This window comes from Drosophila nasuta, chromosome 2L (genome assembly GCF_023558535.2).
Source record: "Drosophila nasuta strain 15112-1781.00 chromosome 2L, ASM2355853v1, whole genome shotgun sequence".
NCBI lineage: Eukaryota > Metazoa > Arthropoda > Insecta > Diptera > Drosophilidae > Drosophila > Drosophila nasuta.
The window spans coordinates 2416730-2560908 of NC_083455.1; the positions used below are offsets into that span (position 1 = coordinate 2416730).

The window sequence follows — 144179 nt, forward strand, 5'->3', positions numbered from 1 at the left end:
CAATATTTTTTAGATGTTGTTGTCAAGTTGGGTATGGAAATACATGTGTATGCACGCGTACAATATGTGGACATTAAAGAGCTCGATGTGAGAAAGTTTAATGCAGTTTAAAAGTTGCAAAATATAGGTAAAATCATTTCTCAGTTTAACTAGTGTTATTATTAACCTAGAGTAAATGTTAGGTTCAGCAACTTCTGTAAGCAAGAATTTTTCAAAAATCCCATAAAAACAAGTGAACAATTTGTTTTAACAATACAACGAATTTAATACTTGTTAAACGTAACTAATTCTATATAAATCATTATGCTGTTGCTCACCAATTTGAAAATTTACCAGCCATGTTGCTTGTGTAGGACATGCTTGTAAATAGTAAAGGGCACGGGATAAGGTTTTGGCACTGGTATCTTAATGTGCTTAATAACTTCGACTGGATAAGGTTTCTCAATTTCCACGGGGTATGGCTTTTCAACGGTGTATGGTATTTTGCGCTCCGTTATTTCGGGTACTATTTTGTAGACGGGAACTTGTATTTCCTGCTGGACAGGCACATGCACCGCATAGGGTTCGGGGATTGTGAGTTTTATCACATTGGGTACCTTAACGTTAAGTTGGAATAGAAATCTTATATTTGGATGTCACGTGACGACAACCGAATTAATGAACATTACCTGAACTGCCACTGGATGAGGAATTGGAAGTGGCACTTTTTCAATCACATGGACCGGCACATGCTTCGATATTTCTGAGTATGTGGTAGGTGTTTCGTGGTGTTGCTGATGATAATCTCCTGCACCTCCACCTTCGTAGTGGCCTTCACCGGAGTGTTCTGAAGCGTAGCTCAGGGTCAAGCTGCAGATCAACATCTAGACATATGAATCGCAAATTTAAGAGTCTCTCATGCTAATCAGAATCAGATAGATTCAATTGCACTTACAAGTAACAGCATTTTAGTTGATGATAATTTATGATTCATTAATATCTAGCTCCTCTCGCAATGAGTTTCCGTTGAGCAATGCAAGTGGTTGCAATCTGTCAGCTAGCTTTTATAGTCACCTACAGTTTGGCCAAAAGTGAAAGATTTCGCAATTGCAATTGGTCAGTTGATGTAACCATAACATTGAAATAGAAAGTATTGCATTACCAATGGAATCGCATAATTTCCATTGTGCTTTTCCAAGCAAATGTTATAACAACAAATCGGGCTCAAGTGGGATATCAAGTGTAGCCCGCTGTTTGCTGTCTGCAGTCTGCAATCCGCAACCTGCTGTTTGCCGACTGTTGACTGTTGACTGCTGTCTGCCCATTGCAGGCAAAGTGAATGGGCCTGGCCTAGCTTTGGGGTTAAGGTTGTAACACGTACTTGAGTTCTGCTATCGCTTCCGTCAACCGTAGCCCGCGCAGGCGAAAAAAGTGATAGTCGGTAACGCTCCAGCTCCACTGCAGCCAGTCGGACCACTTTTAATGTTCGTCGAGATTTGCGCAAACGAGCTTAAGACATGCCTAAGATATGGGTGGTACTCGTATCCAAGCCATGGGCTGGGTCGTAGGCACAACAAACAATCAAAAACAGGTTAGCTCTGCCCTGTCACACTGTGCTCAAGAGACTAAAATTGCCGGAATACCGAACATAGAATTAGTTATGAAGCGCAATTTCCGCTTTAATGATAATAGCTTTTTCATCTCCGCTTATGGCTTTCGATTAATATTTATTTATACAAAATGTGATTCAAATTATTTAGAAAAGACTTTACATTTCGTTGGAGATGACTTAACTAACTAACTAATCGCATCTAAACTAAACTCATGCAATATGCTTAGACTTCCTTGTCGAGTTCATCATCTCCTTCCCAGTTGTCGAAATCATCCTGCAAATGAACATCATATAAATCTCATATGTACTTTAATAAGCTGTATAATTCTTCACTTACATATTCGTCCTGGCTGCCCCTCTCTTCGGGTACATCTGGAGGGGAGCACACCAAGTAAGACACGCCTGAGTTGTGGCCAGAACACTCACAGGTCTGCGCGCTTATCGGCGTGGCACTTTGGGCCACACGCTTGGCAAAGATGGTGGCAAAACGCAGAATAGGATACTTGCGCTCTGGCGACAATTTGCGGGCACTGAACACAGATCCATTTGTTTCCAAGGCCAGAGGCGTGCAGCGTCCCAAATTGCTTCTAGACATGTGCGCTTGAGTTCGTGCCTCGGCATTGCCCTCGGGGAAGCGCTTGGAGTAGACGACATGCTTATCCATGCCAAAGAAGTGACGCAGTTTCTTTTCGCGCTCAAAATCGAATTCGGTGTCAGCCAGAATGTGCAGATTGACGCCTTCCTCCTTCATGAATTGCAGAATGGAATTGTAGTCGAAACGCGTGTCCTTTGCTGCACAATTGCTGCATGAAAGCAGAATGAAGGTCTTCGACACGCCTGGACGGAAATTCAAGCGTGATGCCTTTGATATGGCAGTAAGAATATCATTGCTGCTGCCATTGCCTGTATTGATGTGATCGAAGTAACTGGCCAACTGATCGGGCTTCGATGTGAACACATTCCGTTCAAAGAATATACTGCGGGGTTTGTCGAAAGGCTCAACGCCACCAAAAGCCATCACAGCATAGCTAAAATACGATTAGGATTTGAAGAGTCTAGCACTTAAATTTTCACATTTATACCTACCGATTATTAGTTAGCTTGGCTGCCTGCAATTGTTCCTCAATGCTGGAAACAACACTCATTATGCTCTTGGACACCTTGAGATTGGCATTACAAGGCTTGGCTTCCACAATGAAGACGACGTCGCTGCTGTTCGGAATATCTGAGCCATTTAGATTAATGAACTGACCCTCTGGTACGTAGGATCCATTGCTCAGTTGGCAGCTAAAAACGTAATCAATATTAATTTGAATTGTCTGACATAGAAAAATCGATTAATTATTTACTTACAACACACACTGATCCGGAACTCGCATTGGCACCTTAAGCGCTGTGCAAGCCTCGATATAGGCCAATGCAGCTGAGCATGCACCTTTCACAGCTGGATGACCAGGCCGAATGCTCTGCGACTTGCTACCCAGGTCAAGACACATCTCGTAAAATGGTGTTGGATCTACAACAGCACTGCAAGCGGACAAAATTCTCGTTCGGAAGAAGTTGTTGCACGTTGAGGTCACATCTGAGGTAATCTTTTGAATTGGAGGCAACTGCTTGGGTTTGCAGTGTTGCAGACTCCAAGAGTCTGTGAACTCTTGCGTCTGATTCGTAATGAGCCGGTTCGACATAGTGTACTCATCATAGGGCTCGTTGTTGAGCGTGCCCAGCAGACCAGCCGTCCTGGCAAAATACCAACCACTGACTTCGAACCAGCAGAGATCGAACTGAACGTTACAGTGCAGACTGAACTGTGTATCTGAGACAATCGATAGTATATCCAGGTCTCGGTAGATGGTAACCGCGTCTAGTTTCAGTGGCAAAATGGGCTGTGGATTGCCATTAACACTGATGTTCTGTGAATTAAATAAATTATTAATTGTTTGAATGCATAAGTATATCGAGGGAGGTCTACTTACATCGGTAGCCAGATCGATTTCAATAAGTTGTCTATTGGCAATGAAGGTCAGCTTACGTGCGGGAAGAAGACCAGTGTCTTGGCTTGACTTGGATTGTGTCTAAGCATAAATGGGTGTGCATTTAATTTAAAGAATGCTCATAGGGTCCAGCTAACAAAAATGTACTTACCGCAGGCTCCAGAAGCAGCGTGAAGTTGCGCTTGAAAAAGTCGTGGGCCAACAAATAACTACATTGCGCTTGAGATAGTTGATCCATATTCAGATTAAGTCCTACAAATCGCTGATCAAAGGTCATATAATGCCTGGAATCAATGAGCAGAGCTCGAGCTGCAAAATAGATGTGTAGAATTAGACTCAACAAAATAATAATCTATGATGATATCGTTGATTGGTCTATCTATTCTCACACGCATGAGATCACAATTTGAAATGTGTTTCATGTTCGAGATGGCTTTTCAACCTTACTGTTACAATCAATCGACTGCTTGATGAGATGGTTAAAGTATTGTTATATCTATTTTATTTTATTGTAGGGATGAAAAGTAACTAACAACGAGAAACGTAAATTTTCCGTTTTTTTAGTAGTCATCTATGCATAATTTCTATTTTAATATATTTATAATACTTATAAGAATATATTCTGCATTTTTAAGACGCTAGTAACTCATCTAGGCAAATAACTGTGCGTATGTGTGAGGCCGAGATTTCTCGGAGCTATAAATACTTACAGTAATAAGGCGGCAACCAGGTCTTGGGATCCAAGTGAGCTCGCATGTTGTACAACTTCATGATAATTGTAGAATTGGTTTCGCTTAGGAAGCTTTGGATCTTTGAGAGCATTTTATATTCGGGAATCTCCTCGAATTTGGGCGTCTCATTGAATGCATGCCAGGACATAGGCAGCTTTTGCTCCAAATCAATAATACCAACCTCTGGATCAAAAATAAACTTGGTCTTTGCTTCTCTGTACATATCCGCAGTTTCTAACGCATTCAGCGCATAGTTGCGGAGTTTATTGCGCAATAATCCGTAGAGTTGATGGATGCGATATTCAAGTTGCAGTTCATCGGCTATCCATTCCAAACGCGCTACAATTTCGTTGTATTTCTGAAGAACAATTTGCACATTCTCGATCTTTTCTAGTTGCTTGATCTCGTTCCAAATTTCGGTGAGCACTTCGTTCAGTTCAGCACCAAACGGCACCAGCTTAAAATATTTCTCCTTGATGAAGTTCCATGCCAACGTAGAGTATTTCTTGATATTAGTTATAGCATCGTTAGCTTGGAAATCTCTATACAATCGCTCGGCATCTGCTGTAAAGCTAGAGACCTTATTGAAGTAAGGAGACTCGGCCAATTCGTTTGTGCGTTTGTAAATGAAATCAAAGACCTCCTTGCTTAAATCCCATGCGGTGGTCTCCATAAAACTTATGATCTTGAACAAATGCGGCTCGAAGCGTTTAAGGACATTCTTCCAGTAGGTTTCAGCCAGATGCCAGGACTTGTGCCACAAGTTCTCAATGTATTTGATAAACTTGATGTGCAGATCCTTGACAAACTTGTCATACTTCTCTATGCCCTTCTCCATTAACGATGAAATGTAAGTTAAGCTTTCGCCATGGAAAAAGCGACTTATCGCATCGAGAACATTGTTGTACGTCTTTTTAATGGTATCTATTAGCCAGACAATGCTTTCGCGTAGCGCTTTTCCAGAGTCGCCCATGGCCTGCCATAGCTCAGAAAAGATTTTGGGCAAAGACTCAATGTGATCCCTGATCGCTAGTTCATCTAATATGGTCAATGTAAAGTTTACTACATTTTTGATATAGAAATCATTGGCCTCGTACGACTGATTGACAAAAAGACGGAGGTCGTTCAGATCATCTTCCAATACGCTTAATTCGCTGATATCGTCAATAAATCTACTATTATATTCCTTCGCCGTTCTCCAAATGACGCCTATCGATTCCGTAGACTCGGTGTAAACAGATTTGATCCAGAAATCAATTCCGTCGGAGAAGGACCCATAAATCGCGTTACCGAAGCCATTGATCTTTGTGCGGATATCATTTTTGATTTCGGGACGCCAGTGGAAACGACCCGTAATTAGGCGTGAGTGATTCATTTTCAAATATGAGCTGACATCAATGATGCGTATCTCCTCATAGTTCCGCCAGATGTCCAGGTAACCACTACGCGTGTCGGGTATATAGCCGACCATTTGCAGATTCTGACTGGCATCCTCGGTGAGATTGAAGTCCATACGAGCAAGACGCCTGGCGATGTCCACGTAGATGTAGCCCGTGTGATTTGTATCGGGCGTATCCCAAATTGTGGCATTAAGACCATAAATGGGATATTTCGTGGTAGGTAGCAGCCAGAGACGCGATGTGTGATATGGCGATTGGCGCTCGTACTCCAGCTCCCGTTTGTTGAGATCCAGCAGGGCAAGGAACTTACCATATCGGGGTGAATAATCGCGTTTATAATGTGCCGTTGATTCAGTTTTGTAATACGAGGGACGCGCGGCCAAGGTGCCATTTAATTCAATATCCAGTTCCGAGGCTGGATGATATCCATAGAACTTAAACGTATAATTCGTATGACCCAGTTCAGAGTATAAATCCTTTAGCTGGGTACCTAGCGTAATCAGTTGCTCGGGACTGTCTGAGTAGTCGATGGTTAGATGAGTTCTAAGCAATTCCTTTGTGCCGCGATAATAGACAGCTTTGCAATTTATATCTTTCTCTAGATATGGATGTGTCACTCTTAGGCCAAATGTTTGATGATCGCGATCTCCTGCTTGCAATGGCTCTAATGCCCATCGGAAGTTACTTGCAATATTTCTGGACCCATCTTTGGAGTTTGTGCCAGCCCATTTAAATGCCAAATCAGCATTAAAGTTATTGTCCGTGAGGTAGTACCAGCCAGAGGTGGTCAGATTGCGATTTGGATAGAAGAGTTCTAGGGCAAAGCGCTGCGACTCATTGGCATGCTGAGGTTATAGAATTAGTTTAGAACCTTAGCAGATAATCAGAAAAAAAGAAAGAAAAGTACTTACTGTACTGAAGTTGCCCAGTTCTAGGTTATAGCCTATCCATGCCGTTTCGGATAACTCGATCTTGGCGTGCTGACGAACAACTCTTGGACTGACATCTTCGAACTTCGTAGTAAAGACAACAGCGCGATTAGGATGAATAACCACCATCTTGAGCTCCTGGGCCGTTCGAGTGCTCAGAGCATGTAGCTCCCCGGTCAGATTGAAATTTTTCGTATTGCGCAACTCAAAGACTTCGATATGTTTAATGTCTCGTACTCCAAGCGGATTACGCATATCCTGAGTGTTCACATAATGAATTCCAAGTGGCTTCATATCGTTCTCCAGTGTAATGTCCGTGGTCTCCTTGTTAAAGGGATGCTTCTTTTGCTCCACACGTTTGTACTTGCCGTCGAGAACCTGCAGCTTATTGTACATGACCTTCAAGTTACCGGAATCCAAATTGGGACGCTTCTGCAGTCCATAGGAAACATCAGCGCGATGGCGAGATGTCAATGGAACTTCAATTTCGATTATGCCATTCAGATTGTGTTTGGTATCGTCGCTATTGTAGTTGCTGTCCAGCTTGAAGAAGGCACTGTCCTTAGGCCAATTGCAGTTTATAAACCGATAGCTGCGACCACTGTATTAGAAAGAGTCAGCAAAGAAATAAGGATAAGTCTAAAATAAAATTGGGACGCAATATGCACAAGTATTAAAACTACAGTCCGACGTGTTCGACTATGATGGAATTATTACCAAGATATACGATATTAGAAACCTATTTAATGTCACAAAAATAAATGTATGGAATTCACCTTACTTGTAAAGTCGAAAAACAAGAAATCTGTAGACAAGTGTGGCGAGTTAGTCTTCCACACTCATTTTTAATAAAAGCAAAACAGTGCGAATGCGGCATTATAGTCGGATAAATACTCAAATATACCAAAAACTATATGTGGTTTAATGTTATACTGTTGCATTCAAAATATACCGTAGAAATCAAAATATACCAGGTTTTTAAATATGTATCTAATCGCAACCAAATTGTGGGTTGTTTTTGTGTAAACCAAAAATTGTTGCAATTTTTTGTTCAATTTAATTTCAATGTCTATATCGAAATATAAAATAAAATATGATGAGTTCGTGGTTTAAAATGAGCCACATTAAAGAACGTACATATGTATGGCATTGTAAATAGACAATGGAATAAGCGAAAATATCAATTTTGATGAAAATGACAATGATAACATATTCAATATATTTTGTGGACAGAAAAGGAACTCCTCCATCCACTGTTTAGTTATTGTAAAATTTGTAGGTAAGACGTACTTTTTGGTGGAGAAATCAAAGTCTGTTTTGAACCAGGTCAGGTTCAGGAAAGGTGTGCTTGTATTGACAGCACCATGCATATTGGTGTGGGAGTTAAAAGAAACATCCAAATCGGCGATGCGGCGACTCTCCGGATAATCGAGAACACACACCAGATTGTAGAAGTCAGAGTTGGGCTTGTCGAAGTTTCCTCTTAGCTTCAGTGTGTGCTCCTCTTTGAACTGAGGCGTTTTCAACTTGGCCAGGAACTCCCTGCGTCCTCCTTGTTTGTTTTCCATTACAAAGTCTCCTTCGATAACAGAAAGATTCTGTTTTTTTCCCCATTCGAGATGGCCCAAAGCATTCAGATTGTTGGTGACATTTCGGTAAGACAGACGCGATAACAGCTTGTTCTCGGTCTCCAGAGTCTCGTAGCCGATCTCAATGAAGAAGTTGGGTGTTTGGAGCTGTTTGCTTACAAGGTTGCCACGATAATTACAATTCAGTTCATGCCTATCGCCCACTGGTAGCGGCAACTGAGTGACCAAAGCAAACTCCACGTCATCCGAAGATTTTTTATGGAGGCTGCTATTAAAATCAAATGTCCATTTGGAGTCGACACTCACATGCCCAGCTGATTGCAGTTGGAGGAAGTTTTTGGCAGGATTCAGGTACTTGGCACTGGCCAGCAGAGTGCGTGGCTGAGCGCCAGGTCGCTCCATGTAGCTGTCCAGCTCCATCTGCCAGGTCTCTGCCAAAAGCGGGGACCAGCTAAAGATGCTACGACCAGTGTGATTGCCAAATCGGTATGATCCACTGACCTTGGATCCGTCAGGACGCAGACCCAGCTCAGAATGCAGATGAACTGAGTCAATGCCAAGCTTCCTCCACGGAGTCACCAAATTCACATCGCCCACCAGACGTCCCTGGTCCATAGGTTTAAGATTGCCATAGAAATTTATATGAGAAATTTCCGGCACGGAGCTTTCCACGAGGACAGAGAAGTCCATGGCATTGTTGATGCCTATGCTGTATCCACCAGAAATCTGACACCGTTTACCGTTTTCAATGGCATCGAAGGAGAAGCGCAGCTTCTTAGCATCCGCCTCCTGTATATTCAACTCAATGACTCCATCCGCTCCTCCGGCTTTGGGCTCAACACGCAACTTCGTTTGCATCGGTATGCCATCGGTCATCAGTATGGCACCCGAGATGCCATAGGTGGCCATGTTGCGGTACAAGTTGCCAGATACATCATATCGCCTTGGATCTCTTGCGTTGCGTACAACTGTGCCGTGCATCGAGATGTTTCTGTAGTTCTGCAAGGGCGTCCAGACTTCAATGTTGAACACATCATTTCTTTTGTTGGCTCGTGTACCGTAGGCGATGGTCTCGCCTTCCTGATTCAGGAAAGTAAGATCAAAATTTAGCTGGGGATTTGCTCCTTTTGTTGCCAACGCCGAAGTGGATGCAAGTTTCAATGGCAACATAGTAGTTAATACTTTGCCATTAATGTTGAAATAATTCTCCGGATCTGTGTGCCAGTCCGTTTCAATGTGCAGCTATTAAGATAACAAAAAAATAAAAATAGTATTTATTATAAAAAAAAAAACTAAAATTTTTCCAAATTTTGAAAGAATTTCTATTATTATTATAAAAACATAAATGAAAATATAAATCTTACGTGATTGAGATTTCCATTGTCGTCGACTTCAAATCTGATGTCGACGACGTTATCTACGGCCGAATAGTCCTTCTTAAAGTACAAATTGCAGGCATAATGAGGTACGACGTGTGTATCCAGCAAGATGCCCACAGAGGTTTCCAGGAAGTTGTCCTCATTCTGCATGACAAAAAAATATAATTTCACTTTTAAAATAAAATTTTGATCAGCACAGCAATCATTTTACAAACCTCTACTGATGCAGCTATCGATAAATGAGTATGAGCTGTTGTTGAGCTGATGTTTCCCTTATACGTGTTCTTGTCATCCATCTCGATGTGAGCTCGAAGTTGGATCTCAGGTAACTGTGCATAGGGCGTGATGAGCGTCAGTTCCACGTTATGAGCCTGTGGCCTAACATTATCTACGACTTTAGTATAGTTGAGCTCAACTCCCAATTCAGTAGTTACCGCTAATTTATCGCGGACCATAAACTCTATGCGGTTGTAAAAGAAATTAAAGTACAAATCGACGTGGTACTCAACAATGCACTTTAAGTCCTTGGCGATGGCAAAGGGAGAGGTCACTGTGAGCACATTTAGAATATTGATATAGTCTGGATAGTACAAGCGATCCCTGAACTCAACTCTGCCCTGAGGCAGATCCACATTGCCCACAATGAAATACATATCAAGATTCTCCTGTACGTCAACCTTTCCCACAATAGTTGGCCATACCAAAGAGTCCAATTCGAAAGTAGTCAAGGAGGACAGGTACTCTTCATCGTCTTCTTCCTCAATTCTAGGTGGCTGGAAGTCATCATCGAAGTGCATGTCAAGCTGCATCTTCTGGCTGCTCAGCTGATTGACCAGCTTCAACTTGGGCTGCTTATTGAGCTTAATTCCGAGCTTGTAGTTCGATAGCTTTCCATGCATCTGTACAATCAAGGACTCCCTATACAAAATCTGCAATATGAAGCCATTCTCTTCGAAGCCAGCCAGCGGTGTGAACACCAGATACGAATATTGAAAGTCGGTCAAATTATTCATGTACCAGACTCCTGTGAAGCCCAGTGTGGAATTGTTCCAGATGCCACGCATGTCAACTCGATCTGTGTGGAACTTGGCCAGGACGGCTGCTTGCTGGAAAGTCTCAATGGGCGTGGCAATGCTTAGCTTGACATCAAAGTCCAGCAAATTCTTAATATCAGCCAGAGCTTCTACTCCCAATGCGACTGTCGGCGCTCGCACCTCTGCGACAGCATGACGCTTCTTCTCATTGAGGCCGAAGCGACCGTGAATAGTTTGGAACTTCTCCAGAGGCGTTGTTATGTTAATGGTCAGCATATTGTCCGTTACTTTCCTCACATAGCCATCCATGGTCAAGGTAAACTCACGAATGTCGAACGCAAGGGAAGCAGCTCCCTGCACCTCTCGCTTGTCATTTAGCATGAACATGGCCACCAGACCTCCCTTGCGATAGCCCTCAAAAGGACTAACGAGAGACATTGTGCCGGAGACATTGTGATAGCCCTGTGTGCGTACTACATCCCAGTTGGACTTGATGCTATACGTGTTGAAGGTCTCGTTCTGCTTGTATCGCAAATATAAATCGGTGTCGTATTTCTTGACATCCTGCGAATGCTGCACCTTTATGTTAATTGTGGGAATGTCCTTGATGGTGCTGTTGATGCCAAGCCGCACATCGAAGCTAATCAGCTGGTCTCGTATGTCGTGATCACTCTTAAATCCCAGCTCCAGCAACTGATCGTCAGCCCAGGAAAGCGTTGAGTTGATCAGAATCAAATTATTCAAATTATAGACTCCTGCGCGCAAACTGTTGGAGCGCCAGCCATTAAAGGGAGTATTTAGCTCAGCGTGCACCCAATTGTGGAGCGTCTTACCGGGCATAATGCCCGCGTCATAGCTGAGCTCAATAACTTCTGTGATGCTCCAGGAGACGTGCCCTTTGCCATAATATTTAGGACCACCGGTAAATGCGCTGAAGCCACAGTTAATTGTGCGTTCCGGGTAGGTTACCATGAGGTTGCCATCATAGTGCTTATTGCCCGGACTATTGTACTCGAGTAATAGACCCAAGCGTTGGCTGGGATCACGGTTAGCATCCCATTTCAGCTCCAGCGACAGTTCCTTGCGCCTGTTAATGTTCAGTAGTCCCAGTTGAATGTGAATGTCACGAATTCTAAACAGAAGTTCAGAGGAAATGCAGTTTAGCTTATTGAAATTTCAGAATATCAATATCAACTCGACTGTACTTACTTGTCAATGTGCATCTCAAGCTGCAATAGCTTGGGTTGCTCAGAAAGCAGTTTGGAAGTGATCCAATAGTCTTTCTCCTTGATTTTTAAGCGCACTTCAGCATTGGAGTTGCGATTTTGCTCGTTGGATTGGTATTGCATAGTCAAGCCATACGGATCCTTGCCGTACTTGGCCTGAACATCGTAGAAGATCACCAATTGATTTCGTCTATATACGATATTAAGTTGGGTCGCGTCAAATGATGGACTCTCCACGATCAGTTTAAGGTGATGCAAAGCTTGAAGTTGAGTGCTACGATCCTTGTAGTTACCCTTGATTGCTATTGAATGACCCGTGAACCAAGAGCCATTGACATATATCTGAGAAGAGAAGAGTGTCATTAAAGGCATAGGGTAGAGTTTACTAATTATGGAGGTAAATTAACCATATAATCCTTAGTGGCCTTTTCGTTGACTCTTAAACTGACAGTACATGAATTAAAGTCCGGTACGGATACATTCATATAGGCGTCGACAGCAAAGAGATTTCTATGGGGCAGATGTACTGAGAACAAACCCGTTATCTCCTTATCGGGCGCATACTTGAGTCCCACAATGAAAGTCTGTTCAGGTCCATTTTTATTGCGTTCGTCATGGCTGTGAGAGCCAAACGAAAGAATAAGTTTTGAAGTTACAGCATCGATTATTTAGATACTTACTTGACCATAATGCGATAGTCAATCTTCGATCTGGGCAACTTTAGCTCAAGGCTAGCACGTGTCTGCGTTTCTCCTAAAGTGAAGTCATCGGAGTGGGAGCGCGCAAAGACTACTCTGGCCAGGCTTGTGTAATTGGGGTTACTATAATCCGGTGCATTATTATACGTGATAGCTCCTTCAGTATGACCCTGCAAGCTGAGCCATGTGACATTCGAGGCAAAGTTCAGTTTTGGATACGCTGTTGTCCTCAGTTTCATGTTGCCTCGGTACTCGGTTTTCGAGTTGACACCATGATTCATCAAACGTCCGGCAAAGTTGATTGTCTCGGGTTTGTTCGCCTCAAACTAAGCAAAATGGGTAATAAGTAAATTTTAATCAGCTGCATATAAGTTGTCGTTCACATACCATGTAATTGATTGTCATATTAGTTGAGGTCGTCACTTCTGTCTGTATAATGTTGCCCTTGATCAGAGCTTGCAGCTTCTTCGTCTCAAAAGAGAGATCTACGTCGTGCTGCTTCACGCCATTCTTCTCATTGATTTTGATCATACCAATCAAGCCAGTAATGTTAACTCCATTAACTGACAGAAGCATGCGTGGCCTAAATAACACGGCTGTATTATCCTGGAAGCGTCGTAGCTCCATTGCCAAGTCAAGTGATCGATTGCGATTATTGTCGAGATAGACATCGAGGCGTCTATAGTCAGGATTGCCATCATAGCTAAGCCCTGCGGAGGTACGGCTTTCGCCACGTTCAAATGCTACCGACGCGTTGAAAGCACCGGGAACGCTGGTCATGTTGGCAACCAGGAGTCGAGGCACTTTTGAGCCCGGTGTGTTGAATATCATAGTAAAATTGTTATTGTCCGGCTCCTCCTGATCCCAATTGTACTCGAACACAAACCTCTTGGCCGACAGATCGGATTTTTTGAGTATCAGACTCAGATTAAGTGGGCCAGTCAACAATAAACTGGGATAAGCCTCTGTAGCATTGCTCAAATCGGGCACACTATAGTGTGAGCACATCTGCAGTCCAATTGCCTGGTCCAGCACTTCCCAAGTACAGGTAGAATTAGCACTGCGTTTCTCAATGCCTGCCTGGGGCAACTCTGTATCTCGTTTGACTACGATTAACTCGGAGCGTGCGCTAAAGATTTCGTTCTTGTCCTGCGGCAGGTTGAAGGAGAATGAAATAAGATTGCGACCGCGCATCTTTAGGTTGGCTTCCACCTCCGAGTTAGAATACAAATTACTCTTGACTTTGATACCCGACTGGCCCCAAAACATATCCGTCTGCATAGTTGTTATGACGTCCACCGACACCGAGGGCTTGAACCGCCCCTGCACATCAAAATGCCAGTCGGCATCGAGTTTGTCCAGATTGCCAGCAATGCTTAGGTCAACAGAAGAGGCACCGAAAGCATGTATAGCCAACGGCATACCCACCGCCAGGGGTACACTGTAAGATGCATCGAGAAACAGGCTCGACTTGCTGTAACTGAATGGCTTACCGGATAGCAGCTTCTTTGCCTGCTGGAGGGGACTCAACTGTGTGGCCAGCAGTGCCACCTCGGCCATGGACTCCACATTATAATATCGCAAATCGTTGCCAAAGATCCGCATTCCAAACTGGGCCCGGGGATTGTTGTAGTCATAGTTCAGCTTATAACCCAATTGGTCAACGTTGCGATCGATTGTTTGTTTCCTTGTTTTTGCGGTTGTTTCAGCATTGCGCTTAGAACGCTGGGATCGCTCGCCTTCGGATTCGTCCTCTTCGAATACATATTCTGTATCTTCCCCATCTTGAGTGGTGTCCACAACTTTACGCTTCAGCCGCAGATTGTCAAGACTGAGCAGATTCTCCAAGGTGTCATCTTTCTCCGCGCTCTCATTACCCAACCAACGATTAAGGAACGATAACTTCTTTTGTAGTAAATCACTATTCAACGGACCCTTGGGACCGAAGACACTGCCGACCAATTCCTCAAAACCTTCGGCTCGCGCATTGAATTCAAAAAAGTTGACAGATTGGCCGAATAGATCGGCGGTGAAATTAAGGCTCACATGGCGTGGCAGATACGAATCGGTGCCGAATATCAGATTAGCATCAGTTGTGGTTCCTAAGAATAAAAAAACATAACGAAAAATATAATTATAATATTATTAATGCAGTGAAATACGAAAACTAAAGCAAGATTACATACCAAAATTATATTCGTCAAAGAACAAGCTGTGTTCATAATTGCGGGAGAACTTGCGTATGTCCATCTTGAACTTTTCCGATAATTCATCGTTTAGCAGCAGACCTTGAGCCTCAATCCGCACTGGCGAATTGGACTTCGCCAAATTTGTAAGATGCGACCAAACAAAGGAACCAACCTGATTGATTTCCTCGTTCTCGAGTATGGATTTAATTTGAGCTACAGATATGTAGTCAGGACAACGCATCGTCTGCAGATAACTGAAAATGCGCAACTCCGAGTTGCGAGTGTAGTCTCCATAGTAATCCAAGAAGAACTTGCGATGTCTTTGGCAATTGACCCGTCTAAAGGAGAATATGCTCTGCAATCGAATGTTTATTGGTACCGTATTATCGTTGATAATCGACTGGAGCTGTATGGCGAAGTCATTGGTTATTATCCCAATGTTTCCCAATCCTTTGAGCAGTACTGTCAAGCGTTCATGTTGTTTCCGGTCGCCGCGATACCTTTTGAACTGGCTGAGAAATTCAGTTTCCAGCAGATTTATGATCTTTGCGATCCTGAGATTCTCCTCGCAATTCTCGTGATGCCTGCAATAGCTGTGTACCACAGCCGTGGATCCCAAAGTGTACTCAGGATCTAGTTTGTTTCGCGCATAGTCAAGAATAGTGTAAAAAGTCTCCAGCGTCTGCTCATCGGGACGTGTAATGAAGGACAGCGATGTCATCCAGTTGTGCGCCATTTGTTTTGAGAGTTTTTCATTCACGATTTGATCGCGCATTACTTGATACGAGGCAGTGCTTCCAATGTAGGGCAGCGATTCAAGCACGTGGTTTCTGCAATTGATAAGCAGAGGTGAAGAAGCTTATTGGATGACCTTTAATAAGTTCATTGCACTACTTACTTCCCCTGAGTGCAAATACCAGCTGAACGCTGCAGTAGCACCGTCAGTGTCTTGTAGTCCAGGCTCTTTGTAGCCTGCAAAAAGTTTGTGAATGCATCGATGAACTCGCGCTTTATATTGGGTAGCCCAAGAGCACACATATTCTTTAACAGTTCATGGGCAGCCGTTATCTGATCATGAGTAGGCTTCACAAGTGGTGTATGGTCAAAGATGAGCGGTGAACGACGTTCGACCATCTCGACATCTACAGAAGGTAATCAGAAAATTGTCATCAAGGAAGAAAGTCAACTAAATCCCAATACTTACTCTGCTCAAGAAACTCGCTAATGCTATAGTCGTTGCTGCCTGTGAGTAGCAAGGTGGTTTTCGAGGTGGTCAAGGCGCCGGAGCTACCGTTTGAGAAGGGGACAAGTAAATGTGTCTCAAGACAGCTGATCTTGTGGTACACACTCTTGTCGATAGTCAGCTGCAATAGAGAAATCAGCTCAGACTGTTGTAGAAATAAGAGATAAACTAACTTACATTGCAGTAACTCTGCGAATTCAAAATTGGCAAAATGGTTTTGTCATCGCGGAAGGTGTACGGCGTTGTCTGCAGCACAGACTGTGTGGAATAACGACGTCGGCATGTGGCAATGTCCTTGGTCTTTCTTATCGTTACATAGACGCTGTCCGTGTTCTCCAACTCATACTGTACACGACATTCGCCGGATACATCCGTTTCAGTGGTGTTGAAGTCTACATCGAAACGCAACATTGTATTTTGGAAGCTTGACAATATGCCCTTCTTGAAATTAAGAACCCAAGACGTTTCCTGCTCGGTGGGACACACCTCGCCTATCAGTCCATCGTGAAAGGCAAAGCGCAGAAGGTTCTTTGTCAAGTCAGCTGACATTTCGTTTGACTTTGGATGCAAATTCTCAAAATCTGAAACTTCACTCGAACTACTGGGCAAATTGTCATAGTAATCATATTCATCTTTTGTTTGGCTCCCGCTGCCGGATTCGTTAGATTCTTGAATCGTGTCGTAAAGTTTAACACCATTAATACGTAGATAGCCTTCACAGTCCTTGGGAAAGAATATCTCCACATCGGCTTTTAAGAACAGATCAGAGGTATTATCTCCAGAGCCTGCGAATTCTGTGCGCAACGACACCTCATAATCATATTTATATAATTTAGAACCATAATCGAATTTCGTGGATGACGTATCGCATTGTGGGCGACCGCAGACTCGTGGATCTTTTAGTGGATCTGTGTGTAAAACATATTCGTGGAATTAGACAGAATCATAACTATATATTACTTTAACTTACTTTCCCGTGCCGCCTCATTTTGTGGTATGATCAGTACAAGGAGCAGCCACAGAGCTGATAAAACTGGGTTCATGTTTCTCATGCTGGTCTTGGCTGATCAGTATAGTCAAGACTTCGATGATATAGGAAAAAAAGCCAAGCATAGCTCGAACTATAAATATTAAAAAGTCAACAATTAATTACTGCTAGATTGCATAGAATCAGTTTCGTAATTAAATTGCATTAATGAGTTAAAAAAATTGCGGTATAAATTGCAAATGTCGTTGCTTAAGAGTTCATTTTATGGATTCGCCTTTAATTACTTAAAATTGTGCAATTGATTCAACAAAGCTATGCGGTAACCAAATTAAACAAAAGCCACTACTGACTTTGCTGACAAAGCCAGAGATTTGAAATTCTAGTCACAAATTTAGCAGTGTGGAATATATTAAAATCCTTGCTCTTTTTGTAATATTTGCAAAATGATTTTGCGCTCAAATAAGTTTTACACTTGTTGGACTTGGCTGTGGCTTGGCCAAGTTGCAATGTCGATGGCTTCTTTGAAGCTTAACATATGCATGCGGGAAAGGGAGTGACAGTGGGAGTTTTCCAAGCGAGCGAAAGGCAAGAGGGGAAAGCATTCGCCCATTATTGTAACGCCTTTTGCGTATTTCCCTTTTTGCCACAGTAAAGCCACAGCAAATCAATTGAATTTCCACTTGATTCAACATAAAATACACACACAGAAGAAAGCAAAAGGAAAAAAAAACTAAGAAATCCCTGAAACAAACAAGTAAAATCCAAACCAAAACCGAAACCCATACAACGAGCAGCGAGCAGTGCTCCCATCATTAATTCCAGCAATAAAGTGGGAACAGATCGGCATGGTTGACTGAAGGGAAATGGCGGGAAGTGCGAGGTGGGTCGTAGCATTACGATTGATGCCAACTGTTGTTTGCATTTGCATTTGATTTTAGAACAGGAAAAAATTGTTAACGCTTTTTTTCGCTTCTCTCTCGTTCTTTCATTGCTTTTGTTTTGTTCTCTGCACTTTGCATTGCATATAAATCGCTGCTGCAGTTGTGGTTGGGTCTGAGTCAGACTCTGGCTCTGGATACGACTCTGAATCTGGTTCCGGTTACTGCTTGCTTCTGGGTATTTGCTGACAATGATTGCCGGCGCTGCAAGGAGCAGCAAAAGCACTTAACACTTTTTTGCGCGCTCGGGGTGCAAATACACAAGAAACACAGAAACAAATACATATGTATGTATGTATATGCGACATTTACACGTTTGGGTGTGCAAGTGTGAGTGCTAGTGCCTGTTTATAACACATATCAATTGTTTCTTGCTTGGAGCGGGTCAGGGAATCCTGTCAAAATGCTTTGTTTGGCTGTCACAAATTGAATTGCATTTGGTTCGCTCTCATTCCGAGGGGTAAATAATGATTGCAAATCATGCTGGTGACGCGTTTGACACCAAATTGCTTTTCCGTGTTTGTTTTATGGTTAGAATGATAATGATAGCTTGTCGTAGAGTTCAAGAAAGTTTTATTAGGTGAGCTAGTCACTTGCCTTTTGATTTTATAGGTGTAAGATTAGATTGTGCGTATAATCAAGAGACTCGATATGTGACTTAAAAAAAGGATGAAAAACTTCGTTGTTGTAATGCTACTTAAAACTCTGTAAACAGATTGAATACAATCAATTTAAGAAGTATTTACACATTGATTGCATCAAATTTAAAGGAACAAGAGTGAGTCAAATAAATTTTACCTTCCTTGAATTCTTCACGTTGTTTCAGATCTTAACCAATAGCAAACCAAATTAATCTATTTTTAATGCGTCAATTAAATTCGAAGTTTTTTCGTATATTTTAAATTACGGTACATGTAAAGTGAAGTGCGCGAAATGTTCAATACTGATTTTAATGTGAACTGAATGAGTAGACTAATTATCACAAACATGATCAAATTCTCCAAAAAGCTATGCAAAACCTTAAGTTCAGTTTGATAACTAAACAAGTAAGAAAGCTACAGTCGAGTGCACTCGACTGTGAGATACCCGCTACCCATTTTGAATAAAAGAAATATATTTTGCGATAATTTTTTAAAAATATACCAAATAGTATATTTGGTATATTGATATAGTACCGCATTCAAAATATACCATAGACGGCACAATATACCAGATTGTCATCTAAAGCAACAACCCTAGTAAGTAGACGTGTTTCCCCATACAAAAGTATTTCTTTAATAACTTCGACAATTTTCATCTGATCGCAACCAAATTTTCAGGAATCATAACTACTATAGTTATTATTATATATACCAAAATTCGCAACTCTAACTTTAAAATTACGCTTGTTATTTGATTTTTTTGATTTTCGGGGGCGGAAGTGGGCGTGGCAAAAATTTGAAACAAACTTGATCTGCGTGCAAACATAACAAATGCTGTCGAAAAAAAATTATAGCTCTATCTCTTATAGTCTCTGAGATCTAGGTGTTCATACGGACGGACGGACAGACACACAGACACACAGACACACAGACGGACAGACGGACATGGCTAGATCGTCTCGGCTGTTAACGCTGATCAAGAATATATATACTTTATAGGGTCGGAGATGCCTCCTTCTACCTGTTACATACATTTCCTGCCGGCACAAAGTTATAATACCCTTCTACCCTATGGGTAGCGGGTATAAAAATCATTTGCAAACACTTACATATATTCGGTATGCTAATCAAAAGAGTTTTTAAGTGTTGCGAATTGTCTATTGAAGTGATGAGCTTGCCTCACTTGCAGACAGTGTTGTAAAAGGATATTAGTTTGACCTGCTTATTATGACGACTTTTATTTCTTGAAAATGTGTAATTACAAATGTGTTTAATGTTAGAAATGAAATAAACAACTAGCAACAAATAGCAACTTACGTGTAAATAAAAGGATGCCCGCGGCATTTTGTTGTAGAACAAACTATTAATTAAATGTGTGTGCATTAGTGAAGTGCCTTTTTTTTATTGCACTACAGAAAATAGTAATATGAAAACAATATTACTAAGACGCTATTGTCGCTATTGTCTATGGCATTATCTGCCTGCTGTCAGGGACCCCAATACATGTTACGCCTTCCACCTGCCGCTCCCCTCATAGTACAAAGCCGATAAGCAGCTTAACCAACGCGCGTGCATTCAGCCATAGTATTGTATGTGTGTGTGTGTATGTGATTTGAGCACAGTGCCTACGGTCACCACCAATTTCAAATTTACTGAGGGTTTAATATACTCTTCATGCAATTATCATGGCGTTGTGCTTTGAGTATGTAGTCTATTATTCTCTTCGATATTTTATTTATCGATGACGATAAGAGTTCTTTCTTTCGCACGTCTTGTTTTGACGATTACTTGTTACTTGCATGCCAAGCACTCGGCCTAACCCAAAAAATCTCTTTGATTTGTTGCTCTTCTGATATTTAGTATGGGATTAGCATTGGCTTAAGTGCCGTTCTCAATGATTTATGGTTAAGTCGGTCTTACTAAAAGTATTCAATAAGAACAAGACTTAAACAAAAATCATAACGTACTCAGCTCCGATCGAACCTGGTCGCTTTTAATGAAACTCAAATATATAAGTTTGCCTTTGGGCCAAGTCAAAAGCCCAACCGGCATTTGTTTTCATATTTCTCGGTTCCATACTTTCACACATTCAAACATTTTTCCGACCAGGCACACACATCTTTGTATAAAATGCAATTTTCAAGTGAAGGTGAAGTTGATGTTGAGCTGCGAACTGCGAATTGTTTGCTTGCTTCGGGGAAGGAAGGTAACGAAGGCACTCGAAGGATGGGGCCAACTCTAAAGTTCACACAGGTAAGAACTTTACCAGATTGTTAGCGATTCTAAAAACAAGAAGAATAAGTGCAAGATGCACAGACACCGCTCTCGGAATACGCTGCAATAAAATCTGTAAGTGTACTATTAATTGTATTCTTACTTATCATATACACACTATATATCAAAGGCAACGTAAAAAACTGTTGCGTTCTGTACTATATATTAAGAACGTACATTTAAAGATTAAAATATTTTCTTGGTGTCTTGTTAGAGTTGAGTTTGTGTCGAATGATGATGCCTTTTGGTCAACATCCGCCATCGAAAGAGTATGAAAATGTAAAAATTTTTATAGTAACATAAATTCTGAAGTAAATGCAATTACGTTTGCTCCAAGAACTTGCAATGTGGTGAGAGGGGAAATGCAATATGGGGAGTTTACCACAATGGCGAACCATTAAAGATTTTTCTTGGGGAACAAGAGAGTCACATACTCGTGTAGCTTTCAGATGTCGTGACCTTAGTGACGGCACTCAAATCTAATAACAAGGTATGCGAATAGAGTTACACATATAGTCGTATGCAAACAACATCAGCATCGGTTTCCAATCAAATTGTAGTTGTGAAGCTCCAAGTAGTTGAGCAAGCATTGCTGCATTAGATCTTTCTAGCTTTATCTCTATGTTAACGCCTTTTGAAAATTAAAGTGCTACAGCAACAGTAGCAACAAAAGCAATGCCAACACGCATTTTATTGCATACAGTTGCGAAGTTGTTGGTGCAACACTGAACCTCCATTCTCCGGCTTATTTCTTTTGCACTGTTGTAGGCGCAGTAACAACACTATAAAAAATAGTGAAAAATAGGCTAGCGATGTGCGCTCCTTCTATTACTTTTTCAGAATATTCTGTTATTGGTAGCAGCCTGTTTCCCCCTTCGATGGTGTGCCTTGTTATTGTTGGCGCTACATGTTTGTTTTCGTTGAGTCTCCACTACAGATGACTGGCTGAATGGCTGGCTGGCTGGCTGACTGACTGGCTGGTTGGCCCTAATGGCTTCCAAATGGGCGCCATGTTTGGTCACTGCCTCCGCTTACTTTCCCAGCTCTAACCCCCTTTCTCTTTCACCAGTTTTACCTTAACAGCGCCTGCATGTATGCAATGCATTTTTTCATGTTCGATAAAGACAAAAGGCTCCAGGGCGTAATTTTAGGTGCATATGTGTGTGTCGATGTATGTGTGTGTGAATAAGAACAATGAACGTTGCAGGAGCGGCAGAGCGTATGGCATCGCATTCTCGCTACCCAGGCGAGAAATTGCAAAATTGAAAATTATGTGTATCACTTGAAAAATGGCTAATAAACGAGATTAAAATTGCCAGCAGCGTGATTTTCAGCTGCTGTTTCAGCTTGCAAGCGAATACGAATGCATCCAATGCGAAATTGCCAAGAGAGTGAAAGAAATGCTTCTGAGTTACGAAGCATAGTGCAACGCATTTCGCATTGGCATCTGTGTCAAATTACAGTTAAGAAACTGACATTACGCAGACACTTTAGTACCATACTTACTGTAGACGTCTGCAGCGAGTTGGTTTCTAACAGATTCTTTTGTTATAATCCAATTACCTAAATGGGCTCGAGTTTCAATACAATTGAAAGTGCATTATGGGAAGCAGTTCTGGCAAAGTGGGAAGGTGATACTGCCAATAATAACAGACTTAAGATGGAAATTAATGTTTAACAGCTTTGAGAGATCACTGTAAAATATTCCCATATCATAATTTTATAATATTTCAAAAATGTATTTCATTTTATTGTTGCTTAAGTTGCTTTTTTAACTAAGGAAATTCCTAATTTCATTTTCTTTAAGTCTGCACTTGCATTGTTTCAATTAGGATGCGGAACATTTGAGAAATATAAGTATAAATGGAGCAACTGTAATTTGGGCTTATAGTTTTGTTAATTACAATAGCAATGAGAATTAAACGACCAAACCAAACGTGCGGCAAGGACTGAGAAACAAACACAAACCACATGAAACTAAAGGAGCAAAAATGTTTTAAATATCTAAAAAAGTAAGTAGACGAACGACAACAAGAGCGCAACATGGTGAAAAGGCAGGTAGTTTGGGACGATTTAAGCCAAATAAAAGCCAGCACCGAGCCAGACAAACTGCTAGACCCCAAGGAAAAAAGAAAGAGAGTTTGAGAAAAAGAGCTACAAGGCGGGAGTGCGAGTAAAGTCGAGCGGAAGCAGAAGTTAGCCAAAGTGGCGTAAAAAGTGCACACTAAATGTTTGGGAACACCTTGGCCCTGGCGCCAAGAGGCAAGAGCAAGAGTTCTTCTGGCCAACTGCATGTCCCAAATGGGAAGCAATGTCAGAAGAGAACTTTTTAGTTCTCAAATAAATTTACATACCAGCTTTATTGCCTTTTTCTCGATTTCTTCGTGTGGTTGCTGATCGCTGCAAATGTGTGAAGGAAACTTGGCATCGAAATCTAAGTGTGCATTGCAAAATTATGCAAATGTTGACTTGCTATGATTGTACTTCGTTTGTGTATGCGTTTAACAACAGTGCGTATGTGGTAAGTGTTGAAGGGGCACAGGCAAAGAACTCCCTTGCCGCAAGGAACTATGCACAACTAAGCCAATGCCTTGTTAGCTAATTACACTCCAGAGTGTATATCTTTCTCAGTCTCATAGTAGGTTCAGCTTAGTTTAATCATATGTTGAGACTTATTATAGTAACTGGTATCAGCCTTAAGCTCATTTTCAGTCAAGTGTTTAGCAAGCATATGGAATTGAGTTAATGACTGTGCAAATTTGCAAAATTTAAAGGATTTAATAGGTTATTTGAACCAGACATTTCATTTTTTTAAGGCTTTTTACATAACGCCTTTATGGCTGTGGGTCCATATGTAATTATGTTGCACATTTACTTGAATATTTTACGTAGCTAACAAATAATTGTGTGGTTTGTAATAGGAATATAAAATAGGGAAACCGAAATATAGATAAACAACAAATTCAGAATTGTAAACATTCATAGAAATTTGTCGAGGTCATAAAAACCGTGTCGTTTTTTTGGTATAAATTTATTTTTAGTTTAATCCATAATATAAAGTTATATTATTAAGTTAAAGATTTAAAAGTTTCCTTGTTTTTGGACTCTTTTTAAGGCGCTTATATCATTATCCTTGAGGCTCACGCATTGTGTCTTTAAGAGTCGCTTTAGTTTCGGGCATGCGACTCAAATCAAACGTGACAATAATCGCTTTGCAATAAATCCGCAACTCAGCTGGTTAGAGCTCAGATTCCTGCTCCACATCTCTATCTCTCGTCCTTTTAGTAAATTCACAGTTAAGTCCATCATTCTGTCTTCCCTAAGCATATTTTTATATGCCACAGAAGTGTTGCCAATATCCAGCTGGCTATCTCCCTTACTCTCAGTCTGCTTAGCGAAGATTGATGTGCTTAGAGCTGACAACATTGTCGAGGTGCGACAACCGCAAATTATGTCAGAGGTCGACGAAAAAAGTGTGAAAAAAATTACAGTAAATGGGATGACTTTTGGGTAAAATGGAAAGTAACTGATCAACAATTTGCTCTGTTGCTCATGATATTAAATAGCTTAAACACACGAAAGTAAGGAATGTTGCACATTTCTGTTTCTTGGGGTGCTAGTTTTTGTATCTTTGGCTGACATTTCTCACAAAGCAGGCGTACTAAAAACACTCACTTGGGAGTCAGAGTAATCGTTTGAAATAAGAAAACGAAGAACCTAGTGTGCAATGCAATTGTAAGTTTAACAATCATATGCAGCGTAGAGGGAGAAACGTGAGAAAATTGATGGTAAGACAGAAGTTCTGGAGGTTCTGTTGTTTTGTCTCCATTTGCGCGCAATTTTTTTTTTTCAAACTTACATAAAGTGAACGAGCTTCTCAAATACATATAGTTTGCTGATAAATGTATGTATGTCGACTGCAGTTGACAGGAGCTTAAAAGGGTGCAAAGTATTTTGGCAGAAACTATCTTCCTCGCAAGCTGCTATCATAACTTATGGCTGGCACGTGTAATTTTGAAAACTGTTGAAGTTCAGTTGGAGAAATCATATTATATAAAGCATTTCGACAAATTTATTAGCAGCAAGTAAACGCAGCTCCATTTATCCTTAAAAATGTATCCTTTTAAAAGAGTCAGTATCATGAAGAACATATCTCAGGAAATAATTTATGTACTTTGTTTGTCTAAATACACGTGACAATTTAAAATCGAGTAAAATTTATTTTAAAATTCAAGCAACAAAATGAAACAAGTAAGAAAGCTAAGAAAAAGTCGAACCCACTTGACTGTGAGATACCCGCAAACCCATTGTCAATAAAAGCGAAACAGCAAGTTATTATTTTTCAAATATACAAAATTCATTTACCGCAAAAATACTAAATATATACCAACGAATATATTTGGTATATCGATATAGTACTACATTTAAAATATATTCGTTTTAGCCCGAACGTATATTTCATAAAACAATTCTACAATTTTTATCGCAACCAAAAATTGCATCGCTTGCTATCTGATTATTATCGATTTGCGGGGGCATAAGTGGGCGTGACAAAATCTTCTGTATCTGTCTTGTAGTCTTTGAAATCTAGGTGTTCATACGGACGGACGATGAAATATACTTTATAGGGTCGAAGATGCCTGTTACATACGTACATTTTTTGAGGTACCCTTTGGTTAGCTGGCATAAAAAATCTAATTTCTCGAACATATGTAAAAAATATAATATACGAAAATAATCTAAGTAAACAATAGAAAGAAAACATAAAAATCTAATTTCTCGAACATATGTAAATAATACAAACTATACGAAAATAATCTAAGTAAACAATAGAAAAAAATAAATCATTTTTTATATTAACAATAATTGTATGTTATTAGCAATATTGTCATTGATTTTATTGCAGTAAACTTTTCACAGAATAGATTCTATATATTTATATAATAAGGATTATACAAATAAATTAAATGTTTTATTTGCAAAAAAGTTTCTAGAAATCAATGAATATAATCCGAGTATAATTCAATATTTTTGAATAGGAATAATATCAGTATTCGCATTAAAAAGTTTAATAGCTCAGCATTATTATTGTATTTATTTCACTTAGCTGATTTTGTGTATATACAAGACAGATTCCTTATCATTTAAAACATTAGCACGTTTCCCAGTTTACTCGCGTTTCAGTTGACAGTGCAGATAAAAGACAATTCACAATCAAATTTGAATGAAATATTCTCTTTTTGCACATGATTATAAAAAAAATGTTAAATTGTTGCAGGAGATAATTGAATATAATATTTAATCATATTCCTGTCTGTGTCTCACTCTCACTCGTTGGTTTGCATACACAGACAATTGCTTATCACACACTGAGAAGACGCATAACGACTAAACTGAGATTGATAATTTTATTTTTATAAAACTTGTTGAACTTATGAACTCTCTTATCAGCAGCTTTAGATTTTTTCCAACACGTACACGTTGAATCTTTTTAAAAAAATGAATTTTATTTTCACAAGTGGCACGTTTTTTTCTCAATATTTGAGGTTAATTTCCACTATTTTCTAGAAGTATCCTCAATTTTGCTATACATTCTTAGGTATTTTGTTGAACTTATTCATTTGAGTAACTTCATTTCACACAATTTTAGAGCACAACACTCTTAAGCAGGGTTCGCCAATTATTTCACATTCTAATGCATTTTGTAAGAGATGCAAAATGGCAAAATGCTCTAATGGGGATTGAAAGCACTTCCGCTGCGTTGGACACACGATTGTGATTGTTATGGATCTGGTGCCATTTTGAATGGATGCCAGGTAACGGTTAACGGTTAAACGTGAACTGTTGGCACTCGTCGTTGGTTGTTGCGAACAATGCGACGGCGCAACAGGATGAAATACTAGAACGCAATTGCAAATTATCCTTACTTCCGGTTGACGCGACGCAAGCCCCTTGTTGAATTTTCAACTCTTTTATAAAATCTGAATTACAACCGCTCGGTACGAAGCGGTAAACACGAATGAGACTCTGGTTTTCCTCAGCGATAGCGGATGCTGTCACTGAGCATCGTCCGTAGCCGTGTCGATGTCGATTTGTGCCGAGCCGAGCCGAGCCGAGCCGAGCCGAGCTGAGCCGAGCTGAGGCGAGCTCCAAGCTCATGGTCGGCATATATAGTAGTAGAGATAACAGTTCTCAACTCTTGACAGTCGATGTCCATGCTCGAGCATCTTTTTGGTTTCGGCTTTCATTTTCGTACTGGGCCTCGGTTTCAGTTTCAGTTTAGTTTACATGGCGCCTCGTCGTGAATGAACAAAACTGAAGTGAAGAGCTGCAGTCTCTTGTGTGAGTATGAATGAAAATGGCTGTGCGTATATCAAATGCATGCCATGTGCCATTCTAATGGCTGTCAGTTCGTATTATCACTGACTTTTCCCATATCTACATATATCTCTCTGGCCATGCCCAGCAGCTGTCCATATATCAAAGAGTGCCACAAGCAGCAGTAGCAGTATCTGTTGAGGCTGCTGCGCGGCTTCTATATTTTGATTTGATTTGATTTCGTTCGGTTTCGGTTTCGCCTTGTTTTTGTCGTGCGTCAACTGACGTCCGTTTTTGCTTATCAGTTTTGGACTTTATGCTATTTGATTTGCTCAGTCTAGTCTCTGTCCCTCCGTGCTGTGCGCGTATTTATTTTGTAGTAAAATCAACAATCATTCACTCAGTCAGCCACAGATTAAAGCCAGGCAGTACTGGCACATCAACAATGATAAATAGAGTTATATTCGCATATGAGGCTAACAAACTATTGCGGAAACTAATTTTGTCAGAGTAAATCAGTTTAAAAATTAATATTTTCCTTACACTTTCAGACAAATGCTAAAGAGGAGATAAGCCATTACATTCAAAAAATTAACTTAATAGCTTAATGATTTTAAAGATATCTTTTAAATACAAATTAAGAAGTCAGCAATTTTAATATTTTTTAAATATAATATAGTTCTTATGAATTGTGTCCATATTAAAATTAAAAGTTATTCAGTTGGTAGTCAGTTTAAAAAAGGGATTTTTGGGTGATTTCCAAATGTATTGCTCTAAATCTATATGTAATTTGTTCGTTGGCCTATTATTTTTATATAATATATTTTGACTATAACAGCAGATTGATTTTCAGTCAGACTATTGATAAACCTCACTTTCCTCGCAGCCTAACAAAATAACGCAATCAGCACAAATTGCTTATTTATAATAGTGACACGACGTTTTTTGTGGTGCTGGCGACCATAAATAAAAACTATTCGTATTGAATATAGAGTTACATTTAGTTATAAAACAAAAACAAAGAGTGGCAACCCGACTTTCTGTTGACATGAATAGAAAAACGTACCAAAAATATAAAACGAATATTAGATCCGAATATGGACAACATGAACAGCTGTTACTAGGAGGGGAGAAGGAAACGTCACCAGGTTGTTCCTCTTGTTGTTGATGATATCCCTTGTAACGGCTGTCGTAACCTTTTGTTTTTGCTTTGTTCCATTGATTCTGACTGCTTTAAAAACAACTTACATTATTTCAGTATTCAATAAAAACACGCATAAATTGGATGTATAACGAATAAAAAAATATACACTACCAAAATGATTATTATAATGTGAAATGAAATGTTTATTGGAGTTCGAGAACCGTTTGAAAAAAAATGTAATTATTTTAACTCAATTTATGTAAATGATTCACCTTTCAAGTGTAGTTCTCGTAGGGTATCTATTTAAATAAAAACTCTTGTCCTTGCACAAAACCAACCAGATTATTGATTATAACAAAATGTGACTCAATGACTCATAGAACTTTGGCCTTAGATCTATCTTCAGTTTATTTTATTTATTTATTTTTTATTTGATATGTAAATAAGCTGTGGAAAAAGTTGCACAAATTTAAAATGGATTTCTTGGGTCAGGTGGAACAGAGTCCTCTGTCTTCACTCTTGAATGTTGGCTGTCGACTTACCAGTGAGAAGTATCTGTTTTGTTGCACTTAAGTCAATAACATAAATGCTTAACCATTTTCCGCTGTGTTGTCTGTTGCACATTTCAAGCATATATGTATGTATGTACATATAAGTATAAATGGCAGAAAGTTGGAAAGAAATCTTTTGCCTTACTTTAACCTCATACACTCAGGGCATCTTGTAAAGTTGTAAAATATATCGCTTGGCTTGATTTTCGGGGAGAAAGTTTAACTCGAGTGTGATGAGTTCAGTTGCGGGTAGCGACATTTGCCTCAAGTGATTGTAAACTTTAAAATAGACTTTCAAAGCTTATAATACTGGTATTTTGCAAAATTACTGGAAATATAACTATAACGTACTTTGTAGAATACAAATCAGTAGCAATAATCGAATGTAAAATATTCAATAAATTAATAAATGAGAATGTTATATTATGTACTTTTAATGTAATAATAAGAGCTTATATTTTTGAAAGAATAAAAACAACACATATTATCTTGATAGCATTGTATACAATATATTTAGTAATATTTAATAATATATTTAGTAAATTATCATTATTGGTTTATCGCTGGCCTTCAACGACTTTGAGCATGTCTATTAAAATGGAGCTCTTCTTACCAAACAGCAAGTTACCCAAGTAGAAAATTGGCTGCAGCAAATTGCCAACTGCTCATAATATTTTTGCAGAATTTTCTCATTTGTGGTAGGACAAGCGACATCAGTAGGAGAGGAAAGAGTAAACCAACATGGCAATAATTAAAACACAGCAACACCAACCACAACAGCAACAACAAATACTCCGAAAAGAGAACAACTATTTATCTAGCCAACGTCGTCGTCGCAGTCGCAGTCGCAGTTGCTGTTGCTGTTGCTGTTGCAGTCGCCATGTGCTGTCATAATAAAACACGCAGCAGAAACCGCCACCGACAAAAATTGCAAACAATTTAAGCAACTACAGAAAAACTATATAAAAAAAGATGCCACTAAATAAATAACTGGAAAATAAACGCGAAGGGTAAAAAATGTTAACCGCTTCAAAACATACAAAAAATGAAGAAAAAATCGAGAAGAGCAGAAAATATAGTTATGAAAAATCGCAGCACTTGTAATGAAAGAAGTTTTAAGCTCGGCACTGTGAGCTGAGAGCTGGGTGCCAGCCGAATAATAGAGCAGCGAAAAAATAATAAACTCATAAATAGTGTGACAAGCTGAAGAAGAAAACGAAATGAAAGGAGAGAACGACCAACAAAATGAAAGGACGAGGACAAATTACTGTAACAGCTGTGACAGCTTTTCGACAGCGCGAGGAGGGCAGCGATGAAAGGAACAAACGCCGGATCAGGGGCAACTGATGAAAGATTTACGAAAGCTTCTCCAATAAGAGCAAAATACAAAGTGCAATTCTAAGCTTGTGACTGCATGACTTCGAAATACTCTGCAACTTACAAATAATTAAATATAATGAAAATAGTTGATAGTCTGACATATTCATTGTATTATTCTCCAACAATACCCATTTTGCATGAAAACGAAACATACTAACAGGAAAAAAACGAATTAGCCCGATAAATATACCTAAATATAAATAAACTTAAAAAAAGTGATAGCTAACATATATCTAGTTGATTCTGATATATATTTCGTAGATAATGCCTCCTGTTGACATACCCATAGAAATACATTTCCTGATGTTACAAAACTATAGTACCTTTATAAACTGTTGGTATCGGGTGTAAAAATTGTAAATGAGCAGGGAATAGTCAAGGATAAACCGAGGAGGATATGAAAAATTAATTTGGCTGCCGCTTAGGCGTGCTGCCAACTTATTTTCGGGTATATCGAGAGAAACTCTAATCAACGCCAACGCAACAAATTGTTGCATCAAAGTCGCTGACATTGTTTTAATTTGTGAAAATTCACTTCGTCTGCTCTTTTCTGGTATCAAATGTCAAACTTTCAGGAGTATCTAGGTTTTTGAGGGTTTAAAGCCTGTTTCTGTTTCTTTTTATTACGAATGTGCAGCTTCAGCTTCCGAGCATTTGACTCGCAAAACTTTCAGCTTGGAAATCTTTTTTGTTACATTTTCTCCTTTTTAGATGTTGCGGTTGAGATCCTTGGTGCAGTTTTTGACAATTGAAAAGTTTTGCCTTGGTACGTGTTGCTTTTGGACAAAAACTTTTTTTAATGAATGTGCGAAAGAAGGCGTACACTGTGGAGAATATTTATTTGTAGACCTTTGTAAGTATGAACAAATAAAAACGTCAATTAATTTATCATAACCTAAAAGTAACAGGCAGATGGATCTATCTTCGAGCCCAGTGAGAAACAAAAATTGTATACCCGATACCCATAGGAGTAGAAGGGTATTATAACCTTGTTCCTAGAATTTATGTATCACACAGAAGGAGGCAACTCCGACCCCTATTCTTAATTGGCGCCAACAGTCGTCTGTATGTCTATCCGTTTACCCACAGGAACATCTCGATCCGAGATAAGAAATAGAAATAAAATTTCTAATAGCAGTAGCTTTTGTTATTTTTGCACGCAGATTAAGTTTGTATTTAACGCCCCGAAAATCGAAAAGAATTGAATAGCAAGCGTAGTTTTGACGATTTTTGGTACATAAAATAATAACTAGTTAGTCGATTCCTGATAACATGGTTGCCATCAGATACAAATTTAAAAAGTTAGAAATAATTTTAAATGCAAGCAAGGGCTGCAACAGTGGAATCATAGTTTTTTTGTTTGGCAATCTGGTATATTTTGAATTGAAATTGTCATTTTTGTTTTATTGGCAAATGAGTAAAATCACTTGAGTAATTCCAATCGTTATAGTCACAACGTTTTATAATTAATATATATGTATTTATGTTATATAAATCCACTAGACTCGACGAAAGTAAATAGGTGTCTTATAATTAAAAAATTATTAAAGTTAAATATTTGTTATTAATTAATATCTTGAAAACCCAGCCTTATTCCATTTCACATACTTGTGAACTAAGGTTAAAGATTAAGCTTGCTAGTTATGAGCTGTGGGTTGATGAATCAGATAAATAGATATGTTAAAATAAAATTTAATTTGTTCGTCATATTTAAATTGTATATTGGAAACTTGTACAAAATTTTAAATTTTCCCCAATTTGGCAATAAGATTTATAATTTGAACACTAAAAACTTGTAATTTTGTTGTTATTAATTTAAGATACATAGTATGATTTTTGAAGCCTAATCATGAGTCGAGTAAGTATACTATAAAACATAGCGAAGTTCTCAGGTTAGACAAACTTACCAATATTGTATGGCTGCACGGTCTGATACACAAATCACAAAAGTTAAACTGACAGATTCATTTCCTATATCGAAAATACAGCCACAACTTTAAACATTGATTTATACAATTTTCAAAACGGCGGAAATATAATAAAATAGAGGTTGCGTCTGCCTGAATTCGCATCTACAGTCTGTTTGCATGTTTGCAGTCTGTTAAGACTGCAAAAGGAACAAGGACTGAACTCGTCGGCGGAGTCAGAGATACAGTCGATGGCGCCGGTAAAGTTCTTAAAACAGCGCCGCTTAAAATTATTGAGGAAACGTTGCCCAAAACTACAAATGTACGATTCGTGGCATGAACCGGAGGTAACATTTGTGAGCAGCCAATCGAGGTTGTGTGAAAACTTGGCGCAGTCTGGTGCAAAGTGCTTAAGTAGCAAATGACTGCCAAATGCGAAAAGGGAAAGAAAATGGAAAAAATCAACGTACATACGTATCCCGTTCAATGAGTTTTTAAGCTCACCCGCCGGCACAATTTCCCAGGCGGGAAAATTGTTATTAGCATCCTGCGTTAAATCAGAAACAATTGTGAAACGCAACAACTGGGAACAGTTGCCCTGACAAGCACTTAACCAGACGTGATCCATAAATAAAAACTATCTCGGTAACTGTGACAATATTACATTACTTCATATACAGAGTGTATCCCTGCAAAGGCATTCAAGTCGCTTCTGTCAATTGCTCTGGGTCATGTGGGAGACTCCTGTCCACAGCATTAGTTATTGGTCACTTATGGCAACGACAGCTGACTGAAAGTCTTGTCGACCCAAGAAAATGAGTACCTACGCATGGATGGGTATGTATTAAAGGAAAAAGTGTTGAATTAGATTCTTGTGGTGAGAATGTCTGACATTGAGTTGACCTTCGCGATATTTTTGAATATGCTTTACTTAAAATTGCTAACGATAGTGAAATTACTACATACTCAATCAAAATCTTAAATCTATGCGAAACATAATTTATAAATAAATGCGAGTCCCAATTATGATTTTATATTTACGTGAAATTTCTCCCCCAGTGAAGCCGTTTTCAATTTGCCCAACTTACTAGCGGTTTGTGCACACAACCCTCGACTAATTAATGTAAGCTCCCTGTGGTAACATCAAAAACTCACGCACACAACTGACCAAAAAATGTTTAAGTACGATATGTGTTATGCTATATAAGGTATGTACTTACTTTCATCGTACATACATTATTCGCAATGTTATCGCAAACACCACAGACCACCACATCTCTTACGAAAATAAAATAGAAACAGTGTTGGCCCCATGCACACAAATACTCCCATACTATGCTTGAATATTTTCCTTTTTATTAATTGCTTCAAAATAACAGTTAAATTTGACCTGGCCACAGTTTATATACATATATAAACAAGTGCTCAACAATTTGTTGTCTCCGACACTAATGCCCAATGCTAGTTACCGAACGTCCTACAGTCAAGGATATGTGCTTGCATATTACATATCTTAGTATGTATGTATGTATAGTACTATGTATGTCTGCTTCGCATTAAACCAGCATGCAACACTAGTTGCCAGGCAAACACTGGCATTGTTAATAAAAAATAGTCATAAGAAAAATAAAAGTAGTGTATGCTCGGCTGAAAAACACTCGTTTCATATTTTCATATTAGCTCCGAGCTATGGCGTCATAAATATCTGAAGACCACCAGTTTTAAAATGAAGGCAATAATTAAATAGTAGAAGGAGCTTGAAATTTGCACTAAAACTTTGAAAATCCAAAGTTGTGGGCTATCGGAAGCTTAAAGACATTTGTTTTTTTTTCGCTGCCATTGCCTAACTAAAATAAACCACCAGACTTGCAATACTATATTGTTACTATATGTTGGAAATAGAATACTAGAATATTGGTAACAATGGCCGACAGCAATGTCTGGAGTCTTAATGATTTCTGAAAATAACTACTATAATTATTATTATGTGGCCATTACAACCCTTTTATCGGGTCTCAGCCTGAAGCGCGATGTGCCTCCACGCGGCTCTGTCCTGAGCGCGCCTTCGCCAGTTGGTAACACCAAGTGTGGACAGGGTTTCCATCACCTGGTCCTGCCAACGCGTTCGGGGTCGTCCTCTCCTTCGTGTCCCAACAATCATCGCATCAAACACCTTACGAGCCGGAGCATCTTCATCCATACGGGCAACGTGGCCCAGCCAGCGAAGTCTTTGAGATTTCACTCGACTGGCCACGTCAACATCGCCGTATAGCTCATACAGCTCGTGGTTGTATCGGATGCGATAAACATCGTCCACGCAGATTGGACCAAAGATTTTGCGAAGAATTTTCCTCTCGAACACTCCAAGAGCAGCTGCATCTGACTGGGTCACAGTCCAGCACTCCGCACCATATAAGAGTACTGGAAGAATGAGCGTCTTGTAGAGTGTGGTTTTGTGCGTCGAGAGAGCTCTACTATTAAACTGCCTACTGAGCCCAAAGTAACACCTGTTGGCAAGTGTTATTCTCCGCTTAATCTCCAGACTGACATCATTTGTGCTTGTTATAGCAGTGCCTAGGTAAATAAACTCCTTGACGGACCCAAAGCTATAGTTTTCTGCAGTCAGCTGAGAATCAAGACGCCGCGATTCTCTGCTAGAGCACACCATAAACTTTGTTTTCTCCATATTAACTGCTAGTCCTACTTTTGCTGATTCCTTTTCAATAGCCCCGAAGGCTCCTGTGACATCACGCTTGGTGCGGCCAATGATATCAATATCATCAGCGTAACCAAGGAGCTGGACACATATGTTGGTTAATATCGTGCCCGTCCGATGTACACCGGCCTTTCTTATAATACTCTCCATTAAAATATTGAAGAGTATACAAGACAGCGAGTCACCTTGTCTGAGGCCACACTTGGTAGTAAAGGTTTCGGATTGGCCACATCCTACCTTGACAGAGCTGATGGTGTTGCTCAATGTCATTCTGCAAAGTCTAGTCAGCTTTGCTGGTATACCAAGCTCAGACATGGCGGCATATAGGCGATCTCGCCGGGGGCTATCAAATGCAGCTTTGTAGTCGACGAAGAGATGGTACGTGTCGATCTGGTTTTCGTAAGACTTCTCCAGGATTTGGCGCAAGGTGAAAATCTGGTCAACAGTGGACTTGCCAGGCCTGAACCCACACTGATAAGGTCCAATCAGTGCTTCAGCATGGGGTTTCAGTCTTTCACACAATACGCTCGTTAGGACCTTGTACGCAACTGGAAGAAGACTAATTCCGCGGTAGTTGGTGCGCACCGTGGCATCACCCTTCTTCAGGATGGGACAGATCATGCTGAGATTCCAATCTTCGGGCATGCTCTCCGTGAGCCATATCTTACTGATTAGTTGGTGCATGCTCCCTACCAACATATCACCAGCTGCCTTAAACAGTTCTGCCGGCAGGCCGTCAGCACCTGCAGACTTGTTGTTCTTAAGCCGCTGGATTGCATCCTTGACTTCGATATGACTTGGGATTGGCACTTCAATATCAGTGCCATAGATTGGGGTTCGTGGATCATAATCTTCAGAGTCTGTGCTTGAGCCAGATAACAGACTCGAAAAGTGATCCCTCCATAACCTCAGCACGACCTCTGCTTCTGTGAAAAGGTTTCCATCATCGTCCCTGCACGCCACTGCACCAGACTTAAATCCTTGGGTCAGACGCTTGACCCTCTGGTAGAAGTTACGTGCTTCATTTCTGCATCTGCTGCTCTCTATGCTCTCACACTCTCGCCTTTCCTGCTCTTTCTTCTTGCGTCTGAAAAGGCGTTTTTCGTATCTTCTTCTCAACCTGTAGACGTCCACAATAGCTCGTGTCGCCCCAGCCTGCAGTGTTCTCCTGTAGGCGGCGTCCTTTGCAGCTGTTGCGTCACGACACTCCTGATCGTACCATGGATTCCTTGTTAGAGGACGCTGGAATCCAAGCACCTCTTCTGCCGAAGCTCGCAGGGAGTGAGATATGAGCGCCCACATATCGCTTATGTCTTGAGGTATTGAAGGTGCTCGGCTTAATAGCCCCGAGACGTGAGTGGAGAATGCATTCTTCGCCTGTTGTGATTGCAGCTTTCCGATGTCCAGCCTTCTTAACGCACTTCGACGTGCAATCTTCGCCACACATAGCCGTGTGCGAATCTTAGCTGCAACAAGATAATGGTCGGAGTCGATGTTGGGACCCCGACAGGATCGTACGTCGAGTATGTTAGATGCGTGCCTTGCATCGATCACAACATGATCGATCTGATTTCTGGTCAGTCGATCGGGAGAGAGCCAAGATGCCTTATGGATGTCCAAATGACGGAATCCGGTACTACGAACTACCATATTATGCGCAGCTGCAAAGCCTATTAATCTGAGACCATTGCTCGAGGTGGTCTCATGTAGACTAAATCGCCCGACGGTGGCACCAAAGATGTCTTCTCGTCCTACCTTGGCATTAAAATCCCCGAGGAGAATTTTAATGTCATGGGAAGGACAGCGGCCATAAGCTCGGTCGAGCTCCGCATAGAAAGCGTCCTTGGTGGCATCGTCCTTTTCCTCCGTTGGGGCATGTGCGCATATCAGGCTGATGTTAAAGAATTTGGCAGTAATTCGGATCGTTGCAATTCTCTCGTTTATTGGCCGAAAGTGAGAGACTCGGCGCCGCAGCCTGGCACCTACAACGAAACCACAACCAAATTCATGCCGTTCTGGATGGCAGCTGTAGTAAATGTCACAGTTCTTCCTCTTTATGCAGCCTTGTCCTATCCATCGCATCTCCTGGATAGCAGTGATGTCAGCCCTACATTTGATGAGGGTATCTGCTAGTTGTTGAGCAGCACCAGGTCTGTACAAAGTTCGTACGTTCCAGGTGCATACTCTCAAATCATTGTCCTTTTTACGTTTGCTATGGTCGTCAACGTTAGATCGGTTCCTTTCCGAGGCTTCTCTTGCTTCCTTCACTGAAATTGTGTTTTGCATGGGTGGATTCCAAGTCCTACGCCAAAACCTTGTTTGTAGAGTTAGGACTCTCGTCGCGCGCTTTAGTTTGCCACTCAACGGCTGTCGAGCGACAATCCAGGGAGAACCACGTGGAGGTAGTGCGTCGGCTTGAAGAAAGCAGTGACAGGAATCATGCTGGCATTCACCAAGTTGAATGCAATCAGACACTTTGACCTGTATGCTTCCCCCCATTCTCCCCCCATACTATAATGTATAATCTGATAATCTGATAATTATATAAAGTGGCACTGGATTGCATTATTCTTTATTCATTTTGTATTAATATATTTTGCATATTGTACTTGACAAGTATGAGTATTTCCATACTGGTGTTACGTTTTGCTCATACGACAAAGCATTAGAAAATAAAAATGGAAGCAAGTGTTGCTTTTGTGCATTTTTGATTAAAATCGGCCAAACTAAATGAAAGTTATATGCAAATAAAGCTTTTGGCTCTGCGAATTGGTATACACTTTTTGCAATAAACTTTTTGGCAATAATTCAAGGTATAGTAGGCACTATTTATTTAATTTTAAAATATTTTTATTCCCTCTACCCATAGGGTAGAAGTGTATTTTAACTTTGTACCTCCAGGAAGGAGTCAACTCCAATCCTATAAAGGATATATATTTTTGATCAGCGTCAATAACCGAGACGATATAGCAATGTCCGTCTTTTGGTATGAACACATGCATTTCAAAGACTTTAAGCTAGAGAGATATAATTTTTTCGACAGCACTTGCTATGTTTCCATGCAGATCATGTTTGTTTGAAATTCTTTCCACGCCCACTTTAAATACTACTTTTGCATGAGCAAAAACGCCTACCTACTACGGGTCTTAGTTGCTTTGGCTGACACTATAAAAGAATATAAATATTGCAAATATAGCCTTTGGTATATTTGTAGTATGTTTGTGGTATATTAATTCGGTATATTTTAAAATGAATAGCATACTGTTTCACTTTTATTTACAATGGGCAGCGTGTATCTTTTCGCGTTTAGTTTTGTACAAGTAAATACAATTTGGTAATAATTAAAACTACAAGCTGTACTAAATTTGGCCACGTCATTTGGCAAAGGTATCAGCTTCCAATTGTTTTATGTATTTTACAAATGCACTCATCTGGAAATAATTCTCTTTGTATCATGCGGCTTTCAATTTCCTGTTCGATTTTTGAAATTGATATTTTCAATATATGTTCTGCAATTGAAATGGCAATTGTAACTGTTCGATTGGATACTAGTATGAGTTATCATTGTACGTGAATACATGCAGTAAACGAATTGCAAATTGGGGCGAATTGAATAATTTGCGGCTTCTCATTAATGCATAATAGACTGTATTATAATGCGTGTTAATGCAAGTAATGCTTACATTGTTTATGTAACGTGATAAATTTGCATAATAAACGCACTTCAAAAAGGGAATGGAAGCTATTTAATATGAATTAACTGAGTGGTAAGAGCAAACTGATTGATTAGTGGTTTCCGCTGTGAAATAATGTTGACATTTGGGTTTCAATTAAATCAGAATTTAGAAAATAAGATAACCGATCTATATTTTTGAATTAATTTAATATTTGTGGTACTTTTCTTTTTATTATATGTATGTAATTGCTGGGTTTTTTTAATTTTTATATTGTAGATTGCATTGAAATTTTGTATACCCTATAACCGTAGGGTAATATACATATGTATATAATTGACAGAAGGAAGCATCTCCGACCCTATAAAGAATATATATTCTGGATCAGCGTTTAAAGTCGAGACGAGATAGCCATGTCTGCACGTCAACATGAACACCTAGATCTCAGAAACTATGTATAAAACATTGCTATAATTTTTGTTTAGAGTTATTTTAATTACGCAGATCAAGTTTACAACTCCCACTTCCGCCCCGAAAATAAAAAAAGGATAGCACGCGTAGTTGAAAAGCTGGATTATTATTTTTTAAACTGGAATGTTTGGAATGTAATAGTATATCGATATATTACCATAAATATAACGTTCAATATAATTATATATTTATACCCGCTACCCATAGGGTAGAAGGGTATTATAACTTTGTGCCGGCAGGAAATGTATGTAACAGGCAGAAGGAGGCATCTCCGACCCTATAAAGTATATATATTCTTGATCAGCTTCAACAGCCGAGACGATCTAGCCATGTCCGTCTGTCCGTCTGTGTGTCTGTCCGTCTGTGTGTCCGTCCGTCTGTCCGTATGAACACCTAGATCTCAGAGACTATAAGAGATAGAGCTATAATTTTTTTTCGACAACATTTGTTATGTTTGCACGCAGATCAAGTTTGTTTCAAATTTTTGCCACGCCCCCTTCCGCCCCCGCAAATAAAAAAAATCGAATAACAAGCGTAATTTTAAAGCTAGAGTTACGAATTTTGGTATATATAATAATTACTATAGTAGTTATGATTCCTAAAAATTTGGTTGCGATCAGATAAAAATTGTCGAAGTTATTAAAGAAATACTTTTGTATGGGCAAAAACGCCTACTTACTAGGGGTCTAATTTGCTTTGGCCGACAGTCTGGTATATTGTGCTGTCTATGGTATATTTTGAATGCGGTACTATATCGATATACCAAATATACCATTTGGTATATTTTTTTTTGGTTTTTAGTAGTATATTTGGTATATTTTGAGAAATATACCGCAAAATATATTGCTTTTATTCAAAATGGGTAGCGGGTATCTCACAGTCGAGTACACTCGACTGTAGCTTTCTTACTTGTTTTCAGTATACTTTAAGAATATTTCTGTTGTGTTTTACTTCTATTAAAAATGGGTAGCGGGGTTGGGTATCACACAGATGAGCAAAATTAACTGAAGCTTTCTTACCTGTTTTTCATTGAGTCGATAGTAAAATGAGTTCAGTGCTCGATATGCACTCTTTGGCAATTTAACGACTCATTTAATGGGTCCTATATCATCGTCCACACAAAAGCATTCATCAATTTCTCGGGGTCACCGCAATTTGAATTGCCATTCACACGCATTGCGCCATTTCATTTTAATTAAACTGTTTGCCTCATTTTAAGCACACTCCACTCAAAGAAAAACCAATAATTTGTCTTTGCCATATTTCAATAGCAAAGCATCCATCCATCGCCGCTTCACCTCGTTTCCCACAGTTTTGCCCAATCGATGCCAGAAATGAAACTGGCATCGATGCTAACATTACCAATGCAAATGCATTCGACGCCAAGCGAACTGTTGTCGAGAGACCAGTGCCTGGCTGTAATTGCTGTTCAACAATTTTATTTTAATTTTTCAAATAAAAATTTTGCACATTACTCTAAAGCGCCATTGTCACACTCTTTAGACCTCCTTTCAATTTTAATAAAAGGAAAAAGGACAACGGACACAAAGTACTGGAAAAGCTTAAAAAAAAACAAGGACAAAGACTCGCTCGTTTCAATTAATACTCGTAACAAGAAAGAAAGTAAACTGTAGAAGTTAACAATTTAAGGAGACACTATTCTCATTTCATTTACATAAAAACATATACGTATATAGGAATGTGTTCTGGAATCAAATAACTCCTTTGATTTACTTGTAAGAATAATGTAAGAAAAATCAACTAGATACAACACCAGTTTGTAGTTCGGACAAAGTTGTTGTTATGACATATCAGTGTAAGAATTAAACTTATGTATGTCTGTGTTTGCTCAGTTGTGCACTCAGTGCGCTAATTAAAATATAAACCATAAGGTGCGTAACCTTCTCTTATGTTAATTGACACCAAAGTAAGAGAACGATCACGTACAAACATATTTTTTTATCATAAAATTTAAACGTGTAATTAGAGTCCCATGCGCTTCTGGCAAATTATCTCTCCGTTGCTATAAATATTTTGAGTGTAGGCCTATGCGGAAATCAAATGCTTATTTAAAGTAAGGTTTGTGCCTATTATTGTTTGCTCGTCTTAAAAGATGACTTAATTTTTAAAGTTTCATGTAAATTATTTAATTATAAGTAATTTAAAATGTATGTAACAGGCAGAAGGAAGCATCTCCATCCCTATGAAGTATATATATTCTTGTTCAGGGTCAACAGCCGAGACGGTCTAGCCATGCCCGTCTGTCTGTCCGTAAAAAACACTGAATCTCAGAGACTATAAGAGATAAAGCTATAATTTTTTTGACAGTATTTGTTATATTATTTGTTATGTTTTTTCACGTCCATCTTCACCACAGATATCGACAAAAATCATACATACAATAATAGTAATTGTATTTAAGATTTCTGAACATTTTCAGATAACAATTGTAGAAGTTGTATAAAAAATACTTTTGCATGCCAGTTTGGTCTTAGTTGTTTGGCTGACAATGAGGTATATTTTGACCTCTATTATATATTTCGTGTGTAGAACTATATTAATATATTGTGTGTATTTTTTGTATTTTTATAGAACCTGATTTTATTAAATATGGCTAGCGGATATTTCATTTTTACTTGTTTTAATTAGATGTAGTCACAATTTGGTTATGTACTTAACTTTTTGCTCAAAGAGTATTAACTAGTCGAGCACGTATTATATTATTGTTACCGCAAATCAAGTCCCTGTGGCGCTGAAACATGTAATCATTGTTGCATGTAATTAGTTTTTGTGTATGGCATTACGTCAAAATACTAAATTTTCTTGTATACTTGTTTGTGAATATATGTGAGTATATATTACAAAAATATTAAGTTTCATGCAACAACAATAAAACTAAGATTAAGGCAGAAAAACAGTGTTCGAATTATTCCATGTTATTGTATTCCTTTAGGGTTAATTAACTAATAAATTTTACTTATTCATTAAAAAGTATAGTTTCCTCTTTTTAATACAAAGTTTGCGTCATATTAATATAATAATAATAATAATCATCATTAGCCATTAGCCGTGAAGCATCTTCTGATGTTTTCATTGTTACTGTGGCTGGTAATTAATAATCAATTTTCAATTTGGTTTGTGTTTCTGTTGGTAAAGTCGTCTACGCCTGATTGGCGGTTGCATATACAGGACCCTTCGCGTACATCCTCTCTCACACAGCTATCCTAACAATTGATTTGTTGCTCTATTTGATGTCATCAGCGTTGCACCATCAATGTCTGAACAAAATGCCGCACAATTTGTTTGTTCATCGCTCTTGGACCACAAATTTTGTGAAATTAACATGTGATATTCGTCGCTTAGCCCTCCCATTCTATTGGCAGTCTGGCTTGACAGATGGCTGGCTTACTTGATTACGAGAATCCGAAAATAGTGCTATATCATTGTTTTAATGATTATCAATTCAATAGAAGTATGTAAACAGTGCTACGGAATATCAAGGCTTCACTTATAACTTTGTGACGGCAGGAAATGTATTTAACAGTCAGAAGGAGGCATCAGTATATATATTCTTTGATCAGGGTCAACAGCCGAGACGTTATAGAATTGAAATATGGAAATGTTGCCCGTCAGAATGTGATTCTATCACAAACAACCATGGAATGGACCTGTCTTTTACTGACTCATTGACCACTCGCTTACACTGAAATCTACACTTTGCACTCTGGACTCTGCACATTGTACTCGGTACTCTTCGCTTCTCATCTCTTATCTATCAGCTTTGTCAGTTTTTCATTTCGTATGGCTGTTGAACTTCCTTTTTTCTTTAGCCTCCTTTGAATGGAGTTTATCATTGAAGCGCACGGTTGCCATGGCCTGCGCTTTTCAGTAGAAGACGCTAAGTGGCATGCGAGGCGTATGAGCTATCTCTGGGCATTTCTACCCGCTGAGTATGGTAGACATGTGGTTTGCATTTAAAGTTTAAGTGGCGCAAAATCAGTGCTTCTACAAACATCGCGCAATGACAGCTGCTGCAGCTGCATCGGCGAGGCTGCTGAGAAGGACTCCATTTGCAACATCAATCGCAACCCCTTCCTGTTGTCAGTATTTGTTGCAATGCGCTGTCCCCATTACGTTGAAGGTAGTTGGAGTGTGAGTGTTTGTGCGGGCTTAATAAACCGTATACAAGCCGCCGGATGTTGGTTGATGCCTGGGTACAGGAGGCGTCGTCGTAAATGCCAACGGTTGAGTTTAATTAGCTTTAATGGCTTAATGCTGGCAATTCCAGCTGGCCGGAGATAGAAGTTGGCCCACTTAACTCTTCAGTCAGCGTAGCTTTAAGCAGAAAACAATGAACTTCACTTACTTAACAGTTTAGACATATGTACATTTCTCTTTCGATCTAAAAAATATCCATTCTATTTTAAAACTGACAACAAACTACTATCATCGAGTTTAATTAAACATTTCAAAAAGCCACTGACCCATACTAAAATTGGGTCGATCACTAGGCCAAGCACTTTTTGTCCTGTTCATGTACATGTGACTCTCAGTATCGACATAGTTATTCCTCCAGATGCCAGGTGGAACGTATGCTAAGCATGCAAGTCGGCATTCATACCGAATAATATTTACGTATTATTGTAAACGCGTGCACATAGCAAATGTTTGCTTTAAATAATGTTTATATTTACATTTATTTTTAAAACTTATTTGTTCAATTGCAGCATGTAAAATCATATATAAGACTCTAAAACCTCACAACAGAGAACTAAGTTTCAGTTAACTCCTCTGGCTGTCAAGGGATAAGTGAATTGTTGGGATGAAATTGGCGACCGTCTTCCTTATTGGTACTATTAAAAGATTTTAATTTTATAGAATCGTCTCGTAAAACTATTGTTCTGTTCCACTTTTAGGGAGCTATTTCCTTTTATGCTCTGCCAATTTATGTCTAGGCGCTCCAAAACATCGCGGCTCAATAGGGTGGGGATCATGGCCTCCTAGACCACCGAGCACGCAACCTATCCAACCGTGCCAACCGACGCAGCCAACCCGACCTCCATGCACTTGCTCACCCACTAAACCACAATGTACCAAACCACCAAAAAAACCCACTTGTCCAACTCGTCCACCAACAAAGCCGACATGTCGCCCAACTAAACCTCCGTGTCCTCCAACGAAAGCAACATGTCCACCAACAAAGCCCACATGTCGTCCAACGAAACCCACACGTCCACCAACAAAGCCCACATGTCGTCCAACTAAACCTCCGTGTCCTCCAACGAAATCAACATGTCCACCAACAAGGCCCACATGTCGTCCAACGAAACCCACACGTCCACCAACGAAACCAACATGTCCACCAACAAAACCGACACATCGTCCAACTAAACCTACATGTCCTCCAACAAAGCCCACATGTCGTCCAACGAAACCCACACGTCCACCAACGAAACCAACATGTCCACCAACAAAACCGACACATCGTCCAACTAAACCTACATGTCCTCCAACAAAGCCCACATGTCGTCCAACAAAACCCACACGTCCACCAACGAAACCAACTTGTCCACCAACAAAGCCCACATGTCCACCAACGAAACCAACTTGCCCACCAACGAAACCAACTTGTCCACCAACTAAACCAACTTGTCCACCAACAAAGCCCACATGTCCACCAACGAAACCAACTTGCCCACCAGCGAAACCAACATGTCCACCAACAAGGCCCACATGTCGTCCAACGAAACCCACACGTCCACCAACGAAACCAACTTGTCCACCAACTAAACCAACTTGTCCACCAACAAAGCCCACATGTCCACCAACGAAACCAACTTGTCCACCAACAAAACCGACATGTCCACCAACGAAACCAACTTGTCCACCAACTAAACCAACTTGTCCACCAACAAAGCCCACATGTCCTCCAACGAAACCAACTTGTCCACCAACAAGACCCACATGTCCACCAACGAAACCAACTTGCCCACCAACGAAACCAACTTGTCCACCAACAAAACCGACATGTCCACCAACAAAGCCCACATGTCCGCCAACTAAACCATCTTGTCCACCAACAAAACCGACATGTCCACCAACGAAACCAACTTGCCCACCAACGAAACCAACTTGTCCACCAACAAAACCGACATGTCCACCAACGAAACCAACTTGTCCACCAACTAAACCAACTTGTCCACCAACAAAGCCCACATGTCCACCAACGAAACCAACTTGCCCACCAACGAAACCAACTTGTCCACCAACAAAACCGACATGTCCACCAACAAAGCCCACATGTCCGCCAACTAAACCAACTTGTCCACCAACAAAACCGACATGTCCACAAACGAAACCAACTTGCCCACCAACGAAACCAACTTGTCCACCAACAAAACCGACATGTCCACCAACAAAGCCCACATGTCCGCCAACTAAACCAACTTGTCCACCAACAAAACCGACATGTCCACCAACAAAGCCCACATGTCCGCCAACTAAACCAACTTGTCCACCAACAAAACCGACATGTCCACCAACAAAGCCCACATGTCCGCCAACTAAACCAACTTGTCCACCAACAAAACCGACATGTCCACCAACGAAACCAACTTGCCCACCAACGAAACCAACTTGTCCACCAACAAAACCGACATGTCCACCAACGAAACCAACTTGTCCACCAACTAAACCAACTTGTCCACCAACAAAGCCCACATGTCCACCAACGAAACCAACTTGCCCACCAACGAAACCAACTTGTCCACCAACAAAACCGACATGTCCACCAACAAAGCCCACATGTCCGCCAACTAAACCAACTTGTCCACCAACAAAACCGACATGTCCACCAACGAAACCAACTTGTCCACCAACAAAACCGACATGTCCACCAACAAAGCCCACATGTCCGACAACTAAACCAACTTGTCCACCAACAAAACCGACATGTCCACCAACAAAGCCCACATGTCCGCCAACTAAACCAACTTGTCCACCAACAAAACCGACATGTCCACCAACGAAACCAACTTGCCCACCAACGAAACCAACTTGTCCACCAACAAAACCGACATGTCCACCAACGAAACCAACTTGTCCACCAACTAAACCAACTTGTCCACCAACAAAGCCCACATGTCCACCAACGAAACCAACTTGCCCACCAACGAAACCAACTTGTCCACCAACAAAACCGACATGTCCACCAACAAAGCCCACATGTCCGCCAACTAAACCAACTTGTCCACCAACAAAACCGACATGTCCACCAACGAAACCAACTTGCCCACCAACGAAACCAACTTGTCCACCAACAAAACCGACATGTCCACCAACAAAGCCCACATGTCCGCCAACTAAACCAACTTGTCCACCAACAAAACCGACATGTCCACCAACAAAGCCCACATGTCCGCCAACTAAACCCACATGTCCACCAACAAAACCGACATGTCCACCAACGAAACCAACTTGTCCACCAACAAAACCCACGTGTCCTCCTACTAAACCAACTTGTCCACCAACGAAACCCACACGTCCTCCAACGAAACCCACACGTCCACCGACAAAACCAACTTGTGCACCAACAAAACCAACATGTCCTCCAACGAAACCTTGTGGACCTGGCGGAAAACCATGCTATGGATGCCCCTCACAGGGACCACTTTGCAAGGATCTGTTAACCAGATTGGAATCATTGAGACGTACAATCCAAAAATGTGTCTGTGGTGAAAGCTATTGGCTTTTGTAGATACATATGCCAATCGTAAGGTTAAAGAGAAAATAATGTTCTTAAATATCTTATTAGCTTTGCGCAACATGTTAAAAAGCTATAAAGTTTATAAAAAAGTTTAAGACATTTCTTAATTAAATACTTCATTTGTACTTCTAATCGAAATTTGCTCATTTTAAAGCTCAAATGATTAATCAAAATTATTTTCAGTGATCATTTCCATATTACAACAAGGTCATTGAGGTTTCGAAGTGTCACTAGAAGTGACAAAAACTATAAGAGATAGAGCTATAATTTTTTTTCGACAGCATTTGTTATGTTTGCACTTAAATCAAGTTTGCTTCAAATTTTTGCAACGCCTACTCCCGCTCCCGAAAATCAATAAAAATCGAATAAATAAGCTATACTCGCGAATTACAATAATATCTATAGTAATTATGATTCCTGAAATTTTGAGTGCGATCAGATAAAAATTGTCGAAGGTTTTAAAGAAATATTATTTTGTATGGGCAATAATAATATGGGCACTTACTAGGGGTCTTATATGCTTTGGCTGACAATCTAGTATATTTTGCGCTATATAGTATTTTTAAATGTAGTACCACCTCAATATACCAAATATACAATTTGACATGTTTTTACTATTTATTAATATTTTGTGATACATTGTTTTAGTAAATTTTGAGAATATTCAGGCAATATTTGATTTTTCTCAAAATCGGTAACGGGTATCTCACAGTCGAGCACACTCGACTGTAGCTTTCTTACTTGTTTTGTTTGGAATACGAATATTTTCATGATAAAACTGCTGCTAAACTGTTAATTCATAATTAAATTAAGAATTAATATATGGGTAATTCCATGGCGGAATTTGTCCCGTGCGAGACTCTTTACATTCAAAATAACATAAACTGAAACAATTTTGAAAAGATTATTTTTATAGCTCTAGATAAGTACTGTAATTAGAGCTAAGAATGGTTTTGGAATTTATTTTCTGTTTTGTTTTCTGTTGTGATAATTGCAAAAATTAAACAATTATATATTTTATCGGAAAACAGATCAAGTTCCTAAGATCAATCTTATCTCTAAATATAATGCTTATCTAGAGCTTTAAGAATAACATTCACTTATTTTTAAAATTGTTTCAGTTTATGTTATTTTCACTGCAGTGCACTGTAAAAAGTCTCGCGCGGGACAAATTTCGCCATGGAATTACCCATATTCAATATATTTTATATATGGGTAATTCTCTAACCAAAAATATCGCTTGCGACACTATTTACAGTGAATAAAAAACTGAAACCATTATATAAATATATAATGATTATTCTTATAGCTCTGAATTAAAGCTCTATTCTGAGCTAAGATTGTTTATTATATCGAATACATTTTCTCTCAAATACATTTATGTATAATATTTTGGTTACACCGGGAAAATAATCGAGTAATATATAAAAGTATTTTCTGTTAAATCCTAATAAAATTAAAGACATTAAAAGAAAGAAACGAAATTGCAATGTGAAATGGAATGGTTGAGTATCGCTGTGGACAGTTAAGCCCCTCTAAAAACACCTACGCGCACGTGGTTATTCATTCACACATAAGAGATGTGAGACCCCACCTTACAGCAATTGGTTTGCTAAAGAAACTTTGCCTCATAACTTAACATTGAAGAAGATGCATAAGCAACACGTTCGTGCCATTCAATGTTGCACCACCCTCCAACAACATATGTACATATGTATGTATGTACATATGTATATATCTTCTCTGTGTACACGAAAATTTGTACATACATATGTACACAATCTAGAACTTACTTTCTATATATAATATATAATAATTTTTACATTCAATAATATTTATAGTCTTTATAATTTCTGAAAGTTTGGTTACAATCAAATGTTTAGTACATGTGATATATATCCAATCGTACAATGTGTTGTTGGTATGTTTTTAGGTCCGTGCTAACAAATGTATTTGTGCTTCTGTGGAGTGTAACTTGTGAGTCTAGGATAGTCGAGGTAATTTTAAAGCTGAATGTTATTAACTAAACTGTTAACAATTAAATAGTGGTTAACATTTTTGCCCTTTTTTGCCCGATTTACGGCAATACTCAATGTTGCAGTTGTATTTACGTGTTGTCATTCAACGTTGAATAATTTTGGGGGCAACAACACCCGCCAAAAATCTGGTGTAAAGCAGTTTGTTTTGCAAAATATCGATGAAAATTTATAAAGTGATGTTCAGAAAATCTTAATAAAAAATAAGTTTAAGCAGTTTTTCGGATTGATTAACAATAATTCGCCAAAATGCAACAGAAAAGCATGCCCAATGGCTTGCATCCTCGTTCAAAATTGAGTTTCTTAAGATGATGTTCCACGCGAAAAGCCTGGTCTTAAACGCTTGACGTATACTGAGGCAGGACCAAGGTTGATGTCAAAATTACCATTTGAAAAAATTGTACAAACGCGATATGTGTTCTCATGCAAGGAAAAAGAGCCGCCTAAATACTATAGCAGATGTGTTTAATAGAGCATTGGATTCCTCTTACCGACTGCTTTCAACCATAAATCTAAATGAACGCCAAGGATTAAATTATATAAAAAAAAGCTACCAAGAGATGTTATAGCTCTTTTAGAATATCTTGATTTTGAGCTTGCAACAACAGGGGCATGTGTAGACAATAATGATAATCAGGTTGAAGAAGGTGGACATAATGAATTCGAAATACTCAGGCTGGAATTTTTGGAGTTGCAGGAAGAGCCTTGGGAAGAATAAATTATTAACTGGGCATCAAAGTATGGAGTCACAAAACTTTAATTTAATTTGTCTGTGATCCAAATCAACTTTATAATGCAAATTTCCTAAAAATATATTAATTAAATACATTTAGTGCACATTTATTAAATATTTTGCATTAATATATTTTAAAATAAATTTAAGAAAAAATCCGAAATTCTTTATTTTTTAGGTATATATAGAAAGTGTCATGTTTTTATCATCAAAAATGGTAAAAATGCCGCAATTTGGGACTTTTTGCCCATACTGCAATGGGATCTTGAATGCTTTGGCCGATAATCTGGTATATTTTGTACTGTATGGTATTATTTTGAATGTGGTACTTAAAACCACATATGGTATATTTTTATTATTTTTGCGGTATATTAATTTGGTATTTCTATTTAAAATTTAAGACCGCAATATTTTGCTTTAAATCAAATTGGGTTGCGGGTATCTCACAGTCGAGCACACTTGACTTGTTGTTTGTTTATCAAAATGGCATAAATCAATATTTTCAAAAATCCCTACAACATTCTCTAGATATACCGATTTAGTTTTTTTTTTTTTTCGCCCGAAACACGTCACAGTGTGGGGGCTATAACATTTTTTATACCCGTTACCCATAGGGTAAAAGGGTATTATAACTTTGTGCCGACAGGAAATGTATGTAACAGGTAGAAGGAGGCATCTCCGACCCTATAAAGTATATATTCTTGATCAACGTCAACAGCCGAGACGATCTTGCCATGTCCGTCTGTCCGTCTGTGTGTCTGTCCGTCTGAACCCCTAGATCTTAGAGACTATAAGAGATAGAGCTATATTTCGACAGCATTTGTTATGTTTGCACGCAGATCAAGTTTATTTCAATTTTTTTTTCACGCCCCCTTCCGCCCCCGCAAATCAAAAAATCTAATAACAAGTGTAATTTTAAAGCTAGAGTTACGAATTTTGGTGTATACAATAATAACTATACATAGTATTTATGATTTCTGAAAATTTGATAGCGATCAGATAAAAAACGCAAAAACGCCATTTTTTAGGGGTCTTAGTTGCTTTGGCTGACAATCTGGTATATTGTGCCGTCTATGGTATATTTTGAATGCGGTACTATATCGATATACCACATATACCATTTGGTATTTTTTTATTATTTTTGCAGTATATTTGGTATATTTTGAGAATAATACCGCAAAATATATTGCTTTTATTCAAAATTGGTAGCGGGTATCTCACAGTAGAGTCCACTCGACTGTAGCTTTCTTACTTGTTTTTTTTTTTGTATTTTTAAATATATATTTCGAAACATTCTGCAAGAGTAGAAAGTTACAAGGCATTTTTTAACTTAAATTAATTGGATTGAGAGAATGGTTTTTACCGCCTTAGCAGCAGTAATTGCTAAAGCAGTTCATGGGTTCAAAGTTATTCGCTATTAATGATAATGTGTTGTTTTCTAGTGATATAAACGTCATGTCATGGATATAGTACATATATATAGGTTCTCACATTCTTTTATATTTTATTATCTTACATTCTTTGTGTAGTAAATAAGAGATTTAGTAGTTAAATTTATATTTAATAGATTGATAATTTTGTATTTGTAAAAATTATATGTATCAAAACAAAATGACGCTTGTTTGTTAGTACTTACTATTTCCTTTGTATTCCAAATATCATATTTATAGGCATTTATTTTTCTTTATAAAATTAGCACTTTATTTGTATTTATTTAAAAGCTATTCCCAATATTAGTAGAATTTGTTTATCAATGGAAGGGTGTTAATAAACCCCAAAATATATAAGCATATTGCATACATATGTATGTTATATATTTTTTAACGTGATCATACTACTCTCAATTGCTTTGCTCATTACTGAAACTCGTTTACTATGTTCCCTGATTTAGTCCAACATCATTGTGCCTTTTCCACATTTGTTATAGTTTTATGTTTCCATGACAATTATTGTTTATTAAAAATAAAGCTTTAATTTTTTTCTTAATATCGAATTACTGACGACATAGTTTTCTTAAGATTCTTTTTACACTATTCCAAACATGCAATTCTAAGTTTTGCGAAATTCACTAAATACATTCATTATTGCTTAAACTAATATTCGTTGTAAACGCATTATTCATATTCAATAAATGTTGATTATATCCTATTAATCATATGACAGCCGCCTTCATCAACAAGTTTTCAATAATGAGCAGCTAATTAATTATAACTATACGCTCAATAATAGTGTATAGTTCTGATATGAAAATAAACTGAGGCGCAGATTACACAGAGTATATATAATATTAGCCTTAAGATTGGCTTCATTGAATAAGAATTTTAAATGATTTTTTGCATGTTTGTTGCTTGGCAAATAAAATTCGCATTGAAGCTTTTAAAGCTACATTTTACAACCTACACGTATGTATATATAAAATGTCTAACTATATTGTGGTTTGTCTTTTCATTGTTTAAGTATGATATATTATTTTGTAGTCTTTAGGTAATTTATTGATAGAAATTATGCGTGCTTATCACATTACAAACATTTGAACATTTAACTAAAACTAATTAACAATATTGCTAAATTTTGTTTATCTGCTTGAATATAAAATATGAGAACCTGAAGTAGATGTAGGCAGGTTTGAACTACAAATAATTTTATAATAAAGTTAAACGAAAGCAAACTTTACAATGTCTTTAAAACTTGGGATATAAGGTTAATTTGCTAACAATCTTACATTGGACAAAAATAAATGTTATCCATGTCAATGAGTATTCTTAGACTTTCAGTTAAAATATTATAACTCAGCTTAGGAAATATGAATGTGCTTTCCCCTTTCCATTTTTGCTGATAGTTGCAAGAGGACCTATTAAGCAAAGAATATAAGTATTAGAGGATATAGATAGATCATATAGAAATCAGTTCAACTTTCCGTACCCTCAGTATCTGAGACGCTGGCCACGCCCATCTCTTTAAGCGACCGAAAGAGTGCACCTAAATTGGATCGTCCATCCAGGAATTTTTTCTCCAGGCGAACTATTGGCGCCTTTTTGCTTTTGGTCTGAGTATGCCAGACAAGTACCTCGGTGCAATTCATTCCTCTTGGCTCAATCTGATCAATGTGCAGTCCAATGCTGCGCAGAAACAAATCCTCCTCGTAGCCTGGCTTGTAGGGCATATTTACATTGGGATATAATGACATATAAGCCAGGTTAACAGCAAAACCAGCCATATCAACGGGCCATCGACGACCAGCTACCCAAGAGTCCAAAAAGGCCACAACTTTACCCTATAGGAGAGTTGTTAAACAGTTAATGGACAAAAATATCATGGTAGATGTGGTTGTACTTACATCACGTACTACCGGTCCACTGACCGCGTAGTCCGCTATCAGTCCAACAGGAAACATGGAGACACGCTGTGTCTGCCGGATTTCCGAGAAGAGTCTCAGATCGTATGTATTGTCATCGTCTCCAAAATAAAGCACACCATTCGTGAGATTGTGCTGTCGTATCCATTGCAGTGCCGCACGGCGATTTGCAACTCCCCTAGGCGCTGGCTTAGTACTCCGAAACTTATGGGGCATGGGACTGGATAAATGCGTAAACGGTATGCCTAAATAATTAGAAAGAAATATTCTGAACGATCAATTTATACTTAATATGCAACTCATTCATTTTACACACATACCAAAACGATTAAGCAACATATCCATATATGTATCACATCGCTCATAATCATTGGCGACCAGCCAGTGAATCCGAGGCACATGGAGGAGCGTGTGCGCCAGCCGCGTAAGCTCCGGTATTTGCTCCCGTCTTGGATATGTAGGGGTTACGAAATAGATCACAGGCAGCTGAGCATAGGCACTGTGGGGCTTATCTTGCATGTACAAACGGCGATCTTCATGGCTTTCACTGCAGATGTGCAGCGACTCATTTAACGCGTGTGAACTTGAACTATCTGTAACAACAAAAAATACAGAATATGATTTAATTTAATGATTTCGCCCAAAAATATGCCATGTATTTTTAAATTTGTATTAAGATTAAAATTAACTCATTCTTTAATTGCTACAAATGTTTGCGATTGACTTAGACTGCTCAACTTAGAACATTAATATTCACTTTAATGGCGTATAATTCCATTATATTGAGCTGTAATTTATTTATAAGTGATGCAATATTCTTGTATTATAACAATTATGGCAAATTTATTTTTATTTATAAACGTCCGTTGCTTAATATATATTTAGTTTTCAAATTAGCTAAGTTCTAATGCACAATGGGGAGTACTAATTTAATAACTCGCAAACGATGCAACATTTGTCAATTTGATTTTTTCTAGGGTTAGGACGTTGCACTTTCTCCGCCCATTTATTCTATTTACTTATTTTAGTTTTATATTACCCTGTTATTTTTATAAAATTAAGTTTATAGCTTCAAATCATAAAAAGAGGGCATACAACATTTTATATTGTTAGTTAATACAAAATGTTTTTTTTACAAATTTCAACTTTGATATTGAGCAACAAGTTTTGAAGGCATGGCATTTCTTAGCTTGATCGATTATTTGCCATATGCCATCTAAATCATTCAAAATATCTTATCCTCTATATTTTAATATTTAATAAGGTTCAAAAGTTATAATATTTTACACTAAATATTTCGCACGTCGACACTTCACAACAGCACGTTTGCATACGGAACACTACAAGTAAAGCTGCACTGCTAATATCGTAGTTGTCTATAAAACGTATATAGACTCACAGTGAAACATTGTTTACAACATGCACGAAACATGCACAATATAAAAGAGATGTTAGTATTCACGGACAGGAAAAACATCAGGGATAAGCATCGAGTTGAAATTTCAATTCTAATTTATATTTACAATAATAGTATATTTCCACAAACACTGTACATACACGCTAATCTGTGAAATGATTAGAATCATTCATGTGCTAATAAGAACTCCATACAATTTGCTAAATTATGTAATGCTAATGTAGAGAATAGGAGTAATACATCTGTGTTTATATAAATTATTTGCATAAACTTGCAATACCTAAATACAATATGATGTAATTCGATCGATGACAGCGATAAATGCTTTGAAAACAACTATTAATATTATTACTATATGTGTTAATTAGGGTCTTACAGATGCTGATGACACAAAAAAAAAGATTAAAAGCTAAGAATAGTCATTTTACAGTCTTATAGCATTCGAATTCTTCTTTAAATTTGAGAATGGAGTTTGAAAATTTGAAGGACCGTTTGTCATTTAATATATTACAAATATCAGTTTTAATTATTTTCGTTTTATTTTAGTAGTATAATTTAGAATTATTAGGGAAAATTGTTAGTACAACTAATGTAGTGTATTTACGCACACATTCAACGATAAGATAATTGATCAAAATACCAAATTCAATTAACTAATGGTATATTCGTTAGGGAATATTATTCATATAAGTTTACCTGCAATACACATAGTGCAGACAAATTAGCGTTAATGTGGGTTATAATCTGCCCCAAAAGACTATTAAAAACATCCCCTGATAAATCTATAAAGTCGAAAACATGCGACACGTACGCTAGAATATAGACCATTAGAACCACCCAAAAGAGATATGGCGCTGATGATAAGTTTCACGTGTACATTAACGTTAAAAGACATAATTGCAGTTGTTTTGTGTGGCCATCTATCAAAAATCTTACACATTAATTACAACGGGTATCAGACAGAGCTCTTTTTTTAATAACTAATTAAGTATTGACCCAAGCGAGAATGACTCGTCTCAACATCGCATATGACACAGTGTGAGGAGAAAATCGTTGCCTGTCATGCATTAAGTATAAGATTGTTCGTAAGTGTTTACCCATACTCGAGTGTGGCCTATGAGCAAATAGCTAAAGTGTAATGTTTTAAATTTTAGCGTAGTCTCTCTGAACACGCGACCTCAATTATCTCGCTTTTTTTGTTCTGCTTTGCCATTCATAAATGCCGCCACCTACAAATGACTGATAAGCTCTCTCGCTAACGCTGCAATATAAACTGATTTCAGTATAGTAAAAAAAACTCATTCTCCTATCTTCATACAACATCAGAAATATTTAGATACTATACAAAAAATACCATTTCTATGATTAATTGAATGCTCACGTATCTCTTGATTGCTATTATGGGAGTTATTTCCCAAATGGTTTTCAATTTGGGTTTCTTTTTCTTATCACTCATTGTCTGGTTATACCCTGTGTAGCGAAAATTAGTGTAAAAAACAAAGCATACCCGACTAATGTTAATGAATATTCTTGACCAGTCGCTCTAGCAATAAGAGATGGACGATGAATTTTAGTTTACTTACGATAATAATGATTACAAGCTAAATAAAATAATCTGTTACGAGGAATTTATTATCTGTATATTGTATAAAATTTTGGAATAGGTTGGCTTAGCTTTATTAAAGTATAGAGTATTCGGAGTGAGCCACATTTGCAGGTTAATATAACGTGTTCAGTTAATGACTAAAGTACCCACTTATGTCTGGCAATGATTCGAGCTATTGCTACTTGGACCAACAATGATTCATAATATTGTTATCAATAGGTTTTATATAACATCTCAGTTGTCGTAAAATATTGATTAAATAAAATAGGTAATAAATACTTCTTATGTTTATTCCAAAAAATTACGAGTCACGTATAAAACGCAAACATAATTGTTGCTTATATCCAACATCTATAAATCACTTTACATTTCTGCTCGACTTTTAATCTAAACAATCTCTTTAATCATGAGGAATTGAATAATCCAATTTATATTCTTTTCCCATAAATTGCCGTAAATATTCATGTTTTCAGGAAATCACAACTATTAAAAGTCTAATTTTTACACATTCTGCATTAGAATTTGAATAATCTGGTGCGATTTCACTACAAGGCCATTGAAAGTGTGAATGCAAGAAACTAGTGTGTTTTGCTGAAAGGAAAAATTGCTAAATAAATATACTGCTACATTTGTATGTGCAATTGCAAATCACAAATATTAATCTTATAGACAACAGAAACATGGCCGTGGCGTGTCAAAAGAGCATTAACAAAAGTCAACTGAAAGCAAATTATCGGAAATTTCAATCCGAATTGAATCTGTCATTTCCCAACACCTAAATTAAATTTCTAACTGAACTATGTCGAGCAATTTTAAAAATGCAATACCAAAAATTATACATATTCAAATGATTTCAATTAAATGTTTTGCTCTACAGCTCTTAAAGGGGAAGAAACCAATTAACTCAGCTCGAAAATCACATATGATATATAGATAGCATTGAGTGTAGGAAAAGACTCTAATTAAGTCATTTAACATTGTGACTGACGCTTCGAGAACTGTGTGAACTGACGGCTTGACTGTAGACTTTATTAACTGATTGCACAGATAACAATTAAACATTTTTATATAACAAAATGATAAATAAACAATTTAAAAGTTTGCGACCTCTGTATGGGTTAGCTTTTAAATGAACACATTAAAAGAGATGAATGTCGATGATGTTTCAAGTTTCGTGATAAGGAACCCTCCATGAAGAAATTGTAAAGCTTTTTTACATAAAAATTACTCAAGCTAATCAGCTTATCTTATCAAGTATCAGTTAATAGCAGATAGTATTCAGACTGGAGTCGATCTACATTTAGAATTAAGTACGAATCTCTATCTTAAGATAACAACATTCTAATAAAATGCTCTATGTAATTTATTTTCTTGCTTTACATTAAATAAATGATTATACAAATTTACACTGGAATCATGATCAAACTGACAATTCGGCTATACAAAAACCATAAAAGAAATTGAAAGGGTGTAAGTACTGTTCGTTGGATAACATAAGGAAGCGTTAATGATTAAATAAATCATTTAAAATTAAAAGCAAAAATTGACGAATAAAATCATTCCGAACCAACAAAGCGATGGGTCTGGAAAGAAAGTCGATCGATATGCACCCAATCAGCCGCAACCGCAACAAATGGTGGCAAATGTTGGTGGAATAGAAAAAAACATGGAATTAGCGATAAATTACGTATAAGAAATTAAAAGCAGAGAACCGGAAAATGTGGCCTTGACATGCAGAGCAGCAACGGCTATAAAATAGCGTAGCAGTCTATCGATAAAATATTCAACAGAAAAAGACAGTGCCGAGCACATTAAGCCAATTACAGTTAAATAATAAATAGTGAAAAGCCGCGCGAAGCAACAGCTACAAAAAAAACAGTTAACAAGCTAGAACAGTCATCTAACTAACTGAAACCCCAACGTCAGACCGACCACTTATGTGCATGCAATGATTACCGCAATACTTTGAGGCTCAAAGCAACGGGTGGCTACTGAACGGACTGAACAGACGGGTGGTTGTTACAGGGTAGAGTAATGCGAATTCGTGTAGAACTGACAGTGACTGCCAAAGAAGGCCAAGGCGAAAGTGCAAACTGTTTAGGAGAGACAAGGAAAGAGGACCAACGCGTAGTGTGTGTGAGATGTTCGGGTGTCGAGTGTTTGCTCGTTAGTCAGTCGGTTAGGTGACTTGTTTTGTTTTTGTTAAGCAAGCCACTCGTACATTGGACTGTACTAACCCACTTGAAGACTCTTCATGTAACGATTTTTATATTATTTTTAAACTGCCTTATTATCTAGAAAAGGAAATTATTAATTTTAAAGTAATTTATTTAAATTAACGTATTTATATTTTCCGCAAAAGTGAACCCCAATATAGAATTTTTAATAAGTGATATCTTTTAAGTGCCCAGTCAATGCTAATTAAGAATATATATTTTACATAGACACATTTTTATAAGCAGACACATATGTGTGCATATTTATGCATATAAACATACATTTAATTCAATGGAAATTATTAAGCACGGTTGCAGTAGTCGGACCTTAGTTGCTTTGGTGTGTAATAGTATATATATATATATATACCAAAAATAAACTTTTATATATTTTAGTATTATTTCGGTATTTATTTTTAATTTCTCATTTGATACAAATATTACAATTTGAAAAGTGGTATTCCTAATAATATGGAGTCAAATAAAATACATTAAAATTATACATATAAATATCTAAACATTTTAAAGTTTAAAGGTTGCAATTTTCTCCTCGGCTAAAAATCAGTGTTTGAAGACTTCGTTGTCAAGAGACGTCTTCATTTTTTGCCGACACCACAGAAATGCTCATACACTGATAAGTAGTAAACTTATCTTTTTTTTAAATCGACATAAAATAAAGAATGAATTAAAGCGATTGAACCGCTTACTTAAAACTGCGGGAAAGTGAAAGTCGCAGTGTGGATTCATTTTCAACCCGCAACGAAGTTGCAATGTTCAATGCACTGCGAACAGCTCTCTTTGTTCGGAAAGAATGCGAGAGTGTGAGAAAGAGAGTAAGATAAGAGGTTGTCAGATTGGGTATGAGGTCAATGGAGAGATAAAGAGATAAGGCTTACTTTGATTCTCAATCTTGTGCTCATTCGTAAGGAACTTGAATTCAGAGACTTGATATGGAAAAGGCACCCATCGCTTACCTTGACCACTGTGCGGCTCGAAGTCATCGTCTCCATCATTAAAGCTTCCGCCCAGTCCCAGTGCCTGTGAGCTGAACATTAAGTAGAAGATCACACAGAAAGACGCAATAATCAACATCGGCAGCCAGTAGCGACGTCTACTCGACCCAGGGCGACTTAGGCGAGGTGCCATGCCCATGCCCAGTTCTGTAGTCCTATTGTCGTTATCGTAGTCAGCGAGTTGCGGATGATAGTGTAGGTTGTACTGGTTGCTGAGCATAGATGATCTGTGATCAGTGTCTACCAGCTGCTCCTGCTCTTCACAATCTTGGTCGTCGTCGGATGCGTGCAGCTCTAGTGGAAAGTAGTGGGCACTTGGCATTGTGCTGCAGCCCTAGTGGCAGCTGCTATGGCATATCAATTGCAACTGCAACACCAACTGCAACTGCAACTGCGGCAGCTGATGATTGTTGTGACGCAAACAACGGCAGAGACTCGTATGGCAACAATGCCGGACTGTGCTTGCCATTTGCTCCGACTTGTGGTTTTGTTTTTGGCTGCTTCTTAACGCCGTATTTGTATAGCGGTTTCTCTTCTCAAATCTGAATATGTTCGGCGTGAATTACACAATGATCTGTCCACTTTGCACTGCTTGGTCGCGCTTTCTTACAATGTTTTTGCTTTATTATACATATAACATATATGCACACTATGCACTTTGCTCGCTGTCGCCAAATTTGACACACAAAAGTCTATAAAAATAACATAAAAGCTAGCTCACCCATTCACACACCCGTCTTTACACTTTTATAAATTACGTATACGTCGTATTTATCTATATTTTGTTTTTTGTGTGTTTGTTTTTTGCCTACTCGTTCAGCAAAAAATCGGAACTGAAAAATGTTGCTTTTTATATACGCTTCTATTATTTATTTCGGCTATTCCCACTTGCTTTTGTTGTTGCCTCGATGAGTTTGACAGCGCCACTGAACGCAGCCCAGCAGTGCTTCAAGTGAGAGAGTACTTACCAGACGGCTTGCGCTCTCTTTTTTCTCTTCCATACGCTCTCTCTACTACACTCCCAGTTTTTGTCTGTTGTTTAATTTTCTGTCAGTCACCACCACAGCTGGCACAGGGCTGCATCATTTGGTTGTTGTCTTCGTTACCTGCGATTTGTTGTATTATCTATCGATAAGCGCTCTGTTCAGTTCGTTTTTGTAAAATTATTTCCACCAAAAATCTCGGGTTTTTCGGTTCTTTTCCGGTCATATCGAATGTTACGTTCGCACCTTGAAAAAAGTTGGTTTTTCTTCGTTCGCGAGCTTCGTAGAAATATCGAAGATATTTTTTGGGTAATCACGCGATATCTTATCGATGTGACAACGAAAAAGAGCTCACCACTTAACAAACAGCTGGCAATTAAGGGCGCCAACTTCGAAAACAGAAATAAAAAAATTTATATTGCTTTTCAGAACAAATCTCCATCAATTTCGGTGAGTAGCATTCACGAAGAAATGTTGTTTTAGTTATGGATGGAAAATTTGACGACATTGAGATCTGCGCAAAAAACTCATACCATATACATATTAATATGTGAGGAGTAAAAAGTATACATATGTTATGTATGTGTTTATGTAAATATTACATAGCCGCCAGCAATTCTACTTACAAATTTCCTATCTTAAATCAGATCTTCCGGGACTTAGGACGAACGTAAAAGAACTGAGTGGCAGTGGAAATACATAGGCTATTATAAAACAACTTCTGTTTATACAATACTATAACTTTTCGAATATTTTTAAATATCGTTGTATTACGTCAGTGTTGTAGTGACGTCACCGCAAATTATACCTATGTATGATATATAAAATAAATAAGAGATAATCATTTGAGATATGGATATTTCGAGAAAAAACCTATTATTGGGATATTCCTCTTGTCGAAAACTTTTTACGACGTTTGGTATCCTTAATCTGGTTTATACATTTCCTTATTCCTTATTTTAGAACTTCAAAACTATGAAAAGTAACAAGAATACGACGTATTAGTTATAATAATAGTTTTATAAATACCAGTGTAGCTCAATCATAGTATTCTTTTAGAACTACCTGTAGCTTCTCATAGGAAAGAGGGGTACTATAATTTTGTGGCGGTAGAATATGTATGAAAGGAAGCATCTCCGCTCACATAAAGTATACATATGTATACAGAAATATATGTTTGTATATATACAGCCATGCCTGAAGATGGAGCAATAAATTTTATTCCGAACCATTTGTTACAATAGATCAAATTTGTTTTAAATTTTTGCCACTTCGCCCACCCCTAAAATCCAAAAAATCAAAATGAAGATATTGTAAGTCATTATTCCTGAAGTTTTGGTTAAGATCTGATAAAAATTGTGGAAATTATTTAATAAATAATTTCACATTTCAAAACCGGTTGCTTATGTCGGATTTTAGTGGCTTTGGTTGACAATCTGGTATATTTTACGTATATATCTGGAATATCGATGTACCCAATACAACCTTCGGTATAGTTAAGTATTTTTATACCCGCTATCCATAGTTCTACCCTATATATAACTTTGTGCCGGCAGGAAATGTATGTAACAGGTAGAAGGAAGCATCTCCGATCTCGGTTGCGATCAGATAAAAATTGTCGAAGTTATTAAAGAAATTCTTTTGTATGGGCAAAAACGTCTGCTATGCTTTCGTTTGTATGCATGCATCTATGTATCTAAATGATCGCCTATATTGGTTGCATAAGACTGAGATGACTCTGCTGGTAGTGTGCAAGCCCAACATGTTGTGGTCTGCGGGTTGGAGTCCCGGTCGGGAATACATACATATTTTGTTTCTTTTTTTTTTTTTGAATGCGATTTATATATTTATGCGATTTATATTTTGATTTGGGGCACAAAAAAGTTTTATTTTTGAAGCGTGTTTAATGCAAAGATGTCGGATTTGGCATATTAGGCTGTTATGGTTATACGTGTTTTTAACGGCATTACGAGTAGAAAGACTATCGCTGCAAATTATGAATTTTCCCTTAAGCTCGAGAGCATGTTAGATTGCTTTTAGGACAGCTACAGCTTCGGCGGAGAAAATTGAAAAGTAAGCCGGGAGCAATCCTGATGCAACAACCGTTGCAACGGTTCCAGATTGGCTCACGACTGCGAAGCTAGTAGAGTTAATACGTCACTGCGCGTCTTTTATAAAACAATCAGAGGTAAGTTGTTAATACTATAAATTTAAGTACCCATTGTATTGGTTTTAATCAATTTAATTAGAATTACAATAAACATTTTATTTACTGCATATATTTTTGAGCGTATTTATTTTGCATATTCCGAACTACGCACTAGAATCTAAACACAGTATTTTCTACATGACCTGGACACCAGACTGTCTGGTAGACACGTCAAGTACAAATACCCCCATCGCAGCCGAGGGAAATTTAAATTTCCCTTTGGCTGACTTGATACTTGACGAGTCTTGTGGACTATCAGTTCCGCGTTATACAAAGCTGCTAAAATTGTTGGAAAAATGTAAATCGAGTATGTTTGACTACAATATGTTACATGCATTAGTTCTTAAATTATTACCAAGTTGCTTTCTTGTATAAGGTGGAAACTGAATTCTTAGACACAAAATATATTTATGACAATACTTTTAAGAAAATTAAAATCTAGTTTTATTTAAAAATAGTATGAACATGAATAAGTGCTGAAAATATTTGAGCAGAGAAAATGGTTTCAGGATTTGGTTACTTTTAAGCATTTCGACAGTATGAAATCATTAGTACATCATTTACATAGTTGGGAATATTATCGTAAAACATATAATTTTGTAATTTTATACTCACAAGTAATTGTTAATAATTGTAATGCACCCTGGTGTCCGACATGGAACCCGTTCGTTATCCACCATCGTGGCACAGAAGTCAGTGCAATGTTATCACCCGGCTCAGAATTGGTCACACTGCCTTAACCCACGAGCACCTACTAAAAGGAAAATCTAAGCCCAGATGCCCCAAATGTGGGGGAGAATCATCAATGCAACACATCTTAGATACCTGCCCGCAACTTATTAACACAAGGATCCGCTTATTGGGCCAAATGCAACCCACCTCTCTTCTTACCTTACCTACTCACAATAATGTTAAACTACAAATTGAAATCCTAGACATCAACAAATTATTAAGCAACATACATATAAATTAACTGTCGAGTCGATGGCCTTAGTTGCTAGCACTCCCTTTCTTTTAGTTATTACATTATTTTGTATACTAATTAACACAATATTAATACTAATTAATTTATAAATAAATAAATAAATATTTTGATTTGATAAATTTTGAGAATATTACCGAAAAAATATTGAGATGCCCGCAAAACGTTTTTAATAACATTTGCTGGAGGCACAAAATAATAATACCCTTCTTTTTCTTTTAAATTACTTCGAAACCAGTTTTCTTACTAATTGTTGTCAGCGTTAAGAGTGCGTTATATTCATTATCATTAAACCTATACCTGTTTTATGAAATACTACTTAATTTCTAGAATATGTTAGTTTTTGCTTGTTCCCTTCTCAATATTTTCGAGCATTTTATATCTAATCGAACCGCTAAGAACAAACTGGTTTAGTTGACAATACATAAGAGAGGACGAGCTAGTTAAAATCAATAGTTTAACAAAGCGCATGTTTTTCACATTTATTTATTTAATTTGCTTCGGTTTGCTGTTTGTGTTGACAATGTTGTTGTTCTTTACAATGTGTTTCGCGTTACAAAAGGTATTAAATTATTAAATATTTTTCAATTAATAAAGCGAACTTTGCGTTAATTGCAATTACATTAAAAGCCACCTCCTGCGCTACAGTGTTGAACACAATAAACAATTTAATGTACTTGTTCCAAATAATGCTCTAAATCTTGGGTGGGTGGAAACCATGGTGCAAAAGGGATTCAATTAGATTTTCAATGATTGAGGCATGCATGTGCTGGACACGTCACTGGCAAACGTTGCACTTATGGAATACATAATAATTAGCTACATTTTCGTAAAGAAAAGTTTAGAATACGTTAAGTGAATTGTCTTTTAGTGTTATTCCTGAACTTATTGTTTGTTTATTTGTTGCAGACAATCCATTAACAGGCATTTCAGGCGTGGCTTAAAGGTGCTGCGCAATAGTTTCGGCCAGTCTGTTGGCATTAGCTCCGGCAAACTGTTCAATCTTCTTAGAGTTCTTCAAGAACAGGAACGTGGGCATGCTGGACACTTCGTATTCCATGGCAATAGCTTCACAGTCGTCAACATCAACCTGCAAAATAATTTATTTTAGCTTTAGTCATTGTGCTCTTTTTTTGTTTTTTGCACAAAAAGTAAACATACCTTGAGTACAACAATCTTGCCAGTATATTGTTGGGCGAGTTCTTCCAGCTTGGGAGCGATCATCTTGCAGGGTCCACACCAGGTGGCAAAGAAATCAACAACGACCAGTTTGTCGCCTGCATTCGTCAGCTGAGTCTTGAAATCATTCTGCAAAGCAAAAATGATTTGTATTCATTTATTGATATTTTTAGGTATAATCTAAACAATCACTTCTAAAAAAAAAGAAGGTGCTTGAGTTCATGACTCGCCCCATTGCATAAGCGGTCGCGTTCAATCTATCGATTTGCTTTTGGCAGCTACTGTAACACGTTTGCCGTTATCAGGGGTCTAGCAACATGTGTGATAAGCACAACAACAACTGTATAGCATTAGTAACAATGTTTTAATATTACCATGCATATTTATGTGAGTTTTCCAACAGAAATGTATGTCAATCAGTCAGTCATTCACACAATATACAACGACGATAACCCTACGGTACACAAACAAGCTACATCTGCAGCCTCACTTACTATATTTTTTTTGCAATTTAATATTTGTATTTGGACTATTTATTTACCAAAACCAACACCAATAGAGAGAGAGAGAGAGAGCTGCCCACCCGACCACGTGGCCCAATGGGTATTAAGCCATTTTCTTAATTACTTTACCCTAATATGGATTAGACCTAGATAACAGCTAGAGTCACAACTAGGGACATCCATACGTCGTAAGAGTGCAATAATTTATCAAAATGAATACATTGTGAAATAGTTTTTGTGCAAATTTTCAACAAAATTGTTTAATTTTATTTCATTCTTAATTTCATATTAAATTTCAAATTAAACATGTATAATACTTATTCCACAATGCATAGAAAAATGTGTTTTGACGTCAAGCTCAAAAATTCAATTTTCTGAACGAACGAACCGATGGTCATGTACGTGGGCGTATCCAAAATCATTGTACTTTCACTTCAACAACTATTTTAACCGGATTTTGTTGTTGTTGTAACTGGGGAAAGAACTCTTGTCACGTTTCTCTAGCTGACCTTTAATTAATTGTAGACATTTCCATCACGACATTGTGATGGCCATGTACACGGGTCGTATTCGTACATGAAGCAAAGGTAAACAACAATGATTCATTATAATGAAATTAAATACAGAGAGGAGGAAAACTCGTAAGTAAGTATCGACAGTTGACGCAATAAATATGCATACATTCAAAACAAACATTTTGAAATTTAATTAATTTGTTATATGAGCAACAATATTAAACGATTTCATCTTATGAGTAAATTTTTACCAGTCTTGCATTAAAACTTTAAAAAATTTTAACGAAATTCAATTTATTTTATAAAAAGTCTTTTATATCTTAAGATAAAGTATCATACGATACACTTCTGAAATCCCAAAACAGAATAATAAATATCAAACACTTTCTTATACATCTACTGTTCCACTGTTTGTTGTACTATTTCTCGAAAATTCTGTTGCTTAATTAAAATTGTTTTAAAAGCAAGTTTAATTAGAACAAATTATCATTTTAAAGCTTTGAGAATTAAACCAAAAAAAGTGTCTATCTATTTAGCAAAACCGGATGTGGTTTTCTGCTGAAATGCTTCAGAATGTATTTAGATAAAGTCGTAGCTGGCATTTGAAAACAAAACGTTTCTAGAAAGTATTATGAAATCATAATTTATTGCGATCTCTAGTTCATCCAATGTCGGCTAATTGCTACCTTAAATGTTTCAAAATTTCAATTAATTTATGGATCTTATTGGTAATTCTGAATTCTGCTTTGGTGTTATTTATATAGCATATGTATATGCATGCTAAAAATCAATGATATTATGTTTTTTTAAAGTGTTTTTATGACATCACCATACACGAAATAAATTTCCAAGTATTTGATGTCGTGAATTATTTTAATTTTGAATATGAATACTACACAATATATATGACGCAACATCTAAGAATTATAAGTTGAATAGAGGCGACTATGTCGCAAGTTTTAAACCGGTTTACTTATGAGTTGCCCGCCAAAACGATGTGTAATCTCTCACTTTCATATACATAGATATGTACATTATAAAATGTATATATATACAGATAAATACATATGTGAATGTACCTTTGATTGTGTATGCTTCGAGTAACACCCTGTGGCTAACTAATAAACCCACGCCAACGAATGTTTGCTACTAGTGAAATTGCATAGTCATTACATTGAAAATGGAACTGGGCTTGTCTAACAAAAAACACTTGCCTACCTATTCAGATTGCTCTATATAGTATACATATATATGTGTACGATTGACTTGATAATATGTATATCTTACAGAGAGTATTTGAAATGAGTCAAACCTTACACTTTCTATGGCGACGAGATGGCTTTCGAGAGATGATATCATTGTCATATGCCGAGTTTTCTCTATTAAGCATTTGTATCGCCAGCGCAGCAGACTGTATTTTTATATGCGACAGCGTATGGCAATGTTATCGTAATGAGATGTGTACGGCAAAAGTGGAGGGAAAGAGGTCTGCTGGTGGTGGGGTCAATTCATGTTACGCTCTTACTTAACGCGATGACACAAATAACCCACAGGAATGCCATAGATATTTCGCCTTAGCTGATAGTTTATTACTTACTTCGTCCTTCACAATGTGCACCATTTTGCTGATTGTTTTTTTAGGGATATATGAAATACAACCGGTAAAACTTATTAATTTTGCTTAATTATCACACTGCTTCACAGCACACGCAGTCGACTCGTGGGATTTTAGCGTAATGAATGCCAATGTCCAACAAGAACTCTTACTGCTCGACGTCTCTACACGCTAGCAATCTCACCTCGACAAAGAGAGCACCAGCAGCGAATGTGTTGAGTACGAATGGTGACAACTGTTTGACTATCTGGCAAGGCAGTCGCTTTCGATATAGTGGGAACTTATCAGAAGGCACGTTTCGTAATTCCTTTTATTGAATTTATTTATAGTATTTCATTCATAATATAATATTTTTTGTTTTTTTTTGTACAGCAGTTGAACGCATTACACTGTTGCCTGTAATGCAACACTGTGTCAATGAGCAACAGCTGATGGCATGGATCTCTTTATTTCCGATAGATGGCGCCAGCAAATTGACGTTCAGTCGGTTTGCAGGTCTTTCTGAATTAAATTCGAAATCTGACTAATTTAATAATTAATAAATTGCATTCTTAATGAATGGGGAACACGTTATTGATATTAGTAATTCTCATTATGTTTTCTAAAATAGAAAATGACACCTCGAATTATGCTTATGTTTTAAATTCAACACGATTACAAACCAACATTTTCATAATTTATTTATGCGACAGAAAAACAATAATAAAAATACTACACAATGAAATTAAGATTTCAAAACTAAATGAAGGCTAGGCTGAGAGCTATGTATGTATGTATAAACTATGTGATCTTATGAATTATGAGTAATGTAATCGTTAAGTACTATCAATGGGCTGTGTGTGCTGATTGTGCCTGTGCGTGATGCAAATGGTGATGATGATGGTGATGATATGTAAGCGTCGGTGTTGGTGGAGCCACAGTGTTAGCCACATTAGCCACAGACGCGACGCCAACGCCACCAGCGGCTGCAACGAAACCACCCGCTACCGCCATCTGTTGCTCATAGTTTGAATATTGATCGTAATAGCTGCTGTAGCTGCCATGATTTAGGTTCGAGTTACTGCTATTGCCGCTTCCGCTACCGCTGGTGATGTTCATGCCACTACTGTTAACGCTGCCGCCACTACCGCTGACATTGCTTGGCGCTGTTGTACCCGTATCAAAGTAGCTGACGCCATTGTAACTATTGGCGCTCTCATAATAATGTCCATGTCCATGTCCATGACTGTGGCCGTGGGTGACGGCGAACTGTTGCTGCAACTCGTAGTCTGACTTGGACTCACGATTGTAGTAGTAGTCAAAGTTGTCGTCAGCGTATCCTGCCACCGGCTGAGCCTCGACTGTGGCATTATACTTGATCGTCGGCGTTGTTTCCCCTTTGCAACCAAGTTCTGTACCGCTGCCCAAATGCTTGATCTGTGAATAGTTGATGAACTCTGGCTCTGGTGTGGCTAACTGCGAGCTGGTCTCGTAAGCTAGTTGGCAATTAGCATTGCTGTAGCCAGAGAGATTGGACTGAGTGTTGAGGCCCGGCTGATATGCGGACAACTCAGATATGCAAGTGTAGGGCAAACCAGGTGACTTGCTCGGCGCCGCAGTTGCTGCAGTCGGTGTGGCATGGTAAATGGGATAGTTGTAGGTAATGTGCTGATGGTTCACCGTAAAGACATTTGCCGATGGCTCGCACGGGGCTGACTCGGCAGTTGCCATGGGCCAAGAGCTGTTCATATAGTTCGAGGATTGGCTAAGCTGATGGGCACGTGTTGTGTCTTCCAAATAGCCGCATGTGCAATGGCTGTAAGTTGTACACTTGCCGCATGCTGCACAGAGATATAGATTAGATCATATTGGCATTAATTTCCGGCTGCTCTTACCATTAAACTGATATATCTCCAGGGCAGAGTGAGTCAGTGGATTGCTTGACGTCGTTCGCTTCAGCACCTTGCCTATGAGATTCTGTTGTTGCTGCAAAAGCAGAGAAGGAGATTAAGAAGTTTACTGAATACCTTGTTTGGGAAACTCACCTTGACCTGTTTAACCAATCCCGAAATAACCGACTTCTTGGACGCAGCTACACTTGCCGACCTCGAGGAGCTCATCGATGCTGCTTTACCGGTCGTCAAGGCGACTCGTCCAAAGGCTCGCTTGGACACGCTCGAATTCTTGGGATCAGGTCGCAGATGATCATGCACTCCCTTGGCTTGGAAAAAGATGGCATTTCCCGAATGCCGCCAGAAATGTGTTACTGGGTAACCACAATGCCCGCGACAGGGCTTAATCTCCAGACGTCCGCCGCGACAGCTCTTGTTGGGGCAAGTCTTGCCCTCCTGCTTGCGGCGCGCCTTATCGCAGATGGCGGGTCTCAGATTGATCTTGGAACCATTGGGCAGAGTGCAGTGCTGTGAGCAGACCAGCACGCCCAGACAGCTCTTTTTCAGGATGTTCACATTGTGGTTATTGGTGTTGCGCATCGCCCAACCAGAGATGTGCTTCTTTGCCTCCTCGTTGTGCACCGAGTAGACTAGACGCATATGCCCATCGCTCCATTCGCTGAACTCGTCGAATTCGACGTCGGCTACTTGCGGCACGATTGCATCATTTATATCCCAGTCTCGTTTCGACTTGTGCGTCGTCATCGCAGTCGAGGTGGATGTGGCGGGTAAATGGGATGTTTGACTCTGCTGTTCCTGCTGCTGAGGCTGATGCTGCTGTTGTTGCTGTGGCTGCTGATGATGACTGTGATGCTGAGGATGTTGCTCGGAGTGTGAGAGTTGTTGGTAGTGTGCCTTGAAAGTGTAGCCATTTCTGTAATAGATGTACTCAATTACTTTCTCATTTTGACAAATTATTACCCCAACTTTTCTTAGAAATATAATTTTAATTGTTAGCAGCAAAGCTTAGGAGAACATATATATTTATTGAATGCGAGAACATTTTTTTGAGCATATTCACTCAACTTAAATCCGTAGTGAAAAGTCAGGTCCTCAATGAATTAATCTTGTTCACAACTACTGTATCAATTCTGTATTTATCGAAAATAGAAAACTATATCTAAATAACCATTCACAACTAAAACAAAATAGTTTCCGTTTATTACTTTATTTCCATATTTATGTAAAAAGATAACTTAAAGAGAAATTAGAAATAACAGCAATTGAAATTAATCACATTGTTCATAGACAATCAGTAAACTTGTGGATGACCAAAGATACCTATTTCAATTGGGGAAAAGTCCAAATCTTCATTGTCTTTTAGTTGCAAAGCTTACAAAGTGTAGCTTCAGTTAAAATATAAATTTAAAAAAAATTAACTTTATATTCTTGAAATATATTGTATGTTGATATTTTGTTTTCTTTTTAGTTTGCTGGGCATGACATACGATTTGCAACTAATCATTAATTTTCAAATTGAGCCAAATATCGAACGTAACAAATGTACTCATGCTTATGCGGGTTCATAGTCTCTAGAAAAGCTCTTCAAACGGATACTCAACTATTTAGGCATTCTTTAAGTATGTGCATGAATGCACTTGAAAATCAACTCATCAGAGTGCTGATATCTTTTCAGACTGCTTTTTATCAGACACACAAATGGTAACACTGCGATCTTAATTACGCCTCTAAATGATTCCAATGAAATCAAAGGGCTTTTGCGTGGGTAACGGGGGCATCATCAAATGAAATGCTTGTTCATGCCACGCGTAACTCTTTCAGGCGTCGGATATTGATGACACGAAAGTGTCTGGTAAGACAACAGGTTCCGTTAGTTTTAGCCTAGTTAACCCACAAATAAACCAAGCTGATGTCCCCTGTAATTCGAGTGTCAGTTAAATGCGACAATCTTATTGACACTTAAAGCGCCAGCGCTCTGAGTCACTGCGATTCGTACTCCATTGGAGGAGAAGTCTTGGTGATCTTGGAGTCAGTGATCAGATTCACAGTCAACCGCTGTGTGGGAGCCTCACGTTTAGATTTATGCGTCAAACGTTTAGTGGGCCTCGCTCTACAATTAGCAATAAATTTGTCCCAGCTTCTCATTAAGGCGCGGGCGCCCTACGGCCTAGAAGATTTCTATTGTTTTTTTATGTGTACTGAGAAGTCAGCAGGCTGCTTGGTCCCAGTCCCAGATCAGGTCTCAGTCTCAGTCTTGGACTCTTGTCGTCATCTAACAAGTTGATACCTGAGCGCCGCTTGGTGGTCCCCACAGAATGAACCTGTTCCACGCACATTTCTCGCTTCTTGCCGCTTTGTTTTGGGTTCGTAAATCGACCGCTTGACACTTCGTAGGTCTTATCTGATCTTGATAGTGTCACTTCGTTGTTTCGATTTGACTCGATTGGATTCGAAACGACTCAAGTCGATTCGAGACGAGACCGCTGTTTATAATAACTTTGTCACCTACAAAATATGTCTTTATACTCGCAGCATATCCACTCTCGGCTTTTTTCATTTGACCCTTTCACTTGGCCCAATCAGCCCCCGCGTGTTTGGCCCTTTGCGTGTGGTCTGTCCCCCCCGTTGGTTCTTTCGAGTGCCATTAAGATGCTCTGTTATTCGCTCTTGCTCTAGGGCTAGGCCCCGCTCAGCATGATAATAAAGCGCTTGAAATAATTTAAATATTTTTGTGAGCATTTCGTTTTTATTGTTTCTTAATGTTGTTATTGTCATCTAAAATATCTCTTCGGTTTTTTTGCGTTGATTTATGAACTGCGTAGAGCTACAATTGAGCAATTCGGAAGTAGTAATACTTCTAGGACTGTACCAGGTGTTACATTTTTCAATATTCTTTTGACGTAACAAGCAAGTTTAAATTATTATACCAGGCAATTGTTGTTGCTGTTTGTTTTGAAGATCGAAACATAAATAATGTACATTAAATAAAAGTTAAAATAACATATTTGAAAGGATTGTCCAGTTTATTAAAAGTAAATCGATCCCTAATGACCATTTCTATAAATCACACATCGCAATTTTATTTCTTTCCTTTAAAATAATTTTAAGGCTAATTTGAAAAGCAATAAATGTTCAATTGGCACATTATTGCTTTTGATTGCAATAATGAGATTGTGCCTAAGATGTTTTGGTTTTATAATTCGATGCCATAAACTCAATATGATTATATTTGCGGTAGTAAAATAAAATATTTAACTGAAACTTTAGTGTTAATATTATTGGAAATATAAAATTATATATGAATTCGTTATTGTTTTTCTTTTTTTTGTAATTTACTGTGTTATCTTGAGTGCACTTGCTCGTGCGTTATTTATACAGGCACTCTATATTTTCCTAACCACAACCAAATGCAAACATCTAAAATTAAAATTCACATTAAAATACGCTGTGATTGTATTTTAATTTTTATTAAATATTTACATACAAGTACTATAGAAGAAATCATTGCAATAATATAATCCTACCCATAAAATATTTTAATTTGGTTTCGTTTTCGCGAAATTTAACAGAAGTAATTTCAAATTACAGTATTACAGCATTGCTATCGGGATATTTTAAAAATATTTGTATATTATAAAACTCTTATTTTTGTACATTGTTTATTTTATAAAATAAATGCCTGTTCCTATTTACATTGTATTTTTGTTTTCTTGTGTCTTAACAATTTCTAAAATGTGTTGACAATTTAATCGACAATTGTATATTATATTCATATTTTGTGACTGAAACACAGACCTGATGATTGAGCGAGAGGGTTATCCGATTCGTAGAAACACTGTTTTCTTTTTATAAATCTTGCTCGAGGAATACCCTTCACACATTCGCTAAAATGTATATTGGCGTGTAAATTGGGTATTGAAAATAAAAAGTATTCATTTTCTATACAAAATTATTTACTGGCTGGGTTTCTTAATAAGACGTACGAACTATACGACTATAAGGACTTTCGAAAGGGGTATAATCACAGTCGATCTGTTCGTGTTTGTCAATTATTTATAGTAGCCTGGGTATAAGTATTTCGTTATTACGTATTTCAATTGCAGCTGTTTATCGGCATTTATTTCGTTTTTGCTTTTTTCTCTCATTTCTTTTCTGGTGTCAAGGGACTTGCGTTGAGCGCGCAAACGCTGAGAGTCTGCATTCGATCACTTACAAAACAACCATATTCCAAATAAATGTGCTTATCCAGAGTTTTGAAGTGTTGGGTATTGCGAGTTGTTGGTTTTGCTGTTGCTGTTCTAATTTGTCTCGACGTTATGTTTTGTATCCAATAGTTGTGCACTTCACGGTTTGCAATTCACAATTCACTGCTCAATGCTCACTGCTCATTTGGCCATTGCAAAAAACACATTGTATGCCGTCGTAAAGGCATCGTTATGACATTAGCACAATTGTATCTCAATCCAATAGATACCAAACAACAGTAACCGTCGGCTTTAACACTCAAAGACAACGATAACGAAACGATAACGAAGCGACAACCGACGTAGACGACCTTTCACTGTGGCAACCTGTGCGCGCTATACTGTGTGCTTGCAGCAGGGCGAAATTTACGTATCTGCCAGATACAAAAGACAAAAACAAAAACGCGTACAGCAGCACATCAACAGAGCAACTTCGGCATCGAAGACAAAAACGACGCTGGCAAAGTTTTGTCAACAATGACAATGATAGCATTGTGCCTGGCTCCACCTACAAAAACCAACAACAAGCGCTGCTGAGAGACGCACAAAGAGGCAAATGGATATCATGGATATGGATGGGACCAAGGGGCAGATGAAGAGTATATCGCCACCCGCATAAATTTGGCAAAAAAAAACTCCACAAACGACGCGTCGGCGGCTACGACGTCGGCGCATAATCAAGCAGCCAGCCAACTCCAAGAGCAATGCGCAATAGGGAGCTGCAGACACAGCCACAGCCACAGTTGAAGCTACAGCTACAGCTGCTGTTGCCGTTGCTGTTGCTGTTGCAAACGTATCCGTCAGATATACTCGATCTCATTGTGTATGTGTGCGCACTTCCAACACACATTCCAGTCTACGTTGATTGGTCGGATAATAAATGTGTACATTCTCACACACGCAGGCACACTCGGCTCGAACTCTCTGGAGTGTGGCAAGCGTGTGCAGCCGTCATTGCTCATTATCTCTCTCCCTTTTGTTTTTCTCTCGCTCTTGCTCTGCGAGTGTAAGAGTCTTTAGGCATATTGTGGCAGTGAATTCTATTGTATCTGCAGTACTATATGTGCGTATTGCATTATCACTGGAAATTTAATTACTTATTTACTATTATGTATGTACGCTTATCATCCACTTTGTGTTTCGTTTTTTTGCATCACAAGGAGTGAGAGACTCTTTCCATGGATTGCCTGATAATCGATATTGAATGGATTTTCATTAGTTTTTTTAGTCTTTTCAAAATGTAAAAACTACACTTAAATTAAACTAATTCTCTCTAACTTAAAATAATGAAATATACCTTTTCTTTATTTTATTCTTTTACGTTTACGCATCTCTATGGCTAGTTTTTAATAATAATATAATATCAATTTTTTTAAATAATTATTAATATTATGACTCAACATTTGTCCTCAACATTTTTTTAGTGAAGTAATTTTTACTAAAAATACATTACAATTTTTATTATATTTAAATGACCCATTAGCAACAGTTTACATATAATATAAAACCGTTTAAAAATATTTCATTTGTATGATTCTATAATATTTCTTTGTAATATTTCATTTATAAAGTATATATGTATGTATATATAAATTTAAATTTGTAAGTATTATATACAATTGACAAATATGTTTAATTTAAATAAAAAAAAATTACAAAATTCAACAATTTTGAATTAAAGAGATTCATTTTATTTTCAAAGTATCGTCGCGTTCTTTTGATTTGATATGTCAAAGACAAAGATTTAATAATTATTGCAAATGCCCTGGTTGTTGCTCCTGAATGTCAAAAGTTGCATCATGAATGGAAATATCCTTAAGCGTTTTCTTAAAATCGATTTTAAAAGCGCCACATGTGTACTACACGTTCTTAGCCCTACAATTTGGAACAAGTTCCCATTAGGAGTAAAAGCAAGTGAAGAACAAGCAGAGTAATTTTAGGAAAAAAAAAGCATAAACAAATGAAAATAATGACATGGCCAGAAATGACTGAGAACAGCAATTGGTTATAGAGGGAGAGCTGACGCATCGTCGCAGTCTTATTCTATCTCATTGTGTTTTCACCTGATCAGCCCGCATCAGTATTTGGGGCAAAGTTACAAATGAAATAAAACAAATGAATGTGTGATGAGTCCAGTTGTTGGTAGCCAGGCCAAGTTGACTAACAATTAACCAGCAAGCAGTTAAAGTAAAACGTTCGCCTTAGACATTGCCATTGGCCGATGCAGGGAAAGTGGAATGGGGGAAATTAAATGCTGAAAAGCACTTGCCGCGGCAAATAGGCGTTAAGGTGAAAATTGAAATTCCGTTGACAGGAAATGCCAAAGAAATGCGGAGACTACAACGACGACTGCTGTTTGCTGCTCATTGACTGTGACCCATAATTAAAAGGGCAGTACGCAGTCAACTGGGCTGATTATACGGGATTGGGCCTCAAGATGTGTACTACCAATAAGCACAAATGGCTGCCAGCCACCAAGTGGCTCTCTTACCTTTACTACACATTTCAACTCTTGAATATTGACTCTTCTTGGCCTGTTGTTGTCGCTTTAACGCTCCAGCCAGCAAATTATACGGGTGACAAAAAACATATTTCAACGCAACAAAAATGGTAGATATTCGTACACACACACACATTATTTTATAACTCGTAAATGGTTAGTTTGTTGCAGCTGCGCTCACATCTTTTTGGCTTTTCGCAATTAATTGCTCAACATTATTGTAATCATGGCTTGTTTAATGTAGATACACTCGGTGTGGTCCCCTCCACCGGTTCCAACTCTAACTCTATATTCAACTTCAACATCACTTACAACTCCAGCAGCGCAGCCTGGTTGTGCTCTAATGAGCGCGTGCTCTCCAGTTTCAGCTCCATCCCGAGCTCCGGCTCAAAAAAACAAAAAAAAGCTCAAGCTGTTCCAAAAGGGCCTGTCATTGCAGACAGAAACCATAAGAAAATAACAATAGTACTTATTTATATACCTTACTAGATAAAATGATTTTATTAATCTGAACAGATTTCAACATTTTTTTTTTTCATTACCGTGTACTAGTAAGATATAAGGAAATAATAGTCTTATCTAAAATTCCATTTCATAAGAAAAATATTTTATTTTTATGGCACCATTCATTAGTGTATTTAAAGTTCGATCATTGTAATTTGTAGTTTTTTTTATTATTGCTATTTTTGCCACAGCAAATTAATCATTTTTTCTGTTAAAATAAATATGGAATAGTTTGAAATGGATTTCTAGCACCTTCGAGCAGAAATCTTATTAATTAATTAGTTGTGTTATATATGTAGCTGTTCATGCACTGAGAGATTTCCATGTCAGATTTATGAATGTGTATATTTAATTACGCCACTAATCTAAATAAAGTTTTCAAATAAATATAAAATAAAAATAGAATTTAAAAAAAATAAATAAATAAAGTGCAGAACAATACAGTTTTTATTTGCGAGCTAATTTTTTACACTGTAACTCATAACAGGGACTTTCGAAGACAAGCTCCGAAAAATAAGCAAAGTGTGACTTGTGGCAGCCCAACAAAGACAAAGACCAAAGGCAATTTTTCCATTTACGCAATTAATTGGTCGACACTCTGGGTGGTCTACTAATAGATTAAGGGAAATAACAACAACCACAACAGTTATAGGAAGAGCCTAGGTATTTTAAAAGCGGATTAACATTTTGCTTATTGACTGATTAATATTTAACACACACGTACACACTCTCTCACACACATCACCCACCACAACGATTTGGATAGACAATTTGACAAATGTCTTTGAAAGACGAAGGCTAATGGCTTTTTGTCGAGTCAAAGTTGAAGACGATGCTCAATATGAATCCGAAATCAATATTAGATACACTGTTGGGGAGAGAAGAGCTTGTTTGGGAGTCAATGAGTGCGATTAGAACCCAATTATAATGATGAGTTGTACTAGCATTACATACAAAAAGAGCCTCAACTTACGCTTTATGAGTAAAACAAAAGGTTTTTTGATTATAAAAATTACGACTCATAAATTTAATTTTATGACTTCTTTGGCTCACTCGACTCACACATGACAAAAATGGCAGAAGGTGCCAAAATTATATAGCTCTGCAAGGGTAATTTGGGCACTCAAGCTTAAAGAGCTGTAGAGCCGCAGGTTTTGGCCATTTCTTCATCAAGAAAATTGGTACAAAATCAAGTACCATACACTTTAATCAGTTAAATGAACTGTTGAAAATTTGCCACATTTGCAATATAATGATTTTAATGAAGGTTCTTGCTTCGACGATACTCAGCACCTCGATACCATCAATACTGTCCACTGGCCACGCGTTGTATCGCTTGTTTAAACAATAAGCACGCACAAAAGACGCGACCGGAGGCAAAAGCCATTTGACACTAATGTGTTTTGGGCCACAACATTTGATTATCTCACATTTCGATGGCATGTCAAGGAACTGAAGCTCTAACCACAGGCTTTATTGCAGAATCAACGGGTACGATCATCATCCTGGCATTCTTTTCATTTCCCAAAATGCAGTTAGTAGCTTCAGAAGCATTGACATCATACTCCATTCAAACGCTTTTCCGTTTTTATACCCGCTAGAAAAACATTATAACTTATATAGCCATGTCCGTCTGTGCGTATGAACACCTAGACCTCAGAGATAAAATTTTTTTTTGATAACACTTGTTATGTATGCAGGCAGATGAAGTTTGTTTCAAATTTTAGCCACACCCAATTCCGCCTCCGAAAAATCAAATAAGTGTAATTTTGAAACTAGAGTAACGAATTTTATTTTATTATTTATTTATTTATTATTTATTTTTATACCCGCTACCCATAGGGTATAAGGGTATTATAACTTTGTGCCGGCAGGAAATGTATGTAACAGGTAGAAGGAGGCATCTCCGACCCTATAAAGTATATATATATTCTTGATCAGCGTCAACAGCCGAGACGATATAGCCATGTCCGTCTGTCCGTCTGTGTGTCTGTGTGTGTGTCCGTCTGTCCGTATGAAACACTGGATCTCAGAGACTATAAGAGATAGAGCTATAATTTTTCGATAGCATTTGATATGTTTGCACGCAGATCAAGTTTGTTTCAAATTTTTGCCACGCCCACTTCCGCCCCTCAAATCAAAAAAATCGAATAACAAGCGTAATTTTAAAGCTAGAGTTGTGAATATATAATAATAACTATAGTAGTTATGATTCCTGAAAATTTGGTTGCGATCAGATAAAAATTGTGGATGTTATTAAAGAAATAGTTTTGTAAAGGCAAAGACGCCTACTTACTGGGGGTCTTAGTTGCTTTGGCTGACAATTGTGCCGTCTATGGTATATTATGAATGCGGTACTATATCGATATACCAAATATACCATTTGGTATATTTTTTTAGCATTTTTGTAGTATATTTGGTATATTTTGAGAAAAATACGGCAAAATATATTTCTTTTATTCAAAATGGGTAGCTGGTATCTCACAGTCGAGTACACTCGACTGTAGCTTTCTTACTTGTTTTTAATCAAATAAAAATGTAAGTCGCTATAAAAGAAATTTTTTGTATGAGCAAAAACGCTTACTTAGTCTTAGTTGCTTTGACTAATAATCTGGTATTTTTTGTACTCTGTGGTATTTTTTTTGAATGTATGACTGTATCAATACCCCTAAAATATCATTTGGTATATTTTTTGTATTTTTGAGGTATATTAATTTGCTATAATTTATAAATAATACCGCAATAATTTGCTTTTAATTAAAATTGGTAGTGTTTATCTCACAGTCGAGCACACTCGATTGTAGCTTTCTTACTTGATTATTTTGATTTTTATGCAATGGTATTGACAACTATATTCTTAAAGATCCATGACCTTACTGTTTCTTCACATCTTTGTGTCTCCTGCATTACGTCTTATCTTAACTCCATTAATGAATTTACCATGCTTACGTGCTTAAACCAGCAGAGATACTGTGATAAGATAAGTAAAGCGGTTTGACTACTGGGTGGCGTTGAAACTTTGGCTGCTTCAGCTTTATATTAATACCCTTTTTTCATCATTTAGATAGATATAGATATAGATATAGATATAGATATAGATATTGATATAGATATAGATATAGATATAGATATAGATATAGATATAGATATAGATATAGATATAGATATAGATATAGATATAGATATAGATATAGATATAGATATAGATATAGATATAGATATAGATATAGATATAGATATAGATATAGATATAGATATAGATATAGATATAGATATAGATATAGATATAGATATAGATATAGATATAGATATAGATATAGATATAGATATAGATATAGATATAGATATAGATATAGATATAGATATAGATATAGATATAGATATAGATATAGATATAGATATAGATATAGATATAGATATAGATATAGATATAGATATAGATATAGATATAGATATAGATATAGATATAGATATAGATATAGATATAGATATAGATATAGATATAGATATAGATATAGATATAGATATAGATATAGATATAGATATAGATATAGATATAGATATAGATATAGATATAGATATAGATATAGATATAGATATAGATATAGATATAGATATAGATATAGATATAGATATAGATATAGATATAGATATAGATATAGATATAGATATAGATATAGATATAGATATAGATATTGATATTGATAGATTGATGCCTTGATTCGTGCCAATCGACTGGCATCCCGCATGAGCATTGACTTAATCAAGTGACCAGAAGTAACGTAGCGTCAGTTCAGGCAAACAGCAATTCACAATCCAGAATCCATTTGACCAACCGCACGCATGACCTACGACAATGATGAAGTCGATGTGGGCTGTGTGAAGAGGGGAATGGGAAGAGGAACAAAACCAAGACCAGACGTCGTCTGTCTCTCTGAGCCAACTGTGTGGCAGACGCCACGAAAATGAACGGTTCATGTAGACGTTTAACTTAATTACGATTATGATTACGATTACGATTATGACGAAGGCAAGTTGTGTGAGGCGATTATACGAATTGAAATGAAAAGTGCAGGCGAAAATCAAAGGATCTGTCGATTTATTAATATTCAATTAATGTCCACAGACCTTGGCCGAGAACAGGTGCTAGCGAAGCAGCGTCTTGCGAAACAATTAATTTAGTTCTAGAAGTTATGACGATCGTTGCAGGCCAACTTCGAAGTCATTCAGGCACGTCGATGGCACGGGTTCAATTCTCATTTCTCAAACAGACCACGAAAAGGAAGTGGCAAAGACTGTGGCATGCAGCCAAGCAGCCAGTTCAACAGCTGCGCTTCCAGCATATGTATATGCTGGTGGCTGCTGCAAGTGGCACACATACAGAAACTGAAACTGAAACAGATTTACATGCTAGGCGCGCTGCCTCTTGTGGCACGTGCTTTGCATCCAAGAGCCAAGATGACTGCGTGCAATGGCTCTCACCTAGTCAAGGTGCAAACTCGGAAATTCAGAAACTCCCACGTTCATTTGGAAAGGCACTCGAAATTGATGCAGCCCCTTGTCTCCTCTTTAGAATAACTGCAAATGCAAAAAGGCCTCAATCACATGATCAATCATCTGTCTATCTGTCTGTCGCTCGCACAAAAGACAATAACAATAACCTTTTACCGTTTGCCAATTGCTGTTTATGTCGCGCCCAAGAGAGGTTCATCAATTCGTTGACTATAGCAAACGTATTTTTGCATATGTTCATTTGATTGATACTCCTCAAAATGTTGGCTGGGGAAAAACTATTTGCAGCAGCTGTAGATGTCAACATTGTTAAATTGTATTGACTCGTAATCCTTATAAGTGTCACAAAGAAATTACTCTCTGAAGAGGAGAATACCAACGCTTCTTTTACTAGTAACACAGGTCATAAAAAGTTTATATCACAAGAATACCCTCATATGGTATAGATGCAATCAAATTTTACTACGCCCGCCCATTTTTATAAACCGATTTACCACTATAGTATAGTGCATTGCGAAACACATTTTGTCGCGTGCTCAGCTGGCTCCGCTTGATGGGCACACGCGTGACTGGATGGCGCTTCAAAAAGGCCATAAAAATGTGCAAACAAATCCCGTTAATTAGCCAACAATCGCGGGCGTATTATCAAATGCAAATTGGCATAAAACAGAGGAAAAACAAATGGAAAACATACAACAAACCGAGAGTGGTCGAATCAAAAATTGAAATTCACATTTATGTTGCCAAAAACGCACAACAAAAGCCGCATAAATGACTAAAATCATTTGGCCCAGAACGACCTTAGAAAATAAATACTCGACATCGAATGTGTATGCGAATCCAAACCATACACATTTCATTAGTCAATGCACATTTAAGGTTGACTCTCAGTTCCCGTTCTGGGGAGGGTTGATTAGAAGCTGTGTCCCCTGACTACTAGCTAAGGGTTCAAAACAAAATTGCAAATAGAATGGGATGCTAATTTTGAGCAGGCAAACGCATCGCTATCTAATGATTATGCTCAATAAATTATATATTTGGCACTCAAACATAGAGAGGGGCGGGAGAAGTACCAATGATTTTTATCTAATGGATGGATACGTAGATTGCAGGCGATATATGTAAATAGATATCAATCGGTATCAGATTCCAGAGAAAAATCTAAGATCTCTGGACCACACACGGCAGACAACCTGAGTGACAACACGCCAATATTTGCCAACTAATTAAATCCAAATTGAGAGTTTAAAACCGAAGACACTTCTACTTTTTTAATAGGAAAAAAACCCACAAAATTACCACAGGCAGCACAGTCTTGACAGTCTGCACAATGCTACAGAGGAGACACTGGACAGGCGTCTTGAGGCGCGGCAGGAGTTATAAAATCACACACTTACACCAAATACTCCGCACACTATTCACACCTCACTACAACACTGCAGACACATCCTGTGGCGCTTGGTACGGCCTCGTCGTCGTCGTACTCTCGGTTGTCGTCTCTCATCTGTCTGGTCATTAGTGTCTGGCCTCTACACCGGAGGCGTCCGCATTTCTGTCACCTGCCGAGCTCGTGCCTTAGCCCGAGCACTAGTCCATTGCTATAGCTGATGCTACAATTACCTGGTAATATGATGACGACGGTGACGACCACAGAATGTCTAACAACGGCACAGCTTGCCATGTTGTTTTTTATGACCAAAGCATCTCTGGGCGTGAGCTAGCAGCTCATGGATGAGGCATAATATCATCAATTATGTACACTGAGCCGTCGCGATCTGGAGCTCTGTTGCAATCAATTGTTGTGGCAGATCGCGATCTTTGCTAAGTTCTCCTCCACACATTGAACGGATCCAATGAGCTTGGATATCTCCTGCAACTTTACACTTTTGTTTTTGATATGTTCGTATGTAGGGACGAGAATTGCCGTTCTATGATTTTAAAAGATGATAGAAGTAACATAATAAGTAGTTTCCAATAGATCATTGAGTTTCCAGGGAGAAATACAGTTTGCGGTAGTTTATTTGCTCAATATTCTCCTGTCTGGTTTTGTCGTAAAATTCTGGGTCCGTTGTTATGTTTCTGCTAAAATGTTTACTTCAAGTGTTCTTTTTTTTTGTTACAGAGTGTATTGAAAAATTGCATTCGTAAATTGCTCTGCTCAGTAGTTTTTGTCTCTCAATTTGCCTATTATATGGTGGCACTTTATATATTTAATTTATATCAAATCATAAGTGTAATGGATCTAAATTTAGCGATTTATTGTTGTCTATTATTTGGAACCGCAAAATAGAATAATATATCATGGACATAAAGGGTTTTTTTCTGCTTGAATTGCTTTTGACTTGATTACTGGCCCTTGAGGAGTTTTGAAAACTTGTCTATTGCCGTTAATATGTAGTAATACTTTCTCTGTAAAATACATATCTACTATATATGGATTATATGCCCTAGAAATTGTGGTATGGTCGTTTCTTTTTATTCTTGATTTGGTAGGTGTTTTATTTTAATATTGTGTTATTAATATTATGTTCCAATTAAAGCGCTTCCTAGCACATATTTTGGTTAAGTGCCAACTACATGCCTGGCCAAACTATTTGGTGACCTCTTTTACAAAGTGCAGTCGAGGAAACCTTTTCACACAGTGTGGTGAGAATTGCAGTAGCCGCTGCGAAGATGCCTTTATAATGACCCAATATTAATCCAATTAGCACGCTTTTGTTTGAGACAATCATGACTTGCAATTAATGCTCCGCGAGGGAAAGAAAAGAAAAAGCAAACGGAAGAAGCAGCACACAAAAGAAACAGTTTAACGCATTCCCTTGGACAAACAGTTACGGATAAGCAAGAAACTAAGAGAGACAGAGGCAGAAAGGACATGAGGGGTGTGTCGCATTGTGGTGTTGGAAAACTTTATGACTTGCGCTCACCTTTTATGCTCAACCATTAAACGCTATTAACGGACACTTAAGGATCGTTTTCCTGCTCTCTTTCGGTTTTTTGGGTAGGTCAGAGACGTCCCCCGGGTGTTTAATCTAATAAGCCGCAAACACGCAAACAAGTTCACATGGGAAAATTGGAGCAATAACAAATTAATAGACAACTAAACGTGGGTTGATTCGGTAGGTGGCAAGGAGGCAACATGCCAGACACTAGATAGCAAACAGCAGACCAGACACCAAAGACCAAAAGCCAGGGATTCAAAAAGGTGTGTGTGGGAAGAGATCGCAAAACTCGAAAGCAGCCTGTGGGTTATTTATGGTTTACACACATATGGCTAGCAATTGGATATGGGAAGAGCTAGCAGAACAAGGAAGCATGCAAAGCAACGCCCACGTCCAACTGCATCGAGAAGATCATCAATTCGCAGATTTTATGGGACATGGCTCCAATTGGGGGACTATAAAAGCGAGTAGCTGCCATCGCAGACTCCACAGTCTTACTTACACTAAGCTCTGAAGATGTGGTATCCTTTGGGACTGGTGATGCTGCTTAACTGGAGTCCTATTTCGTTGGCACAGAACAGCAGTGAACCGCCGTTGGGCAAGAATTGGGACGACAATGACGATGACAATACTCCCATTGGCAGCGAGAAGGAGCTTTCGGATTTAGTGATCACCACAGCTCTGGGCAAGATTCGAGGTACCATATTGCCTTCACAGGCTGGACACAACTTCTACGCTTTTCGAGGCATACCCTATGCCAAGGCGCCCGTGGACAATCTACGTTTCAAAGCGCCTGAGCCGATTGAGCAGTGGTTTGATATATTCGACGCCACCTTTGATGGACCCAAGTGCCCGCAACCAGGACTTTTTAGTGAGGATGTGAGCGAGGATTGCCTCAAGCTGAACATCTACTCTCGCGAATTACCCAGCGAATCAGATCCGAATCCAAAGAAGCCCGTCCTGGTGTTTATACATCCTGGTGGCTTCTATTCCCTTTCGGGTCAGAGCAAAAACTTTGCAGGTCCGCAATACTTTATGGACCGCAACCTAGTGCTGGTCACATTCAACTATCGCCTGGGCACACTTGGATTTCTTGCCACGGGAACTGAACAGGCGACAGGCAACATGGGTCTTAAGGACCAAGTGCAGCTGTTGCGCTGGCTGAAACTGCACATCTCGCGTTTTGGCGGCAATCCCAATGAGATCACACTACTAGGCTATGGAGCTGGTGCTATGGCCGTCACCCTGCACATGGTATCACCCATGTCGAGGGGTCTCTTTCATCGAGCCATTGTGATGAGTGGCGCCGCAACTGGTCAATGGTCGCCACCAGAACACCAAATGGATGTGGCAAAGAAGCAAGCTGCGTTGCTCCAATGCACAACAGAGAACATCAATGAAATGCTCAACTGTCTTCGTGGGGTAAATTTAAAAGTAAGCCCAAGTCCTCACATTTTGATTATCTGCAGTTGTTCACTTGCAGAAACATTATCTGGAATATGCGAACACGCTGCCTCACATGTTTGACTTTGCACGCAATAATCCATTGATATTGTGGAAACCCGTCATAGAACCGGACTTTGGGCAGGAGCGTTTCCTCATCGAGGATCCCGTGCGAAGCTATCAGAACGGCGATCACATGAAGATTCCCATTATAACGGGCATGACGAAGGATGAGTTCGTGGGTCCAGCCATTTGTGAGCATGTAATTCCTTGACCATGAGACCATGAGTTCATTCAAACTCTTTTTTTGTCAGCCATCCTGCAAAGTCCGTCCCTGCTGACTGCCTTCAATGAGAAGTTCGACAGCCTAGCTCCCATCTGCTTCCTGTACAATGCCAGCAATCCTCGAGCGCAGAACATCAGTCACGAGCTGAGGCAGCAATACTTTGGCCAGGAGCTCATTAGTGCCAACAGTTCGCTGACGTCGCTTGCTTCGCTCTTCTCGGATGCCTTAACGGGATTCAGCGTGCATCGATTTGTTCACCTGGCAGCCAGGACCACCAAGGTGTACTACTACCGCTTCTCCTATCAAGGTACTCGCAGTCACATCCATTATCCGGAAGATGCGCCGTATGGCGTGGTGCACCACGATGATCTCATGTATCTATTTGTGGAGCCCTCAATCAGTCGCATGTTCACTGAAGATGATGCTGAGTTTCGAATAGTGAATATCATGACACGCATGTTCTCGGCCTTTGTCTACAAGGGTGACCCTAATAAACCAACTGATCTGCAACTACGTGAGATTCGCTGGAGACCATTCAGCTTCAAGAAGCGCTACTATTTGGATATTGGCAATGAGATCGTTCTGCACGAGGGTCTCAACTCTGAACGCTATGAGCTTTGGAAGCGTTTGTTTCCTCTCAGTTGGCGTCGACAGTCCAAGGATCAGTGATTCATCTGAGATGAGGGTTTTCATAGCCTGTGTACCCTACTGTACTTCGCATTGCATTTAAATTAAAGCAATTTCACAATTTACATTTTAAGTTTGAGTTTTGCTTAACAATTATTTCCCTCTTTGACTGCTGCTTCAGTTGCCAGGCGATAAACCAATTGGCATAATTTTCAGTTCCAATTCCAATTTGATGTCTCTCCATAAGTTGTTTATGTTTTGTTTCTCGGCTTTCGGTAGCTATGCGTGTCATCACAGTGTGGGTGCATATATTATATCTATTAGGGCGCTCGGCACTCTGCGCTCGATGTCGATAGCATTGGTACGAGTCCGCGTGGAGATCGCGTGCCATTCAATGCAGAGAAAGAAATTAGGAGGGAGTTGCATAAAAAGAAACAGCCGATTTTAAACATTCTACAGAATCGACAATGCTATGTTTTTACATAAAGTCTATATATTTATTTACAAAATTAAATCACTGAAGAAATATGAATATATTACTTACTTTTGGTTCTGTAATTTTATTCCCAATTGTGTTAATCGCATAACAAGGAAAACATAAAAATAAATATACGTTTCGATCAGGTCAACGATCTTTTTATGGTCTTGCTGCCTGCCTTAATTTGTTCCGATTAATTTTTTGATCGACAAAACCGAATATTGTAAGAAAAGAGTATCATTAGGATGATTATTATTGTTACTCTGAAAGCAATTAATATATTTTATAGCTGTTTTGTTAATGCAACTAAGTATTTAGCAATCACTATTTCTCCCTGGAGAATTCTCATGTTGAATTCGCAAAATCATATATCAAAGACATCATTACTTTTTTTCGGTGTACGTTCAATGCCACACACACGTGCTTAGTCGACACGGCACACAGATGTTGCTCTACCAAAAAGTTACCCATTGTTGCATTTGTTTTCGGCACTCGCAACCTATTTTCATTTTTATTGCTCTTATCGGAGTTTGGTTACGCTTGACAGCATGACAATGTCAAAAGCCGACCGCCTCATCACCATTACCATCCTCATCAACAGCAACGTCGAATTGGACTGTTTGTATCCTGCACAGACAAAGTCGACTCATTAGCATAGTCCAACACATGACGCCGCCAAGCATGTTGAGAGTCAGCGAAATAGGGAGAGACAATGCCAATTGGGAAGAGTTTTGAATTCCGACAGGGCAATGAGTCACGCCATAGCATCATCACATCGCATGCTTCCTGCGAGGGTGTATCCAGGGACGACCCAGTTGGACTCTCTGAGTGAGTGCAACATATTCGTAATATATTAATTTATGCAAATTGCCTGATAGTGCGGTTTGGCTTGTGCCTATCTGCAGCAATAGATCAGTGTTATAGTGTTGCAGTGTCGCAATGTTGCAGGGTTGCACATTTTGATCGTTTCCACTTTAGTTTTAATTGTTTGGCTTGTCATCACGGCATATGCCACATGTCTGCCCATCTACTGACCATTTTTCTAACTGTACAGCAGCCGCACGTTTAAATAATTTGTTAGGAAAGGTATTCCAATTTCCATGGAAATATTTCGTATAGTGAAACTATGAAGATTTTGATTTCCACGAAATTGCAGCGCAAATAAAGTTGTGAGTTTCCTCTCAGTCGCAGCCTTCACCACAAGTCGCTTTCCTACTTACTTCTCCCACCTCTGCCCCACTATCAGATGGAGCTGGCCTTTCCCATTCCCATTTCCATTCCCGCTGTGACTGCAGAACGTACGAAAAGAACGCATCCACACGATTCCGAGACTGTCTGACTACACTCTTTATTGACTGATGGAAATCGCTCAAAACAAAGCTCTATTGAAAACTCCTTGGCCACAAAATGTAATTAGATTCTCTGCCAGGCTCCAGAAAGTCTGCGTTTGTCGCAGTCAAACCAAAGACTTCTCCTAGTCGACTTCGACCACAAGCAGCTTTGCAACAACTTCCTTTTGTGGTTTCCTAGACGACACGTGTTTCGCACTAGAGATGAGAATGACCTAACAAAATACAAAGTATCAAAGCAAAATAGAATGCATCATCAAAATTTCTTATAAATGCACGAATACTATAATTAATATAATAGAAATAAAAACGGAATGTTAGCTCGAGTAAACAAAGGTAGGCTACTAAGTGAAAATGCAATAAGAGGTATTTGGTATTCGTATATCTTCAATGGCCAACTCGAACTACGTTGGTAAGTACGCGACACGTCCATCTCTAGCTGGAACTCCTGCTGTCAACATCAATGCGCAAGAATCTCGGGCTTACAATGAAGTTGTCTGCGCAATTGACACGCGATAAGCTCAGGCGCAGTCGAGGCACAAGTTCAGCAAGCGCGCGCAAACCAAAAGCAAAGCAATCTCTCTCTCTCTCTCTCTCTCTTTCTAGGCTTCAGACTTACATAGAAAAATTTGCAGAAACATCACAAAACTCATAAATAACAACAGCAGCAAACTGCCACAGCAATGGCAACAGTAACAATCTAGGTGCCAACTGTATGGCAGAAAGTGTCCACCAGGTTGTCTGGGTCTGGGCCAACAGAGCAAACAGTCAGTTCGTTGTCTTAGACCAGTCTTCGGTCCCAGTCGCAGTTCTCGATTCTTTTTTGAGTTTTTTCGTATCTGACCACTGACGATAATGTGCATTGCAATTCACAATTTATGACTCACTCGGGCAAGTTGCAACGTCTAGATGTTGAACTTTGTCTTAGTTGTTGCAACTATGCCAGGTATTTATTGGGTTAAGCTCAGTCAGAGGTAGATGATCATTGGCATATGTATTTTCAGTTCGTGTAGGAGTGAGAAAAATTTATTAATGAATGTACTTAAGTGGGTTAATCCTAAAATTTGATATCTTCGATGAATTTTTGTAATTCAAAAATAGAAAATAAAAACATATACTATGAAGAATTGCTACATAGGTACTTATGTTTTATACATGATTTTAAAAAAATTTAAAAAATTATGTCTTCCGTTGTAAAACTCTTTATAACTTATAACTTTATTAAAAAGTAAAAATTAAATTAATTAAATTAAATTAATAAACTTGCAAAGAAAATCAGAAATTATTTCAAATTAATGTTAGTTACTAGAAAAAAAGTATATAGAGAAAGCTCACAACAAAATATTTCTAAAATTTCTTTTGAAATTCTTTCCAGAAGTACATACTAGAATAAAGAAAATTAAATTTATAGAACTTTTCAATATTTAATTTATTAATATATTTATGATATATCATATTCTTATCATGGTAAATGCTTTCGTGTAATATATTGAAAATTTCGCCATGTCTGTCAATATGTCAAATATTGACCTAATAAGCGGCTAATGATCAAGTGAAAATCCTTACGATTTTAACTGCTTCTTCCGAGTCACGACGTAAAGCTATACAAAGGCTCACAAGATCTCAGCTTGTCAAGAAACCTAATCCTAGGCGCAAGTCAAGGATGTCACAGCAATTCGTTCTACTAGCGACTACTCTGAGCACACAGCACTTCTTAACCAATCATTAACCAATCATTTGATTAGTTGAGTAATGTATGTTATATGAACATTTCAATGCATTACAATTATTAACAATTACTTGTGAGTAATAAATTACAAAATTATATGTTTTATGATAATATTCCCAACTATGTAAATGTTGTACTAAAGATTTCATACTGTCGAAATGCTTAAAAGTAACAAAATTCTGAAACCATTTTCTTAGCTCAAATAGTTTCAGCACTTATTCATGCTGATCCTATTTTTAATAAAGCTCGATTTAAATTTTCTTAAACGTATTATCATAAATATATTTTGTGTCTAAGGTTTCAGTTGCCACCTTATACAAGAAAGCAACGTGGTAATAATTTAAGAAAAAATGCATGTAACATATTGTAGTCAAACATTCTCGATTTACATTTTTCCAACAATTTTAGCAGCTTTTTATAAAAATAACTACAAATATATCTTCTTAATATTTGACATTTAAATCCGGGCTACCCACAATTTGCGAAATAGGTCTAGTTAGTCAGCATAGTCGCGTGAATTCCAAATCTGCCCAAGGGGCCGTCACCCACATGTTAAATTATGAGCTACTTATTATACAGTTAAAGAATGTATTTTCTTATCGTACAAATATGGTTCGAGTTTTATATTATCAAAATTTATGGAATGAGAGGTGAGTAGGGAATTTGAAATGCTATAGCTGTTCTGAAGCAGAGGCGAAAATAAAGTGGAATGAGGCGTCCATTTGGGGTTGATATCCTAATGAAAACACATTGATAAGCTCGCGAGAAAACCATTTGCAGCAGCCTCATCATCAGTTTTAATAATTTGTCCTGATCCCGTGGCGTTGCATATTGAAATATGTTGAAAGTATTTCCTGCTGCCATGAGGCAGCTTTTCCAATGTCGCGTGCCGATCGCAAGCTGCGCTAAAAACTCATCTCATGCTGTGGGCTGCTCTGTGACGTTGATCTGTCAGTCATCTGGCAACAGAATGATACCTCCTGTAGTCCCCTGATCCAACCTAAAACAATAATATAGTGAAGTCGCATCCCATATTGTCTCTCTTTCGTTCGTTCGAGGAATCTCTGTGATGAGTCTTCCTTCTGTCTATCTGTCCACCTTTGGAGGGAGCAATGATGTGTGACGTCTACTTTCTGTTGTCATCGAGGCATCGTATTTCACCAATAGTAGTAGCTCTTCACTGTTTATTTATGTACAGCTTTCAACTTGAATGTTGATGATGGATCGTGTTGCACGACGTCGCTTATTGACTAACTGACAGAGGGTGGCGCCCCTCACTGCACCCAGAGGGTTGCTTAATACTTGCTATACTGCTGGACAGTTTATCGGTGTTGTTCCTTAATACATAGTGATGCCTTTTAGCATCTAAAAAAAATAAGATAAATACAATAGCTACTACACGGAAACAATTATTAATAAATAAGTAGAAAATTGTTAAATAACTAATAAATGAATAATAAAGCTAACATAAATTCTCGAATTAATCTTTTATAATTGAAATCTAGAGATCAGTGTAATTGCTCACAGCTCAGTTAGTTGAGTTGACGCGAATTCATTCTTCACGTGATCTGTGGTTAAGTGTATTTAGTTGCAATTAATGCTAATTAAATAATAATAATAATAATAATAATAATAATAATAATAAACGGCATAAATCGCATATTCACTGAAATGAAAAGATAATATATTTTACTCTTTACTTTAAATGCCATTTTGTATTAAACATTAAATCTGAAGTTAAAAAGATCGGAATTAACGATTTTTACATATCTATTCCCGATTTTGTTGTGTTATTTATATATTAACTTTTTATTTTTTAATTTCTTAAGTTTATTAATTAATTAATTATTACATAATAAGTAAATATTGGTTTCAGCTTCAGTCGATTTAATACTTAATCTTTACATAATATACTTTATACATTATCGCCACATTGTTCACATGCACATCAATTTAAGTAATTTCGTTCTAAATTTAAATCAAAGGCCTTGAATTGTTAAATCAATTGAGTTGATAACAGCACATTTCAATTACGCTTTAATTTGCGGTTTCACAGCATTGCTTCTGACTCAATACAGTTCGATAGCGTATTAGCAAAGTAGAAGCTATACCCAAAGTAGAAGCTATACTCGTATTTACTGATTATTTGTAAAAAGCAATGTCAGATACCCCTTTTAAGGTATCTAGCACACAGTATTCCCCGGTTAGCCCTTGCATTCCTGAGCCCGCGAGTTATTTGTTTTAGTTTTGATAGATGGAGAAGTGGCAGAGTAACATATATATAGGTAACGAGCATGTCAAAGATTCAAGATTCTACTGGTAGAGTCTGTCATCAGGATGAGCTCGTGATCATGTCGATCGCTGACAAATTATTCTTCCATGTGAAAGTTGCAGTCCATGGTTTGATTGATGTTGGCAACAGAAACTAAATTGATATAAGGTTAACTGTCAACAGTTTTGGGGCCGTTTAACTAATTGCTCAATAAAGAACACATAGCTCTGACTCAGTCTGTGGTCGTCTCATCAGAACAAGTGCAGCGCGTTGAGCTTGCGTGGCATGCACCATGAGATGTTGTTATTGCTGCTGCTTAAACTGCTGCCCCAAAGCACTTCTCAGGCAGCAGGTACAGCGACTCCAGTGACTATTAATCATAAATTGTAGCACAGCAAATACAATTTCATTAATTTGTAGCAAAACACACAAAAAGCAACAAATGGAAGGAAAACCACACCCGCATGCCATTATGGAGAGTTTCCCACGAAAGCAGAAGCAGCAGCTCGTCATGTTGACCAAGGGCCAGGCCCAGAGACTTTGTACCCTATACCCTATACCCCGGAACCCCCGGATCTGACCCGACCTGGCGCCTACATTAGCGAAAGCCGCAATGGCGCTCATTTGGAGTTAACAATGAACTCAGGTTCAGGTGTTCAAAAGCATATTAGCCAGTTCAAGCACGTAGCTCGGGAAATGTACAAAATCAAAAAAAAAAAAAATGAAAACAAGGTGAAAATCTATAAAGAGTTGCCTGTTGGCAGTCGAAATTGGAGTTGGAATTGTAAGCACGAGTATCGCGGCTGCAGTTCACGTGAAGACAGCTGCCGATTCCACGGCAGCAACGTGCGCCCTCATATTGCAACTCAGCGACAACGGCAGCAACAACGTCAACCACGTAATCAACTTACAACACATCAGCCTGGTCTCTCTACCAGTCAGACTCTCCGTTTCCCTGTCTGTCTGCCTGTCCGAAATAGTAAACATCCCTTTGTATCCTATCTGTAGGCAGCGTGGCAAAGAGCACGAGAGAGAGGGGGGAATAAATTGCAACAATTTGAAGAGTATTACAACCCCCAGAACGGAGCGGAACCAGAACCAGAACCAGAAACATATTGAGGGTGCTCGCTCTAATGTTTGGTTTCATTAGTCCTAAGCGACAAATCAAACAGTTTGTGGCAGTTTTTCCTCCGCGTCTTCCTCTTCCACTTTTTTTAGATTTCCCGTGCGTTGTTTACACTCATTAGTTGGGTTCTCCGGATTGTCACACCCTCTCTCTGACAACTAGCATACGTTATGGAAGGGCGCACAGATTTCTCTCTATAAGACGAGAGGACACGGCCTGGTTGAGGGTGCTCACTGTGGGGTGCTCATATTGCTCTTATTGTTGTTGTTGTTGTTACCATTAATAATCACATTTGACAACAACAGCAATAGCAACAACATGAACATTGACAGAAGTTGCTCTTGAAAAACTGCAAACAAATATTGGTTCTGCTTTTGTTAGTCTGTTTGGGCAGGCAACACTTAACACGCCTGTAATTATTGGCCCATTCCGAATGAGTTTTCTGGGTGTTGTCGTCGTCTATGATGATTGTGCTTTTTATGGGTTTTCGATTGGTTCTCCGAGATTATCTACTAAACAACATTGATGTGTGGGCGTTGCACTTGATTGACTCTGTTGTGGTATTTGATTGCTTTGAAATGGCTACCCATAAGCTATCTTGAAATGTCCATTTAGTTGTAAGTGTTTACACCATCGAGAGCATAATAATTAGTTCATTATAAATAGATTTTTTTCTGGTTTTAATAAGTCCATATTTTTAGTTTTTTCATGGGTATATATATTTAAAAAAAATATATAGACAAAATAAAGAAATTGACAGCACTTGTTATGTTTGCCCGCAGATCAAGTTTGTTTAATAATGTTTTCCACGCCCACTTTCTCCCCCGCAAATCGATAAAAATCGAATAACAAGCGTAATTTTCAAACTAGCGTTGCGGTTTGTAGTACACACTATATTAACTATATTTATTATTCCTGATTATCAAATAAAATTAAGAAATAAAAATTGTAGTAGTTATTAAAGTTATTATTATGAGCAAAAAAGCCTTCTTTCTATGGGACATATGTACATATGTAGTTGCTTTGACTGGCAATCTTGTATATTTGGCACTCTATGGTATATTTTGAATATACTACTGTACAATATACCTAAAAAAGACTTTGGTGTATTTTAGTTTTTTTAGTATATTAATTTGGTATACTTTAAAATTTATACCGCACTATTTTTTTTTAATCAAAGTTTTTTTATTTCTTTCATAATTTGTCAAACGAACGCAACTGAACTTAATTTTAAAACTTTCCAAAAGTTTATTAAAATTATAATTTGTGTCTGGATTTCTAGATAGTATATATTTCCAAGAACTCAGCTGATTTCGATTTCCCTTCGGCTTTCTTAAGAATTATATGGAATATCATTATTATGTTATGATTATTGTGGACTTCTAAAATTAATCTTTAGAAGTCCTTTCGTTATTTATGACTTACCTGTAAGCCCGATTTCTCAACCGGCTTTCAAAAATAGGAGCTCTGATATAAGGCAGACAAAAAGTGTAACCATAAAGTGAGGGTGGTCCATCTTATTCTCATCAGCATAAACATTAACGCCATTATTAACAAGGGGCCAACCAACAACAAACAAACAAGCAACAACATGCATAATTATGATTGGGTCTCAGGTTCCCCAAAATCACAATCAAGTTGTCGTTCATGTTGTTGCTGTTGTTCTTGTCGCTGTCGCTGTTGTACGTTGTTCGTTGTTGTTGTTGTCTGTCGCTGGGGCTTCAAACAAAAGCGACGATATCAGAATGAGCGTACAACAAAAGACACTCAAACGGCGACCACACACAATCGACACACACACAGCCTCACATGTCATGGAGTAGCCAACGATGCCGCCTGTGACAGACAGCGAGACAATGGCGAGTGGCAGGGAGCGAGTTTTTTGGGGGCAGGTCAGAGAGTGTGCGATACACAACAACACTAGCACTCACACTCATATGTGAACATGTATGCATGTAGTTGTGCTCTACACTTTGTATTTGTTTATCGAATAATCAAATTGTTTATCGGGCTCAACTAAGAAGTGAAAAAAAGGCAAAACAATTAATTTGAGAGCCGTTTGATGTGAACACTTTCACCACGACCCAAAGGCATCGGGAAATGGAAGAAAGCAGAAATTCGAAATCAGAAAGCGGCAAGGGAGAAAACAGTCGAGTGTCCTTTTGCCTGTTTTGTAAATTACGTTTGATCTTCCTTGTTGTTGCTATCTGTTGTCTTGTTTAATTTGGGATTTGTGTGAGCCTGGAAGCTGATACAAGTGCACCCCTCCCTCTCAGGACAATCATCATTAATCACGGCAATTTTAATTTATATGTTCTTATGTATACAAATTAAATTAGGAGTTCTGACTCAACTGTCATTCCTCGTTTGATTCTGTCGAGGTGTAGGCGCCGTTTCACGTAATTAATTATTTAGAAAACTTCTAAAAATACATTAAAAATTTTGATTACAACTGTTTATTCTCAGAAAAATTTAAAAAAATAAGATATGACTGAATGATTTGACAAGAGAAGTAGAATTACAAAAAAAAAGTCTCGCACGCAAATTTGGAATCTCGAGCCCCTGCAATTTTTTTAAGATCTTTGTTGATCAACTTGACGTTTTCGAGTTTACACAAAATGCAAGGCTGTCTTTAATTACCGCTTAATATCATACAATGCCACAGTCTTTTCGTTGTTTTGCATTTCCACGAATATTAATCGATGGATTCAAGGTGGCAAGCTCGAACAACCCCCCGGAAAAAACAGACGATTGTGAAACTCGTTCCAGGCGTTCAAAATTCACTTAAATGCTAAACAAATACATATATTGTTTACAAATTTTTAAGCACGATGCGCCGGCTGTCAGTGCCTGTCTGAGGCTTCCCAGAAAAACCAACAAAGCCGCTGCAGAGAGCTCTCTTCGCTCTCCACTCTCAATTTGTATTGTCATTAGCGATTATGGGCATAGTCTCATCGTGATCCTGGGACGGGGGCGTAATATGATATGTTGACAAAACGCATAAAGGAGGTGGAGAGATAGACGGACAGTCGAACATTTATATATTTCGATCGCTGACAAACCTATAAAACATTTTCGAAACGGCGCTACTTCAAAATGTTTACTCCTTTTGCAGGCGTCCTGCCGTCCATTGTGCACTCCATAAATACGTAATCAAAACCGCAGCCGATGATGCCACAAAAAAAAATAATGATGAGGGGAGAAGGACAGAGCGAGGTAAACGGGAGAAAGGAAAAGAGCAACGATCAAGGACCACGTTTTCATTTGAAATATGTATAGTATGTGGCAGAGGCGTAGCGAAAGTGAAATCGAGACAGAGTCCATACCGGCAGCTGGAACACCTTCGCACCATCATCATCATCAAATCATCATCATCATCTTCTTGATCCTTTGACTGTGGCAGGCTCTGTTGTTAGATGGTGGCACAAAGAACCAGTCGAAAGTCAAAAGGGGCACGCGCTCGTCTGCTCGTCTGCACTTCTGCTCGTCGACTCTTCTGTTCAACCCCAGTGCCCGGACCTAGACATTGTGACTGATCGGCAACCGGGCTGCCTTCTCCCGTCTCTGGTCTAGACAAACCGCAGACATAAGTTTAATAGACTTATTGTAATTGAGTCACAAAAGCCACACTCGATATCGAATCACAACTCTTTCACCTTTTCCAGCTGCTTTGCTCGAAAAGGTGTTTGGTATTTGTTGTGTGTTTGGTGTTTGTTGATTTGAGGGGAAATCCAAAGAAACATAGGTAATAATTGAACGTAATTTTGCATGTGACTCGTCACTTTAAGAACTCGTCGCAGATTTAATTAAAACTGTTCGCAAATGTTTTGCCAGTTTCATTTCACTTTTCCATTGTTATCTCCTGGTTTTGCCTCTTTCACTTTATATTCTGTCATGTCATCTGCTTTGTCAAATTGACTTGCCCACCTTTTTGTGGCCTTTGTCCCAAAAGAGAATACGCCACAATGCGTATAGTTAAATGTTTGCTTACGAGCATGTCCGACAACACACACACTCTTATACTCTATTGCATACACCCACATGTATTTTCCGAGTGTATGCAAGAGTGTGCGGTTGATGGGCTGGCTAACAAGTTAATTTTCCATATTTTCTTTGGTAAAACTTTGTCCGAGAAACTCTACATCAAAGTCATTATGTGGTTGTCCTTGTACTCGTATTTGGTTTGTATTCCGCACTTTCGTAAGCGTGTGTGGTTTCTGTGGGCTGCTTCTCCCTGTCCTTATCCTTCTCCTTTCTTGGCTTAGCCATAGAAAAAGTATATCACGAATGAGTCAAACGTAAAGCTAATTTAATAATTAGCACTTAAATGTTCCACTCACATATTAAACTTATCTTAACCTTTAGTAGACTACCATGATGTATAGTATATCAAAAGTTTTGGAACTACAATTTTATGCTAGAGCATTTAGAATCAATTGTTAATTCCGATATGTACTTTATAATGCAATCAACTCAAAATACATTATAAATTATTTGTCCGTTGCAGTTTTTCTAAAATGGCATAATTTCAAAAAAATAAAAATAAATTGCGTCATAATTCTCAATTTACATATATAGTAACGTCAAACTATTGTAACAGAAAAGGCGGAGGTACTTAAAAACAGTCTTATCGATGAACTTACGATTAATTCGCGGAAATGAAATTACTATGTAATAAATATAACTCACATTGCATTAAATAATTTTGTATATTTTTGCTATATTTTTTGTTTTATTCATATCAATACAGTATTTTGTTTATTTTTGTACTTTAGTTAATGGTAATATTTTATATTACTATTATCAATATTTTCTATTATTTTATGTTATCCCTACATTTCATGTTTGGTGGTGTTATTTAAATTAACTTCCCATCATGATACGCGAGGAAGTACATTTCCCAGTCCATTCAAAGTGTAATCCCTTACCAGGGTAACGCCAGCAAATCCTCCCCCATAAACAGTTGGGCCATAATCCTTTTACAGCCGCTGACATGTTTGAGATTTTCACGCAAGAACAATCCACTTAAATGCTGCCAATCTGAAATGTCAATAACAGCGACAGACAGACGCGACAACTGGAAGCAGGAGGAGAGGCACGATGGTAATTGTGAAGAGGAGGGGAACTGAAGGAACTGAGCTTTTGTCATGTGCGAACCTGGCAATTACAAAAATTTATCGCAACAATTACGAGTCGACGGGGGAGAGGGGAGAAAGGGTCAGCAGCTACAGTTGGAAACATTTAAAGACAAATTAATGTATATTTAAGCTGCCCCAAAAGACTAATTGCCTCAAGGCGTTGGTCAACACACAAACACTCACACACACACATACACACACACATAAGAACACCCAGAGAGAGCAACGAGGGAAAATCTCACGCCTTTGTTGATTAATTAATCAAAGTAAATAGCTGCCGAGCTCCGACAAGAGCAGAGTCATCATTAGTGTAATCTAAACGGCCTATTGATAAGCTTTTTCCACACCTAATAGCTACATTAATCTATGGATGAGCACGGCTAGAGCCAAGGCCAGTCCGAGACGTCTTGGGGCAACGATACTCGCAGCTTCGCCGCTTGTCTTGGGAAACAATTGATCCCAGACGGCAAAACGGGCGACGTAGGCTGCAGGACCCACATATGTGGTCCTATCATTGTAGAGCAGTTGAACGCTTGTGGCATTGCAAGCTGGCCAGATACTTGAATCAGTCACGGGCTTCCTGCAATGATCGCACTTAGACATTTTTTACAACTTATTTCGCAACTTTGTTACTCACCCTGTCGTGGCAAAGTGAACAAACCACTCTGTGAGGCGTTGCATCATGAAGAGATCAACGTGATCCTTGCTCATGATTGTACCATACCACAAACTAGGCATAACATACTGTAGATCATCGGCATGGCCAACGCCCCGAAGCGTCATATCCTCGTTAAGCGGTGCCGAAAGACTTCTCTGACCCACATAGTCCATACGTGAGTAGTATACATTGGTGTGCTTTCGTGCCATGTCAACGAGTCGATGAACACCATGTCCAATGATGCCATCGGAGAAAATGCGTCCAAATGCCTCGATGTTGTCGCGACCCAGCTCCCGGAGTTGCTGACCCAAATAGAAATTCTTGATACGTTGGCTCTTTGTCGGATTATAATCGAAGAGGAAGAACTCTGGGGCATACTCATTGAAGTTCTCATTTATATCGTGTAGTAAAAGTTCATTCTCCACTTGGGCTAAAGTGCAAAACTCGGTCAAATATAATATAAGACCCTTATATTAAAACCCATCTCTCACCTAATGTTGTGTAGTCCAGCTCGTTGGCAGTCCAGCTAGCCAGAATGGGCACCTTATTGAACTGACCCTGGTCGATGAGAGCACTAGGATGCTTGGGCAAAAAGTAGTTGTCAATCTCGTAGTTCCACTTCATGTTGATGAACTTGTACTGCTCCCATTGGCTGCATATTTCAACAATGCGCTGCCAGGTGACAGTGCGCAGACACTCAACCATATCAAAGGAATTGTACATGGGACATCCCACCTGTCGCGCCAAGAGGCGACTCCAGAACTCATTGTGTATGCTGTAGTGGTTTGTCGCCGAGCCGCTCATCATTATGGCACGATGAAACAATCCCTTTGATAGCGGCGATGCGAGATGCAGACTGACAGCCATGGACCCTGCACTCATGCCCATAATAGTCACCATCTGAGGATCACCGCCAAATTTTGAGATGTGCGCTTGCACCCACTCCAAGGCCATTACCTGATCCAGATAACCATAGTTACCACCCCTTAAGAAACCCAAGGCACCCAGGCGATAGTTGAATGCCACAAACACCACATCGTGCTCCATTAGATATTGTGGCCCCGCCTCGTAGGTGCTGTGCCCACTGCCTATCTTATTTGCTCCACCGTGTATGTATACGATCACTGGAAGTTGTGCCGTCAGGTTCTTGGTGAAAACATTAAGTTTGAGGCAGTCCTCGCTCATCAGCAAAGTAATTCCCGTTTGAGGACAGACCAGAGAATCAGCAGTGGCCTTGAGTGTGGTATTGCCCCAGGAAGGATATGGCTTGGGGGCCTCGAAGCGCAGCTCTCCGAGTGGTGGCTCAGCATAGGGTATGCCACGAAAGGCATAAATCGTCTTCCCACTGAAGCTTTCCATTCGAGTGCCTTGAATGCTTCCCAAGGTTGTGCTCACCAACGGATCCTCATCACTCTGCCCATTAGCAGGGACTAGCAATACCAGCTGTACCAGCAGCGACACCAGCAGCACCACAATATTTAGTAGACAAGTCATTTGCAGTTCTTTCACACTACCCAAATACAGTTTCTTACTCTCTTTCGACTTCTGTGTGACAATTCGGTAAAAACGTTTTGCATCGATCTCACCCGCCGTCTCTATTGGGTGGTGCGTTGAACCCGCATCAAATGATTACAGTACCAACTCGAACCCTATAAATTAACCAACTGATTGTCCAATCTTGCCGATGGCGAACAACGTGCAGACTTCGCACTGCCTTTTTTTATCGCAAGAACCAAAGCGATAAGCGATAAGCTTCTTATAGGAATTTGATTAGCGTTTATAAGATTAGCAGTCGTGTTGGTCTATTTTATAATAAAAATAATTCATTTGTATGACAACACAGCAGGCTGAGCCCAATTTTGGTAGTCGTAAACTAATAAATACGTTTTGTTAGAACCCATGTTTACTGGGCTACTGCGATAGAAAAGATTGCATACTCAAGTTAAAATATTCAAAATAATTAATAAATAATATTCTTACTTCATATTCTGATTCTTTAGTGCTATTTATACTCCACCAGCTAAGTAATTCAACGATTTAAGTCGTGTGTCGAGTGGATGTCAATAATATTTCTTGTCATTGATTACAATAAAATGCTTCAAATGCCTTTCCAGCTGACGGAGGACTGACATACACAATTACCGGCAAAAATTGTTTGACCATCCCAAAAGTTTTCTGGCTATAAATAATAAAACAAGACTAAACGACTATCTTTGTAATCGAATAAAAATAAATCAGATTTTATATTAATGTTACTGCAAAACATATGCATATGCATGTCTCCTTGTTCTTGTCGAATTTAGTTTGAAAGATCCTCGAATTCTCCCACGATTTGAGTGCTATTTGAAAAATATCTCGATGACCTTGATCATAGCTAACTTCATTTGCACAAAAAAAATGTTTTCAATTGAAACTTATTGCTTCGTTGAAGTATTGAATTAGATTTCGCAGCCGTTAAAGGAATATGCCATAGAGCCCTTCCGCTGTAGATCCTACGCCCGCAGATTTTTTATTTCGAGTTTCGTTTTGATTTTTCTCATGGGTTTGCCAGCAAAACTAAAACTGACTGAGATTTAAATTGATTTCCTTATTAATGCACATCCCTCTTATAATATTCAATTAAAACAGCCCACGAAGCATTTGCAGTCGCGTCTATAACATCCCATTGATTGATATAAGCCGAGTGGTAATTACTCGGGACCCTGACACTTTCCCCTTCCACGGCATGAAACACACTCTGATTTCTTTTGGGCAAATCTGAAAATTATGCCGGTGCTGTTGTATTTCTGTAGCTTATGTGTCTGTGTGAAAAGCTGACAATGACCTTTCTTGAATCAATTAAATTAATTATAGCGACCGCAGTTAGGATAATTGTGTGCTCTCAAATAAACATACTGTGAATATGGAACAACATCTATGTATTTTGATCTTAATTTATTTTAATTTTATATAAAACCAATGTTAATAATAACAATGTTAATAATAATCATATTTAAATAAGTTGGTATCGAATTTGTTCAGAATATTTACAAAATCTGTCTTTTTCTTAGAATATTGATTTTTCTACAGTAAATATAAAATGTATTTAAATTAATGCAAATAGTGATTATTTTTTTTAAAATTTTGTTTAACAATCAAAAATATGTAAGAAAGCTACATTCGAGTGTGCTCGACTATGAGATGCCCATATTCCATTTTAAAAAAAAGGTAAACAGTTGAGTATTATTCTAAAAATATACCGAATAATGTACCGCAAATATACTAAAATATACCTTAGGCCATATTTGATATCGGAATTTGAAACAAACTTAATCTGTGTGCAAATATATGTAGCAAATGCTTTCGCAAAACAAAAAAATATAGCTCTTTCTCTCTTAAAATGTCTGAGATTCAGTGTCCAGACAGACAGACAAACAGACGGACATGGCTATATCGTCTCAGCTGTTGACGCTGATCGAGAATATATGTATATACATTACCCTATGGGTAGCGGGTATAATTAAGCATTAAAACAAAAATTGTAATTTGATATGATATGAAATGAAACATAAATATAAATTATAAATGTAGATTATTTTACATGCTTTACACACTTTTGAATTGTAAGTATTGTCTTACATATGCTAAAAAATAAAACAACTATTCTAGGGTATTTAATTTGGCTTCTAATGCCGATAGTTTTTTTTCTTGTTTTATATATTTTTTCAATTTCCATTTATGATAAGATCATTCACCGAGGACAGCAGTGTTTTATGTGGTTTCCATCTAGTTCATGAAAGCTGAGCGCCATTATTTCACACATCGGCGAGTTGCAACATTTTAATCAAGGAAATTTAATTTTATGTTGATGCAGTGATTGGAGGAATATGCTGAGCATTGAGGTCTGAGCGCAAAATTCCAGATACTTGAGTGTTCAACTGCGTACCGCAGCACCGCATGACGTAGATGTGGATGTAGATGGAGCGTCAACCACCCGGTAGCACTCCAGTTGTTGCAAATATATGAGTGGCCTCTTGACAGACATCATCAGCAGCCTTGCAGTTGCAAGCGCACACTGTGCTACTTGAACGGTTCTTGTATGTGTGTGTGTGTGTGTGTATGTGTGTTTATGTAGGTATGTGTAGCATGCTAAAGCTTCCAGTAGCTTGATGCTGCCACATAACGCTGCAGATATGCAAAAGTTTCTCACGCATCGCTTGCAGATGTTGCGAGAATGGAGAAGAGTGGTTAACATCCTATTGAGGGTGGATCAGAAGCCACAAAAAAAAGGACTATGAAACTATTAAGAAAACAGTATCCGCCTCAACTTATGACCTTTCATAACTGCCGTGATCTTCCAGCTACAGCACATGCCACGCCTTTGGTGGCCTTCAAAGATCGATTTCAAATCATTTGTGTCAAGAATTTGGCCAATTTAGAGCAGCTGCTTCCTTTCCAGGACACACTACAGAGTGCATGTCAAGCCATGCAAATTGAGATTGAAGTAGAAGTTGTATAGTTTAATATGTTTCGGGTCTGTATTATTTAAATGACATTTACATGCTGAAAGGAAACAGACGCAACTCTCAAGTGACCAACATGCTGGCCCCGGGACAAAGCCAGGCCCTGTGAAACGCCTCAAGCGCAGTTCTCGATACAATTGCCTAAGAATGAGAAAGGAGGAAAACGCCAAACAACCATGGCCGCACGATAAACCACTTGAGTAATCAATCAAAGCGATATGGAACCTAAAACTCAAGCGACCTCTTGTAATAAATATTTAAAGATGAGAATTATCGCAATGGTATCGTATTGAGCTAGGGACAGAGGCAGGAACAGGGGTCGGGGCAGGGCTAACGTTTTGCATAAACGACAGGCGAAACAATAGACCAATATCTCAAGGCACTCGATGCGTTTGCATATGCACAACCTCAATACGAAAATGCGATAATTTGAACACAAAAGTGCGTCTAATCAATACGAAAAATTATAGAGAAACCCTAGAAAGAGGCGGATAAGGAAAGTGAGAGCGAGAGCGAGAGCGAGAGCGAGAGAGTATATATCCAAGAATGAGACGGACTAACTGAAGTTTCTTCCTTTGAAGATCAGCGATCATTCGCCACAAGTGAGCAAAATGCACGAAATGTGAAACAAATAACAAGAACCAAGCACGAGTACCCGAACAAAATAAAGAATATACTTATATCAGGGGTTGAAAGGGCCCAGATCTTTTGTGTTACTGTGGTATTGGTATTGTAATGAGCGTGACGTCTTATTTGTGGCAGACAACCGAGGCACAGGAGAACCTCACAAGAAAGGGTCGAATTGTTGTGGTGAGCTTCCTTCCCCCTTTTCAAGGCGAAACAGAAGCAAGAGTTTCACACCATTTCAACGCATGCATTGTTTGGTAAATAGGGCCTAATTTTCACTTACTTGTACTTGTTGGGTCTCTTCTCAAGTGTTCCAATCAAAAGCCTTGCCCAAAGATTGCCACACCACTTGGCGGTCCAAGGAAGGTTTTGTTGCGGTCGCAGTGTGCTTTTACGCACTCATCACAATTGAAGTTTTTTGAAAGATTTATATTTGCCATATGCTGATGGCAACTTTGTATCTGATTCATAGGAGTTTTAATATTATAAAATTATACCCATAAATATTGCATATTTGTGATGAAATTAAAAATCTAATTATTGTTTTTTATGTTTGATATATCATTTATTTATTTATTTTATTTTATGTTGTGCTTAATTGTAATAGGCAATAAAAATATTTATCCGAAACTCAGAGCGTTGGCAGTCAGAATTCTGAAAGACAACGATCAACGATACATTTTTCAATGTTGTTTTCCTGTCTCAATGAGTCAACAATGGGAATCCCAAGTGTATAAATGCATTCACTGATCTTGCATCTAATCTGCTGCCAAACAGCACTGCTAAAGCTATTCACACCGAGTTTATTCAACTGCATTTGAATGTCAATTAACTTAAATTGCTAGTTTTGACTTACAAAGCAACCAAAAACTATTAACAACTCGTCAGTCGAACACACACGCATAGCCCAATAGACCAATTAAGAGCCACACTCACGGACTCAAACACTCACACACTCACTGAAAATGAATCCATAACAAGCACCGAGTGCATTAACCTCGACTGAAATACCATGCATTTGATTTGCATGCATGTGCGAGTATCTCTGAGATACATTTTGGACTTACACAGAGAGTCTCTCGCTTCCGCCTTCAATTGTTGGTATTGCAACTCCGCCGAACACAATTTAATTTAATAAAATTTCAGAATTCTGTTAGGGGATTTTGACTCTATTTGACTATTATTTTTGGGGTGCCCTTCTCTAATTATTAATAATATTTCTTTCATTCTACTCGCTTGTGCACATAAAACGCGTCCATAAACGAAATGGCTGGAAAGCTGTTTATTCAGATCTATCCAACACATAACTTCAATTAATCTCAATTAAGAGACAAAAATACGAGTAGACTTGCCACTTTCGATCGAATGGAAACTTTTAGGATAGGGTTCCTTCTGCTCGCATAGCCCTTTTTTTATTTTAGTGAGCGGGGCAGTGCTACCAATTGAGGGTTAAACCCTTGGCTCCATTAATTCTTATTGTAAAACTTGGCAATTGGAGTTATAAAATGGCGATCAGGCAACTTTACGAGTATTGGCACATTAGACCATAAAGTAATTTATAAATGCTGTTGATATTAAAGTTGAATTCCAACATACTCAGCTCTAATGTAGGTATAAAAAATGTATTAAGATCATGACTTTATGGGAATGATGGTTGAGTAAATTAATTATAAGCTTCTATTTTATACTTTTACACTTTATCACTAGAAAGAAAAAAATAAAATTTTTAAAAATTTCGTTCCAACTTTAATTGTATATTTATTCAATGATGACCATCAAATTGAAATAAAGGTTTATAAAATTTATTAGATCCGAAATTTAAGTATTAATGAATCTTAAAATCCAATTTGAGCTGTTCAGTGTACAAACTGCAGTGCTATTAGATCAGTGAATTTGTTCTCAGGCCATTGCGTCGATTGCTAAATATTTTGCCCACAGAGTCATTTATCATCTTTGTCAAGTTTAAAATTTGCGGCCATCATTTATAAATTGCCCGATCAAAAGAGAACGCTTGAGTAAATCCATTTAATTGCCCGACGAGCAGTTCCTGGCTTTAAAGTGATATCCGTGTAATATTCCGGGCGGCACCCCGTTCATTCCGGATGTGTTCGCACTCGTGTAAACATGCGTTTGTCATTAGACACACCGGAAATATTGACAGCATTCGACACGCGGCACACGAGTTGCAACTGCCAGGAGCTTGCCACTTTATGTGGCATTTGATTTTTTTAAAATTGCGAAAATTTCATTTCGTTTTTTATTTAACTGTGAAGTTGTGCCTAACTTTATTCCCTTGCGCTTGAGTAAACACCAAGAGGGAAGGTCCGTCCGGTAGAGGAGGGCTTGTTTCTCCTGCTGAGGGGCGCGTGTGTTGTGTGTCCTTTGTCTGTGCATCTTTGTTGTGCTCAAGTGTCGTCACCATGTCGAATTGCCGAATCTTTTTTCCCGAACTACCTGAAATTTTACATTTTACCGTTTCAATGGATTTTCCTTTTATCCGTTTGTTTTTATTTTTATTTTTTTTTTTTGACTTGGTTTCCTTCAGAGTTTACTAATTACATTTTATTGAGTATTGCGAATCGCTTTGTCTTCATCTGCAAGTGTGCATAATTCCGTTTTTTTATGGTGTGAAATACATATTGTCAAATTTTTACTTAAGCAAACTATTGTAAAGAAAGACAAAACGCGCTAAAATCAAGAATAAAATCTTTAATCAAGATTGTGTATATGTTATGTTAAAATTAAGTCAAGTTCGAAAATCTTTAAATTTAGGATTATAATCTTGTTTCAAGAATGGAAAAATCTTTAACCTAATACCAACGGCATCACGGAACATTGATTTGCGGCATCTCTACTAACTGAGCTTACAGCAACAACACCAGAAAATAGGTTCTAATTTCAAAGAAAGGAAATTACAAAATTTTAAGAGAGAAGAACGAAAACATTTTATATCCATTTAGTAATCTTATTTTAAATCTATAATAAAATAATCTTGATTCTTTATCTAAAAATTATAAGTTTTTAATCTTAAAATCTTAAAAATGAACTATCATAATAATCGAAATTGAAAATTCTTTCAACTTAAAAATCTTAATTCAAGATTGTGCTTTTTAAGATCGAAAATAAACTTAAATCAAGATTTTTCAATCTAAGTTTTTTCCCTCTGTGTATGTATATGTTGAACCAGAAAAGCTTAAGTATACATTCGATATAATAACACCAATTTGCTAATATAATCAATTTTATATTGTAGTGAATCACTTATAAATTACTTTCTGCTTGCTTTTTACCTCGATAAGACTAAAATATGTGGGTATTTTGGATTGAAACCACTAAGCCACTCAACAGAATGGAATGCCATTTAAATATTATCAGGCAGGTTTTATAATTATAGAATAATTGTTAAAATTAGTCAATTTTTATATGTCCTAAGTAACTTAAGCTTTTTTGAGAATGTATCGTATATAGTAAATTATAACAGCGAAGCAGAGTAAAAATTAAAAATGTTTCAGATAAAGTGATTATTATTAGTGAATGTAATTCTTTTCCTCCTGCCTAATATTCGTTGAGTACTTGCCACAGCTTCTGTTGATGCCACGCGTTTACGCGGACTCTCTCAGCTCATTTCTCAGAGGCCGTGGCAGTAAAGAATAAAGAAAACAGTTGCCGGTGAGTTTCCAACGCATTATGATTAGAGCAAATGCGGGTAGAGCTAACTGTTTGCGATAGTGCCCTTCAAATTTGTGGGAGAAATAAATATGTATGTTTATGGAATGTTGAGAGTAATTCAATGCCGCAATTTCAAACAAAAACCAAAACAAATTATATGCACAAGAACAATTTTCATAGAACAATCAAATAAAATGCAAAAATTGAGAAAGTAAAGAAAAATATAGACAAAGAAGCGCGTGGGAAATTATGAAAATATTTCATAAATATTTTGCTTGTAATCCTTCAACTCCAGACAATGCCTCACCTAAGCCCATTAAATGAAATCCACGTTCACAACAGCACCTGAGCGTACCACAACAACTAGGGATTCGCTTGAGCATGGGATTAAGCGGCCAAGCTACTTAGCAGTCACTTGTCCAAGCGACCGATCAGTCGCAACAGTTCCTGTCCCAAACCCATAACATTTCAATTCTCACTGGTCTCTGAAAAACAAGAGAGACAGAGAGAGAGAGAGAGAGAGAGAGAGGGAGAGAGATGCTATCATCGGCCAGCAATCTTGTCCCCTCACCGCAGGACACTGAGCCGCTCGCTGATCGCCTCTGGTCGGGCAGAGGGACAGATGGACAAACGGACGAATATTGTGGACTCACGTAGAGTGTGAAAGGTATTATCAGTTTGACTCGATCTGGCGTTTGGCCTATGTGTTATGTATGAAGTTGTTGCCGTTTATGTTTTTAGTTTCATTTATCAGTTTGTGAAAATGCCAGATGAACAATGAGAAATTATGAGACTATGATTTAAAACATCATGTATCCCCAATACATTGAGCAACCCAGCCAGGGTTGCTTTAAGTTCCTCCTCATTGACTCGACTTTGTGACTATCTCAATGCTCGGATCTCGATGCCTTTTTCGATTCAATTTTCATGTTCTCGTCGTTGCCAAATGAATGATTTTCTATATGCGGTTTTAATTGCGGCTAACAGAGCTGCCGTCATATATCCATGCATATTCGGATATGTTTCATCAAAAGATCGGTTAATTAACTGCGAATTGTTGTCGACTCGTTTGCTAGATTCTTTAATCGTGATAAGTCTACCAATCATTAAAAGTTTCAATTCACTACCAGTAATGCACAGTAAATTATAGAGAGAAAGTGAGCGAGACGTACAATTGAGCTGAAAATAAATAATGCAAAATTGTTTTAAGAAGAATTTTTAAAAAGTAACAAGCACCCCCTAGAACCTTTTAAAAATTAAGAGATATTAAGCTATTTTTGAAAATTGAAAATTGTTTTGAAAAGTATGTATCAAGTAAAAAATCCGTATAATTAGTACCTTATCAAAACATGGAACATTTAGAAATCATCTTACGATTCATTATTTCATAGATGCAGTTTTTACACTTAATCGTTTGTACTTAGTATACTGGACTTATTGTTTTATAAAATTATATTTTGATATGGAGAAATTGTTTCTAAGTACCCGCTTAAAGTGAATTCCCAAAAAAATTCTGAAATATAAATAAATAGAAAGTAATCATTATTTGTTCAGAAAGAAAGTTAGCAAGTACGCAGACCACATTTATTGACTAATAGGGGTGTTACTTTCTACAGTGAAATTGTGGAAATTCCCAAATTTATGACGACATTTATGCGTAATTTTTGGCTACAATTTAATGGTTCTGCTATGGGCATCTGGAAGTTGGAAAAAGAGTTCGATGGATGTCGTACAATGACGAGTCCGCGTACACCCCCCGGAGGGGATGTCAAATAAATTTGAGAAGAGTGAAAAGTCGCAATTGAAATCGGAATTGTTCTTGATATGGAACAGTTAATTTGAGGCATCATTAAAGCGGCACTCCCACTTTTTTGAATCCATTCACATTGGCAGCCAGGTAGGCACCGAGTTGAGAGTGTGTGATGATCTCTTCATCAACTACGGACGAAATGCTTTCTCTTACTCGCCAAATATGCAACGTCATGACTTTCTTGCCAGTCAACGCCCCCCTTTGTGAACGTGCCCGTAATCCTTTGAGGTTGAGTAAGTCCTATCGCGTGCTAGGCCCTCAATCTGGCGACTCGACCCGAACAAGGAGTTGACGCACCACGGGTTTCTCATTCACAATCGACTTTTTTTTGTTGTTTGTGACGTGTCATAATTGCATGGTTTTCTTCGCCGTCTTATTCTTCTTCGTAATGTCATAGAAGTGTGAAAATTATGGGGTTTACCCTTCAGTCCACGCAACCCTTCAGCACATCGTTTATTTCCTTTATCTTTCACTAAGGATCACCGAAAGACCAAAAATTTGTTTGCTAACTTTGCTGCATATGTCCGAGTAATGGCATTTACCTTCTTGGGTTTTATGCGCTTTCGATTGTCGCCATGATTTTTGGGGGTTGATTCTCCCTCTTCCTGCCTTCTTTTTTCGTCATGTGCTAAATTGTATTTTATGATCTTGCACAAGACTGTTTCTAACTGATTTCTTTATAGATAACGTCAGAGGTTATTCCTTTTTTTTGCAATCATTTAAAGTTTATCGCTGTGAAGATCGTGAGAAGAATTGTGTTAGGTTAACGTCTATTTTAATAGACGTTCTTTTACTTCAGTATCATCATTTGGGAATAATATAATTTAATTATAGTTTAACAATATTAAATTTATAATTAAATATTTTTGTGATTTTGTGATTTTAAATTAATTTCCATTAAAGAATTTAACAAAAAATGTTAAATCGAAGAATAAAAAAAGATTAAAAGATTAATTTCTGAACTTTTACATTACGATGTAAAGTTTCGAAATATAACTTTTGAAAAAATTTGTTTTTACAAATCAGTGAACACTCATTATTCAATGTCTTATTGTATCATAAAATTACTTTACTAACTCTAAGATACATTTTTTTCGAAAAAGTAAGGATAAGATTAATATACATATGTGACTTTAGTTTTAAATCGGTTACTGTAAAAATTGAATTTATACGATGCTAATATATAATACATAAATCTAGTTTTTTATGTTACTAGTTAAGCTTTTCGTGCATTTTAAGGGTGTGTGTTAAATAAAACTGAAACACAATTTGTTTGGTTTTCTATCCTCTCATTCCCAGATTGGCCTGCACTTGCATTCGCTTTGGGCGCCAACTTCAATACAAAACTAAACCACAAGCGCAGCTGCTGCTCCTTTAGCTCCTGCTCCTGTCCTCCTCCACGCACCCCCCGCTACAGCACTAATGTTACTTGTGCTCCCCTGTCAGTGGCCAGGTGCCAGGTAACTCACAATTGTTGTTAATTTTTTCTCTGTGCTTTCAGCTCAGACTTAATTAGCTTTGACTGGCTGCTATAATAAAATTACAGTGCTGCCCTCTCCCTCCGTTCCCCGACCCCAATGATGTCGCGTGCTTCTCCCCAGAAAGAGAGCGCGACAGAAAGAGAAAGAGGGATAGAGTATGTGAAAGAAGGGGGAAAGGAGTAGGAGGGCAGACGCAGGTGTGCCAATGCCACAACTCTGCTTGTTACAGAGACTGCTCCATCAGTAGAGCGCCAGCTGGCGTAGCTACCGACCGACTGTCCAATCAAACCTCGAGTAGCGGCAGCGACAGCAGACGCCAGCTACAACAGAGCCAGCGGCAGAGGCATCGGCAGAGGCAGCAAAAGCAGAAGCGGGAGCGGGAGAGCTGTAAGTACGGATAGAAAGGAATTCCAATAGAAATGCGAGAAAAAGAGAGTGCGAGGCGGCGAGTGTCTGCCGGATAGTAAACGGATAAACCGGATAAACTGGAAAGCAAGCCAATGAGAGCGCAACAAAACAACCACCACGTCGTCGTGGTCGCTGCTGCTTTTGCTGCTGCTGCTGAGTCGTGGTTCTCGCTTCGGTCAAAAGGAACTTAATGTGGTGTTCGGCAGAGCCAGAGACAGTCAACATTGCGCAGCCGTTGTGAACGGACGTCCAACAGTCGCCGCGACAGAAAATAAAGCAAGCAACCAAAAACACAGAACACATTTGAGAAACTGGGAGTCAGTGAAAACTGAAAAGTGTTGAAATTTGTGCGTGTGGCAAAAATAAAACTTTTCGCGTTAAACATGGTGATGAACGGAGCGTTGCCAGTACCGATGCCAACGCCAAGTCCGCCAGCCAGCAAGTCACGCATCCAGATTGAGTGGGATATCAATGACACCGTTGTGCCGACGGTCAGCGAGCACGACGATTTTAACGACTGGGCCAACGGCCACTGCCGGCTCATCTATGCCGCCCACAGTGAGGATGCCAAGAAGCATGCCAGCGGCTGGGCGATGCGCAACACCAACAACCACAACGTCAACATACTAAAGAAGAGCTGCCTCGGCGTGCTGCTCTGCAGCGCCAAGTGCCGCCTTCCCAATGGCGCCAGCGTCCATCTGCGTCCAGCCATCTGCGACAAAGCGCGTCGCAAGCAACAGGGCAAACAGTGTCCCAATAGGTAAGTGTCTACTAACTTCTCCAATCCCCAACTGGCGAGCAGTCGTACTAAGCAAGCGCTTCTCCAATTCTCATTACAGAAATTGCAATGGCCGCCTCGAGATTCAACCATGTCGTGGGCACTGCGGCTATCCGGTGACACACTTCTGGCGCCGCGCCGGCAACGCAATCTACTTCCAAGCTAAGGGCACCCACGATCATCCACGGCCGGAGGCCAAGGGCTCGACGGAGGCACGTCGTCTCCTCGCTGGCGGACGACGAGTGCGCAGTCTGGCCGTGATGCTGGCTCGGGATGCAGCACTCAGTGACAAGCTGTGCAGCCTGCGGGCCAACAAGCGCCAAGCGAAGTCGCTGCCGCTGCAGGAAAACGCCAGCAAGCGCAAGCAGCGGACTACCAACTCTGCAGAGTTGTTGCCTGCGGGCACAGAGTTGCCATCGTATCACAGTGTTGCCGTTGCAGCTGGCACGCCTACAGCCACGCCCTCGACGGCAATATTCCAGCAAGCGCATACAGCTAGCTACATGACATCGCAATGGAGCACGGACTGCTCGTCTTACTACTCACAGGATGCCTCCTTGAACTACAACAGCGGGGGCGGCATCTACGGATACGAGATGCACTCGCCCCTCTCGCCGCTCTCCTCCAACAGCTCCACAGCCAGCTACTACGCCAGCTCGGAGACCCAACTGCAGCATCAGCAACAGCAGCAGCAACAACAACAACAACAACAGCTGCTGCAAGTGCCACAACAGAACTATGAGCTTGCGACGACAACAGCTCCGAATGCAACCAGCTACCAGACTGGCATGAATCTCTACGAGAGCTGCGACGACACCTCCAGTCTGACCAGCAGCTCTGGCTACAGCTCCGAGGACTACAGCTACTTCAACGGATACGTGCCACAAGCACTGGACATCAGCGGTAGCTCCACTGCCAGTCCCGAAAGCTTTTACAGCCCCAACTCGGAGATCTTCAGCGTGTTCGATGGCAACATCAGTGGCGGCAGCAGCAGCACCGTGGAGCTGCTCTACGAGGAGGCAACTGCCTATCAGCAGCAGGCGTTGCAGCAACAGCAGCAATCCTTCACTTCCCCACCCGGCGTTGCCGTCTCCTACCAACAACAACAGCCGCAGTCACAGCCACAGGCACAGCAACAACAACAGCAGACTGCGGATTACTATTATAGCAACACGGGCGTGGACAACGTGTGGAACATCCAAATGGACGCGACGATCTCTCCAGCTGCGTATCAGAGTCAGGCAACAAGCCACGAACCAGGCATTGGCATCTTCTGCTAATCCCACCAAGATCTCAACATTATTACGACTCAAGCGTTGTTCTAGTCTCTAGTTGAAACACAAATCTCGCCTCGAAGTTATGTTCCCATTTCCTTTCCCCCAATTTGCTTGTTGGTTTTATCTTTATACCATGTTTCTAGCGCCTAAGTCATTGAACTCCATTGTTTCCCTCAGCTATTCCAAAGTTTTAAATTAAGCACCTACTATTAAGTATTTAGCAACTAACTAAGTGACGTACAAGTAAAACCCACCTATTTATGCATTTTTGTAATAAACATTTGACACTTATTAAACCTAACAATCTTTTCAATCAATCCAACCTAAACGACATAGCTACATTAACAGCAAGTTTTGTGATATGGCCTGCCGTAATGTTCGATACACATATACATCATATGTACATACATATATTCGATTAAAATTTAGTGGTTGAGACCCAATTCTCAAAAAACATTTAAAATTATAAACAAAAAGAGTTTTGCGATTGGCAGATGCGAAGCAATATATAATATATACTATATTTTTTGGGCATCGTATACTCAAATTAAAATTCTTCTCAACTATTATCCAATTTCAATGCGAAGGGCTCGACGGCTGATCATTATTGCCATCTGAGGTACCCATCGGAGTCGTTGACGGATTTTGTGGATTCTGACTAACCACAAGCTGTGAACCTTGGGTGCAGTCAGTCTTAGGACTAAGTGAAGGATTCAAAGTTGGTTCAGGGGATGCTTTAACTATTAAAGGAACAAGAGCCCATATCTGCGTATTAGAAATAAAGTTATACGCATTAGTGTCGAAACCCTCCAGCGGAACAAAGAACTCTTGCGAAGCTTTATCTGCTTCTGGTACTGGTCTCGAAGCATCGGGAGAAGATGGTGTCAATGTTGATGACAAAGATGCATGCGGTGCAGGGAACTGCACTGGGGCCTCTTGCACCAAAGCGGCAGCAAGACGCACGAAATTATCGGATAGCATAGATTTGCGCCTTTGCTGGGGTTTCTCCGTCTCTTTCTTCTCTTCATTAGCTTCCAACAACTTCCAACGTAATCGCTTTAGCAGTTTAGGCCGATATTTCTGTAGAAAATATTGCTTCTTTTTGGGCTTTGCAGATTGCTGAGACATCAATCCGACCACATTCATGACCAACGGCACCAGGTTTTCATCACAGTCTAGAATTAGTGGAACCTTCATTTTGGCGGGAACTTTCTTGAATTTTTTTGTATTCGAACTCGATTTGACTAACTTCTTAGAAATCACCATTATAAAATTTTAAATAAAATATTATTTTCAAAATTGTACAAAAAGCAATAAAATAAGTAAACGACTTATTCAGAATGAAAAGATTTCAACACACTTTTCTTCTCCTTGCTAATGTCTCTTGACAAATTTCTCATAGCAAAGTGATTACTTTATTTTATTAAATTACTCTGGATACAGAATTACAGTTACTTCAATGAGTATGTGCTACAAGCACTTGACATCAGCGGCAACTTAGCCAGACCGATAACTTCTACACACAAAATTCGGAAATACAATTATTATATATATTTTACCGTAAATAAGTTCGATTCTTAACATTTAACTTTATCTGTTGAGATATTCAATTTCTTAGTAACACTTAGATCTTATTTAAAAAAGTAAAGAATATTTAAGGAATAGAGCAAACAAGAAGAATAAAAAGGCTATTTAAAATTGTACATTACCGTAGGGTAAATTTGCTGGATTGGTGGCAATACATAGCTTCCATACCTTTTCATTCAGTTCTGCCCCGCTGTATGAACTCCAACCGATGGTGATTCTTAGCGATAAATGCAATTTATTGATCATTTAAACAAACATTAAAACTATAACCAATATCTATAGTACTTATACGTGGGCAAGTGCTGTTTTTTATTTCACTTTAATAATACAATACAATTTGAATATTATTGCAAATTTATAGCTATTTTAGAAATATAGAAACAGCAACTCTATTAATTTATCCATTTGACAAATGTATTCATTAACAAATTGGCGAATATGCATATTAAATTAGCTTGGCAAATTCGCACTCGCGAAAACTGCAACCCCAATCGCAATGGAAATTCCAGATATTGTAGAATTGAGCCAGTTTTCGCAAATCTCGCGAATATTGAATTACAAAAAGAGAAAAGGATCAACGTCAACTAATTTGCATAATCGTCACAGCATGAAAAGAGCTGCAAAAGGATAACAAAAAGAATCAGAGATGAGCAAGTCATATATTTGCATATAGGGCTTACATTATGTAAGGGGCTAATCAAAAGAACACGGACAAATATTGTAAGCCCCGACGAATGCGACAGGAAGCACACGTTCTGCTTTTGATTTATGGTCGGAAATTAACATAAATGAAATCAAAACATTTTAAATGTTTTTATTTCACTGCGATCGGAGGGGGTAGCATTTGAATTATGTATTCAAATATCACTTGGAACAAAGTCATCTCAAAGGTATCAAACTCAGACTCTGACTCAGACTCATCCTCGCTTTGCCAGGTCAGAGTGTGCGAATATCCTTGAAGGTCGCACGCGCCGCTGACGCGCGTCTTTTTCAACTAATGGGTGTTTTGTTTATGGTCGCCCTCAAACCCGACCCTCATTAGGGTTACGTTTAGGGTTGCCCAACCCTTTCCACTTTGCCTTTTTTCAACTATTTTCAATTATTTATAATCAGCTTAGCATAAAAAATCGCTATGAAAAACAATTGGTTTATAGTTCAAAATAGTTGAGTGGCGCCTGACAGCAATTGCATCTTTGTTCAAGCGTTTTTATTGTACATAAAAAACGCATTCATTTTTAAGTGGTTTAAATATTTAGGGTTTAACGACCATAGGTATGCCATAGGTGTTTATATCTAAATTTTATATAAGTGTAATGTGTGCGCTTTTTATGCGGATTGAAAAGAACTGAAGTTACCATGCATTTTTATTTTCTATTAATTTTGAAATACGAAGCGAAGCATTTTTCGATTTGAAATATAGTGTATTTTGTTAGGTTTTAAAATATTAGTTATAGCCTATTTTCACTGCCACTTAGTTCTTTTAGGTTTCGAACCCATTTTTTTTTCTTATGGGTTTTTACAGGGGGCGAACGTAACATTCAACCTGAACGGAAAAGAACCGAGGTTTTTTGGTGCAGTGGAAATAGGCTATTAGATTTCTATCTTCCTTTAAAGTTTAATATTTAGTGAAACATAGCAATGAATGATCAATAAAATGCATATATAAAATAAAAAAAATTAATTTGCTATTAAATATGATCATTTAAATTCACAGGTTTGATAGTAAAACTATATGAAATAATTTTATATTCAGTACAGATAATTCATTATTTTGTGTCTAATATGCATAATAATATTAATGTTTCGTCAATCACTTAGTTAGAAAACGATAGTACTGATTCATAACATAACGAAAACGATTTACACATTTTTTTTTTTAGGATTTTTGTGGTTATGTAACTGGTATTTATTAAGAATTCTTTGTAAATCTGATAGATATTCAATATGAAACCAATATGTCCAGGACTCCAGTAGTGAAATCTTCCCTATTGTTCGACTGCCTTTCGTAGCTCGTTTTGAGCAATTTTCATGCTGACCCACCCCGCCACAAATCGAGCATACACACATACACAAACACACATTCTATTTGACACGGATGTCAGTTAAGGATTTTCAGGTCATTTCTGCGCATGCGACCGCGTATCGTCCTAGTTGCCATTCAAGAGCACATTAAACGCGCCTCATTTGTTTTTGAGGCGTTTTGCCGAACGTGTTGTCGATCTTATTGTTACGTATCCTTTGAAGTGGCTCATCGAAATAGTTTTTGATGAGTTTTCCTAGCATACTCGCACATTGTTGTGGTTCATATTGTCGCAACATTTGACATTAATGGTCACAGCTTTTGCCACGTATTATAAATTAAATAGTTAATCTTCTTTCCTGCCCTCTCTTTTTATTGAACATTGCAGCTGTGATTGCTGATGGACATGCCCTCTCCTAACGTGATCTGTGAAAAGCCAACCGAAAGTCACACTTGAGATTGACACTCAAATCAGGACAGGAGTTCTGCTGGTTCCAATGACCTTTCAAGAGCAGCGGGTTCGTTTTATCAGGAATATTACAATTATTTAGGAAAATTCAGATCTTTTTCATCTTTTCGTGAATGTCCCAAATGGAGTCGAGATCATCTACATACATATGCATTGCATTGTTGTTATTGTTTGCAATTTTTGCGAATCCTTTAAGCTAGCAAAGTTGTCTATATGGTTATACCACATGACCACGGTTGCCACTTTTGGTACAAATGTACCAAAACCGGTACATTTTTTTATGCGTTGGTACATTGGATCACTTTTTTTCATATTGGTACATTTTCAATATGCCTAGTCTAGTATTTAAATTTTTCATAAAATTTTATGTTTACACACTTTTTTTTTACAAATGGCTCTGTTCCACCAGACATCAATTGAGGAAATATATATGCGCCAATGTAAGGCCCATCACAACGTAAACAGTTATATATTGTGAATCACGATTTGTGATTCAAACAAATTTCTAAGCGAAGAAGAACTTTCCATAGTGAAAACCTTTGAAAATTTTTATAATGGTGATCCTGATGATATAATATCCCAATGCAACCAACTCCGACTTTCTTTTAATCAGGGAAAAGAAAAAGATATTCGTAAATTTTGGACAGACATTGAAAGTAAAAAAAACCGGTGTTGACGAACCGCTGTTCAGGAGCTTAATAAAATTAATAAACAACTTGATTTCGTTGCCACACAGCTCTGGTGCTGCAGAGCGAAAGTTTTTTGAAATTTCGTTAATGAAAATTATATTACCAAATAAATTAGAATTTAAGACACTAAATAATATAATGTATTTCAAGGAATTGATTGATTGTAAAGACCTTCACTATGTTTGGTCTACAAAAGACTGTTCATTTTTAAAAATTAAATAAGATAGTTTAAAATTTTATTGATTATTATTTAAGCGAAAGTTCTGTTTTTGTTTTCATTCTGTTTGAAAAGTATAATTGATTACATAAAAGTTCTGTTTTTGTTTTATTTTATATAGTAAATACTATACTAAAAAAAAAGAAATATGAAATAATAAAAGATAATTTTAAAAAAACGTTAACAAAATATAGTATTAAAAAATACCGAAAATAAAAATAAAAAATTAAAAAAATTTGTGGTACATTTTTGCTAAAATTGGTGCATTTTTACAAAAATTTACACAAAATTTTTTTGGAATGGCAACCGTGCACATAACAATCCGAGACCGAAATAATGCTGCGCAAGCGCCATCCATAATAATTAAAGCTCAACTAATGTAAATTAGTAGCCATAATAATGCATCAAAAGCGCCACCTAGTTTTAGGTTGTCGCAGCTGACGCTATAACAATATAGCAAAAGCGCCATCTACTGGACTGATGCTACAAGATTTGTCATGATAATGTATCAAATGCACCATCTATATGTCACCAGCAAAACTAACCTAAATATTCATTGACAATTCGATCAGGTCACTTTCTTGCAAATTGCATATTCAAAAATCTAGTCTTTTTTAACATGCGATAATTTAGAATACTGTATCGATTATCATGATATACTAGTATATTTTTAAATGCAAACTACGGTCACACAGTTGCCGCTGGTAACTTGCAGTTGAAGCAACAAGTAAAAATTAGTTTGCCACGAAGATTTAATACAACAGTTGTTTTAAGTATATGTAATAGTTTTGCCAAGCATAAAGTGCATTACAATAGTTAATCATAAGTTTTTTAGATAAATCACGAACCTGTTTGAATACGAGTAAAGAGTTGCAATGTCGGCATCAAGATTCCTAAGTGCAGTTGGACAAATTTCACGACAACAATTGTTGCAGAATAAATGTGCTAGAGGTAATTGTCCAAAAATAGATGAATAAATGATATACTAATAGATATTTCCAAAAGAAAGAACAATGTTTAACGTGCTGTTAATCAAAACTGTATAAACATATACGATTTGAACTAATCGAACACCGCCTATCGCATCATTGGACTTTGAACTTTGTACTCTTCCACATATGAGATAATACCAAAGTATTATGTTGGACGTAGTACAAAAACACAAGTAGTTTAATACACACTACTCACATCACCATTATCATATTACAGCCTATCCCGCCGCAGCACAATTTCAACGTCGTCTAATGGCCACAAATCCCGCAACATCTCCAGCCGCTGTTAACAAGCATTTACACACCAAGGTGGTAAATGGAGTGCTGGTCATTAAAATTGATTCTCCCAATGTCAAAGTCAACTCGCTGGGCGCCGAGGTGAGCAATGAGTTCGAGCAAGTGATTAAGGAGCTGGAGACGAATCCTTCGGTGAACTCTGCGGTGCTCATTTCGGGCAAACCTGGCTGCTTTGTGGCTGGTGCCGATATCGGCATGCTAGAAGCGTGCCAAAAGGCCGAGGAGGCTACCCTTATTTCACACGGCGCACAAATTATGTTTGAGCGCATGGAGCGCAGTCGTAAGCCAATTGTGGCCGCCATCAATGGTGTATGTCTGGGCGGCGGTCTAGAACTAGCCTTGGCCTGTCACTATCGCATTGCTACAAAGGACAACAAGACCAAGTTGGGTTTGCCAGAGGTTATGCTCGGTCTGCTGCCTGGTGGAGGAGGCACCGTCCGTTTGCCTAAGCTATCCTCGGTGCCCACCGCTTTGGACCTGAGTTTGACCGGTAAACAAGTTCGTGCCGATCGTGCTAAGCGCCTTGGCATTGTTGACCTGCTTGTCGATCCCCTCGGTCCTGGCTTGCAGCCGGCTGAGGAAAACACTATCGAGTATCTAGAGAAGACTGCCGTGCAAGTGGCCAATGACTTGGCCAGTGGAAAACTGCGTGTAAGTAACCACACATCTCACAGCTTACGTTTTTACTTGATGACATGGAATTTGATTTGACAGGTGAATCGCGAAAAGAGTGGTTTGGTCAACAAACTACAAGCGTTTATCATGGATACGGACTTTGTCAAGAACAAAATCTTTGATACGGCGCGCAAGCAAGTGCTCAAGGCCTCTGGTGGTCTCTACCCCGCTCCTCTGAAGGTAATTTCGTCACCCGTCAAAATTAAAAAAAATAACTCACAATCAATCACAACTGCTACTTTACAGATCCTGGATGTGATTCGTGCCGGCGTCGACAAGGGCACTGATGCTGGCTACGAGTCGGAACGCAAGGGCTTTGGTGAATTATCGGCTACACCAGAATCAAAGGGTCTCATTGCGCTCTTCCGTGGCCAGACTGAGTGCAAGAAGAATCGCTTTGGCAAGCCAGAGCGTCCCGTCAAGACTGTGGGCGTGCTTGGTGCAGGTCTCATGGGTGCTGGCATTGTGCAGGTGTCCGTCGACAAGGGTTACAATGTAGTTATGAAAGATGCCACCGATGCAGGCCTTGCTCGCGGTATTGGCCAAGTGCAAAAGGGTCTGGCAACAGCTCTAAAGCGCAAGCGCATTACGGCCCTGGAACGCGATCAAACGCTGTCGCATCTGCTACCCACGCTAAACTACAACGACTTTAAGACTGCCGATATTATTATCGAAGCTGTTTTCGAGGATATTAACATTAAGCACCGAGTAATCAAGGAGCTGGAGGCAGTTGTCCCTGAGCATTGTGTTATTGCCACGAATACCAGCGCCATTCCCATTACGAAGATTGCTGCTGGTAGCTCGCGTCCTGAGAAGGTAGTGGGCATGCACTACTTCTCTCCCGTCGACAAGATGCAGCTACTGGAAATCATTACACATCCAGGCACCTCTAAGGACACCATCGCCCAAGCCGTTGCTGTAGGTCTCAAACAAGGCAAGGTAGTGATTACAGTGGGCGATGGACCCGGGTTCTATACCACACGTATTCTGGCCACACTCCTGTCTGAAGCAATCAGGTGAAACTCTTATTCATATTTTCGTATTGTAGCATTGTTAATCCTTGTCTTTCACATAGACTGCTGCAAGAAGGAGTGGATCCCAAGGATTTGGATAAGTACACCAAGAAGTTCGGCTTCCCTGTAGGCGCTGCAACATTGGCCGATGAAGTCGGAATCGATGTTGGCTCCCATATTGCCGTGGATTTGGCCAAATCATTTGGCGAACGCTTTAGCGGCGGCAATCTGCAAGTGATGCAGGATTTGGTATTGGCAGGCTTCTTAGGCCGCAAGTCTGGCAAGGGCATTTTCCTATACGATGGCCAAAGCAAGGGCAGCCGTCCAGTCAATACGGAGGCACACGAAATCCTTAAGCAGAAGTATGCGCTGGTTTCCAAGGGTGCCAATACACCTGAGGATCTGACATTGCGTATGGTGTCGCGCTTTGTCAATGAAGCTGTCTTGTGTCTGGAGGAGAAGATTCTTGACAGTCCACTGGAGGGTGATGTGGGTGCTGTTTTCGGCTTGGGATTCCCGCCATTTACCGGAGGTCCCTTCCGCTGGGTGGATCTGTACGGCGCTGGCAAATTGGTTAGCAAAATGCAGTCATATGCTGAACTGTACGGCGCACCTTTCAAGCCTGCCCAAACCCTGTTGGACATGGCTAAGGATCCTGCCAAGAAATTCTATCCCAAGACTGGCGCTTCAAAGTTGTAAAGAACAATACAGAAACAAATCGACATTTAGCTTTAGACAGAATTTAGAGCATTCTAATGCATTTTTCTCAACTGATTCTTAGAGTGGTCCATCCTGATCCCCATTATCATGAACTTAATTATTTTTGTTGAAGTTGCGCGATGTTAATAATAAAGAGTATCGTATAATATTTTCATACATCCAATTGTTTATTTGACACGACTGTTTCGCGAGTATAGGAACCTCGCAAGATTTTAATTATCTTTAGTGTAATCTGTAACGATTTTTGTACATCAATCTATATATTTCTTAGTCTAACGTAACATCAATATTAATATTTACAAAGCTTCCCTTATGGACGAAAGGAATAAGTTGCTGCTGCATCAGCAACTTAATGGCTAGAAGTACACGTAACACATTGAGCACACAACACTTGGGCAGTTTCCAATGGTTGTTCCAAGAGTTGAACGGCTGGCTATCTTTGGAGAGCTTTTTGTTGATTAAACATCTTTGACAAGCATTATTTAAGCAATTTATGTACATGGAAACAAATCAATAAGTTATGTATATACATCTGAATATTCATTAGTTTTCCTAACATCTTTGGCTTTCCAAGCTGTTCCCAACTCTGGGCATCAACCTTTCATCAAATTATCGTTTACTTGCGCCAATCTCGTCCAGAACTACAACGCTGTTGCCTAGTTGGAGTGCTGCCAGTGGCTCCCACAGCTGCACCATTCGCCCCACCGCTACCACCACCTGTGCTACTGTTCCCTCCGCTGCCATTCAGCAGAGTGCTATTGTAACGTTCATGGGACGGATAGCGTTCGACAACATCGTCAATCAGCTCGAGAATGCCAATCTTGAATTTGCGCCGCTGTTGCGGCGTTAATGCTGCAATATCTGGCAGAATGCTTCGAAAGAACTCCATGTCCGTGTGCTCTGTGACGCTGAGGCCCCCAAAGAAGGCAGCTCCACTACCCGAAGTGGTCACATCGCATTCCGTCTTGATTCGCTTTGCGCTGCTTGGCTCAAAGTGTGGATGTTGTTGTTGCTGTTGCAGGTGACTGGCCATCGCATGGTGGGAATGCGGCGGTTGATGTTGATGATGCAGTGGCGTCGATGAAGTATCGTTGTATATTAAATCTGGTCCGGTCTCAGCTAGCTGCACATCAGGTATGAAATTCTGCAGACTATTAGCACTGGCCGTATCACTGTGTGCTGGCGAACCAGGAACAGTCATCGCATTGTCGCCTGTCGTCGAAGTGGTGCAGTGCATGCCCAGGGTGGCAGCTATGGCGGGATCAAAAGCATCAATCGTCTCCTCGTCGTCGTTGTCCGAAAGAGACTGCTTCATCTCCATAGAATCGTTCATAACATGGTTGTTGATGTTGTTGTTGTTATTGATGCTAGTGTTGTTGTTGTTGCAATACAAATGCTCCTGCTGATGCTGCTGCTGATGGAGTTGCAAATGCTGCTGGGAGAACTGGAAGAGCGTGGCCAAACTCGAGTTGCCCTCAAGAGAGTTCCGCGTAGACTTAAGAAATGGTAACAAAAACGCCATATGCTCAGTAAGGTAGTAAGGTTTGTGCTGTGGCTCGGATCCACTCTGTTGCTTGATGTAGCGCGAGAGGCAGGCACGAAGGTTCCTCCATCTCTCCTTGCAGTGAATAACTAAAATTATATACATATTATTACGTGTGTTTAATAAAAATGAATATTTTACAGATTACTTACCACTCTCTCGGGTTTCCTTCGAGATAAGCGCCCAGGCCTTCTCCTGGTTGTCTCTGGAACGATTCAAATAAAAAGGATCATTATTATTGTTCTGATTGGAAATTAAGCTAACGAAATAAATGCTCAGCTACGAAATTAACTCAAGTGATCAGAGAAACTCAAAACTTAAATTTATAATACATACAATTCATATTGCGTTTTTGTAATTTCATTTTATGATTTTGCTGTCTACCATGTTCTAGCCAATAAACTAACTCCTTAAACATGGCTTTCAATGAATAACAAAAAAAGTGACAGATTATTTTTGAAACCCTAGTCTGTCTTATCTACACATCCGTTGACCAATTCGCACATCACTAATATTATTGTCATTGTACTATCGATGAGAACTCACGACGAGACTAGTTGCCATCGCTAACGGGCTGACTAAAGTGTGAACTCACCTGTTGCGATACTCGGGCACTTTCTTGTCGTAGAGACAGCGATGCGTGCGCACCAAATTAACGAATCGAATGTTGAAATCCTCGTCCGCTTGCATGACACGATTTGTTGATCCTATGGTTGCAGTTGTTGCACTCGGACTGCTGCCGTTGTAAAAAGTTGCTACTGATGTTGCTCGCTCGTTGCCTCCGCCGTCGCCGTTGTTGATGCTTTGTCGATTGTTGTTATCGTTGTTGTTGCTGTTGATGATGTTGTTGTTGTTGCTGTTGTTGTTACCGCCGCTACTGCAGGTGTTGTTAGTTTTGTTGCTATTGGTGGTGCTGTTGCTGCTGCTGGGCGTTGAGGTGGTCATATTCGTTCCACGGCTTGTTGTTATGTTTGCTGTTGCTGCCTGTGTTAATTATAGAATTTGCAATCACTTTACTGTTGATGTTGAATGTTGCAATGCCTGGCGTTGTTACTGCCAGCGAAGCACACTGATAACAACAGTGACTGCAATACCTGCTAGCCACTTTGTTGTTGTTGTTTCTACTCGTGTTCTGGTTGCTGTTGTTGGCGGACAGAACAACAAGAGAAAAGTTTGCTATACTCGCAACAGAAACGCGAAAATGTCGATGATAATCAATGATTTGAAATATACACTATCCTCGATAGTTTCGCTTTATTGTATCGCAAATTAGGATAAAGTTTTTGTATATAATATTTGCCTATTTAACAAACAATTCACGATAGTATCGTAGTGTCTCGATGTTGACCCATCGCTATTTCCCAGTGTTGTATTGACTGTGTGCAATTGTGTTGGAATTGCTAATGTCTCGGCAACAACAATTACTACAGCAGCTTTATGCCTTCGTCAAGCGACAAGAGCTTTTTTGCTGTGCTTGTGTTGTTGTCATAACTACATACATATGTATGTACATACATACATATGTGTGTTTGTGAAATATAATAAAACAGGGTGGCCACTTTTGTTGTTGTTTTTGTGAGCAGTTTCGTGACAACGGCGACAGTCGCTACATTGTTTACCTTTCATATTATTATAGCCACAATAACAGTAAGAGCAACACCAACACCAACAATAACTATTATAATAAATAGCAGGCTATTTGACTGTACTTGCTTTTGTTGTTACAAATTCTTGTCAAGACTTGGTCTTGGTCTTTGATAACAATAATATCATTAGAGCAAGAGCTGACTCTCAGATTCGGCAGTGACTCGTTTTAATAACTCGCCTGCTTGCATGTTCGTGGATGCAACTGCACAGCTGCTTTTTGTTGCAACTTGCAACTACCTGTTTTGATTCTAATCAACCCACTCAGTGTTACACTCCCTCTCTTTCGCTCTCTCTCACTCATTCATACTCTATGTCTTCCTCTCCCTTTCTTTGTCACTTTTCCTCTCTATAAATCGCAAAGACTCTCGCTCTCTTTTCCTTCGTCTCTCTGTGTGCTGTCGCTCAAATCTTTAACAATTTTTCCCGCCACTTTCAGCACCTTGCGTTAAGCCCACCAGTTTGGCACAAAAACAACGTGCGCACAGTGGTCAGAATTACTCTTCTGCTATATATATTTATATTTATTATTTATTTAGTTTAGCAAAACAATTTAATGATCTTTGGCTTCAAAAACGAGTTGTGTGTTCGGAAAAATGTTTATAAATAATTTTTTTAACAGTATTACATTCGCCGCATTTTGATATTTTAAATTTGTTCGCGACGAATTGCCCACTGTGTCACAGTTGTTATGTTGTTTTTGTCGTCATCATTATTATCAACACTGCCAACTTCATTATCATCATCAACGCTTCGCGCGTGTTTCGGTTCTGGCTGTTGTTGTTATCATTGCTGTTGTTGTTTTTGCTGCTGCTGCTGCTATTGTTGTTGCTGTTGTTGGCGTTGCTTTTGTTATTGCCTTTGCTGTTGCTGCTGCTGCTCTCGTCGTTGTCGTATGTTCTGTATTATTCGTCATTTGTTTTTGTTGTTTTCGTTAGTTTTGTTTGTTCGCCTTTAACAGTTGCCAGCGTCGCTGACGCAGCAACAACGACATCGACAACAGCAGCAGCAGCAGCAGCAACGCCAGAGCAGCGAGCGACTTTGTTTTGTTGTTGTAGATTCTGCTGCTGCTTGCTGATTTTTTTTGTTATTGTACCGCCTGCGCAACTGTTCTTATTGTTGTTGTATAACGAAGTGGAGAGGGCAAACAATAAACTAGCTGACAATATTAATTGTGTTTTGTCTATTAACATAAAATATATATGTATACATATACATACACACAATGTACATTCAACACATTTATGAATACATACTTACATACATTTGTAAACAAGAAGGAATGAATATTAGAATGTAAGTATAATTGTTCAGTAAGAACAACAACATCGACAACAGACAGCACACAAGAAGTACAGCAACGTGCAAAACAAGAAAACACAAAAATATTTCTAAAGCTAACAAAACACACACAAAACTTGCAGAAATACCCGGCTATTCCCCCTCCCCGTTTCACCCACCCAGCCAATGACAGCAGCAGCAACAGCAATGAAGGCAAAGGCAATAACTTTGTTAGATAGAACAACAACAGCTACAACAACAACAATAACATCAACAGCAGCAGCAGCAACAAAAGGCACAAATACATATACAATGTACACTCTATACACAGACACAGAAACAGTTACACTATGGCATATAGAATTTTTCTTGTTGCTGTATTGTTGTTGCTTATCTGGCCAAGGCGTTGTTGTATTTGTTGTTGTTGTTGTATGTATGTACATACTCGTATGTATATTTTTCAAAAACATTTTCTTCGTACGTACATATCTCGAAATTGTTTATTTTACCTGTACTCTGGCAGTTTGCGAACACCGCGAGGGAGATTTGAAAAAGCGTTTCCGTAAGAAATTTAAAGCGCGCTCTTATTTTTTAAGCCAGTGTCGCTCGGAAAACGGCGCCAAAAATTGTCCGCTGCGACAGCGACGCAAGCGATGATGACGACGACTGCGACTGCAACTGCGACGTCAAATGTGCTGTGACTATGCCGTGACTGTGACAGCGACAAACAACTGACTGACTGACGTAACATAAAAAGTTGCAATTTTAATTTCGTTTTCGGTTGTCGTATGTTTCACGTTTCAAGCGACGAAAGCGACTAAACACACAGATACTCAGTATCTATCAGCTACAGTAGAACACAACACAATAACAATAACAACAACAACAGGAGCAGTCGCAGCGACGACGGCAGTTGAGCAGCAGGCAAGCAGCGACTACAACATACAGTGGGCATCATCTGTTATATTATTGTACGATTTTAGATAATGCGTAATTCGAAAACACCTTAACTTAAATACGAACTTTATAAACACGTGCATAGATTTTTATAAAATTAGAACACCATTATTATTTTATTGCCTCTAATTATAAAAAATTCACAAATCATTAGTCTTCATTCCAACTTAGACTGAAACATATTTTAAATAATGTTTATAATTAATCGACCTAACTATAGTAATAACATGAAGCTATATAAAATCATAGGAAGACAGAATATTTCCGAATAACAAAATCATATACGTTAGTTATTGATTGTCCCACTGTGCAACGACTATGGCAAACAGAGAACAACAACAGATGAAACACAGCTCGCTCTCTCTATCCCTCTCTCGCTTGCGCTCTCTCCCTGTTTCACATTCACACACACGCGTACACAGTTGGCAACAACAAGAGTACACATTTTATTGTTGTTGTTGCTGGCGAACAACAAATAATACAAACAATACACACACCGCCACACGCACACGCTCGCAACCACGGGGAGAAATACAACACAGCAGAGCAACGGCAACTGCGCGCTACAAAACGCAAAGAGACAGAGACGCAAAGCAGAAATGTCGAAACTTAACAAAAATTTACTTCACTGTGGTCTCAATCCGACCAAAGAGTTAAACTCTAAAACAATTAAAATAATGCCCCTAAATTAAACACATGATACCAGTCGATCATGAGCAGTAATACTTTTCTTGTTTAGCCATTATTGAATCAAAGTGACTATAAATTGTGCGAGTCCTTTCCATATGTTCCGATCTACCCCAGCCCAATGTGCATCTTACCCAATGCAGCTGAGTGTGGGAGTGTGTGTTCATCCACCTAAAATTGGGTTTCTAACTCTCAGCGAACATTGAATCAACGACAGTTGGTGACTGAGCAGCAGCAGCAACGCCAGCGGCAGCAGCAGAAATGCCTCTCAGAATAAACAAAATGTCATGCAAACAAAAATACACGCAAAATATTTTGTTGCCTGCATAATGTTGTTGCTTTTCTAAAAGCTCTCGACCATTTGCTGCTCAAACTTTGTTATCATTGTTGCTTTGTAATGGCTGCAAGAGCAAGCTTTTCTTGTTTACATTCTTCTCGATATACAGAAGCTTTAATAGCTTTTCTTAAACATGAAGTGCTTTCGTTTTAGAAAGGCAGTTACAATTTGAAAATGAGACTTCTATTACTTTCTTTTAAAATTAATTTCTGCTAATTTATATTTACAAACTAATATGAAATGCTTGATTTAAGTCACAAATTTACCAAGTACCCGTCACAATTCAAGAACGCAATTCAATTACCATTATTTCTACGTTCATCACAGTTAAAAGCCATAAGGGTAATAGCTTTTGGTAAAAAGCTCAGTGTATCTACCCCAAGCACTCATTCATACTACATATGAGTTTATATGCACACAGTCAGATCCCTGTCTAACTGGTATAAAGCACTTTCTCTGTGGTCTTAATGATTTGTTTACAACTTTGTTGCCTTGCAATATACCGCAAGCATACGCTTCAGCTTTAACTGTCATTGTGCCCCAATCCCAAGCCAGAGGTTCCCACAGAAAGCTTCGTAACTGATATGTACGCAAAAATTCAATAAAAAGGAGGCTCGTTTCTGTTTTGGCCTACTTGCACGAAGAAGAGACAGCGGCCGAGTGGCTCACGAGGGTAAGCCGAGCAGACGAGAGACGAAACTTGGTCAGCAGTGGAAGCTTCAAGTGCAATCCTTTCGGTGACGCTTTAAAGCTAACAAGCTTGTCGTGTCCTCAGTTGGCAAAGGACAGTCATGACTGGCGCTAGTCCTGCGGGCGCCTAAAAGCACGCAACACAAATTTTCCTTGTTGCTGTGTAAGTTACGCGCTGTGTTTGTCGGTCGTGTGCGAGTGTGCGTGTGTGTGTTACTAAACGTGCTGTTTTTAGTGTGTGGCGTGCTTGTGTCTGCATCCAAATATTTGTCATGAATTATTAACAGCGTTGAACTGGAAAATTTTAAGCATAAGCTGTCGACGCGGAGACTTTAAAACGTAAGAGAAATTTTCTATAATCATATAGACATCGACTTGTACATAGTTGATTCTCAAAAACTTTTTGTGCCGTTGCAGCTTGAACGAAATGCATTCGTAAAGCGCAATTTGCTCTTTCTATGAATCTCACTCTCTCAGTCCACATCACAATCTCTCTCTCGTTGGCTCACTCTCTGCCTTTCTCTCTATGCTCTCAGAAGTGTAGAATTTCGATTTCGTTAGAAAATCGAAGCAAGCTTGTGGGGGATGGGTCAGTGATTGTGGGTATCGTTGCTGCGGCTACCTGTAGATGGCACACATGTATATATAAGAGTAAGGATGAGTGTGTGTGTGTTCCTATGTGAGTGTGTTTGCGGATGAATGACAGGGGCCAGGCGAGTCCTTGAACAGGGTTTTTATAGTTCAAACATCATCGTCGCGCCCTCACTAACTGCTCCTGCCATAGCTCTTGTTTCCGACTCTAATTAATCTATAATTCAAGGTCTAATGAGCCCGTCACGAAGGTTGAACATGACGAAGTGCCACTCAAACTCATTACGAACTTCTGCTACTGAATGCTTCGAATCCTTACTCAGGGCATTCCCAATTATTTGCACTGAAATTATTAGGATTTCTGTAAGACAAGTGGCTTTAAAAGTTTCATGGAATCGAAATTAGCTCAACAACTTACCAGGGGATTTCTCAAAGTTGCTTAAAGAACTTTGGAAGTCAAACAAGACACTGCTTCATTAACTTTGCTCTTTGGAAAATAACATGAAAACGTGAATGGTAAAATCGCAACACCAAATAGAACCAAATAGTATATCATAAATATAATTTTAATATTAGCCGCAATACTAGTATTTGAAAATATAGAATTATTTTACTGTTCTTCTTTAAGAAAAATACGAAGAAATAGGGTTCACTACTTAAAGAGAGAGTAGATGGTATTCAAAACGTGCTGCGTACTTGCTGAAAGTCCTTCCGCTTTGTCTACACATTTCTTTTTCGCATAGGCATTTATTGTAAGCTATAATATTTAAATTCCTGACTCAGTGCCGAGAAATAATTCCAGCCCATTGCAGGCACGACCGCAACTACCAACAGCTGAACATTAGCAAAACGCTTCCATATTTCCCCACACAGAGACACACTCACTCACACAGTCACAGTTAAATAAATTACAAGCATTTGGCGTTTTAAAAAAACCGCATTACGCATACGCCACGTCGGTATTGAGGCAGTCTGGCAACTTCGGCGCGCGCCATAACAAAAACAAACAAACAAACAAAGAACTGTGCTGAGGAAGAAAAAGCTTTTCATTGCCTGCCCATTAGTGCTCTCTTTCTCTCTCTCTCTCTCTGATTCTCACTCTCTCGGTCTCATACATTGCCTCCACCACGTCCCCCTTCCTTTTGACGTTAAAAAAAAACAAGAAACAAAAATGTGAGTCTTTTTTTTCGGGGTTTTTCCTGCGTCGCTTCGCAGTCGACGTCGTCGCAGCAGACATAAGCATTTTCGCTTGAGTAGAAAATTTCAATGATTTTCCTTCAGTTAGTGTGAAACGAACCAACAACTTAAACGAAACGAACGCGCGCGTAAAATATTTAATACAGAAAACACAAGTAGAAAAGCACACACATAATTAATATTAAAATATCCCCTTGCATACCGTCCACAATACGTAATATAAACAATAATTTCATTATAAGCATATATGTACATATACATCAAATAAACGATAAATGAAATTTTGCTCAACGAACTCAAAACTAACAAAAGAATCCACAAGTAGCTGCAGAGCAAACTAAACCAAATATAAATAAAAGAAAAATACATATGTATGTACTCTTCGAATAATTCATCTACATATACGTACATAGGTGAAATACGGATTCAGAATCTTGCATTCTATATACGAGTACGGAGAGGTGACAACTGAATTGCATTTGACATTGGATGAGGTTTGAAATCGTGCAGCAAATCGATTTTTTTTTAATTTTTCTGACTTTTGGACTTGATTACCAATTAACTTTGCGTCATTTTATAGATGCAGATGCAATGTGAGTATTTAAGTTTATAAGCATTTAATATCTTTTGAAATGCAAACATTTAAATAGCTAAATGCAGTACATATATTCTTAAAACATAATAGAAAGCGAGATTTTTAGAATTCTCACAATTCACTTTTTCTTCTCTTTTCTAATTTTAATCAAAATGTTATTACTTAGCCTACCTCTTAAAAATGTACTTGAGTTATTTTTAACTATTGTCCATTTATAATTTATAAGTCGCCAAACCTTTGGCTATATTTAAAAACGCTACTGTTTTATATATAGTAAGCATTATGTACGTAGCCGCATCCAAATATAACGCTCTTCTTCTCCAACCAACCACCAACCAATCTGTACTTTATGAATATTTGATCTAATTAGCTGTTCTCTGATAAAGAAATCGAAATAACAAAAATGTTTCTGACTCAATTGCCTGCGTCAGTCACATATATGAGCAGGACCGCTTCAGCCTTGCCGGGACACATTTATTTGTCGCATGGTGTTGTTACTTGGTACCGCATGGCGTATGAGTATTATACTGTATACATTTTTATAGCCAGCAACAGTCGCACAAGCCACACAATCAGCCGGCTGTGTCTCTGTTTATGTCAATTTCAATTTTACATGCGACACACCCCTCGCCTACACCCATTTAACTTAGCTTGCGTGTGTGTGTCTCCCTCTGTGAGTGTGTTTCTATTTTGCTGGCACCGGAAGCAACTGCAACTGCGCTTCATTGCAACCCTCTGTATCTGCTCATCGATGCAATGTATATGTGTGTGTGTGTGTGTGTGTGTCTGTATTTAGGATGGCACTTGTTAGAACGGAAACGGATATCCCGTGTGCTCTTTGCACAGTTTGCCAGCTCACTCAGTGTGCGTCTCCTGTTTGTCATTTCGTCAACGTCATCGTCAGTCTCTCTCACTCTCTCGCTCTCGCTCTTTCTCTCTCTCTCTCTCTCTCTGCCCTTATCGGCGCGGTCTAGCTGTCTCGTTGTCTCTGTGTGTCCTTGCATTTGCCCAGCACAGGAAATTTTAAATTGAATGTGCGCCCAGTTTGTCTGTTTGCCAGTTTATTTGTTAACTTGTTTGTACGCTTTTGTTGCACTGTGCCCTTGCACCGTAGCATTACATGGCATGCCTAAGCCCAAACATTTGTTCGGACGTGGTTTAGGTCTGTTTGCTGCCCTGCTGCTGCTCTCATTGCTGAGTCAACGGAGTAGATTGGTGACAGGGCTAAGAGAGCGAAGACGATGAAAGACCAGATTGCAAACCAACACTCTAAAGAATGCACATAAAAAATGTCTCAAGCTAAAGCATTGAAAATATCCTGAAGGAGTCGGAAATAAGTCTCCGCATATTTAAGGATACTATGTTAATAAAGAGAAGTCGATTAGGGAATAAGCAAAAAATTGTTAAATTTACATTTTAAAGACAGTCAACTATTTATTGTAGAATAAGGAATTGGAAATGATAATGACAGGATTATAATTCCCGATACCCCTAGGGAAGAAGGGAATTATAAATTTGTGCCTTCATTCAATGTTTGTAACAGGCAGAAGGAGCCATCTCCGACCATATAAAGTATATATTCTTGGTCAGCGTCAATAGTTAAGTCGATATAGCCTTGTCCATCTGTCTGTCCGTGTAAGCATCAGATCTCAGAGATTATAAGAGATGAAAATATAATTTATTTTCGACAACACTTGTTATGTTTGAACGCAGTCAATTTTACTTCAAATTCTTGCCACTCCCAACCCCGAAAATCGAAAAAAATGGAATAAAAAGTTGGATTTTTAAAGCTATAGCCGCGATTTTTGGTACATACAATCTTAGCTACAATTCTAGATACAAATTGTAGAAGTTATTTCAGAAATACTTTGTTTGAAAGAAAAAACGCCTACTTACTACGGGTCTTAGTTGATTTCCCTGGCAATATGGTATATTTTTTACGCCATGGTTTATTTATTATTGTTTTGAAGTATTTTATCAATATTCCAAATATACCCTTCTGTATATTTTTATATTTTTGTGGTATATTAAATTGGTATATTATAAGAATAATACCGCACTGTTTTGGTTTTATTTAAAGTGGCTAGCTTTCTTACTTGTTCGATTTGATGTACAAGAATTGAAGCTTGAATCGTTGATAGTCCAACACTCTAAAACAATAAGTAACATTATTTCATAAATTATATATATGATATTTTCATTTGCATGTGAATAATAAACACTCCATTCTCAAAAGTAAAGATTAAACTAATAAAAGCTTCGTTTGCTTCTACTCTATTGCTATCAAAACTGTGTAGTTTATAAGCTTTTTCATTAGTTGCCCCAAACTTTTTGTAGTTATTTAGTTATTTTTATTTGTCATCAAAGAACTGTAAATTTGCTGTCCTGGCAATTTTCCTAGAGAATACGTTTCCGTTTATTTATTTATTTTTTTTCTTGCACTTTTATCCTTGGCTATAAAATAAATGGTGGCCTTCTTGAAGTTTACATTTGCAATGGCCTTTGACTTGTTCATGTTCATGCTCCCCTCGTCGATGTGATTCATGTGCCCGCCATGACTTTGCTGTTTGTTATTATTGTTGCTGCTACTGCTGCTGTTGCTGTTGCTGTTGCTGTTGCTTAGTGCGTACCACGACGATGCTGCATATTCGTGGAGATTTATGTATGTACCACAAACGCAAACACACTACACAGCAACAACTACACATGTTTCTTGCCAGGGCTTTACATAACACCCGAGAGTAACCCAATTTTAAATGCTGCTGCTGCTGCTTGTTCTGAAACAAATTTCGACATCGTCGCAAGTCGCAGGTCCATGCATATCCGCATCTCTGCTGAGTGTGGCCTCGATCTGGGTCTCTTTTTGGTGTCATCGCACAGCAGGATGCGGCTTGGCAGTTTCACTTTAAACACATACTTCCACATACATATATACGAGTACTTAAACCACATACTATATATGTACACATACATATAGAAGATATGCATTAGGTACTCGGTATCTGTAAGTACGCGTATCTAAGCTTAGGTTTTGCTTCCTCTCCTTAAGTGTTATGTCCGTGCAGTTGCTTCAAGATCACACAAAAACACGCACCCACACATCTATACACATGCACATTATTCGTATTATCCCATAAACACTTAACGCGCAAGTTGTTGTCGATTTTTCTTGGCTTTTGTTTTGCGGCTTTTGTGCTTATCGCGCCAATCACAGCGACCAGGACAAAGAGGCTCTGAACATAGTTCCTAAACATATACTTCTACATAAAAACGTATATGTTTACGCATAACTATGCATGTGTGTATTCACTTAGAATAGCCTCAAGTTGTTGTTCGTTGTTCTCGTTATTGTTATTATGCCGCCTCGCTTTCAGTCACCGGCCCCTTAACGACTTACGACTACGTCTTTAAGTGTTCATATGCCTACATGTGTGTGTGTGTGTGTGAGAGCTGGAATTCAATCCTTTTGTATTTGACACAACAATAAAAGCCACATAGCACACTAGCAAAAGCTCACTTCACACACTACATAAGTATGCATAAATATTTCATTATTTATATCGCATTCTTTTTCTTAGAGCCTCAAGTCCTTCTTTTCTTTGCATCTGAAGTCAACAGTTGTTTGAATTACCAAGTCTTTGTCTTGGCTTGATTTCAAGGGGCTTCGCCGGTACTTGATTTTATGCCAAATACAAGTTGATTTTATATAATAATTATTTGATTTTATTCATAACGTATACGTAATATTTACGTTCAACTTTATGTTTATTATGTGATAGCGTTTAAATTTGTTTTCTTTTCGTGAACTTTGGTTAATCATTTTCAATGAAATTCACATCAATCAAGATGAAAGTTTGCACCTTTTGAGTATCTTATTAGGAATTTCCATCAAAGCTGAGACCAAATGACCTTTCCTTCTGCACTCTGACTGCTCAGATCCGTTTCATGATTGTTGGGCATTTAATTTGACCCCGAAAAAATGGAAGTCTTTTATTTTTTGCAGATGAAATATTGTTCGTGGTTCGTCAAAAATATATTTACGAGCACTTGGAGGGGTGTGATTCATGGAATTGTTGGCTGACTGTGCCTGCCGGAGACCAAGAAATAATTTAAACGTCTGCAAATATCAAATGAAGATAGCGCCGTAGCGGAAATTGTCTGACATGAAAAGTCTTCAAAATGAAATTTTAAAAATATTTAAATTTATAAATGGACCATTCAAGCTGCTTTTGAAATTGACCCAGTAGTTGAATAGTAAGCACATGGCTAACAATTTACGAATTTAAATTTCAAGGAATGAGCTAATTGGTCCTGCAATTTAGCAATTCCTCCACCAGTACCGAATAACACTAAACTACAGATCCCTCTATATTTAGAACCGGGCAAAAAAGCTGTATTCGAGTGGGCTCGACTGTGAGAGACCTGTTGTCCATTTTATATTAAACCCTAAACTACAAATATATTTATATATAGTAGTTCTACATTCAAAATATGTCATAGACTACTAATTATACCAGACCGTCAGTTAAGGCAGCTAAGTCACGATTGCTGTAAATGTCTTTTGCCATTTCTTTACTATTTGCCATTTTTAAACCCGCCACCCCTTAGGGTAGAAAGATATTATGTCTTTGTGTCTTCATTAAATGTATGTAAAAGGCGTAAGAAGTCATCTCCGACCATATAAAGTATTATATTCTATATATTCTTGGTCAGCGTCAACAGTTAAGTCGATATAGCCGTCCGTCTGTCTGTCCGTCTGTCTGTCTGTCCGTATGAATGTCTAGATCTCAGAAAATAGAGGCAACATTTAGTTCCGATCAGCTAAAAACTGTCAAAGTTGTTAAATAAATTCTTTTGTATGGGCAAGACAGCCTACTTACTAGGGGTCTTGGTTGTTTGGAATGACAAACTGGTATATTTTGTACTCTTTAGTATATCTTTAATGTAGTACCATATCAATATACCAAATACCATTTGACATATTTTTTTAATATGCACGCAGAAAAAATAATGTGCAATCAAAAAATATGTATATATATGTAAGTATATCTCTTATAGTATCTGAGATCCAGTATTTCAGGGGGACAGACGGACAGTCAGACAGAAGGACATGGCTATATCGTGTCGACTTTTGACGCAGATCAACAATATATATACTTTACTTTACTTGCGGAGATGACACACTCTGCCTGTTACACACATTTCCCGGAGGTACAAAGTTATAGTACCCTTCTTCTCTGTGGGAATTTAAGCTTACAATCTAACACTTGCAGCTAGAAGAACAAACAGTCAAGTGTTAACCTACTACTTCACTATCAACTATTCTCACCAATAGTGAAGACGTATTGTGTCTATAACAAATACCTTTCATATAGCTTACGGCAACAGAAAATGAAAGAGGCACAACTGAGTATTAGAGACTTCCTCTCCCTCTCCGTTTCCATTTCGACCTCTTGTTCGCACTGCATGTCTAAGCAGTTTGAAACTCGACTCACAGTCGTTGTTCGTTATTCGAGTGCGTGTCCATTCGGATCTCAAGGCAGCTGTTCACTGGCCACGGGTCGCCATTGCGTGTGGTATATAAAAAACAAGGAGAATGTCGCGACCGCCAGGTAACTGTAAAACTTTAAGTTACCTGTAGCAAATCGCACAACACGATACCCTTTGAAATGAAAATGTATTATTATTATTATTATTATTATTATTATTATTATTATTATTATTATTATTATTATTATTATTATTATTATTATTATTATTATTATTATTATTATTATTATTATTATTATTATTATTATTATTATTATTATTATTATTATTATTATTATTATTATTATTATTATTATTATTATTATTATTATTATTATTATTATTTTTATTATTATTATTATTATTATTATTATTATTATTATTATTATTATTATTATTATTATTATTATTATTATTAAGAACAACCACGAATTCAATTCTGTGTTTTTCCATACAAAATATGTTACTTCAGTTAATGTCCCGTAGAACAACTTAACCGCGTTTGAGGAACCCGGATCACCCCTTGCGTGCTCTTTGCATTAGGTGTCCGGCAGTAAACTCGGGGGATGTTCTGCCATCGCATCGGTTTGCTGTCCGCTGAAAATTAAAGGCGACTTATTAACAGTATTTGTGGCTTACATTTTTAATGGCCCGCTTTGAGACGTTCACTTATGTGGGGTAATTGCATTTAGGTGCAGCAAGCAGACAACAACAACTAAACTGGAGCACATGTGAAGAGTAGAATGGCTGTCTAACTGACTAACTGACTGGCTGACTGGTGGTGTCATTAAGTGGGTGATAAGAGCAAGGATAAGTGGTCCTCAGTACAGCTGTTTGTTGCAGTTATGAAAATACATATATAACTGCAGTCTGCAGCTGTAAGTGGCTTGTTAGCAATGTTTGCTGTGCTGCGCAGTTAGTCGGAAGCGTCTCACAATTGACATAAATTATGCTTATCCGTTGACCAATCCAGCAAATTCCTGTAGGAGATACGAGTCAGAGATATGCCAGTCCAGCTGTTATCCATCATTGGGTCGAGGCATTTCGATTTATGACTCAGCCACCACCACATTACCTGGCTGTCATTTAGCCAATTACCTGACAAGGCAAACAAAGCGCCGTTATGTACCACGTACTCGTCCATACATATTCATATATGCAATAAACATGTGGATGTGGATGTGGTTGAGATCGGTGAATGCCTCTGACCATTCATTCATATTTTTATGTCTATATTATGTTCGAGTGGGCATTTTAATTTATGCCCAAAAATTGCACGAAAACACAGAGCAAACAATTGCCAACAGCTGTTCGAGAGAACGTGTAACACATTCAAATGCTGCGAGAGCGAGAGAAAGCCAGAGAATGAATACATGAATTGATACAGCATCTTTCTAAATTTGTAGCTTTGCTGTTTTCCATTCGCTGTCGTTGTCGCTGTCGCTGCCTTTGTAGCCGTCGCTGATCGAATGAATTCAGCGCGTCCCCGAAAACTGCTCACAAAACGTTCAATTGGGAGAGCTGTGTTGGGAATTTCTTTTCGCTTTGCGAACGTTTAGCGTTTGGACGTGTCCGCGAGTCGCTAAATGTCGCATCGACTTACTGCCCCGCTGAATAAAAGTTAGTTTTTACTAGACGTATACGCAACGCCGCCAACGCGTCACACATACGCCCTGTGCGCCCAGCCTAAATAACAAAAACAAGTTGAAAGAACAAGAGAAATATTCATTTGTGTGTTCTTTGTCATTACTGCGCGGCACGGCACGGCGAGTGTGATCAGTCAGCGATCTCGGCATTCGCCGTTCGCCGTTCGCCTTTCGCCAAGCGCCATTCCAATTGGCGAGCCAGTCGTTAGCCGCCGTTCGTGCGTTCCGTTCGGTGTTCTCGCTCATTTTGACAACACCATCCTCGTCACCATTGTCGTTGCCGTTGCCGTTGTCGTGGTCGTGGTCGTGGACGTTGTCGTCGAAGTTGTCGTTGCCGTTGTCAATTCCATTCGTTGTCGTTGTACGCGTTGCCAGCTGTCAGCGACGCTTCGCCGCGACGTTTGGAACTAAAAACGTTTTCAAGGCACGGGATTTTCTCAACATTTTACTCGAAACGCCTTTGCCTTTTGCTATTTTTAACGTGTGTGTGCGGCCAAACAGAAATTTTCACATTTTTTAACCATTTGCCCGAATAATTCTATGCTCAACTGTTTGCATGTATTTCGCATATACTCGTACACACACATATATATGTATAACCCGTGTGCGTGTATGTGGAAAATTTCGTTGCGTTAAATAAGTTATAAAACAATATAAACTCGAGTACACTTGCCAACAAAACCCAACAGATTTGAAATGAAAACAATTAAATTCATGTATTAATATACTCAAGAGTTTAACCACTGGATTTCAGCAATTCGAAAATTCGTTGCTAATCAATGGACGAAACTAATTTATGTGCTGAACTATTAGTAGCAATTTGCAGAAAGAGAAATCATAATAAATATAGGTTTAAATACATATAAAATATTTCGTAAAATGCTTAGCATATTTGAATGAACCAAAATCCTTACAAGTATTAGTCAAGAACTTTATTTTAAAGTTATTTATAGTAGTTTAATTGTAAACTGCTAATATGAATAAATTGTAATAGAAACATGTGAAGAACTCTACGAACTATGAAATCTATTAAATATAAATGTGGACTTTATGCCAATTCACATGAAATGGTTTAAAATGAAATATTTAATTCAAAAATATTTATCGTACGCATTGTAAAGTAGAAATGAAAATCAATCGATAAGCTTTTCAAAGCAAAACATTCCACAAACTGCAGCGAAAAAGTGTGTCAAGTAAACGAGCAAAGCAAAGCAGACTAAGAGCAATAGCAAAAGCAAAAGCAATGCACAAAAAAGGACGCCGATGCAACAACACAAGCACCAACAACAACAATACGAGTATTAACAACAATAACTACAGTAGCTGGGGTGTTAATACTTTATTCATGTGAACCTATAAATAATTTCAATTTAGAGAATGTGTTGCCTGCCTTCGTCGACTATATAATATACGAAATAGTGCGCGTTGTACGAAAAAATATGCTAAAAATACCAAAAACTGAATGCTGCGTATTGCTCTCTGTATATTCGTGAGTGTATGTGTTGTGTGCGTCTGTGTGAGTATGTGTTTGAGTAAGTTTGTGTGTTTGTGCGCGTATATCTGCACTCTTATATCGAGATTGATCGAAATGCATTCACTTACTTAACAGAAACAAAAACAGTAAATACAGCTCACAAAACAAACAAAAGACAAAACGCACTCACGAATTGGCGACACGGGCGACTGTCATTGCGACCCCGCCATCCGCCATCCACCAACCACCATCCACCCTCACCTTCACTCTTCGCCTAGCATCTCTATGTGTCGTCAGTCAGTCAGTCAGTCTGACAATCAGAAGACTATTATTTAATTTTCATCTCTGGCTGAGAGAAGGCGAGCGAAGCAGAAACAGATTGAGAATTTGAAACAGAGAAGGAATCAGCGACAGACACTTTCAGCTTGCAAAAATTAAATAGACTTTGCCAAAAGCACCTAGAACACAGTTCAACAATATTACGAGTATTCATTTTCTTCAATTTATTTTTTTTTTAGTTTTTTTTTTTTTTTTTTGCTTGGTTTTGCTAAAAGCGAATTTTATTTATTTTCGTTTGGTTGTTTGGCAGCCAACAATTTTTAAAATAACAATGATACATGCGGCTGCTGGTTGTTTATAAATAAATGCACATACGTAAATGCCTTTATCAGCCCAGCTCGAGAGAGCTCTCTGTTTGATAAAGTTGGACAGATGCCTGGGACATTTAGGATGGCCAACAATTTCCCTTCCTACCCCGTGTAGTTTATATGGAGTTTGTCTAAAAATAACAGCAGTCTCTCTCTCTTTTAAAGCTATTCTGTTTTATAAAGTAATCTAATGACTGCTCTAATACTTAACATTTTTCCATTTCTGAAAAACTTTGGTAAACGAAAATTATATTGTGAGTTTAATTATGCCTTATGTATATCTTTTTTTAAGTGTAATTTCTTAGACTGTCAATTGTATCATTATTATTTTGTATTCTTGAAAATATCAATTGTGTTTATAATTACAAATATTTCTACGGCTCTTAATGAGTACTACAAAATGTATGAAATAAACATATGATTTTAATACAATACATGTAATGTTGGTTATATTGACAACCCTTGATTATTTAATAACTTAAATAGTACTACTTCCTGCTGACGAGTGATTTCGTTGCGACTGATGGCTGCTGCTGTTTCTGTTCTAATTTTGACGACTGCTATTCAACTTGTTACGACTTATGATATACTTATTCTGTCGACTGATGATAACGATAACTTCGTACCTATCAATACCAATGGGGTATCGGTTGGCATCGACCGGCCTTCAATAAATTTAATACCACTTTTAATTTGGCCAGTATACTGATTCAAAGTCGGTTAGTAGTGGTTGAAATAAGCTGTGATCTACTGTACATATGACAACAAACCCTTGAGTGTTCATTTCAATCAAACAGACACTGTAATTTAGGTCCAGCTGAATTCGAATGTGAGATTTTTGAATTGATGGCTTCTCAGCTTAGCGTTTTGTTGGTTATGCTACCCTTTTGGCTCGGCAATCCCAAAAATTTCTCTAGCATAATTGAATTTGTTTAAAACAGAAGCAAAGGAAGAAGAAAACAAAGAAGAGAGAGAGAGAGAGAGAGAGAGAGGGAGCGGGAGAAATGGAAAGGAGAAGGAGATATGAAGAAACGTTGCCCAAATGCGAATACACAAGCACATGCACTGTACTATAGATGCGTGTGTTTTCATCATCATTAATGTTTAAACAAAATAACATTGGCAGCCAGAGACAGCAACCGTAACACAGGCAACACTATTTGTAGCACTAGCACTTCATCTCTCCTCCGCCCCGCCTTTCTCTCTATCTCACTCTCTGTGTGTCAGTCTTTTGCCTCATGACTCTGCTCTGTTCTGTTCTGCTCTGTTCTGCTCTGCTCGGTGTGTGTATTTTGCTATTAATAACAAAAGCTTCAGAAGAATTCAAATTGAAATTTGAATTTGATTTCATTTTCTTGCGTTTCGTTTGTTCAGACACCGCAAGAGAACAATAAAACAAGAACAGAGCCAACGCCAACAAAAAGAAAAAGTGGCAAAAAGGTTTGCGGTAGTTTTATGAACAGCCACGTTCAAGAAATTCAAACAGAAATCATATACATTCATGCGAGTACTCGTAAAAATATTGCCTCACGCAAATACTAGAAATCACTATATCAATAAATAATCAAGCAAAAACTTAATTATGCAATTTCTTACTTCAAAGTAATGTTGATGGAATCCATTTTAAAATCGTAACTAAATGTTATGATTTATTTGAAAACCTTTATTCCCTATTCCACTCGAAAAATATTATTCATACCATGAGTATATAAGCAAGTATAAGCAACATTCCAAGTGAACTCAAAATTGTATTGTTTGCTTTTCAGGTGAATTCTTCTTATTTTCTCTCTTTTACCACATCTACACACATAAATGCCACTCAACCGTGAGATAAGTCTTACAATGCCCAGCATCCGCTCAGTCTCTCTCTCTCTCTCTTTCTGTTTCACTCTGTCTTCTTCGCTTTCTCTAATGGTGTTTGTTGGCAGTAATAAAACCATAAATTATTTGCAACAGAGTGAAGAATTTCCAAATAAACAATTTCCGCTGAAGCTCTGGCCTAACCACTCTAACGGTATCGCAATGTCGAGACATTAAATACTCGCTCTGAGAGGAAGACACATGGCGTATACTCAATGTGAATTAAACGTGCACTTCCTGCCAGCTAAAGTACTGTTGTTCTAATCGTGGATCTTATTCCTCTGTTGTTGCTGTTGAGAATGTGATGGGACATAATTTTACATGAAATCGGATAAGCCAATATTTTTTATCTAGTGTTTATAGTATTCACACAAGACTAAATTAATTTTTTAATTCATATTCTTTAGATTGATTATGTCCATTTATATACTTTCGCAAGTGCTTCATATTGTTTAGAGTCTTATGAGACGAACTCGAGAAAAGTGAATATAAAAGGAAGGAATTTTTCAATATGTTAAAAACTGAGATAACAGAAAATACATGTGTATTCTATGAATATTCCATATTTGTTTATATCATAATGGAATTGGAAATGACTCACGTATTTTGAATAACAGTTTTAATTACTCAGTACTCATCTTAACTCATATACTATACGTACCATATAAACTACAGCACTAAAAACAACAAGACAACAACAGCAACAAAAATATGATTAACACATGGCCCAGCCGCACAAATTACAAATCCATTTAAGAAAGAGCAATAGCCAAAGCTAAAAAGGCCAAAACGTGAAGCAAAGCCGAAGACAAAGGCAGGGCAAGAGAAGGCAACATAAATAATTACGAGGCAGTAAAAAACAATTTGGCAAAGCCACAAAAAAATAACCCACAGAGCATCAAGCATAACTACAGCACAGCAACAAGAATTATCTTAACAACAGGATAACATACATAAACAAAATGAAAAGTTTGTATGTGCTGTGCATGGCGTTTGTGTGCTACTATGCAGTGTTTTTAATATTTTATTACTACCATCGAGCCTACATGCAAACGTATAAAGTGCCCAGCGCCAGCGAGTTGCTGCAGCCTGCGGCAACTGTTGCCAACGAGTAACGAGTAGCGAGTTGCCAGTTGCGAGCTGGGAACAAATCTCCACGCCAACAGCTGACTGTGACAACCTGAAGCTAACCTCCCACTCGTAAAGACTTCGCACCATTAACAGTTCTCGAGTTGTTGTTGTTCGCCTTTGACGTTGCTCTGTTGATCAAGTACATGCACACATAAAGACACATAAGCATACTACACATGAATACAGATACAGCATATAGAAATACTGAATATGCAAAACGATGCTGAGTTGCGTATATAAATTTGAATTGCCCCGGTACCAAGCAAAACTGAAATGAAAATCGCTTTTGTTATTCGCAATTGGCAGA

The 144179-nt window shown here is 38.4% G+C and overlaps 11 protein-coding genes across 17 annotated transcripts in view; 4 read left to right on the forward strand and 7 right to left on the reverse strand.

The window, feature by feature from the left end:
- Positions 1–240: 240 nt before the first annotated feature.
- LOC132798252 (titin) lies at positions 241–1038 on the reverse strand. The gene is made up of 3 exons (XM_060810037.1): positions 935–1038; positions 669–863; positions 241–596 (listed from the first exon to the last, which is right to left on the reverse strand). The coding sequence occupies exons 1-3, from the start codon at positions 971–973 to the stop codon at positions 330–332; spliced, it is 501 nt and encodes a 166-aa protein (XP_060666020.1). The 5' UTR covers positions 974–1038; the 3' UTR covers positions 241–329.
- Positions 1039–1654: 616 nt separating this feature from the next.
- Positions 1655–26856, reverse strand: LOC132795466 (uncharacterized). Its single transcript, XM_060806223.1, has 21 exons — positions 26772–26856; positions 16974–17124; positions 16181–16911; positions 15965–16124; positions 15659–15902; positions 14758–15590; positions 12959–14673; positions 12554–12897; positions 12281–12491; positions 11857–12215; positions 9829–11779; positions 9599–9757; positions 7936–9476; positions 6628–7246; positions 4296–6561; positions 3737–3894; positions 3568–3666; positions 2945–3504; positions 2678–2878; positions 1929–2619; positions 1655–1865 (listed from the first exon to the last, which is right to left on the reverse strand). The coding sequence occupies exons 2-21, from the start codon at positions 17053–17055 to the stop codon at positions 1815–1817; spliced, it is 12975 nt and encodes a 4324-aa protein (XP_060662206.1). The 5' UTR covers positions 17056–17124; positions 26772–26856; the 3' UTR covers positions 1655–1814.
- Positions 26857–51221: 24365 nt separating this feature from the next.
- LOC132783599 (galactosylgalactosylxylosylprotein 3-beta-glucuronosyltransferase S) lies at positions 51222–60078 on the reverse strand. Of its 3 annotated transcripts, none has more exons than XM_060788858.1 (5): positions 59030–60078; positions 53215–53487; positions 52877–53139; positions 52462–52813; positions 51222–52390 (listed from the first exon to the last, which is right to left on the reverse strand). In XM_060788858.1, the coding sequence occupies exons 1-5, from the start codon at positions 59466–59468 to the stop codon at positions 52329–52331; spliced, it is 1389 nt and encodes a 462-aa protein (XP_060644841.1). In that variant the 5' UTR covers positions 59469–60078; the 3' UTR covers positions 51222–52328. The 3 variants fall into 3 exon arrangements, with proteins under 3 accessions (XP_060644841.1, XP_060644844.1, XP_060644843.1); XM_060788861.1 differs by having other exon boundaries at positions 59868–60077; XM_060788860.1 differs by having other exon boundaries at positions 51225–52390; positions 59108–60077.
- Positions 60079–63790: 3712 nt separating this feature from the next.
- LOC132797806 (thioredoxin-2) lies at positions 63791–67268 on the reverse strand. Its single transcript, XM_060809581.1, has 3 exons — positions 67115–67268; positions 64482–64628; positions 63791–64410 (listed from the first exon to the last, which is right to left on the reverse strand). The coding sequence occupies exons 1-3, from the start codon at positions 67136–67138 to the stop codon at positions 64261–64263; spliced, it is 321 nt and encodes a 106-aa protein (XP_060665564.1). The 5' UTR covers positions 67139–67268; the 3' UTR covers positions 63791–64260.
- A 584-nt stretch (positions 67269–67852) lies between these two features.
- LOC132796215 (transcription factor glial cells missing 2) lies at positions 67853–73569 on the reverse strand. Its single transcript, XM_060807301.1, has 4 exons — positions 73238–73569; positions 69157–69937; positions 69007–69097; positions 67853–68952 (listed from the first exon to the last, which is right to left on the reverse strand). Exons 1-4 carry the CDS (start codon positions 73246–73248, stop codon positions 67958–67960), a joined length of 1878 nt encoding a protein of 625 aa, XP_060663284.1. The 5' UTR covers positions 73249–73569; the 3' UTR covers positions 67853–67957.
- Positions 73570–84229: 10660 nt separating this feature from the next.
- On the forward strand, positions 84230–86207 carry LOC132794918 (carboxylic ester hydrolase). The gene is made up of 3 exons (XM_060805222.1): positions 84230–85148; positions 85210–85423; positions 85484–86207. The coding sequence occupies exons 1-3, from the start codon at positions 84243–84245 to the stop codon at positions 86122–86124; spliced, it is 1761 nt and encodes a 586-aa protein (XP_060661205.1). The 5' UTR covers positions 84230–84242; the 3' UTR covers positions 86125–86207.
- Positions 86208–97758: 11551 nt separating this feature from the next.
- LOC132798332 (esterase E4) lies at positions 97759–100711 on the reverse strand. Its single transcript, XM_060810145.1, has 3 exons — positions 99324–100711; positions 98812–99262; positions 97759–98754 (listed from the first exon to the last, which is right to left on the reverse strand). Exons 1-3 carry the CDS (start codon positions 100324–100326, stop codon positions 98529–98531), a joined length of 1680 nt encoding a protein of 559 aa, XP_060666128.1. The 5' UTR covers positions 100327–100711; the 3' UTR covers positions 97759–98528.
- A 10668-nt stretch (positions 100712–111379) lies between these two features.
- LOC132792084 (transcription factor glial cells missing) lies at positions 111380–113664 on the forward strand. Its single transcript, XM_060801315.1, has 2 exons — positions 111380–112089; positions 112169–113664. The coding sequence occupies exons 1-2, from the start codon at positions 111713–111715 to the stop codon at positions 113385–113387; spliced, it is 1596 nt and encodes a 531-aa protein (XP_060657298.1). The 5' UTR covers positions 111380–111712; the 3' UTR covers positions 113388–113664.
- A 5390-nt stretch (positions 113665–119054) lies between these two features.
- On the forward strand, positions 119055–122219 carry LOC132790824 (trifunctional enzyme subunit alpha, mitochondrial). The gene is made up of 6 exons (XM_060799539.1): positions 119055–119145; positions 119202–119317; positions 119576–120306; positions 120370–120510; positions 120577–121346; positions 121406–122219. Exons 2-6 carry the CDS (start codon positions 119242–119244, stop codon positions 122040–122042), a joined length of 2355 nt encoding a protein of 784 aa, XP_060655522.1. The 5' UTR covers positions 119055–119145; positions 119202–119241; the 3' UTR covers positions 122043–122219.
- Positions 122218–127346, reverse strand: LOC132790846 (hybrid signal transduction protein dokA). Of its 2 annotated transcripts, XM_060799578.1 has the most exons (4): positions 127041–127346; positions 124202–124590; positions 123759–123811; positions 122218–123695 (listed from the first exon to the last, which is right to left on the reverse strand). In XM_060799578.1, the coding sequence occupies exons 2-4, from the start codon at positions 124549–124551 to the stop codon at positions 122680–122682; spliced, it is 1419 nt and encodes a 472-aa protein (XP_060655561.1). In that variant the 5' UTR covers positions 124552–124590; positions 127041–127346; the 3' UTR covers positions 122218–122679. The 2 variants fall into 2 exon arrangements, with proteins under 2 accessions (XP_060655561.1, XP_060655569.1); XM_060799586.1 differs by lacking the exons at positions 124202–124590; positions 127041–127346 and adding an exon at positions 123943–124037.
- Positions 127347–129439: 2093 nt separating this feature from the next.
- The window catches only part of LOC132790788 (junctophilin-1), a 26194-nt gene continuing 11454 nt past the window's right edge, over positions 129440–144179 (forward strand). Inside the window, exon 1 of one of the 4 annotated variants that reach the window (XM_060799508.1) lies at positions 129440–129541. The gene's annotated coding sequence lies outside the window, so the exon portion shown is untranslated. Of the gene's footprint in view, positions 129542–131186; positions 131584–138633; positions 138735–139225; positions 139244–144179 lie in introns of those variants that run through there. The other 3 variants (XM_060799482.1, XM_060799491.1, XM_060799500.1) reach the window with 3 other exon arrangements.

What these genes read in the sequence shown, in the direction of transcription:
- LOC132796215 (XM_060807301.1), bottom strand. An exon ending in GATTGGTTAAACAGGTCAAG is followed by an intron (nt 69,098 to 69,156) that starts GTGAGTTTCCCA and finishes CTGCTTTTGCAG; the next exon opens with CAACAACAGAATCTCATAGG. An exon ending in GGAGATATATCAGTTTAATG is followed by an intron (nt 68,953 to 69,006) that starts GTAAGAGCAGCC and finishes ATCTCTGTGCAG; the next exon opens with CATGCGGCAAGTGTACAACT.
- LOC132790846 (XM_060799578.1), bottom strand. Translation starts at nt 124,551, where the DNA reads ATGACCACCTCAACGCCCAGCAGCAGCAACAGCACCACCAATAGCAAC. An exon ending in GTGCCCGAGTATCGCAACAG is followed by an intron (nt 123,812 to 124,201) that starts GTGAGTTCACAC and finishes GAATCGTTCCAG; the next exon opens with AGACAACCAGGAGAAGGCCT. An exon ending in GAAGGAAACCCGAGAGAGTG is followed by an intron (nt 123,696 to 123,758) that starts GTAAGTAATCTG and finishes ATATAATTTTAG; the next exon opens with TTATTCACTGCAAGGAGAGA.
- LOC132790824 (XM_060799539.1), top strand. Translation starts at nt 119,242, where the DNA reads ATGTCGGCATCAAGATTCCTAAGTGCAGTTGGACAAATTTCACGACAA. An exon ending in GCAGAATAAATGTGCTAGAG is followed by an intron (nt 119,318 to 119,575) that starts GTAATTGTCCAA and finishes ATCATATTACAG; the next exon opens with CCTATCCCGCCGCAGCACAA. An exon ending in CTCCTGTCTGAAGCAATCAG is followed by an intron (nt 121,347 to 121,405) that starts GTGAAACTCTTA and finishes TCTTTCACATAG; the next exon opens with ACTGCTGCAAGAAGGAGTGG.
- LOC132798332 (XM_060810145.1), bottom strand. Translation starts at nt 100,326, where the DNA reads ATGACTTGTCTACTAAATATTGTGGTGCTGCTGGTGTCGCTGCTGGTA. An exon ending in GCTGGACTACACAACATTAG is followed by an intron (nt 99,263 to 99,323) that starts GTGAGAGATGGG and finishes TTTGCACTTTAG; the next exon opens with CCCAAGTGGAGAATGAACTT. An exon ending in GTTCACTTTGCCACGACAGG is followed by an intron (nt 98,755 to 98,811) that starts GTGAGTAACAAA and finishes CGATCATTGCAG; the next exon opens with GAAGCCCGTGACTGATTCAA.
- LOC132795466 (XM_060806223.1), bottom strand. Translation starts at nt 17,055, where the DNA reads ATGAGAAACATGAACCCAGTTTTATCAGCTCTGTGGCTGCTCCTTGTA. An exon ending in TTTGATTTCTCCACCAAAAA is followed by an intron (nt 7,247 to 7,935) that starts GTACGTCTTACC and finishes TTTCTAATACAG; the next exon opens with TGGTCGCAGCTATCGGTTTA. An exon ending in GTTCCGGATCAGTGTGTGTT is followed by an intron (nt 2,879 to 2,944) that starts GTAAGTAAATAA and finishes TTACGTTTTTAG; the next exon opens with CTGCCAACTGAGCAATGGAT.
- LOC132783599 (XM_060788858.1), bottom strand. Translation starts at nt 59,468, where the DNA reads ATGCCAAGTGCCCACTACTTTCCACTAGAGCTGCACGCATCCGACGAC. An exon ending in GTGGACCGGTAGTACGTGAT is followed by an intron (nt 52,814 to 52,876) that starts GTAAGTACAACC and finishes ACTCTCCTATAG; the next exon opens with GGTAAAGTTGTGGCCTTTTT. An exon ending in CAGCGTCTCAGATACTGAGG is followed by an intron (nt 52,391 to 52,461) that starts GTACGGAAAGTT and finishes TTTGCTTAATAG; the next exon opens with GTCCTCTTGCAACTATCAGC.
- LOC132794918 (XM_060805222.1), top strand. Translation starts at nt 84,243, where the DNA reads ATGTGGTATCCTTTGGGACTGGTGATGCTGCTTAACTGGAGTCCTATT. An exon ending in TGCTCAACTGTCTTCGTGGG is followed by an intron (nt 85,149 to 85,209) that starts GTAAATTTAAAA and finishes GTTCACTTGCAG; the next exon opens with AAACATTATCTGGAATATGC. An exon ending in GTTCGTGGGTCCAGCCATTT is followed by an intron (nt 85,424 to 85,483) that starts GTGAGCATGTAA and finishes TTTTTTTGTCAG; the next exon opens with CCATCCTGCAAAGTCCGTCC.
- LOC132797806 (XM_060809581.1), bottom strand. Translation starts at nt 67,138, where the DNA reads ATGGTGCACATTGTGAAGGACGAA. An exon ending in TGCACATTGTGAAGGACGAA is followed by an intron (nt 64,629 to 67,114) that starts GTAAGTAATAAA and finishes TTTGCTTTGCAG; the next exon opens with AATGATTTCAAGACTCAGCT. An exon ending in GCAAGATTGTTGTACTCAAG is followed by an intron (nt 64,411 to 64,481) that starts GTATGTTTACTT and finishes ATTATTTTGCAG; the next exon opens with GTTGATGTTGACGACTGTGA.
- LOC132798252 (XM_060810037.1), bottom strand. Translation starts at nt 973, where the DNA reads ATGAATCATAAATTATCATCAACTAAAATGCTGTTACTT. An exon ending in CAACTAAAATGCTGTTACTT is followed by an intron (nt 864 to 934) that starts GTAAGTGCAATT and finishes TCATATGTCTAG; the next exon opens with ATGTTGATCTGCAGCTTGAC. An exon ending in CTCATCCAGTGGCAGTTCAG is followed by an intron (nt 597 to 668) that starts GTAATGTTCATT and finishes CTTAACGTTAAG; the next exon opens with GTACCCAATGTGATAAAACT.
- LOC132792084 (XM_060801315.1), top strand. Translation starts at nt 111,713, where the DNA reads ATGGTGATGAACGGAGCGTTGCCAGTACCGATGCCAACGCCAAGTCCG. An exon ending in GGCAAACAGTGTCCCAATAG is followed by an intron (nt 112,090 to 112,168) that starts GTAAGTGTCTAC and finishes TTCTCATTACAG; the next exon opens with AAATTGCAATGGCCGCCTCG.